Source organism: Pristiophorus japonicus, chromosome 3 (genome assembly GCF_044704955.1).
Source record: "Pristiophorus japonicus isolate sPriJap1 chromosome 3, sPriJap1.hap1, whole genome shotgun sequence".
Taxonomy (NCBI): domain Eukaryota; kingdom Metazoa; phylum Chordata; class Chondrichthyes; family Pristiophoridae; genus Pristiophorus; species Pristiophorus japonicus.
Genome location: NC_091979.1, coordinates 303,977,780 through 304,121,958, shown reverse-complemented (window position 1 = coordinate 304,121,958; position 144,179 = coordinate 303,977,780).

The following is a 144,179-nucleotide window of genomic DNA, read 5'->3' as shown; positions in this document are numbered from 1 at the left end:
AGACAGAGGGAAATAAAATGGAGGCAGAAGCAAAAGATAGAAAGGAGAATAGTAAAAGTGGAGGGCAGAGAAACCCAAAGCAAAAAACAAAAAGGGCCACATTACAGCAAAATTCTAAAGGGGCAAAGTGTGTTACAAAGACAAGCCTGAAGGCTCTGTGCCTCAATGCGAGGAGTATTCGGAATAAGGTGTACGAATTAACTGTGCAGACAGCAGTTAACGGATATGATGTAATTGGCATCACAGAGACATGGCTCCAGGGTGACCAAGGCTGGAAACTCAACATCCAGGGGTATTCAACATTTAGGAAGGATAAGCAGAGAGGAAAAGGATGTGGGGTGGCGTTGCTGGTTAAAGAGGAAATTAATGCAATAGTAAGGAAGGACATTAGCTTGGATGATGTGGAATCGGTATGGGTGGAGCTGCGGAATACCAAAGGGCAGAAAACGCTAGTGGGAGTTGTGTACAGACCACCAAACAGTAGTAATGAGGTTGGGCACAGCATCAAACAAGAAATAAGGGATGTGTGCAATAAAGGTGCAGCAGTTATCATGGGCGACTTTAATCTACATATTGATTGGGCTAACCAAACTGGTAGCAATGTGGTGGACGAGGATTTCCTGGAGTGTATTAGGGATGGTTTTCTAGACCAATATGTCGAGGAACCAACTAGAGGGCTGGCCATCCTAGACTGGGTGATGTGTAATGAGAAGGGACTAATTAGCAATCTTGTTGTGCAAGGCTCCTTGGGGAAGAGTGACCATAATATGGTAGAATTCTTTATTAAGATGGAGAGTGACACAGTTAATTCAGAAATTAGGGCCCTGAACTTAAGGAAAGGTAACTTCGACGGTATGAGGCATGAATTGGCTAGAATAGACTGGCAAATGATACTTAAAGGGTTGACGGTGGATAAACAATGGCAAACATTTAAAGATCACATGGATGAACTTCAGCAATTGTACATCCCTGTCTGGAGTAAAAATAAAATGGGGAAGGTGGCTCAACCGTGGCTAACAAGGGAAATTAAGGCTAGTGTTAAAACCAAGGAAGAGGCATATAAATTGGCTCGAAAAAGCAACAAACCTGAGGACTGCGAGAAATTTATAATTAACAGATGAGGACTAAGAGTTTAATTAAGAGGGGGAAATAGAGTACAAGAGGAAGCTTGTAGGGAACATAAAAACTGACTGCAAAAGCTTCTATAAATATGTGAAGAGAAAAAGATTAGTGAAGACAAACTTAGGTCCCTTGCAGTCGGATTCAGGTGAATTTATAATGGGGAACAAAGAAATGGCAGACCAATCGAACAAATATTTCGGTTCTGTCTTCACGAGGGAAGACACAAATAAACTTCCGAATGTACTAGGGGACAGTGGGTCTAGTGACAAGGAGGAACTGAAGGATATCCTTATTAGGCGGGAAATTGTGTTTGGGAAATTGATGGGATTGAAGGCCGATAAATCCGTGGGGCCGGATAGTCTGCATCCCAGAGTACTTAAGGAAGTGGCCCTAGAAATAGTGGATGCATTGGTGATCATTTTCCAACAGTTGATCGACTCTGGAGCAGTTCCTATGGACTGTAGGGTAGCAAATGTAACACCACTTTTTAAAAAAGAAGGGAGAGAGAAAACGAGTAATTATAGACCGGTTAGTTTGACATCAGTAGTGGGGAAAATGTTGGAATCAATTATTAAAGATGAAATAGCAGCGCATTTGGAAAGCAGTGACAGGATCGGTCCAAGTCAGCATGGATTTATGAAAGGGAAATCATGCTTGGCAAATCTTCCGGAATTTTTTGAGGATGTAACTAGCAGAGTGGACAAGGGAGAACCAGTGGATGTGGTGTATTTGGACTTTCAAAAGGCTTTTGACAAGGTCCCACACACGAGATTGGTGTGCAAAATCAAAGCGCGTGGTATTGGGGGTAATGTACTGACGTGGATAGAGAACTGGTTGGCAGACAGGAAGTAGAGAGTCGGGATAAATGGGTTCTTTTCAGAATGGCAGGCAGTGACGAGTGGAGTGCCACAGGGCTCAGTGCTGGGAACCCAACTCTTTACAATATACATTAACAATTTCAATGAAGGAATTGAGTGTAATATCTCCAAGTTTGCAGATGACACTAAACTGGGTGGCGGTGTGAGCTGTGAGGAGGACGCTAAGAGGCTGCAGGGTGGCTTTGATAGGTTAGGTGAGTGGGCAAATGCATGGCAGATGCAGTATAATGTGGATAAATGTGAGGTTATCCATTTTGGAGGCAAAAACACGAAGACAGAATATTGTCTGAATGGCGGCAGATTAGGAAAAGGGGAGGTGCAACGAGACCTGGGTGTTATGGTTCATCAGTCATTGAAAGTTGGCATGTAGGTACAGCAGGCGGTGAAGAAGGCAAATGGCATGTTGGCCTTCATAGCTCGGGAATTTGAGTATAGGAGCAGGGAGGTCTTGCTGCAGTTGTACAGGGTCTTGGTGAGGCCTCACCTGGAATATTGTGTTCAGTTTTGGTCTCCTAATCTGAGGAAGGACATTCTTGTTATTGAGAGAGTGCAGCGTAGGTTCAGCAGACTGATTCCAGGGATGGCTGGACTGTCATATGAGGAGAGACTGGATCAACTGGGCTTTTATTCACTGGAGTTTAGAAGGATGAGAGGGGATCTCATAGAAATGTAAAAGATTCAGACGGGACATAGAAACATAGAAACATAGAAAATAGGTGCAGGAGTAGGCCATTCGGCCCTTCTAGCCTGCACCGCCATTCAATGAGTTCATGGCTGAACATTCAACTTCAGTACCCCATTCCTGCTTTCTCGCCATACCCCTTGATCCCCCTAGTAGTAAGGACCTCATCTACCTCCTTTTTGAATATATTTAGTGAATTGGCCTCAACAATTTTCTGTGGTAGAGAATTCCACAGGTTCACCACTCTCTGGGTGAAGAGGTTCCTCCGCATCTCGGTCCTAAATGGCTTACCCCTTATCCTTAGACTGTGACCTCTGGTTCTGGACTTCCCCAACATTGGGAACATTCTTCCTGCATCTAACCTGTCTAAACCCGTCAGAATTTTAAATGTTTCTATGAGGTCCCCTCTCATTCTTCTGAACTCCAGTGAATACAAGCCCAGTTGATCCAGTCTTTCTTGATAGGTCAGTCCCGCCTTCCCGGGAATCAGTCTGGTGAACCTTCGCTGCACTCCCTCAATAGCAAGAATGTCCTTCCTCAGGTTAGGAGACCAAAACTGTACACAATACTCCAGGTGTGGCCTCACCAATGCCCTGTACAACTGTAGCAACACCTCCCTGTCCCTGTACTCAAATCCCCTTGCTATGAAGGCCAACATGCCATTTGCTTTCTTAACCGTCTGCTGCACCTGCATGCCAACCTTCAATGACTGATGTACCATGACACCCAGGTCTCTTTGCACCTCCCCTTTTCCTAATCTGTCACCATTCAGATAATAGTCTGTCCCTCTGTTTTTACCACCAAAGTGGATAACCTCACATTTATCCACATTATACTTCATCTGCCATGCATTTGCCCACTCACCTAACCTATCCAAGTCGCTCTGCAGCCTCACAACATCCTCCTCGCAGCTCACACTGCCACCCAACTTAGTGTCATCCGCAAATTTGGAGATACTACATTTAATCCCCTCATCTAAATCATTAATGTACAGTGTAAACAGCTGGGGCCCCAGCACAGAACCTTGCGGTACCCCACTAGTCACTGCCTGCCATTCTGAAAAGTACCCATTTACTCCTACTCTTTGCTTCCTGTCTGACAACCAGTTCTCAATCCATGTCAGCACACTACCCCCAATCCCATGTGCTTTAACTTTGCACATCAATCTCTTGTGTGGGACCTTGTCGAACGCCTTCTGAAAGTCCAAATATACCACATCAACTGGTTCTCCCTTGTCCACTCTACTGGAAACATCCTCAAAAAATTCCAGAAGATTTGTCAAGCATGATTTCCCTTTCACAAATCCATGCTGACTTGGACCTATCATGTCACCTCTTTCCAAATGCACTGCTATGACATCCTTAATAATTGATTCCATCATTTTACCCACTACCGATGTCAGGCTGACCGGTCTATAATTCCCTGTTTTCTCTCTCCCTCCTTTTTTAAAAAGTGGGGTTACATTGGCTACCCTCCACTCGAGAGGAACTGATCCAGAGTCAATGGAATGTTGGAAAATGACTGTCAATGCATCCACTGGACAGGTTAGATGCGGTAAGAATGTTTCCAATGTTGGGGACAGAGTCTTCGGATAAGGGGTAGGCCATTTAGGACTGAGATGAGGAGAAACTTCTTCACTCAGAGAGTTGTTAACCTATGGAGTTCCCTACTGCAGAGAGTTGTTGATGCCAGTTCATTGGATATATTCAAGAGGGAGCTAGATATGGCCCTTACGGCTAAGGGGATCAAGGGGTATGGAGAGAAAGCAGGAAAGGGATACTGAGGGAGTGATCAGCCATGATCTTATTGAATGACAGTGCAGGCTCGAAGGGCCGAATGGCCTACTCTTGCACCTATTTTCTATGTTTCTATGTTTCTGTTCCGAGCTCCCATTACTGTCAATGAGAATACCCACAAAAACAAGAAACACAACACAATAAATAAAACACCTCACATATTTAAAATAAATTGAAATTAAATGTTTTAGAAAAAAAAATTGTTTTTGAATTTTTTTTAATGTGTTTTAATAGGGTTAAAAATAAACTTATCTTAATGGACAGGGTTTTTAATATAAAAATGTGTGATTAAATTAAACTTTTCTATGGTTTAAAATGTTTACACTGTTAAAAGTAGGCTATTTTACCAGGCACAGGAGTTTGAAGGTCATTGTCTGGGCACGAGTTGGGCAAATAGCCCAATCTCTGCCCCGCGGATTTCCTTCCTGTGAGGGTGCGTTGGATCTGCCAAAATAAATTTTGACAGATCGCAAAAGCCGGTTCTTGGCGCATGCACGTCACGCACCGAGAACCGGCATTTGTGAGGCCTCTTTGGGATATTGTGTGCACCCAACGAGGCCGCAATTTTTGGCCCAATAAGATCCGTCAAAAATTCTCATCACATAATTTCGTGATAAAGCATAATGAAACGGTGATTTGACCTTCGTAATAAACTGCAGTCAAATAGTATACTCAGCTGGGAAAAAAACTGCGGAAATAAAACACTCAGCTTTACATTCTGTTAGAAGATGACATACAGATGTCTAAGTATTTATGTCTTGTGGAGAGAATGTTATTTTCCATACTCTTATTAACTACAGTTTTGTGACACAGTGTTATTTTAAAAATCAAGAAAACAAGAAACCAAAGTTTTGCGCAGCCTTGCCGATTATTACTTTGCCGGTGTATCGGTGATGAATGGCCTCCTCCATTGTTTGTTTAATGGATTGTAATGACAACCTGCATTGCCTCGGGGGGAAACGCAAGATTTGGTTTTCAGTGGAGAAGCATGATTCGTTTTAGCAGAACAGTTAAGAGCTTGCTCCTTCACAAGAACATTATCAGTCTTCATTTAAATTGCCAAATCATTTCTGTGACAAAAGAAAATTCGACTTAAAAAAAAAGTTGTGACTTGTCTTTGAATTGTCTTCATTAGTTTTCTTCGTATATCTAGCTTTTCTTTTTGTCTGATACATCTTAACATGGTGCTCGGAACTGGTGATTCGCACAAGGCTGAAGTGTGGCAAAAAAAAGAAAGACTTGCATTTATTTAAAGGCTTTCACAACCTCAGGGCGTCCCAAAGCACTTTGCAGCCAATTAAATACCTGTACTTTTGAAGTGTAGTCACTGTTGAGATGTAGGAAATGCAGCAGCCAATTTGATAGTACAGCAAGCTCCCACAAACAGCAGTGAGATAATGACCAGATAATCTGTTTTAGTGATGTTGGTTGAGGTATAAATATTGACCAGGACACTGGGAGAACTCTCCTGCTCTTCTTTGAAATAGTGCCATGCAATCTTTTACATGCATCTGAGAGGGCAGGCGGGGCCTCGGATTAACGTCTCATCTGAAAGATGGCACCTCTGACAGTGCAGCACTCCCTCGTTACTGCACTGGAGTGTCAGCCTAGATTTTGTGCTCAAATCTCTGGAGTGGGACTTGAACCCACAACCTTCTGAATCAGGCGAGAGTGCAACCCATTGAGCCTGACCAGACATCAAATTTAGTGTCCATACCATAGATTTTTGTCTTCAGCTTCACTGCGACTAGTATCTCTGGGGCAGAGTGCAGAGCAGTACGTCTGACGGACAGCATCGCACACCCCTTACAGAACCCACTTGACTTTCCTTCCGTTAATTTAAGTGCGATCAAACCAGTCAGAATTTTCGGTCTCTCGCTCTGTCCAGGCAATACTTAACACCCAGCTGCTGAAGGGGGTAATCTACCCCTATTTTTCTTTGTTATAAACAAACAGACTGATCCAGCCAACTACCAGCTGTCATTCTAACATCAGTAACCGTCAGCATAATGGAACCTGCTTGAGGGAGGAGGAAAGGAGAGTGTTATGTATGCATGCTTTAAATCTTATGATGTACTGTAACACTGAATGTACCTTCACCCTGTACACACCTTACCTGTACACCAGAGGGTGCTGCTGCTGGAGACCTAAGGATCACCTGCACACTGCAGGTAATCCAGTATGAAAGGGAGCTCACCTCTTGGTGTCCTCACTCGAGGAGCTGCAATAAAGGACTACAGTCTTCACAGTTTAAGTACCATACCCCTGCCTCATGGAGTCATTAACAGCGTGCCTACATCCACAATAGAGAGTACCTGCTTAGCCATAACACAATAAGCACCATTTAGAAGGGGAAATCCTGCCTGAGAATGTTACTCCTGTGAGGCTTGAGCATAAAATCTAGGTTGACACCCCAGTGCCACTGGCAGAGGTGCCATCTTTCAGATGAGGCTTTAAACCAAGGTCCCTTGTGCTCTCTCAGATGGAGATAAAAGATCCCATGGTATTATTTTGAGACCGAGAAGGGGAGGTCTTCCCAGTGTCCTCAGTCAATGTTGAACGTTCAACCAATAACATTAAATCAGGTGACCTGGTCATTATCACATTGTTGTTTGTGGGACCTTGCTGTGTGCAACCTGGCTGCCGTGTTTCCTACATTAGAACAATAACTATACTTCAAAAGTACGCATTGGCAGTAAAGCGCTATGATGATGTCCTGAGAGCATGAAAGTCTATTTTTAAATTATAGATAAAGTAGATAGTGGCACTCCCAATAGCAGGGATGTAAAATGATTTGTTGTGAAGTTCAGTTGGGCACCATAGCACAACAGGGCAAATATAAAGTTAGGAGCTAAATTAAAAGCTAGGACCTAGGAGCTAAATTAAAAAGTAGGACCTCAAAAGTAGTAATCTCAGGATTGCTACCAGCGCCACGTGCTAGTCAGAGTAGGAATCACAGGATAGCTCAGATGAATACGTTGCTTGAGGAGTGGTGCAGAAGGGAGGGATTCATATTCCTGGGACATTGGAACCGGTTCTGGGGGCGGTGGGACCGGTACAAACCAGACGGTCTGCACCTGGGCAGGACTGGAACCAATGTCCTTGGGAGAGTGTTTGCTAGTGCTGTTGGGGAGGGGTTAAACTAATATGGCAGGGGGATGGGAACCTATGCAGGGAGACAGAGGGAAGTAGAATGGGGGCAAAAGCAAAAGATAGAAAGACAAAAAGTAAAAATGGAGGGCAGAGAAACCCAAGGCAGAAAGCAAAAAGGGCCACATTTCAGAAAAATCCTAAAGAGGCAAAGGGCGTCAAAAAGACAAGCCTGAAGGCTCTGTGCCTCAATGTGAGGAGTATTCGGAATAAGGTGGACAAATTAACTGCGCAGATAGCAGTTAACGGATATGATGTAATTGGCATCACAGAGAATTGGCTCCAGGGTGACCAAGGCTGGGAACGCAACAGCCAGGGGTATTCAACATTTAGGAAAGATAGACAGAAAGGAAAAGGAGGTGGCGTGGCGTTGCTGGTTAAAGAGGAAATTAATGCAATAGTAAGGAAGGACATTAGCCTGGATGATGTGGAATTGGTATGGGTGGAGCTATGGAATACCAAAGGGCACAAAACGCTAGTGGGAGTTGTGTACAGACCACCAAACAATGAGGATGGGGACAGCATCAAACAAGAATTTAGGGATGCGTGCAATAAAGGTACAGCAGTTATCATGGGCGACTTCAATCTACATATTGACTGGGCTAACCAAACTGGTGGCAATGCGGAGGAGGAGGATTTCCTGGAGTGTATTAGGGATGGTTTTCAAAACCAATATGTCGAGGAACCAACTAGAGGGCTGGCCATCCTACACTGGGTGATGTGTAATGAGAAAGGACTAATTAACAATCTTGTTGTGCGAGGCCCTTTGGGGAAGAGTGACCCTAATATGGAATTCTTTATTAAGATGGAGAGTGACACAGTTAATTCAGAGGCGAGGGTCCTGAACTTGGGGAAAGGTAACTTCGATGGTATGAGCCATGCATTGGCTAGGATAGACTGGCAAGTGATACTTAAAGGGTTGACGGTGGATAGGCAATGGCAAACATTTAAAGATCACATGGATGAACTTCAACAATTGTATATCCCTGTCTGGAGTAAAAATAAAATGGGGAAGGTGGCTCAACCGTGGCTAACAAGGGAGATTAAGGATAGTGTTAAATCCAAGGAAGAGGCATATAAATTGGCCAGAAAAATCAGCAAACCTGAGGACTGGGAGAATTTTGTAATACAGCAGAGAAGGACAAAGGGTTTAATTAGGAGGGGGAAAATAGAGTATGAGAGGAAACTTGCTCGGAACATAAAAACTGACTGATAAAGCTTCTATAGATATGTGAAGAGAAAAAGATTAGTGAAAACAAATGTAGGTCCCTTGTCGTCAGATTCAGGTGAATTTATAATGGGGAACAAAGAAATGGCGGACCAGTTAAACAAATACTTTGGTTCTGTTTTCACGAAGGAAGAGACAAATAACCTTCCGGAAATACTAGGGGACCGAGGGTCTAGTGAGGAGGAGGAACTGAAGGAAATCCTTATTCGGCGGGAAATTGTGTTAGGGAAATTGATGGGATTGAAACCCAATAAATCCCCGGGCCTGATAGTCTGCATCCCAGAGTACTTAAGGAAGTGGCCATAGAAATAGTGGACGCATTGGTGATCATTTTCCAACAGTCTATCGACTCTGGATCAGTTCCTATGGACTGGAGGGTAGCTAATGTAACACCACTGTTTAAAAAAGGAGGGAGAGAGAAAGCGAGTAATTATAGACCGGTTAGCCTGACATCAGTAGTGGGGAAAATGTTGGTATCAATTATTAAGGATGAAATAGCAGCGCATTTGGAAAGCAGTGACAGGATCGGTCCAAGTCAGCATGGATTTATGAAAGGGAAATAATGCTTGACAAATCTTCTGGAATTTTTTGAGGGTGTAACTAATAGAGTGGACAAGGGAGAACCAGTGGATGTGGTGTATTTGGACTTTCAAAAGGCTTTTGACAAGGTCCCACACAAGAGATTGGTGTGCAAAGTCAAAGCACATGGTATTGGGGGTAATGTACTGACATGGATAGAGAACTGGTAGGCAGACAGGAAGCAGAGAGTTGGGATAAAGGGGTCCTTTTCAGAATGGCAGGCAGTGACTAGTGGGGTGCCGCAGGGCTCAGTGCTGGGACCCCAGCTCTTTACAATATACATTCATGATTTAGATGAAGGAATTGAGTGTAATATCTCCAAGTTTGCAGAAGGCACTAAACTGGGTGGCGGTGTGAGCTGTGAGGGGAACGCTAAAAGGCTGCAGGGTGAATTGGACAGGTTAGGTGAGTGGGCAAATGCATGGCAGATGCAGTATAATGTGGATAAATGTGAGGTTATCCACTTTGGGGGCAAAAACACGAAGGCAGAATATTATCTGATAGGTGGCAGATTAGGAAAGGGGGAGGTGCAACGAGACCAGGGTGTCATGGTTCATCAGTCATTGAAAGTTGGCATGCAGGTACAGCAAGCGATGATGAAGGCAAATGGTATGTTGGCCTTCATAGTTAGAGGATTTGAGTATAGGAGCAGGGCGGCCTTACTGCAGTTGTACAGGGCCTTGTTGAGGCCTCACCTGGAATATCGTGTTCAGTTTTGGTCTCCTAATCTGAGGAAGGATGTTCTTGTTATTGAGGGAGTGCAGCGAAGGTTCACCAGACTGATTCCCGGGATGGCGGGACTGACATATGAGGAGAGACTGGATCAACTGGGCCTTTATACTCTGGTGTTTTGAAAGATGAGAGGGGATCTCATAGAAACTTATAAGATTCTGACAGGACTGGACAGGAAGAATGTTCCCGATAATGGGAAGTACAGAACCAGAGGACACAGTCTTAGCATAAGGGGTAGCCCATTTATGACTGAGATGAGGAGAAACTTCTTCACTCAGAGAGTTGTTAACCTGTGGAATTCCCTACCGCAGAGAGTTGTTGATGCCAGTTCATTGGATATATTCAAGAGGGAGTTAGATATGGCCCTTACGGCTAAAGGGAACAAGGGGTATGGAGAGAAAGCAGGAAAGGGGTACTGAGGGAATGATCAGCCATGATCTTATTGAATGGTGGTGCAGGCTCGAAGGGCCGAATAGCCTACTCCTGCACCTATTTTCTATGTTTCTATGTGTCTATGTTACATCCATGCTTCATCAATTTGCATCCATCTCACATTGTTAACACCCATGCATAGAAACATAGAAGTTCACAGCACAGAAGGAGGCCATTGAGCCCTGAGCTAAAGCAATCCAAGGCCAGTCCCAGTGCCCCAGTCTCTCCTTGGAGACTTGTATCTTCCTCTGCTTCAGATATCTCATTTTCTCTTAAAATATGCATTGGTCTCTCTATCAATCACTCGTTGTGGCAAACCATTCCTCTGAAGCCCTTTCCTCACTCTCTTAGTCATTGATTTAAATTCATGCCCCCTTCATTACTTGCTCTCCAATCACTGAAATTAATGGAATGGAAATCAGATGTATTCTATAATGAGTGGGCGACTTGCCCTGGCAGATTACTGCCCAGGGGATGAAGATGGAAATCTACCCCAATATGGTTATGATTATAATTTCATTCATTTTTTTAATGTCTGGGAGAAAATTTCCTTCATTCCCCCAGCCCTGTGGAAAATTCCCATTTGCCAAATTGTCAGAGGAAGGTACCAGGTGAGTTCCTGGAAAGTACAGAGGATACTTTCAACACCTTCAAACTGGAGGCAGGTTTGCAATACCTCTTGACAGGTTGCTTGTCCACTTTCTGTACCATAGAATGCTGTGTGATCCTCCAAACAAGGCAAAGGAAATCAATATCTAATGAAAATAGGAACATATAAAGAACGAGAGCCATTATTTTCTTCTGACTTATAATGCAAGGAAGATTAAAGCACAGTGCAGAGAAGTACCTGCTGTGCTACAAATAACTACAGTAGTGATTTGTAATAACAAGCTTTCTGGTAATTATTAATGAAAGATGTGATTAGAGCCTAGAAATGATTGATGTTTGGTTGTACCTATGAGGGAAGATTGAACAGGCTGGGGCTCTGTTATTTAGAAAAGAGAAGGCTGAGGGGTGACCTGATAGAGGTCTTTAAAATTATGAAGGAGTTTGATAGAATAGATGTAAAGAACATGTTTCCACTTGTGGGGAGACCAAAACTAGGGACTATAAATACAAGAAAGTTATTAATAAATCCAATAGGGAATTCAGGAAAACTTCTGTACCCACTGAGTGGTTAGAATGTGGAAATCGCTACCACAAGGAGAAGTTGAAGTGAATAGCATAGGTGCATTTAAGAGGAAGCTGGATACACACAGAAGGGAGCATGGAATAGAAAGTTATGCTGATAGTGTTCGATGAAGTATGGTGGGAGGAGGCTCATGTAGAGTATAAATGGCAGGCAACAGTTGGGCAAAAGGGTCACTTTAGATGTATTTTTCTTTCCAAGCATTTCCTGTGACCTTTCTGTTCAGAGTTTATTCGTTCAATTTAGTCAACTTGACACCTTGGTTGAGTGGAGACAGACTGAAAGATGTCATTGTACTTTAGTAGGGTCTTATTTAACAGCGGTGACATTATGTTAATATATTTCAATGACAAGTTATTCAATTTAAATCTACTGACCCTAGGTGGCCCCCACAAGCATTGAATACTTCAACAGCAATCAATCCAACATTGTTATGAGTGATTCAGTTTTTAATGGATTTTGTTCTGATATATCCGCATGATATATTTGTGGCTGACTTCATCTTAGTCAGAAGTCTGTTTGGGAGTTTAAATCTGTCAGAGAGACCAAGCTATATCTGGTACTGTAGTAACATTTTATCACATAAGAAGTGAATAACCATATCTCAAGGATTAATGTTGTGTTGATAGTTGTTGGACATCCTGGAGAGATCTACATTGGATTTCGGGTGGACATTGGGTGGGGTTGGGTTGGGTTCAGTTGTGTTAGGTTGAGTTGAGTTGAGTTGGGTTGAGTTGGACTGGATTGAGTTGAGTTGGCGTGAGTTGGGTTGGGTTGTGTGGAGTTGTCTGAGATGAGTTGGGTTAGGTTGATTTGAGTTGAGTTCAGCTGGTTTGGGTTGAGTAGGGTTGTGTTGATTTGGGCTGGATTGAGTTGGGTTGGGTTGGGTTGAGTTGGTTTGAGTTGAGTTGAGTTGAGTTGAGTTGGGTTTAGTTGAGTTGGGTTGGGTTGGATTGGGTTGAGTTGGGTTGGATTCCATTAGGTAAGGAAGTGGTTTGGGTTGGGTTGTGTTAAGTTGGGTGCGGCTGGGTTGGGCTGGGTTGGCTTGAGTTGATTTACATCCCTACTTCCCTCTGTGTTTGCCCCTGGAAAAAAACTTTCTCCCAATGCTCTTACAACTGCACTTATGAAATCCCAACTGCACAGCCTTTGGCCCTCAATTCATATTGACATTTTTGCAGCTACCATCAGCTCAACTGATTTGAGTTGTGTTGAGTTGTGTTGAGCTGACTTGGGTTGGGCTGTATGTGATATGTTGGGATGAGTTTTTGATAAGTTGAGTTGGGTTGAGTTGAGTTGGCGTGAGTTGGATTGGGTTGCTTTGAGTTGGGTTGAGTTGAATTGAATTAGGTTGGGTTGTGTGGAGTTAGACTGAGTTGATTTGGGTTGTGTTGTGATGTGTTGTGTTGATTTGAACTGGGTTATGTTGACTTGGGTTGATGAGATGAGTTGGATTAAGTTGACTTGTGTTGGATTGTGTTGAGTTAGGGTGAGTTGAGTTGGGTTGGGTTGATTTGGGTTGAGTTTGGTTCAGTTGAGCTGTGTTGAGTTGGGTTGATTTGGGTTGGGTTGAGTTGGATTGGGTTGAGTTGGATTGAGTTGAGTTGGGTTGTGTTGGGTTGAGTTGAGTTGTGTTAGGTTGGGGTGAGTTGTGCTGAATTTAGTTGAGTTGTGTTGAATTGAGTTGGTGGAGGTTATTTGGGTTGGGTTGAATTGAATTGGGTTGAGTTTGGTTGGGTTAGGTTGAGTTAGATTGAGTTGTATTGGGTTGGGTTGGGTTGAGTTGAGTTGGGTTGGGTTGGGTTGGGTTGGGTTTGGTTGAGTTGGGTTGGGTTTTGTTGGATTGGCTTTGTTTGCACTGATTTGAGTTGGGTTAGTTTTGTTTGGTTTGGCTTGGTTTGAGTTGAGTTGGTTGGATTATATGTTTTTATTCTGAGATACGTCATGGCAAAATAAAATGGACCAAAATGTCCACAGGGTGGGTTTCGATGCCAAAGGGGAACAATTTATGTCAAATGGCGTTCAGGAAAATTATTTACACAATGATTTCCTGGGTCAGCTCTTTTGCACAACCCGCTGCTTTAACAGCAATTATTTACATGCAGCACCCTAAAACCCCTCTCTCCACTTTATCAACCACATCTTGTATTTTGGCTCTCCAGTGCCATTTGGTGAATGCTGTTCAATGACTAGACTTTGCCTCATTTACTCAATCTTCTTACAGGAGAAATGCCTGTGAGAGGCAGGTCAGAAGAGGCGATAGCCCCACCATCAAGCTTCTCACACCATTTGAGGAGAAAGCCATGCAGTTTGTGGGGAGGAACTCGGCCTTTGCCATAGGAGATGGCAAGGATGGTGGCATATTTCTGGTGCTAGGTTAGTGACTGAGCACCTACACTGTCACCCCCTCGCAAACCTCTGAAGCCCCATATAGACACAATCTTCCACCTCTTCCCAATCTCCTTAACCCCAATGTTCAACCAACCTTAGCTTCTGATTTCCTCTCCTACAGATCCACCACAGCAAAATGGGAATTTTGGAGGAGTATGATGGTGAGGAGGAGGAGCATCAGGAAAGAAACAGTAATAAGGAAGAGGATGATGAAGATTAGGCCATCCAAGAGTCCTCCAGCATAATCCTTCCCCTATATTCAGCTGCCCCAATCCCTTCCAACTTAGGCCGCATCACTTGCTTCTTCACTCCCATGCATCAGCTGAGGTACCCTCACTCGAGGGTAATTGGGTAGTGTTAATGAGGATGTGGTAATGGGTGAGTCACAAAGCAGAAGGGAACTGGAGATGTGCGGAATGGGTAATGAGGTGTCATCTTCCCAGCAGAGGATGGGCGGAAAGGGCAGCCAAGGGCTTCAGAGTCATGGGGCCCAGAACGCATGAGTACTTGCCTAAAAAGGAGAATGTTCAAGATATTTATTACACCTATGTGAAGGCTCTGAGGTCAATTTCTGAGGATGTGCGGTAACTGATAGGTGTGGCTCTCAAGTCTACAGCTGTCCTTTATGGCAAGCACTTATAACCTTTGTCTTTGCTGCAGGAACCAATGAAGTGATTGGTAGTTTAATTGGAATCTGCAGCAGAACTCCAGTCAGTGCTTCCAGTTCCAGAGAAGATGATAGAAAACCATTGGCGGCCATGCCTTCAGCCTCTAAGCCCCAAGCTCTGGAACTCCCTAAACACCTTTGCCTCTCTATCTCTCCTTCCTCCTTTAAGATGCTCCTTAAAACTTTGACCAAGTTTTTGGTCACATGTCCAAAGACCACCTTACATTGCTCAGTGTCAAATGTTGTACGATAGCGTTCCTGTGGTGCTGCTTGGGACGTTTTTACTAAGTTAAAGGTGCTATACAACAACAACAACTTGTATTTATATAGTGCCTTTAATGTAGTGAAACGTCCCAAGGTGCTTCACAGAAGTATTATGAATTAAAACAATTTGGCACCGAGCCGCATAAGTAGAAATTAGTGCAGGTGACCAAAAGCTTGTTCAAAGAGGTAGGATTAAAGGAGCATCTTGAAGGAGGAAAGAGAGGCTGAGAGGTTTAGGCAGGGAGTTCCAGAGCTTAGGGCCTAGGCAACAGAAGGCACAGCCACCAATGATTGACCGATTATAATCAGGAATCAATTATTAAGGATGTCATAGCAGTGCATCTGGAAAATGGTGACATGATAGGTCCAAGTCAGCATGGATTTGTGAAAGGGAAATCATGCTTGACAAATCTTCTGGAATTTTTTGAGGATGTTTCCAGTAAAGTGGACAAAGGAGAACCAGTTGATGTGGTATATTTGGACTTTCAGAAGGCTTTCGACAAGGTCCCACACAAGAGATTAATGTGCAAAGTTAAAGCACATGGGATTGGGGGTAGTGTGCTGATGTGGACTGAGAACTGGTTGTCAGACAGGAAGCAAAGAGTAGGAGTAAACGGGTACTTTTCAGAATGGCAGGCAGTGACTAGTGGGGTGCCGCAAGGTTCTGTGCTGGGGCCCCAGCTGTTTACATTGTACATTAATGATTTAGACGAGGGGATTAAATGCAGTATCTCCAAATTTGCGGATGACACTAAGTTGGGTGGCAGGTGAGCTGCGAGGAGGATGCTATTAGGCTGCAGAGCGACTTGGATAGGTTAGGTGAGTGGGCAAATGCATGGCAGATGAAGTATAATGTGGATAAATGTGAGGTTATCCACTTTGGTGGTAAAAACAGAGAGACAGACTATTATCTGAATGGTGACAGATTAGGAAAAGGGAAGGTGCAACGAGACCTGGGTGTCATGGTACATCAGTCATTGAAGGTTAGCATGCAGGTACAGCAGGCGGTTAAGAAAGCAAATGGCATGTTGGCCTTCATAGCGAGGGGATTTGAATACAGGGGCAGGGAGGTGTTGCTACAGTTGTACAGGGCCTTGGTGAGGCCACACCTGGAGTATTGTGTACAGTTTTGGTCTCCTAACTTGAGGAAGGACATTCTTGCTATTGAGGGAGTGCAGCGAAGATTCACCAGACTGATTCCCGGGATGGCGGGACTGACCTATCAAGAAAGACTGGATCAACTGGGCTTGTATTCACTGGAGTTCAGAAGAATGAGAGGGGACCTCATAGAAATGTTTAAAATTCTGACGAGTTTAGACAGGTTAGATGCAGAAAGAATGTTCCCAATGTTGGGGAAGTCCAGAACCAGGGGTCACAGTCTGAGGATAAGGGGTAAGCCATTTAGGACCGAGATGAGGGGAAACTTCTTCACCCAGAGAGTGGTGAACCTGTGGAATTCTCTACCACGGAAAGTAGTTGAGGCCAATTCACTAAATATATTCAAAAGGGAGTTAGATGAAGTCCTTACTACTCGGGGGATCAAGGGTTATGGCGAGAAAGCAGGAAGGGGGTACTGAAGTTTCATGTTCAGCCATGAACTCATTGAATGGCGGTGCAGGCTAGAAGGGCTGAATGGCCTGCTCCTGCACCTATTTTCTATGTTTCTATGTTTCTATGTTTCTATGCTCAAGAGGGCAGAATTAGAGGAGCGCAGACATCTTGGGAGGTTGTGTGGCTGGAGGAGATTACAGAGATAGGAAGGGAGGGGCAAGACCATGGAGGGATTTGAAAATAAGGATGAGAATTTTGAAATCGAGATGTTGCTTAACCAGAAGTCAATGTAGGTCAGCGAGCACAGGAGTGATGGGTGAGCGGGACTTGGTGCGAGTTAGGACATGGGCAGCTGAGTTTTGGATCACCTCTAATTTACGTAGGGTAGAATGTGGGAGGCCAGCCAGGAGTCAAATCTAGAGGTAACAAATGCATGGATGAGGGTTTCAGCAGCGGATGAACTGAGGCAAGGACGGAGACGGGTGATATTATGGAGATGGAAATAAGCGGTCTTAGTTATGCTGCGAACATGTTGTTGAAAGCTAATTTCAGGGTCAAATGTGACACCAAGGTTGCAAATAGTCAGGTTCAGCCTCAGACAGAAGTTGGGAAGATGGATGGAGTCAGTGGTTAGGGAACGGAGTTTGTGGCGGGGAATGAAAACAATGGCTTTGGTCTTCCTAATATTCAATTGCATAAAATTTCTGCGCATGCAGAACTGGGTGTCAGACAAACAGTCTGACAATTTAGAGACCGAGGAAGGATAGAGAGAAATGGTATTGAGTTAGAGCTGGTTGTCATCAGCCTACATGTGGAAACTGACGCTGTGTTTCCAGATGATGTTACCAAGGGGCAACATGTAGATGAGAAATAGGAGGGGACCAAGGATAGATCCTTGGGGGACACCAGAGGTAACGACGTGGGGGCGGGAAGAGAAGCAAGTTGTTGTTGTAGAATAGAACATGGCACGCGTAGGAGCTTCCAAGCCATGTCTCATTACTTACAGGATCCGATAGCCTGCTGCTATACCAGTCATGTTCAGTGGGGCACGGATCCAAGACCCAGTGGAATAGCAACAGTTGGAGCTGACCTCAGTGATAATACTATCCCTCTGGGCAGCAGCAGTTGTCAGACCTTTGGCCTTACCTCCCCCCACCACTCCTCACCACGCTCCCACCTCCGCCCCCCAGGCCTCCCGCTCCCCCAGAACACCATACCAGTGAAATGTGGGAAGCGACACCAGGCTGCCCAGGATAACAGATGCAGCCAGCATCTGGTTGCAATTTTATTTACCTCGGCGGGTCCGTGGTGGGCAATGTTGGTGGTTGGTCCCGACTCTCCATCCCACTGTGTAAAATGACTTTCCATTGATGGGACTTGTTAAGCCCGTCCAGCGCATTTTCCGGCCCAATTAGAGGAAGTGGGTCTGGTGATGTCATTTCATGACACGTGATCAGCCGATTTTCTTAAAGGTAATATGGCCACATTTGTCTTGACATTTGTGCTGTCCCTGTTCTACAGCATTGAGGTGCTGCAAACACTGACAATGACTTCACAATGGCACAGAGCTGCACCCAGACTCTCCAATGACTCCCTTATGGAGGGAGTCACAGTAAGCAGGGAGATCGTCTTCCCTTCCTATGGGCGGAGGAGACTGCCCCAGGAGATCAACACAGCCTGGTTGCACATTGCAGAGGAGGTCACAAGCAGGGATGTGGTCCAGAGAACCTGTGTGCAGTGCCGCAAACATTTCAATGATCTTAGTAGATCATGAAACGTTAGTACAAAGTCACACTCAACCTCATCTTGCTGTGCCCCTCATCAGGTTCCCATCACTCCGCCTTCCCTAGCCTACTCCTACATATCCTCACTCACTCCAACTTTCCTTTGACCTCCACCCATCCCTCTCTATCTGTATTATCACATCTCCGTCTCACTAGCCACCCCTCATCTCATCCTAGTACAATCATACCAACTAACAACACATAAGGATATTTTATGCAATGTTCATCCTTAAGTTTCTGTTAATGTGGTGTCAAACATTGAAACTTTTATTTTCAACACTTTGCGATCTTGAACAGATTTGTGTGCACCTTTGGAAGTGGCTGAGTGAGGAACAGGGAATGGTGAGACATAACGGTACCTCCTGCAATGGTCATGAGCGTGAAAGGAATGGCTTGTGCATTGTAGGAATGCTTTATGGTGTTGGTGTGGGGTGGTGCCAACCTGGCGCATCATGTGGCAGCCAGGGTGTTGAGCATCAAGTGAAGTAAATCAGGCCATGGTGAAGCCATCCCTGGCCTCCCGGGCAGCAATGTGGTCGAGTGTTGATGCATTCTGTCCCGTGCATCATCAGGTGATTGCAGAGAAGGTTGGTGTTGTTGTTGGTGCCGAGAGTGTGCCCGGTGCTGCTGGTGTTGGGATGATCGTGGTGGGATTCTGAGGACCAAGGTGAGAAAGTATAAAGCACACCCATATTGATGGAATAGATGGCAGGTAAAGTAGAGATGACAGAAGCATTCTTTCAATGGTGAGAGAGTTCTTCCAATGAAGTGAGAGTGGATGGAATGGAAAGTGGAAAGTCTTCAGAATGTGTACTAGAAATGGAGTGAGAAAAAGCTTCTGCTGGAGGAAAGTGACTATCAAATCAGGTGGCAGCTTTCTGAAATTCTGCTGATGGCCTGACCCCTTGAGTAGCAGTGAGAAGTGAATCCAGGTGAGTGTCGGCAGAATGTCAAACAAAATTGTTTACACAGTGTTTCCCCGCTGCAGAGATCATAGAATCATAGAATCATAGAATGGTTACAGCACAGGAGGCCATTCAACCCATCGAGCACTTGCCGGCTCTCTGCAAGAACATCTCAGCCAGTCCCACTCCCCTGCCCTTTCCCCATAGCCCTGCAATTTTTTTTCCTTCAGGTTCTTATCTAATTCCCTTTTGAAAGCCATGATTGAGGCTGCCTGCACCACCCTGTCAGACATTTCAGATCCTAACCATTCGCTGTGTAAAAAGGTTTCCCCTCATGTCGCCTTTGGTTCTTCTGCCAATCACCTTAAATCTGTGTCCTCTGGTTCTTGACCTGTCCGCCAATGGGAACAGTTTCTCTCTATCTACTCTGTCTAGACCCCGCATAATTTTGAACACCTCTATCAAATCTCCTATCAACTTTCTCTGCTCTAAGGCTAACAACCTCAGCTTCTCCAGTCTATCCACATAACTGAAGTCCCTCATCCCTGGAACCATTCTTGTAAATCTTTTCTGCACCCTCTCTAAATCCTTCATATCCTTCCTAAAGTGCGGTGCCCAGTTGAGGCCAAACCAGTGCTTTATAAAGGTTTATCATAACTTCCTTGCTTTTGTACTCTATGCTTCTATTTATGCAGCCCAGGATCCCGTATGCTTTTTTAACCGCTTTCTCAACCTGCCCTGCCACCTTCAATGATTTGTGCAGATATACCCCCAGGTCTCTCTGTTCATGCAACCGCTTTAGAATTGTAACCGTTAGTTTATATTGCCTCTCCTCATTCTTCCTACCAAAATGAATCACTTTGCACTTTTCTGCGTTAAATTTCATCTGCCACGTGCCCGCATATTCCACCAGCCTGTCTATGCCCTATTGAAGTCTATCACTTTCCTCCTCACTGTTCACTATACTTCCAAGTTTTGTGTCATTTGCAAATTTTGAAATTGTGCCCTGTGCAAATCATTACTATATATCAAAAAAAGCACATGTCCTAATACTGACCCCTTCCTCCAATCCGATAAACAACCGTTCACCACCTTTTTGAACAAGGGTGTAACATTTGCAATTTTCCAGTCCTCTGGCACCACTGCTGTATCTAAGGAGGATTGGAAGATTATGGCCAGTACCTCCGCAATTTCAATTTTTAGTTTCCTCAGTATCCTACGATGCATCCCTTCTGGTCCTGGTGACTTAGCTACTTAAAGTACAGCCAGCCTTTCTAGTATCTCCACTTTATCAATTTTTATCCCATCCAGTATCTCAACTACCTCCCCTTTCACTATGACTTTGGCAGCATCTTCTGCCTTGGTAAAGACAGATGCAACGTATTTATTTAGGACCTCAGCTATGCCCTCTGCCTCCATGTGTAGGTTTACATTTTGGGCCCAAATCAGCCCCATCCCCCCTCTTACGACCCATTTATTATTTATATGCCTATAGAAGACTTTTGGATTCCCTTTTATGTTAGTTGCCAATCTATTTGCACACTCTCTCTTTGCCCCTCTTATTTCCTTTTTCACGTCCCCTCTGAACTTTCTGTAATCAGCCTGGTTTGCACTTGTATTTGCGACTTAAAGTATCCAAACACTTCTAAGTCAGAAACTCCTCACTTCCATCTTGATCATGTGATGATGGCAGCTTATGGATCTCAGTCTAGGTTACGCAGCATACAATATGCAACTCAACAGCCCTGCACCCTGCATGTGTCATCTGAATCGGCACCTTTGCTTGATGGCAGAGGCCACTGGTAATGCCATATGCTCAGTGATGGACTGTACTTCAGACAATCGTTGCTCTGCAATATCACTTGTGGAGCATGGCATGCCTATCTAACTGTTGGACTCCTCTAACCCACACAGATGACTTGCATTGTCCTGTGCATGGAGGCAAATAACTCCTCAAATATGATTCTGAAGCTGTATTCATCTCCATTTGAAAGCAAGCTCACTAAAGAGAGGTGCCCTGCACTGTGCCGGCTGGCCCTTATCAAGCAACACGATTACCATCCATTCCCTTCCCTTTTTTGATGGCCGCCGCTCGCCGCTTCTTTTATGGCCCCGACCTGCCGCTAATGGTCTCTCACAGGTCGGGGCCATGAGCGACTAGGTCGGGACCATAAAAGGAGCGACGAGTGGTGGCCGTGGGCAGTGTGGTGGCATAGCACGGCAAGGTACAGTGTGAGCTGGTGCAGGAGGGCGATGGCAGCGAAGAGGGATGTCATCAAGGTCCAGGTCGGTGATTGGAGTGTGGACAGGTACAGCAGGAGTGGCAAGGTCGGGGCGAAGGAGTGGCAAGAGATTGTAGAGGGACGTGATCGGGACCCTGGTGAGGTGCGAGTTTGGGGCCAGAAGGGGCGAGGGCCCAGGGGCAGCACAGGCCAGCCCACACTACAATATATGTGCGCGCACTAGGCCCATGCAGCAGAGCAGGTCTCCAGTCGTCTTGGTTAATCCTTGCCACTGGACCAAGACCTAGCTCTGTCAAGCCCATGTGGTGACTGGTGTGCAATGGCCACCACACATTAAAACAATCCACACACAGACATCTTCCACCCTACACTATGTAGTTCAGGACCTTCATTGAAACATCTGTGATCCTTATTTGGCGTGGAAGCAAATCATCCTCGTTTCAAGGGACTGCCTATGATGGTGACCCTTTTTTGGTGATTTGCCCTTGTGCTTACTCCTCAAAATCACATGCATCTTCTGCCTGATTCAAAGGGAGAAATGGTTGGCACTCTTCAAGTCTGGATGGTGACTAGATTCCTCTTTCTCCATGGAGAGAGCAGATAACGCCTTCCTTGACATACCCCCATGCTTGTTGCTCTTTTGCACAGTGAAGTGACTGCCCTTGGCATCAAGGCACCAAATGTGGCACCAAGGAACCCTAGTAAAATTGAAGTCAATGGAGATCAGAGGGAAAACTCTTCACTGGCTGGAGTCATACCGAGCACAAAGGAGGTCAATCATCTCAGCCCCAAGACATTGATGCAGGAGTACTCAGGAGAGTGTCCTAGGCCCAACCATCTTCAGTTTCTTCATGAAAGAGCGTCCCTCCATCATAAGGTCAGAAGTGGGGATGTTCACTGATGATTGCACAGTGTTCAGTTCTATTCGCAATTCTTCAGATAACGAAGCACTCCGTGTCCACATGCAGCAAGTCCTGGACATCATCCAGGCTTGTGCTGAAAAGTGACAAGTAATATTTGCACCACGCAAGTGGCAGGCAATGACCATCTCCAATAAGAGAGAGTCGAACCACCTCCCTATGACATTCAATTGCATTACCATAATCAAATCCTCCACCATTAACATCCTAGGGGGTCACCATTGACCAGAAACGTAACTATACCGCTAACATAAATACTGCGGCTACAAGAGCAAATCAGAGGTTGGGTATCTGCGGCAAGTGACTCACCTCCTGATGCCTCAAAGCTTTTTCACCACTTACAGGGCACAAGTCAGGAGTGTGATGGAATACTCTCCACTTGCCTGGATGAGTGCAGCTCCAACAACACACAAGAAGCTCGACACCATCAAGGATAAAGCAGCCCACTTGATCAGCACCCCCTCCACCACCGGCGCACCATATCTGCAGTGTGTACCATCTACAAGGTGCACTGCAGCAACTCGCTAAGGCTTCTTTGGCAGCACCTGCCAAACCTGTGACTTCTATCCCCTCGAAGGACAAGGGCAGCAGGCACATGGGAACACCATCACCTCCAAGTTCCCCTCCAAGTCAAACACCATCCTGACTTGGAAATATATCGCTGTTCCTTTATCGTCGCTGGGTCAAAATCCTGATACTCCCTCCCAAACAGCACTGTGGGAGTATCTTCACCTCACGGACTGTAGCGGTCTACCTTCTTGAGGGTAATTAGGGATGGGCAATAAATGCTGGTCTTGCCAGCAACGGCACATCCCATGAATGAATAAATTATTTTATTTTAAAGTTAGGGTTTTCCTACCATGCTTATTTGTCTATTCCACTGATTACAAGTGCATGCAGGATCTGGGTGTTAACAACAAGGGTTGACATTGCCCTCTGCCCGAAACGGAGCGCACCGACCACATTTTTGCATTCATTACCGACACAATGGATGCGGAGGTGACTAGAGCGAAATTCAGCGTTTTTGATGGTATAAAGGAGCAGGGCAGTATTGCAGACGGAAATGGGCTGTTTGCAGTGGAGTGGCCTTAGGGCCGTGAAATTCAGCTGCTGTCCAATTGCTCACAACGAGGCAGCTGCTCCCTGGCCTTTTCAAAGGGGAATTTTTCCAGCTAGGCCTTGAGCACTGAGTTTGGCCTCTGTTACTTGAGAGGAGATGACTGATGCAACACCTTTGAGGAGGTTCAGCCGCATTAGTGATGTGGAGCTCAAAACCCTGGTGGAAGCTGTGGAGGGAAGGAGGCCCATTTTCTACCCTGATACAGGCTGACCCACTCAGAGCATATTTACCAATGCCTGCAAAGAAATTGAGCCCGAGGAGGTATTGGGGGCCTCCATTCTTCAGCGCACAGTCATCTAATGCTGGAAAAGGTTCAACGACCTTCTTTCTCACCAACGAGAGTGGTGAGTTCTGGGGAGTCCAAGTTCAGGAGTTCAGGAGTTCGGCAATTTAATAGGCCTCGAGGTCGGCGATTCGGTAGGCCCTGAGGTCAGTGAGTCGGTAGGCCCTGAGGTCGGTGAGTAGGTAGGCCCTGAGGTCGGTGAGTAGGTAGGTCCTGAGGTAAGTGAGTAGGTAGGTCCTGAGGTCGATGAGTCGGTAGGTCCTGAGGTCAGTGAGTAGGTAGGTCCTGAGGTCAGTGAGTAAGTAGGTCCTGAGGTCAATGAGTCGGTAGGTCCTGAGGTCGATGAGTTGGTGTGTCCTGAGGTCGATGAGTCGGTAGGTCCTGAGGTCAGTGAGTCGGTAGGTCCTGAGGTCGGTGAGTAGGTAGGTCCTGAGGTCAGTGAGTAGGTAGGTCCTGAGGTCAGTGAGTAGGTAGGTCCTGAGCTCAGTGAGTTGGTAGGTCCTGAGGTCAGTGAGTCGGTAGGTCCTGAGCTCAGTGAGTAGGTAGGTCCTGAGCTCAGTGAGTTGGTAGGTCCTGAGGTCAGTGAGTCGGTAGGTCCTGAGGTCGGTGAGTCGGTAGGTCCTGAGGTCAGTGAGTCGGTAGGTCCTGAGGTCGATGAGTCGGTAGGTCCTGAGGTCAGTGAGTAGGTAGGTCCTGAGGTCAGTGTGTAGGTAGGTCCTGAGGTCAGTGAGTGGGTAGGCCCTGAGGTCAGTGAGTGGGTAGGTCCTGAGGTCAGTGGGTAGGTAGGTCCTGAGGTCAGTGAGTCGGTAGGTCCTGAGGTCAGTGAGTGGGTAGGTCCTGAGGTCAGTGAGTCGGTAGGTCCTGAGGTCAGTGAGTGGGTAGGTCCTGAGGTCAGTGGGTAGGTAGGTCCTGAGTTCGATGAGTCGGTAGGTCCTGAGGTCAGTGAGTCGGTAGGTCCTGAGGTCGATGAGTCGGTAGGTCCTGAGGTCAGTGAGTGGGTAGGTCCTGAGTTCGATGAGTCGGTAGGTCCTGAGGTCAGTGAGTCGGTAGGTCCTGAGGTCGATGAGTCGGTAGGTCCTGAGGTCAGTGAGTAGGTAGGTCCTGAGGTCAGTGTGTAGGTAGGTCCTGAGGTCAGTGAGTGGGTAGGCCCTGAGGTCAGTGAGTGGGTAGGTCCTGAGGTCAGTGGGTAGGTAGGTCCTGAGGTCAGTGAGTCGGTAGGTCCTGAGGTCAGTGAGTGGGTAGGTCCTGAGATCAGTGAGTCGGTAGGTCCTGAGGTCAGTGAGTGGGTAGGTCCTGAGGTCAGTGAGTAGGTAGGTCCTGAGGTCAGTGAGTGGGTAGGTCCTGAGGTTAGTGAGTAGGTAGGTCCTGAGATCAGTGAGTAGGTAGGTCCTGAGGTCAGTGAGTAGGTAGGTCCTGAGGTCGGTGAGTAGGTAGGTCCTGAGGTCAGTGAGTGGGTAGGTCCTGAGGTCAGTGAGTGGGTAGGTCCTGAGGTCAGTGAGTGGGTAGGTCCTGAGGTCGATGAGTCAGTAGGTCCTGAGGTCAGTGTGAGGGTAGGTCCTGAGGTCAGTGAGTAGATAGGTCCTGAGGTTAGTGAGTGGGTAGGTCCTGAGGTCAGTGAGTGGATAGGTCCTGAGGTCAGTGAGTAGGTAGGTCCTGAGGTCAGTGAGTGGGTAGTCCTGAGGTTAGTGAGTAGGTAGGTCCTGAGATCAGTGAGTAGGTAGGTCCTGAGGTTAGTGAGTAGGTAGGTCCTGAGGTCGGTGAGTAGGTAGGTCCTGAGGTCAGTGAGTGGGTAGGTCCTGAGGTCAGTGAGTAGGTAGGTCCTGAGGTCAGTGAGTAGATAGCTCCTGAGGTCAGTGAGTGGGTAGGTCCTGAGGTCAGTGAGTGGGTTGGTCCTGAGGTCAGTGAGTAGGTAGGTCCTGAGGTCAGTGAGTGGGTAGGTCCTGAGGTCAGTGAGTAGGTAGGTCCTGAGGTCAGTGAGTAGGTAGGTTCTGAGGTCAGTGAGTAGGTAGGTCCTGAGGTCGGTGAGTAGGTAGGTCCTGAGGTCAGTGAGTAGGTAGGTCCTGAGATCAGTGAGTAGGTAGGTCCTGAGGTCAATGAGTGGATAGGTCCTGAGGTCAGTGAGTGGATAGGTCCTGAGGTCAGTGAGTAGGTAGGTCCTGAGGTCAGTGAGTGGGTAGGTCCTGAGGTCGGTGAGTAGATAGGTCCTGAGGTAGGTGAGTGGGTAGGTCCTGAGGTCAGTGAGTAGGTAGGTCCTGAGGTCAGTGAGTAGGTTGGTCCTGAGGTCAGTGAGTAGGTAGGTCCTGAGGTCAGTGAGTAGGTAGGTCCTGAGGTCAGTGAGTAGGTAGGTCCTGAGGTCAGTGAGTGGGTAGGTCCTGAGGTCAGTGAGTAGGTAGGTCCTGAGGTCAGTGAGTGGGTAGGTCCTGAGGTCAGTGAGTGGGTAGGTCCTGAGGTCAGTGAGTAGGTAGGTCCTGAGGTCAGTGAGTGGGTAGGTCCTGAGGTCAGTGAGTAGGTAGGTCCTGAGGTCGGCGAGTCAGGAGTTCGGAGTCCGGGAGGTCGCTGAGGTGAGTTGGTAAGTAACTCTTTTCTCTATTTTCTCCCTCTCTTTTTAAGGAGGTCGGTGATTTCGGAGGCCGAGTGGTCGGGAGATCAAAGAGGTCGGTGAGTTCGGGAGGCCACAGAGGTCGGTGAGGTGAGTTGGTGAGTAGCTCTCTTTATTTCTTTTTAAGTAGTTTTTAAGCTAGGTAAGTCTAACGAGAGGGATGGCAGCGAGCTCAGCTCCGTGGAGTGCAGATACTGCGGCATGTGGGAAGTCCTGAACGCTTCGCGCAGCCTAGACAAACATGTGTGCCGGAGGTGTCCCCAGCTACAACTGCTCGAGCTCCATGTTTCGGAGCTGGGGCAGCGGGTGTAGTCAATAAGGTGCATACGTGAGGCTGAGAATTACGTGGATAGCACGTTTCGGGAGGTGGTCACCCTGCAGCTTAAAGGGGTGCAGGTGGAGGGGAAGTGGGTGACCACCAGATGGAGTAAGTGTGCTCGGCAGGAAGCGCAGGAGTCCTCCCGTGAGTCCATCTCACTTTCAAACCAATATTCACTTCTGAGTATCGGTAAGGACGATGGTGCCTCTGGGGAGTGCAGCCAGAGTCAATTCCAAGGCCCCACGGGTGGCTCAGCTGCACAGGGGGAGGGACAAAGAACAAAAGAGTCCTAGTGATGGGGGATTCTATAGTTAGGGGAACAGACAGGCCGTAGACGTGACTCCCGAATGGTTTTGTGCCTCCCCGGTGCCAGGGTCAAGGATGTCACAGAGCGGAAGCAGGGCATTCTGGGGGAGAGAGTAAACAGCTAGAGGTCGTGGTCCATATCGGGACCAACGACATAGGTAAAATGAGGGATGAGGTCCTACAGGAAGAATTCTTGGAGCTAGGAAGAAAATTAAAGGATAGGACCTCAAAGGTAGTAATCTCCAGGTTACTACCGATGCCACGTGCTAATGAGTATAAGAATAGAAGGATAGAGAGGATGAACACGTGGCTGGAAAATTGGTGTAGGAGGGAGGGCTTTAAATTCCTGAGGCATTGGGAACGCTTCTGGGGGAGATGGGACCTGGACAAACCGGACGGGTTGCACCTCAACAGCACCGGGACCAATATCCTCGCGGGGAGTTTTGCTGGTGCTGTTGAGGAGAGTTTAAACTAGCTTGGCAGAACAAATTCAAAAGGGAAGGAAATAAAGCAGAAATTAGATAGCAAGAATCTAGAAAGCGAATCTGTAAGACAGAGGAAACAGGGCTTGGTATGTAGTAAACAAGGAGATCTTCCTGTGCTGAATGGTATATACTTTAATGCAAGGAATATAGTGAATAAGGCGGATGAGCGAAGAGCACAGGTAGACACTTGGGAGTATGACATTATAGCCATTACAGAAACATGGCTGAAAGAGGGGAGGGTTTGGCAGATCAATATTCCTGGCTACAGGATTTTTAGACAAGATAGAGATGGGGGTAAAAGTGGGGGCGGGGGTTACATTATTAATTAAAGAAACAATTACAGCGGTGAGGAGGAATGATATGTTAGAGGGATCATCAAATGAGGCCATATGGGTCGAATTGAAAAATAAAAAAGGGGCGATCATACTGCTGGGTATGGATTATAGACCCCCAAACAATGGGAGGGAGATAGAGGAGCAAATATGTAGGCAAATTGCTGTGAAGTCTAAAAACCATACGGTAGTAATAGTAGGGGATTTTAACATTCCAAATATTGATTGGGACAAATTTAGTGTGAAGGGTATAGAGGGTGCGGAATTCTTGAAATGCATTCAAGAGAACTTTTTTAGTCAGTATGTAGCAAGCCCAACACGAGAGGGGGCGGTCTTGGATGTAGTTTTGGGGAATGAAGCTGGGCAGGTTGAAGGGGTATTAGTGGGGGAGCATTTGGGTGCCAGTGACCATAATTCAATCAGATTCAAGTTGGTTATGGATAAGGACACGAATAGGCCTGGAATAAACGTTCCGAATTGGGGAAAAGCTAATTTTGCTAAGTTAAGGAGTGATTTGGCCATAGTGGACATGAGACAGCTACTTGTGGGCAAATCAGTGTCGAAACAGTGGGAGGCATTCAAGGAGGAGATCCGAAAGGCTCAGGCCAAACATGTGCCCTTAAAGAAAAAGGCTGGGAAAAATAATTCTAGAGTCCCTGAATGTCTAAGGACTTACAGGGGAGGATTAAGAAAAAAAGGGACGCTTATGTCACATATGAACGGCTAAATACTATAGAATCTTTAGAGGAATATAGAAGGATAAGAGGTAAAATTAAAAAGGTTATTAGGAATGCCAAGGGAGAGCACGAGAAATTCTTGGCCAGTAAAATTAAGGAAAACCCTAAGATGTTCTATAAATATATTTAGAGTAAGAGGGTAACTAAGGAAAGGGTAGGCCTATTAGAGACCATGAGGGTAATCTTTGTGTGGAGGCGGAAGATGTTGGTAGGATTCTCAATGAATACTTTGCATGTTTTCACAAAGGAAAGAGGTAATGCAGATACTGCTATCGAGGAGGAATGTGATATTCTGGATGAAATAAATATAGTGAGAGAGGAAGTATTAAGGGGTTTAGCAGCTTTGAAAGTAGGTAAGTCCCCAGGCCCGGATGAAATGCATCCCAGGTTGTTGAGCGAAGTAAAAGAGGAAATAGCAGTGGCCTTGACCATCATGTTCCGGTCCTCTTTGGATATGGGGTGCCGGAGGATTGGAGGACTGCTAATGTAGTACCCTTGTTTAAGAAGGGAAAAAGGGATAGGCCGAGTAATTACAGGCCTATCAGCCTAATGTCAGTGGTGGGAAAATTATTGGAAAAAATCCTGAAAGACAGGATAAATCTGCATTTGGAAAGGCAAGGATTAATTAGGGACAGTCAGCACAGATTTGTTAAGGGAAGATCGTGTTTGACTAACCTGATTGAATTTTTTGAGGAGGTAACCAAGAGGATCGATGAGGGTAGTGCGTACGATGCAGTATATATGGACTTTAGCAAGGCTTTTGATAAGGTCCTGCATGGTAGACAGATCATGAAGGTTAAAGCCCTTGGGATCCAGGGCAAAGTGGCAAGTTGGATCCAAAATTGGCTTGGAGGTAGGAAGCAAAGGGTAATGATTGATGGATGTTTTTGTGACTGGAAAGATGTTTCCAGTGGGGTTCCACAGGGCTCAATACTGGGTCCTTTGCTTTTTATGGTATATATCAACAATTTAGATTTGGATATAGGGAGTACGATTAAGAAGTTTGCAGACAACACTAAAATTGGCTGTGTGATTGATAATGAAGAGGGAAATCATGGGCTGCAGGAGGATATCAACCTACTGGTCAGGTGGGCAGAGCAGTGGCAAATGGAATTTAATTCAGAGAAGTGTGAGTTGATGCACTTTGGGAGGGCTAATAAGGAAAGGTTATGCACATTAAGCAGTAGGCCACTTAATAGTGTAGATGAACAAAGGGACCTTGGAGTGCTTGTCCACAGATCCCTGAAAGTAGTAGGCCAGGTGGATAAGGTGGTTAAGAAGGCATACGGAATGCTTGCCCTTATTGGCCAATGCAGAATATAAGAGCAGGGAGGTTATGCTTAAATTGTATAATACCTTGGTTAGGCCACAGCTGGAGTACTGCATGCAGTTCCGGTTGCCGTATTGTAGGAAGGACATGATTGCATGAGAGAGGGTACAGTGGAGATTTACTAGGATGCTGCCTGGAATGGAGAATCTTAGTTATGAGGGCAGATTGGATAGGCTGGGTTTGTTCTCATTGGAACAGAGGAGATTGAGAGGAGACCTCATTGAGGTGTACAAAATATTGAGGGGCCTGGACATAGTGGATAGGAAGGATCTATTTCCATTGGTGGAGGTGTCTATTACGAGGGGGTACAGTTTTAAGGTGGAAGGTTTAGAGGGGATTTGAGTGGGGGGGTGCGGTGCGCTTCTTTACACAGAGGGTTGTGGGGATCTGGAACTTGCTGCCTGGAAGAGTGGTGAATGCAGAAACCCTCACCACTTTTAAGAGATGGTTGGGTGGGCACTTAAAGTGCCGTGACCTGCAGGGTTACGGATCTAGAGCTGGTAATTGGGATTAGACTGGATAACCTTTTGTTGGACGGCGCAGATATAATGGTAAGTACTGCAGGGAGTAGAATGCGGCCAGGGTGATCTCCTGGACTAGTTTCGATCGCCTGGATGGGTCGGAGAGGAATTTTCCCAGATTTTTTCTCCCTAAATTGGCCTGGGTTTTTATCTGGTTTTTGCCTCTCCCAGGAAACCACATTGCTCCGGTTGGGGTGGAGTGTAGAATGTTTCAGTAATAAGAGGTGTTGCAGTGGTGTGGGGTGGACTGGTTGGGCTGGGTGCTCTGTGCCTTTCCGTTATTGTTCATGGGTTTGCATTTAACCTTTAGGGCTGCTGACCAAGGGTCGTGTGGCTCTTTGTGAGCCGGTGCAGACACAATGGGCCGAAATGGCCTCCTTCTGAGCTGTAAATTTCTATGTTTCTATGTTTCTAACATTATATAGTCATTTGAAGCACCATTTGATTTCTGCGGCCTGTATATATATGTCTGCATACTCACAATGGAGGCTCCCCTTTCATGTGAGATTGACAGCTGCATGTAATGGACTCACACTTGCACTAATTGCCGAGGCCGAATGACACAGCTACTCCGTAACCCTTCTATGCTTTTCAGGCCAAGGTCGTGCACAAGTGCTCCCAGCAAGCGATGACTGGTGGGGGCGAGTCCGAAACACAAGAGCTGACTGATCTAGAGGAGTGGGTGCAGCGGCTAGTGGGCCCGCATGTTGGCTTCCCTGTGGCCGTTGGTCGTGCCGATCCCGCTGGGGGCAGCATGGGTAAGTGAAGGCCTTCATCCAATGGCATCTCTCACTGAAAGTGCAATCGCCTACCTGGCAATTGCTTATGCTTGTGTGTAAGTTGATTGCTGCTTGGTGCTATGCACCAGCTTACTCTGATGGCACCCCTTGTCCCACTTATAATTGGAGATGAGACCCTGAGTGTGAGCCACATTGAGATGGACACCCTTGAGGTGACTAGCAGCCAGAGTCAGGAGGACACCCTTCAGGCCATGGCATATATTGCCAGTATATCCAATGAGGCCGAGGAAGAGGGGAACAGTCCTGGCAGCACTGCGTAACTGCTTGCTACACTCACACATGCCAGCTTAGATACTGGGAGTGCGTGGTTGGGTCAGGTAGATTTAGGAGCGAGGTCTGCACCAATCGGTGCACCGGGTCCTAGCGAGCTGCAGCATGGTCAAGGGCCAAGAGAACCTCGGGTGTCACCTCTCCAGGAAGCGATTTCGCACGCGAGTTCTGCTGCAGAGGACTCAGATGAGCCCACCGATGTTGGGGCTTATAAAAAAGGGTGGAGGCCATGCAATCCCAGCTCTTGGTGGCAATGGAGAGGGTGCCCGAGAGGCGGTCGCAAGTGGTCAGAAGCGTGGAGGAGTCTGCCTCCCGCATTGTGGACAGCTCTGCGCACACCATAGAGCCCATCATTGGCAGTGTGCAGACGATGGTGGACTACCAGAGTGATCGTGCAGATCCAACTGTGATGACGCGAGTTGTGGGTGAGGTGGCAGTTGCCATTGCAGCAGGGGCACAAGGGAGCCAAGATCTCAATGCTGTATTGGATAGGATGGCCGCGGCCCTGGAAGCTCAGAATGCTCTCATGCACTCTGGGCAACAGGCCACGGAGTGTCTTAGTGCTGTTGTCTCTGGTGGCATCGAGGCTCTGTCTGTTCTCATGCAGTCTCAGCTGGATGCCACGCGAGCTCTGACTGGTGCCATTGCAGCTGGGTCCACTGCCGTCCACTGGGGGCCTTCCAGTGTCACCCCCACCCCACCAACTTCTGCGGTGCTGCCCCGGGGGAGTGACGCAGGCTCCTCGGACCAGGATCCTGATGTGGTCTCTCAGGATCACCGCAGTCCTGACCCCAGACCTGCCACTCCACCATTGCCGACAAGCATGCACTCGCCCGAGATGAGGCCGACTGAACGCACCGAGGCGGGTGCTGTCCAGTCTGCAGCCAGCCCTTCCAGGGCCAGAGCTGGTTGAGGGTGTCCTAGAAGGGCATCTGTAGCTTCCTCACCTGACACGAGCAGCCTTCCTAGAGCCATGATGCAGTCACAGGAGAGACACTGAGGCGTGGTGTAAGAATAGGTAAGCGTAAGAGACGGTTATAAGGAGATGCGCAAGGGTGATAATTGAAAATAAATATGTTTCGTGCATCCATTGTTTGAGGTCTAATAAATCTTTATTTTGGTTTGCAAAATCTGTATAGGTCTCTCATTTAATTATGGGGAATGCTGCGTGAGAGGGCTCATAAGTTTGCCCATGGACATGCCCATGGAGGCGCACAGCAATGAGATGGCTTTGTGTCTCTCTTGCAGGGTCACCATGGCGACACCGCCTCCTGCGTGGCTGGCCACCCATATCCTGGTCCTCCTCCTGTGCCTCCTCCTGCTGCTCCTCATGCGCTTCAGGCTCCTGCGCCTCCTGCTCCTGGCCCTCCTCCTCCTCCTCCTCAGGTGGCACTGCTGCCTCGTCCTCCAATGGTGATGCCCTCACGATGACCAGGTTGTGAAGCGTGCAGCACACGACCACAAATATGGAGACCCGCTCAGGCAAGTACTGCAGCACATCTCCTGAATGGTCCAGGAACCTCTGCTTCAGGATTCCGATGTGTGTTTGATGACAGTTCTGGTGGCCGAATGACTATCATTGTACGCGTGCTGTGCATCAGTCCTGCAATTGCGAAGGGGAGTCATCAGCCAAGTGCACAGCGGGTAGCCCTTGTCTCCAAGGAGCCAGCCACACTTTTGATTAGGCCCAGTAAAGACCCCTGGTACACCGGTCTGCCACAGTATGAACGAACCGTGGCTGCTGTCAGGATACCAGGCATCAACCGTCATGATTTTGTGGCTGTGGTCACACGCCAGCTACACATTGAGGGAGTGGTATCCCTTGTGGTTTCAGAACATCTTGGGAGTGTTTTAGGGTGCTCTCAGTGTGACATGGGTGCAGTCAATGGCCCCCTGTACCCTGGGGACGCTAACAATGCGCAGGAATCTAGTCTGTCGCTCCAACTGCTTCTCCCTGCTCCCTCCCTGAAGGAGATGTAGTCACTCCTCTTATAGAGAGCATCTGTGACCTCACATATGGATGTATGCGCGGCAAACTGTGAGATGTTGGAGATGTCTCCTGTTGCAGCTTGGAAGTATCATAAAAGTTGAGGATGATGGTCATCTTGGATGCAATGGTCAGGGCTGTCCTCAACCTTGTTTGTGGCTGCAGTCTGGCCGCAGGAGATTGCAGAGCTGCATGACGACGTCCTTATGGAATCGCAGTCTACGGAGACACTGGTCATCAGTTAGGTCCCTGTATGACCCTTTGCCGATAGTGCCTTCTGCCACCATATTGTGCAGGTGTCTTCCTCTCTCAGCTGCGTCATTGGCTTCTCTCTGGTCTGGTTGGTCCTCAGCCTCTGCAGGCTACTGCTGGCTCAGTATCTGATGCGGGGTATCCGTGTACCTCACCCTCCTCCTGATGGCATGCCCTTACTGAGGCCTTTCCTGTTGCAATTCTCTGGCCTGACCTTGCTCACCATCTCCCTGGCCTACTGCATGCTGGTCAGCCATGATTGCTTCGTCCCTTGCCCGCTTCTTCTCGAGCCGTTGGACCCAGCGCCGCATTCTCCTGTGTGCCTCCCCGGCATGCACAATGTGCAGGAGGCGTTGGCCTGCCAGCAGTGCCCCCATTTCGATCACCTTCCCAAGCCCAGCCTCCTCAATCACGGCTTCCTGTTGTGGAGTTGGAGGAGCCTGGAGCAATGTCAATCAAGCGCGCTGTCAGCAAGGCTACTCGCAATACTTAAAAAGTCCGAGAGATGGTCACTGACAAAAATGCTGCTAAACCCAACATACCTTTAAACACTGCTAACGGTCTTCACCAAGCACTCTGTACCGACACAAAAATCTAACATAGGCACCGTCAAACGGTGACAAGACTTCTTCAGCTGAATGTCGCTTCCAGGGCGTGTCCTCGGCGGTCTGCACTCTGATGATGCATTTAAGCGGCTTCGGCAGTAGCGGGGTGGGGGGGGGGGGGGCAGAACGGATATGCTCACCGCCGGAAAAACGCACGAAGGCAATTGCGCGAACAGCGGCCATTCTGCAGCAACTCGGTGGCCATTCCCCGCCGCATTTTGTGCGCCATTTTCCGGCAACCAGAGGCCTTAACGAAAGGGGCAATTTCGGCCCCCAGGTTTCTTGCATTTGACGGAGAGACATCTGGCACAACCATTTTGGACTCACCAGATGGATAAGAACGTTTTCAGCGGTTGTGGGAACTACGTGGCTCATTGGCCGATTGAGAAGCATTAAATTAAGAAAAAGTAATTATTACAGGCTCCACTGTTATGTTTTTGTAACCATCAAGGAAATTTGATATTCATCAATCCCACATTTTGAACCATACGTTGATGCAATAATTTTTGAAAAGAGGAATGTATATCCCTGTTGCTTCAGAATCTGCTTCGCAGGCTTTAATAAAGCTAACCCCAAATGTAACTTCTTCCTCTGACAAAAGCATTTCGATAAGCACATAGACTGATCATTTAATGACTCATTTCACTCGCATTGAAAGCTGAGATCAGGCAATGAACTCAAATTGAAATACGTCAGAGTGGTATACAAATACAAGAAGACAAATAGTTATTATAATAGCCCCATTTTATGATATCACAGAGGAGTATTTTTACCTTTGAGTGGTTGATGTTTTTTCAAAAAAGTTAGATTTATATGTGGTGCTCTGTGCAATCTGAGTTCAAAGACGTATCATAAAACCAGAACATCTACTTGACAAAACAATCAAAATATTCTCTGCGCTGCTGAATTCCTTCTTTTCTTTAAGAACTTCCTTTCCTTTCTTCCTCTGAAATCCACAATGGAATTTGAACCAGTGAGCTAAGCTGACACTTCCCAATATTATCATTGTCCTCTTAGCCCTGTCAATATCATGTCCTAGAAATTCACCGCCTTACAAAGCGGCCAGTATGGCAGTACGTCGTGGGCCATATTGGTTAAGATGGCTGTTTTGAAAACAGGAATATTTAAAGGCCAGCATAATTTATTCAAATTAAGGCTCTGTATGTGTTACCGGACCCAGCCCACTGATCGCCCCCATCCCCGGCCATCCATCGCTCCCCCATCCACCGATCGCCCCCCTCCCATCACCGATCGTCCCTCCACAGCCACCGATCGCCCCTCTTTAGCCACCGAACACCCCCCATCCACCGATCGCCCCTCCACCGTCACCGATCGCCCCCCTCCCATCACCGATCGCCCCTCCACAGCCACCGATTGCCCCCCCCAGCCACCGATCGCCGCCCCATTCACCGATTGCCCCCCCCCAGCCACCGATCGCCCCCCCCAGCCACCGATCTCACCCTCCAGCCACCGATCGCCCCCCCAACCACCGATCGCATGCCCCCAGCCACCGATCTCACACCCTCAGCCACGGATCGCCCCCCCCAAGCCACGGATCGCCCCCCCAGCCACCGATCTCACCCTCCAGCCACCGATCGTGTCCCCAGCCACCGATCGCCCCCCCAATCACCGATCACATGCCCCCCAGCCACCGATCGCACCCCCAGCCTCTGATCTCACACCCTCAGCCACGGATCGCCCCCCCAGCCACCGATCTCACCCTCCAGCCACCGATCGCGTCCCCAGCCACCGATCGCCCCCCCCAATCACCGATCACATGCCCCCAAGCCACCGATCGCTCCCCCAGCCATCGATCGCATGCCTCCAAGCCACCGATCGCTCCCCCCAGCCATCGATCGCGCCCCCCAGCCACCGATCGCACCCCCAGCCTCTGATCTCACACCCTCAGCCACGGATCGACCCCCCCCAGCCACCGATCTCACCCTCCAGCCACCGATCGCGTCCCCAGCCACCGATCGCCCCCTCCAGCCACCGATCGCGTCCCCAGCCACCGATCGCTCCCCCCAGCCATCGATCGCGCCCCCCAGCCACCGATCGCACCCCCAGCCTCTGATCTCACACCCCAGCCACTGATCGCCCCCCCAGCTACCGATTGCCGCCCCATTCACCGATCGCCCCCCAAGACACCGATCGCCCCACCACAGCCACCGATCACCTCCCCCAGCAACCCATCCCACATCCCCAGCCTCCGATCACACCCCCAGCCACCGATCGCCCCCCAGCCACCAATCGCCCCCCCCCCAGCCACTGATCGCCCCCCCAGCCACCGATCGCCTCTGCCTAGCCACCGATCGCATGCACCCAGCCAACTATTGCCCCCCCCCCGAAACATTGCGACCTTCCAGCGCGATTGTACCCCTTCCTCACTTACCTGAGGGCCGCTGTGACATCAGCAGCAGCCTGATCTTCAACTACGCTTGACCAGCAGCTCTGCGCAACTCGCCAGCTCAATGGAAATGATGCCCAAGGCCTAATATCAATAGTTTGTTGGGCCATCATTCAGCGCAGGAATTGCAGCCCACACGCCCTTAAAATGGACATGAGCAAATTTGTAGGCCCTGATGCTTCAGACATTTCCTTGTATCCAGGGACTGACCTGACATGGTCAATTGAAGCATTAATAGCGAGTCTCAGAAGGTACCCAGACTCTAACCTATGAGACACGTCCATTGTCATAGTCATCTCCAGCTGTTGTATTTTGGATAGTAAGAGATAAATTTAAGAATGCACACGCCAACAAATTTGACTCAACCTCCGGGAGCTCATATCGGAAAATGTGACTGCACTTCCTGTAGAGTTTATCCGGCCATATGGAGTGTGCCCGCACTTTCCTGATATACGCTCCTGATGGATGAGGCTCCGCAGTGAGAGAGTGCGTTCCTTTAATATCCAGAATAAAATTGGCCAGAGACCCTCGTCAAGAATGAGTTTTGTTGTTTGGAAATGTACAGCTAATAAAATAAAATTCGTTTAAAAAGAAAAGAAAGACTTGCATTTATATAGCTCCTTTCCTGACCTCAGGACGTCCCAAATGCTTTACAGCCAATAAAGTACTTTTGAAGTGTAGTCACTGCTGTAAATGTGGGAAACGCAGCAGTCAATTTGTAAATAGCAAGCTCCCACAAATAGCAATGTGACAATTGCCATGTATGCAACCACAATGTAACACCACTGTATTACTGTACACACTCAACCGAGATGCACACCTTGACCACAAGGGTGAACTTGTGAGAGACTGCCCATACCTGATCACCCAGGTATATAAAGGGAGGTCCCACGCAGGGTCAGGTTTATCTTGAGTCCTGTGAATAAAGAGTTAAGGACATAGAGTGACCTTGCCCCAGAATGTGCCTCATGTGGTTTCATACTGTAGACTAAGGACTTTACATTGGCGACAAGAAACGGGAATTCACAACCCACGAGAATGGCCACCGGTAGCGCAGAGGAACAGTACTGTATTGGGGAAGACTGGGGCGATTTTATTGAGAGGCTTCAGCAAAGCTTCGTTATGAAAGAATGGCTGGGGTATGCAGCGGCCGACAAGCAAAGGGCTCATCTTTTGACTAGCTGCGGATCAAAGACTTACGTGCTTATGAAGGACTTACTAGCACCCGAAAAGCCGACGGACAAAATCTTTGAGGAACTTAGCAAATTGATCGGGGAGCACCTCAAACCGGCGAGTAGCATACATATGGCCCGACACAGATTCTGCACCCACCGACGTCGTGAAGGACAGAGCATACCGGACTTTGTAGCGGACCTCCGGCGTTTGGCCAGCCTCTGTAAATTCACAGACGCCTGCAGGGGGGAGATGCTAAGGGACTTCTTTATCGAGGGCATCGGTCATGCGAGAATTTTCTGCAAATTAATTGAGACCAAGGATTTGACCTTGGAAGCGGCGGCTTTGATGGCTCAAACTTTCATGGCGGGGGAGGAAGAGACGAAAATAATATACGCGCGCAATTCTGCCTCTAACGCGGCGATGGATCAGGGAGTCAATGTCATCAATGCGACTCAGAGCCCCGCAGTCAGGCAGGGGCAGTCTGACACTCCCCAGGCAGCAATAGACCCCAGAGTAGGACTTCAACAGAGACAATGGCAGGCTGAACGGACATTCACGCCATCACAGTGGACAATGAGGCCCAGGATGGGGCCATTGACACCCACTAATAGGGTACTCAAGAGCAGTTCAAAGGGACAGTCAGCGTGGAATGCCTGGCCATAGTCCCTTTGTTCCCAACAATGGAAACTTTAACTCATGCTGGAGGTATGGGGGGAAACACTTAGCTAGATCTTGACGATTTCAACAGTTTGTCTGCAGGAACTGCAATCTCAGTGGCCACTTAGCTCGAATGTGCAGGAAGCCTGCAACCAGACTAATATATGAGGCGGATGGACCAGAAGAGGGTCCTTTGAGGCAGGATGACTTTTGGGGCAAATCGATGGACGCCGAGGTTCAGCAGATCCATGTAGCGAATATTCACAGTTCATACACCAAAACGCCACCAATGATGATGAGGGTTTTACTAAACGGTATCCCAGTACGCATGGAGCTGGACACAGGGGCCAGCCAGTCACTCATGGGCGTTCAGCAATTTGAGAAGCTATGGCCACTTAAAGCCAGTAGACCCACATTAGCACGCATTGAGGCACAATTACGGACTTACACTAAAGAAATCATTCTGGTGCTAGGCAGTGCAATGTTGGCTGTCACACACAATGGGTTAGTGAATTGGCTGCCGCTCTGGATTGTCCCGGGCAATGATCCCGCTCTGTTGGGGAGGAGCTGGTTAGCCGAGATGAACTGGAAATGAGGGGATGTTCACGCAATGTCATCTGTGGAGCAAAGTTCGTGATCACAAGTCCTACAACAATTCGATTCACTATGCCAACCTGGCGTCGGGACTTTCAAAGGCACTAAAGTAGTGATACACATCACCTCGGACGCCAGGCCAGTGCACCACAAAGTCAGAGCGGTGCCGTATGTGATGCGGGAAAAAATCGAGAGCAAATTGGACCAGCTGTTGAGAGAGGGCATCACATCGCCTGTTGAATTCAGCGACTGGGCGAGCCCCATCGTTCCCGTCCTAAAAGCGGATGGCTCTGTCAGGATCTGTGGCGACTACAAGGCCACCATCAATCGGGTGTTCCTACAAGATCAATACCTGCTCCCGAGAGCAGAGGACCTCTTCGCCACGCTGGCAGGCGACAAGCTGTTCACCAAGTTGGACCTCACGTCAGCCTATATGATCCAAGAACTGGCCGACGAATCTAAACTACTGACCACCATCACCACGCACAAGGGACTGTTCGTTTACAACAGGTGCCCGTTTGGCATTTGATGAGCAGCCGCGATTTTTCAACGAAACATGGAAAGCCTGCTCAAATCCATTCCTGGAATGATCGTATTCCAGGACGACATCCTCATCACGGGTCGAGACACCGAGGAACACCTCCACAACCTGGAGGAGGTGTTACGACGACTGGACCGGGTAGGCCTGCGACTCAAGAAGTCTAAATGTGTGTTCTTAGCGCCTGAGGTTGAGTTTCTGGGTAGGAGGGTTGTTGCAGATGGGATTCGGCCCACCGATTCCAAAACAGAGGCGATTCGACGAGCACCCAGGCCCTGGAACACATCGGAGTTGCATTCATTCCTGGGACTGTTGAACTATTTCGGGAACTTTCTGCTGAACTTGAGCACGTTGTTGGAGCCGCTACACGTGCTCCTGCGTAAGGGTTGTGATTGGTTTTGGGGGGACTGTCAGGAACGGGCTTTCGATCGGGCGGGAAACCTACTTTGTTCAAAAAAGTTGTTGACCCTGTACGACCCCTGTAAAAAATTGGTTCTGACATGTGATGCATCGTCCTATGGGGTTGGGTGCATGTTGCAGCAGGGCAATGCTGAGGGTCAACTACAACCTGTGGCTTATGCCTCCAGGTCACTCTCTCATGCAGAACGGGGATATGGGATGGTCGAGAAGGAAGAGCTTGCATGTGTCTATGGTGTAAAAAAAATGCATCAGTACCTCTTTGGCAGGAAGTTTGAATTAGAGATGGACCACAAGCCATTAACATCCCTGTTGTCAGACAATAAGGCTGTCAATGCAAACGCATCAGCTCGCATACAGCGATGGGCTCTCACGCTGACTGCTTATGACTACTCCATCCGGCACCAGCCCGGCACTGAAAATTGTGTAGACGTGCTCAGCAGCCTTCCACTGTCCACCACTGAGGGGGCAGCGGAGCAAAGCGCTGAGATGGTCATGGCTGTCGATGCTTTTGACAGCGCAGGCTCCCCCATCACAGCCCGCCAGATCAAAATCTGGATAAACAGAGATCCCTTCCTATCTCTGATTAAGAAATGTGTCCTGACTGGGGATTGGGCGCCCGCACATGGAGCATGCCCTGAGGAGGTCAGACCGTTCCACAGACAGATGGATGAGCTCTCCATCCAAGCCGACTGCCTACTATGGGGCAGCCGGGTAATTATGCCCCAGAAGGGCAGGGAGGCATTCATCAGGGAACTCCACAGCGAGCACCCAGGCATTGTGCTGATGGCCTGGAATTGATTCAGACCTGGAACATTGTGTTCGCAGGTCCACCACCTGTGCCCAGCTGGGTAATGCCCCCAGGGAGGCCCCGCTCAGCCCGTGGCCCTGGCCCACCAGGCCATGGTCATGCATTCATGTAGACTACGTGGGCCCGTTCATGGGAAAGATGTTCCTTATTGTGGTAGATGCGTACTCGAAATAGATCGAGTGCATCATTCTGAATTCATGCACGACATCTACCACTGTGGAAAGCCTACGTGCGATCTTTGCAACCCATGGCTTGCCGGATATCCTGGTTAGTGATAATGGCCCATGTTTCACAAGCCATGAATTCCGGGAGTTTATGTCGGGCAATGGCATCAACCACGTCAGGACTGCACCGTTCAAGCCGGCCTCTAATGGCTAGGTGGAACGTGCGGTCCAAATCATCAAGCAAGGTATGCTCAGGATTCAAGGACACTCCCTACAATGCCACCTATCGTGCCTCCTGCTGGCCTATAGATCCCGACCGCACTCGCTCACGGGGGTCTCGCCCGCAGAGCTACTAATGAAACGGACACTCAATTCCTCATTCACCCAGTCCTGACCGACATAGTTGAGGGCAAGCGCAAGTCACAAAACGAGTACCATGACCGTAATGTGAGGGGGAGATATTTAGAAATAAATGATCCTGTATTCATCCTCAATCACACCATGGGGCCCAAATGGCTTGAGGGTACTGTAATTGACAAAGAGGGGAATAGGGTCATTGTGGTTAAACTCAACAATGGTCAGATATGCCGTAAGCATCTGGACCAAGTAAAAAAAAAGTTCAGCATCGACACGGAGGAACCTGAAGAAGACCATGAGATGGAGCTCACAACACCGCCAGTGAACGAGCAACAAGAGCAATCAGAAGAATGCACAGTCCCTGCGGTCAGCCCGGACAGGCCGGAATCACCACAGGTGACAGACACTCACGTCAGTGTCCAACAACCAGAGCCCCAACTGCAGCGCTCCACGAGGGAGCGTAGACCACCTGAAAGACTAAACCTATGATCCCAATAAGACTTTGCGGGGGAGGTGATGTCATGTATGTAACCACAATGTAACACCACTGTATTTCTGTATACACTCAACCTAGATGCACACCTTGACCACAAGGGGTGGACTTGTGGGAGACACTCCTTACCTGACCACCCAGGTATATAAAGCGAGGTCCCACGCAGGGTCAGGTTTATCTTGAGTCCTGTGAATAAAGAGTTAAGGTCAAAGAGTGATCTTGTCCCCAGAATCTTCCTCATGTGGTTTTATACTGTAGAGTAAGGACTTTACAACAATGACCAGATCATCTGTTTTTCAATGATGCTGGTTGAGGGATAAATATTGGCCAGGACACCAGGGAGAATTACTCTGCTCTTCTTCGAAATAGTGCCATCGGATCTTTTATGTCCATCTGAGAGGGCCGATGGGGCCTTGGTTTAACATCTCATCTGAAAAACGGCCCCTCCGACAGTGCAGTACTTCCTGTCGTGTAGTGTCAGCCTAGATTTTTGTGCTCAAGTTTCTGGTGTGAGACTTGAACCCACAATCTTTTGACTTAAAGGTGAGAGCGCTACCCACTGAGCCACAGCTGGTACCTACATTCATTCTCGGGATATTGGCATTGTTGACAAGGCCAGCATTTATTACCCAACGTTATCTAGCCTTGAATCGCTGTAGTTCGTGTGGTGAAGGTACTCCCACAGTGCTGCTGGCTAGGGAGTTCTAAGATTTTGACCCAGTGACGATGAAGGAACAGTGATATATTTCCAAGTCTGGATGGTGTGTGATTTTGAGGCAAACTCCTGACTTTCTGCCAAGCTTCTAATTATATAATAAATGTGGCACTTTACTAGTCCCATTACCTGAGATTTCAGCACCCATTTGTTAATGGTTGATTGGCAATGAATATATTAACCACTAGGTGGGGATAGTTGCCAAGGAAAGGAATGACGTGAATGTCATCACTTTTAAAAAGCAGAAATAGCTTTTATAGGTTTATGCTTTACAGAATCATTTCAAGACTTATTTATGCATTTTACAGTAATTGATATCACACATCACAATGTTACAAAATCAGAAAAATACTTTGGTGTAAGTGTCAAATAAAAGAGAAGACCTCAGGATGTCCCAAAGCACTTTACAACCTAAAAGGCTGTTTCTCCTGACTGGAGAGTCTAGAACTAGGGATCATAGTCTCAGGATAAGAGGTCGGCCATTTAGGACTGAGACGAGGAGAAATTTCTTGAAGTTTGTGAATCTTTGGAATTCTCTACTCTAGACTGCTGAGGATGCTCTGTCATTGAATATATTCAAAACTGAGATCAATAGATTATCGGGCACTAAGAGAATCAAGGGATATGGGGATAGGGTGGGATAGTGGAGTTGATGTAAAAGTTCAGCCATGAACTTATTGGATGGAAGAGCAGGCTCGACACAGCCATAAGTGCTACTCCTGCTCTTATTTTGTATATTCTTATGTTCTTATGATACAACATTTTTCTTAATTCCCCAGGAACTTTTTCTGTCTTCCTTTGACTTTCCGAGACTTTTAAACTCCAGAGAGTATAGGCCTATTCTACTCCTTATTGGACAGCCCTCTCATCCCAGGAATCAATCTCGTGAACCTTCATTACATCCCCTCTAAGGCAAGTATGTCCTTCCTCAGATAAGGAGACCAAACTGTACACAGTACTCCAGGTGTGATTTCACCAAAGCCCAGTTCAGAAATGCTGAAAAAAGACATCTTCAAAATTTAAAAAGTAACGAAAAGAACCAGAAATTAAAAAAATATATCCTAAGAAATTAAAACACTGAGGGGCTGATGTTCCCAACCCATGCCCCCGAAGGAACACCCATTATTTACATTTGAGCTTGACAAATTTAATAGAGCTTTTTGAAGAACTGGCCATTGAATGGATAAAGGCAATGTAAATGTAGTGTACATAGATTTTTAGAAAATGTTAGATAACATGACCCATAAGGGACTCATTAGAGAAGTTCATTAGAGAGGTACAAGAGGAAATACAGCAGCCGAGGTGGAAAGTTGACTGCCAGACAAGAAATGAAGAGTTAGGGTAAAAGGGTGTAGCTTGGAGAGGGGAAGGGCTGGAAATTTTGTAACCCAGGGTCAGAGCAAGGTCTGCTCGTGTTCTCAGTACATGTAGAATATTTGGACCTTGGGCATAGGGAACACAATCTTGAAATTTGCTGACGACACAAACGTAGGGAGGTTGGCAAACAGTGAGGAGGCCTGTAAAAAGCTTCAGGAAGACAGGCGGGATTGTGGTGTCATTTAAAGCAGAGAAGTCCAAGTTAGTACATTTTTGGAGAAAAAAACCAAGGAGATTGTGTGGCTGTGGAGGATGAGGAGAGGTGGGTTAGTTGGTGGATGGGGCAAACTTGGTGGGCTAGCTCAGGGGTGGGCAATTATTCAGGCTGGAGGGCAATTAACAAGTTTTGGTAAGCTGTTGAGGGCCGCACAAATAAAATGTACTGTGTTAACAACAGCTACCATTAAAATTTGTCCTGGCATTTATTGTATGAAGAGCCTTTCCTGCCGCTTCCGCACTTAATAAAAATAACAACATTTATTAACACGCTACCAAACATGAGGCACAGTGAAAAGTGCATGGTGTGTTTTGTTCCAAATGGTCTAAATTCATTCTTAGAGTTCAAAATGAGAGGTGATAGCCAGGAACACTGGTGGCAGAGGGCTCCCAGTGGTCCCGGAGCGCGGCACTGCACCCCGAGGTGCCGCACCCCCATTGCCAACCACACATGAGAGCCAGGAGGAAGATCTTGCTTCTGGCTCGGAGCACGTTCCCACCTCGGGACTGTCCTCTCCCGTATCCGTCCAACCAGCGGTTCTGCCGTCACCCCCCCTGAAGCAGCGCCTAAGGGGCTCCTCGGCCAGGCGGCATAGAATCAGAAAGGGAAGGTCATATTTTTATGGTTGTTGGTGCTATTTTGTTGGGAGGTTTTGGGGGGGGGGGGGGGGGGGGGGCTACCTTGTTGGTTTGCATTTGTGTTCTGTGTTGTTGGAAATGTTGACCATTTGATTGATCTAAATGTTATAAATTTATTGTGGGGTGGGGGTGGGGTGGTGTTTTTTACAGTTATAATTAGGATTTCATACAAACGTTCTCATTAAATGTTTTTTATTTAACATGACCTTGTTGCGCTTTGTCTCAGATAGCTGCACCGTTACATACTGGTGATTCCTTAACATGAAGGGGGATAATTAAACTTAACATGAATCAACTTAAACTTTAACTGTCACCAAGGTGATGCACACCGATTGATGTATGAGCTGCAGGCACAGCGGTATTGCAGCTTTGTAAATGCCAACAACGTTATTTCAAGCAAAGCGCTCATTTATGAGCTGCTGACGTAAGAGTCTTGCAGCTATGTAGCCACCACGGGCCCTTTCCTGTGGTCTAGAGGGAGGTGGGGGCATGGTTTCAGCATCAGCCTAATTGTCTTGCCCAAGGTCAGCGTTTACCTCCTCGTCCTCCTCTTCCTCTCTCTCCTGAGGTGGACCAGCAGTCCCTTCTGGCAATTCTTGTCCCCTCCTGATAGCCAGGTTGTGCAGCATGGAGCACACCGCCACGAATTGAGCTACCTGCTCAGGGTGGTATTGTCGCTCGCCTCCTGAGTGCTCCAGGCATCTAAAGCGCTGCTTAAGCACTCCAATAGTTTTCTCGATGATATTGCATGTGGCTCTTTGGCTCTCGTTCATATCACTTCTCGGCTTCTGTCTGGGTGTTACACAGAGGAGTCATCAGCCAGGTGACGAGGCCATATCCTTTGTCACCAAGCATCCAGCATTGACCTTGTGGCTGACTGGTAAACATGTCAGATACAGCGCTCTCACACAGGATGTGAGCATCATGGATGCTGCCCGGAAATTTTGCATTCACTGCCATAATTATTTGCTGGTTGTCGACAACTAATTGCACATTCAGGGAGTGGAATGCCTTTTGGTTCCGAAAAACCTCTGCATCCTGAAAAGTTGCCTGCATGGCCATGTGCGTACAGTCTATTGCTCACTGCACCTTGAGAAGTTAGCTATTTGGTAAAATCCTAGAGCCCTCTCACTCTGTGCCTCCCTGGTCATAGGGAAGCTGATAAAGTCCATCCTGCGTGCGTAAAGGGCTCCAGTGACCTGTTGAATGCAGCAATGTGTGGCATGCTGAGATAAACCGCAAATGTCGCCTGAAAGGAACTCGATGCGTAGAACAACAGTGCTGCGGTGACCTTGACCTCGATGCACCACTACTCCCTGTAAGTGCGTGGGATGTAAGGTCTGGTCCTCTTCAGCAGTCTGCAACGTCTTAGACTGGGCATATAATGCTGTTGAATATTCCTTCTGCCATCTCTAGTCTGCAGCATGTGTGTGATCATCAAGACAGGCTGAGAAATGACAGGCCCCATTCCAATAACTATCAGTATTATGCCTATTGTTCACAAACAATAATTTTTCCCACTAAGACACCTAAACTAAATTCCAATCATTACAGTATGATAAGATGTTTGTTCAGATGTTCTCATCACCTTAAAAGAACTCCACAGTACCTCAAAACTCCCCAGAAGTTGAAGCAGCCTGCGATTTACAAAACGGTGTCCATACCGCTGTGATTAGTTCAGGTGAGAGCAACTTTTTCACAGCGGGGATATGTTTGCGAGGTGCCGAAAGTAATGCTTGCCGATATTTTGGGTGTTAGTTTTGCAACTCTGATCTTTACGACAAATAAAAGTGGTATTATTATTTCTCGTTGTTAATTACATGCCGAAAGTAACGCTCGGAGATATTTTGGGCATTAGTTTCGCCCATTCTGATTTTTATGCCAAAAAAAAGTGGGCGGGTGGCATTATTATTTTTTGGCGTTAAGTACATACCGAAAGTTACGCTGCGCGGTAAGTGATCGATATATGGGCGTTAGTTTCCATTTTGTTGCTAAATGGGCAATATTTGGGTGTTATGCTGAGTATGGGAGCCTGAGGCTTTGCAATGCCTGAACTACAATCGCATGTCATTACCTATAACAACATCAGCCTCTCCCTGGAGATCACATGGCTCCGGTTGGGGAAGAGTGTAGAATGTTTCAGTATAAGGGGTGCCGCAGTTGTGTGAGACGGACTGGTTGGGCTGGGTGCTCTTTGCCTTTCCGTCATTGTTCATAGGTTTATATGTAACCTTTAGGGCTGCTGACCAAGGGCCATGCGGCTCTTTGTCGGTCAGCGTGGACACGATGGGTTGGAATGGCCTCCTTCTGTGCTGTAAATTTCTATGTTTCTATAAGAACATAAGAAATATGAGCAGGTGTAGGCCATTTGACCCCTCGAGCCTGCTCCGCCATTCAATAAGATCATGGCTGATCTGATCTTGTCCTCAACTCCACTTCCCTACCCGCTCCCCATAACCCTTGACTCCCCTGAAGTTCAAAAATTTGTCTATCGCCGCCCTAAATATATTCAATGACCCAGCCTCCAGAACTATTTGGGGTACAGAACTTCAAAGATTGACGACTCTCTGAGAGAAGAAATTCCTCCTTATCTCCATTTTAAATGGGCGACCCCTTATTCTGAAACTATGCCCAGTATTCTAGATTCCCTCACGAGGGGAAACAGCCTCTCTGCATATCCCCTGTCAAGCTCCCTCAGAATCTGATGTTTCAATAAGATCACCTCTCATTCTTCTAAACTCCAATGTGTATAGGCCCAACCTGCTCAACCTTTCTTCATAAGACAACTCCTTCATCTAAGGAATCAACCTCGTGAACCTTCTCTGAACTGCCTCCAATGCAAGTATATCCCTCCTTAAATAAGAAGACTAAAACTGTATGCAGTACTTCCGGGGGCTGAAATTGCCCCTCTCTTTAATGCCTGTTACCACCGCAAATCGACGGCCACGCTGTGGAGTGGAGTGGCTGCTGACTTTTCGGGGAATGGCCGCTGATAGCCCAATTGCCCTTCCGAGGTTTGCTGGCAGTGACTCAATTCCACCTCTATCGCTCCGCTGCTGCCAATCCGTATTAAATGTATTATCACCATGCGCAACAGCCGATCTAGCCCCCGATGGCGAAATTCCGCTCTGAAAATCTTCATCCCGCCCGGCGGTGCCAAAACCTGTTTTTCCCGGTGACGGTGCGGCTTCTCTTAAAGAGGAGGGTGCACTGCTGCTGCCGCCATGTTTTTTTTGTCGGTCGACTGCCATGTCAGCCCAACAATTATGCCCCCGGGTTCGGCCGGGCCGCTAACAGACACAGCATGGCTCACCCTCTTGGGTGCCAGGCTGCTGGATCGGCCGAAGCCCTCCCTGGTGGCCCAGTGGACCGAAGTTTTAAAATCGTGAAGGCTCTCCCCTTTAAGTGAAGGGGAGAGCCGTGGTGATGTGACGCCGTGATGATGTCATCGCGGTGGTCACTCCGCAGCGCCCCCAACTTCAGCCCCTCAAGTGTTGCCACCGCCGTGTATCCACCCCTCTCATGTAGTCACCGCTCCCATTAATAGCGACTTCCGGATCTGAATTAAAAAAACAACAACGCGGGATTTTGCTCAAGAGGTGACCTCAGCCACAGCTGCGGTAAAAACCATTGAAACGGGCGCACCATATCGGCAGGGGGCAATTACCGCCCCCAGGTATGGCCTCACCAATACCCTGTACAGTTGTAGCAGGAGTTCCACACTTTTAGACTCTATTCCCCTTGCAATAAAGGCCAACATTCCATTGGCCTTCCTGATTACTTGCTGTACCTGCATACTAACTTTTTGTGTTTCAAGTACGAGGATCCTCAGATCCCTCTGTACCACAGCATTTTGTAGTCTCTTTCTATTTAATTAATAATTTTCTTTTTTATTCTTCCTACCAAAATGGATAACCTCACATTTTCCCACATTATACTCCACCTGCCAAATCGTTGCCCACTCACTTAACCTATCCCTTTGCAGATTCATTGTGTCCTCTTCACAACTTGCTTTCCAACCTATCTTTGTATCATCAGCAAATTTGGCTGCAGTATACTTGATCCCTTCTTCCAAGTCATCAATATAGATTGTAAATAGTTGAGGCCCCGGCACTGATCTCTGTGGCACCCCACTAGCTACAGTTTGCCAACCGGAAAATAACCCTTTTATCCCAACTCTCTGCTTTCTGTTAGTTAGCCAATCCTCTATCCACGCTAATATATTGCTCCTAACCCTGTGAATTTTTATCTTGTGCAGTAACCTTTTATGTGACATCTTATCGAATGCCTTCTGGAAATCCAAATACACCACATCCCGTGGTTCCCCTTTATCCACCCTGTTCGTTACATCCTCAAAGAACTCTAGTAAATTTATCAAACATCATAAAACCATGTTGATTCTGCTTGATAGTATTATGATTTTCTAACTGTCCTGCTATTACTTCCTTAATAATGGATTCCAGCATTTTCCCAATGACAGATGTTAGACTCACTGGTCTATAGTTTCCTGCTTTCTGTCCCTCCTTTCTTGAATAGGGTTGTTATATTTGCGGTTTTCCAATCCGCTGGAACCTCTCCAGAATCCAGGGATTTTTGGTAGATTGCAACCACTTCTTTTATGACACCAGGATTTGAGTATAGGAGCAGAGAGATCTTATTGCAGTTGTACAGAGCTTTGGTGAGGCCAAACCTGGAATATTGTGTTCAGTTTTGGTCTCCTAATCTGAGGAAGGACGTTCTTGCTATTGAGAGAGTACAGCGAAGGTTCACCAGATTGATTCCCAGGATGGCAGGACTGACATATGAGGAGAGACTGGATCAACTGGGCTTGTATCCACTGGAGTTTAGAAGAATGAGAGGGGATCTCATAGAAACATATAAAATTCTGACGGGATTGGACAGGTTAGAGGCAGGAAGAATGTTCCTGTTGCTGGGGAGTTCCAGAACCAGGGGTCACAGTCTAATAATAAGGGGTAAGCCATTTAGGAGATGAGGAGAAACTTCTTCACTCAGAGAGTGGTTAACCTGTGGAATTCTCTACTGCGGAGAGTTGTTGATGCCAGTTCGCTAGATATATTCAAAAGGGAGTTAGATATTGACCTTACGGCCAAAGGGATCAAGGGGTATGGAGAGAAAGCAGGAAAGGGGTACTAAGGTTGAATGATCAGCCATGATCTTATTGAATGGCGGTGCAGGCTCGAAGGGCCAAATGGCCTGCTCCTGCACCTAATTTCTATGTTTCTATGTTTCTAGGATGCAGCCATCAGGTCCAGGGGCCCTGTCCACCTTTAGTCCCATTAATTTGCCTAGTACTTTTTGTCTAGTCAAAGTGATTGTTTTAAGTTCCTCCCTTCCTATAGCCCCTTGATTATCTATTATTGTTGGGATGCTTTTGGTGTCTTCTACCATGAAGACTGATACAAAATATTTGTTCAACGTCTGTGCCATTTCCCTGTTCCCCACTATTAATTCCTCAGTCTCATCCTCTAAGGGACCAACGTTTATTTTAGCTACTTTCTTCCTTTTTGTATACCTGTAGAAGCTTTTACTGTCTGTTTTTATATTTCTTGCTAGTTTACTCTCATAATCTATCTTCTCCCTCTTAGTCATCCTTTTCTGGTTTCTAAAAATGTCCCAATCATCTGGCATTCCATTAATCTTCGCAACATTGTATGTCTTTTCTTTCAATTTGATACCATCCTTAACTTCCTTAGTTAGCCACGGATGGTTCATCCTTCTCATATAGTCTGTCTTTCTCACTGGAATATATCTTTGCTGAGATTTATGAAATACCGTCTTACCCTTTAGTCTATTTTCCCAGTCCACTTTAGGCAACTCTGACTTCATACCTTTGTAATTGTCTTTATTTAAGTTTAGGGCACTAGTTTCAGACCCAAGTTTCTCATCTTCAAACTGAATTTGAAATTGCTATTATATTCTGTGATCATTCTTCCCTCGAGGAAACTTTACTATGAGATGATTAATTAATCCTATCTCAGTACACGTTACTAGATCTAAAATAAGTTGCTCCCTGGTTGGTTCCACAATGTATTGTTCTAAGAAACCATCCCGAATACACTGTATGAACTCGACCTCAAGGCTATCTTTGCCAATTTGATTTGTCCAATCTATATGAAGATTAAAATCACCCATGATTATTGCAGTATCTTTCTTACAAGCCCCCATTATTTATTGATTTATATTCTGTGTCACAGTGTAGCTACTGTTAGAGGCCTATAGACTACTCCCACTAGTGACTTCTTTCCTTTACTATTTCTGCCTATCTTTCCGAAATGTCAAATACCCCTGAATATTTAGATCCCAGCCTTGGTCACCTTGGAACCACGTCTCTGGAATGGCTATCAGATCATACCCATTTATTTCTATTTGTGCAGTCAACTCTACCTTGTTACGAATGCTACGTGCGTTCAGATAAAGAGCCTTTAATTTGGTCTTTTTACCTTTTTTCCCAACTTTGACTCTAATTTCTGGTGCACTCTTATGTTTGTATGCTCTGTCCCTTCCTGTCACACTCTGGTTATCATTACCTCTATCACTACTGCCTTCTCCTTCCTCCTTGACTTTTTACATTTCCCCTCACCAGAACCCTCCCCCGCACCTGGAGTTCTTTTGCTCCAGGATCCACTTCTGTGTCTACCACGGCAATGGGAAACCTCCTGCCAACATACTCTGAATAGCAGGAGAGGAAAGACACAGCACCGGTCTCTTTCTTCGGCAAAAGATTCTTAGAGATAAGGAGCCATGACTCAACTCAGACTACTGTGCAGCTCGAGCTCTGGCTTGCGTTCTATTTCTGTCTCGTCCAGCGGGCCGGATAGAATGAATTGGTGGGCCGGATACAGCCCACAGGCCGTATTTTGCCCACGACTCTGCTCGCTGCTCATTTCCTGTTCTGCTTCATATGTCTTGTGAGTGGTTATTGAGTGGTGATGGTTTAGTGGGTGAGTGGACATTGATTAGTGATGGTTTAATGGGCAGATGGGCATTGATTAGTGATGGTTTAATGAGTCACTGGGCATTGATGAATGATGGTTTAATGAGTCACTGGGCATTGATTAGTGATGGTTTAATGAGACACAGAGCATTGATTAGTGATGGTTTAATGAGAGAGTGGACATTGATTAGTGATGGTTTAATGGGCAGATGGGCATTGATTAGTGATGGTTTAATGAGTCACTGGGCATTGATGAATGATGGTTTAATGAGTCACTGGGCATTGATTAGTGATGGTTTAATGAGACACAGAGCATTGATTAGTGATGGTTTAATGAGAGAGGGGGCATTGATTAGTGATGGTTTAATGAGCAAGGGGGCTTTGATCAGTAAAAGTTTAATGAGTCACTGGGCATTGATGAGTAATGGATTAATGATACACTGGGCATTGATTAGTGATGGTTTAATGAGTCACTTAGCATTGATTAGTGATGGTTTAATGAGACACTGGGCATTGATTAGTGATGGTTTAATGAGAGAATGGGCATTGATTAGTTATGGTTTAATGAGTCACTGGGCATTGAATGGTGATGGTTTAATGAGACACTGGGCATTGATTAGTGATGGTTTAATGAGAGAATGAGCATTGATTAGTGATAGTTTAATGAGAGAGTGGGCATTGATTAGTAATGGTTTAATGAGTCACTGGTCATAGATTAGTGATGGTTTAATGAGACACTGGGCATTGATTAGTGATGGTATAATGAGTCATTGGGCATTGATTCGTAATGTTTTAATGAGAAACTGGGCATTGATTAGTGATGGTTTAATGAGAAACTGGGCATTGACTAGTGATGGTTTAATGAGACACTGCGCATTGATTAGTGATAGTTTAATGAGAGAGTGGGCATTGATTAGTGATGGTTGAATGAGAGCGTGGACATTAATTAGTGATGGTTTAATGAGACACTGGGCATTGATTAGTGATGGTTTAATGAGAGAATGGGCATTGATTAGTTATGGTTTAATGAGTCACTGGGCATTGAATGGTGATGGTTTAATGAGACACTGGGCATTGATTAGTGATGGTTTAATGAGAGAATGGGCATTGATTAGTGATAGTTTAATGAGAGAGTGGGCATTGATTACTGATGGTTTAACGAGTCACTGGTCATAGATTAGTGATGGTTTAATGAGACACTGGGCATTGATTAGTGATGGTTTAAGGAGTCACTGGGCACTGATTCGTGATGGTTCAATGAGAGAGTGGGGAGTGATTACTGATGGTTTAATGAGACACTGGGCATTGAGTAGTGATGGTTTAATGAGAGAGTAGGCATTGATTAGTGATGGTTTAATGAGAGAGTGGGCATTGATTAGTGATGGTTCAATGAGACACTGGGCATTGATTAGTAATGGTTTGATGAGAGAGTGGGCATTGATTCGTGATGGTTTAATGAGACACTGGGCATTGATTCGTGATGGTTTAAAGAGACACTGGGCATTGAGTAGTGATGGTTTAATGAGAGAGTGGGCATTGATTAGTGATGGTTGAATGAGAGCGTGGGCATTGATTAGTGATGGTTTAATGAGACACTGGACATTGATTAGTGATGGTTTAATGAGAGAATGGGCATTGATTAGTGATGGTTTAATGAGAGAATGGGCATTGATTAGTGATGGTTTGATGAGAGAGTGGGCATTGATTCGTGATGGTTTAATGAGACACTGGGCATTGATTCGTGATGGTTTAAAGAGACACTGGGCATTGAGTAGTGATGGTTTAATGAGAGAGTGGGCATTGATTAGTGATGGTTGAATGAGAGCGTGGGCATTGATTAGTGATGGTTTAATGAGTCACTGGGCATTGAATGGTGATGGTTTAATTAGACACTGGGCATTGATTAGTGATGGTTTAATGAGAGAATGGGCATTGATTAGTGATAGTTTAATGAGAGAGTGGGCATTGATTCGTAATGTTTTAATGAGAAACTGGGCATTGATTAGTGATGGTTTAATGAGAAACTGGGCATTGATTAGTGATGGTTTAATCAGACACTGGGCATTGATTAGTGATGGTTTAAGGAGACACTGGGCATTGATTACTGATGGTTTAATGAGCGAGTGGGCATTGATTCATGATGGTTTAATGAGACACTGGATTGATTAGTGATGGTTTAATGAGTCACTGGGCATTGATTGGTGATGGATTAATGAGACACTGGGCATTGACTAGTGATGGTTTAATGAGAGAGTGGGCATTGATTCGTGATGGTTTAATGAGACACTGGGCATTGACTAGTGATGGTTTAATGAGACACTGGACATTGATTAGTGATAGTTTAATGAGGGAGTGGGCATTGATTAGTGATGGTTGAATGAGAGAGTGGGCATTGTTGAGCGATGGTTTAATGAGTCACTGGGAACTGATTAGTGATGGTTCAATGAAACACTTGGATTTGATGAGTGATGGTTTAATGAATCCCCGGCGCTTTGATTAGAGATGGTTTAATGAGTCACTGGGCATGGATTATTGATGGTTTAATGAGACACTGGACATTGATTAATGAATCTTTAAGGAGACACTGGGCATTGATTAGTGATGGTTTAATGAGAGAGTGGGCATTGATTAGCGATGGTTTAATGAGTCACTGGGCATTGATTAGTGATGGTTTAATGATAAACTGGGCAATGATTAGTGATGCTGTAATGAGAGAGTGGGCATATGATTAATGATGGTTTAATGAGACACTGGGAATTGATTAGCGATGGTTTAAGGAGACACTGGGCATTGATCAGTGATGTTTTATTGAGAGAATGGGCATTGATTAGTCAATGGTTTAATGAGACACTGGGCATTGATTAGTAATGGTTTAATGAGAGTGTGGACATTGATTAGTGATGGTTTAATGAGTCACTGGGCATTGATTGGTGATTGTTTAATGAGACACTGCGCATTGATTAGTGATGGATTGATGAGAGAGTGGGCATTGATTCGTGATGGTTTAATGAGACACTGGGCATTGATTAGTGATGGTTTAATGAGAGAGTGGGCATTGATTAGTGATGGTTGAATGAGAGCGTGAGCATTGATTAGTGATGGTTTAATGAGACACTGGGCATTGATTAGTGATGGTTTAATGAGAATGGGCATTGATTAGTTATGGTTTAATGAGTCACTGGGCATTGAATGGTGATGGTTTAATGAGACACTGGGCATTGATTAGTGATGGTTTAATGAGAGAATGGGCATTGATTAGTGATAGTTTAATGAGAGAGTGGGCATTGATTAGTGATGGTTTAACGAGTCACTGGTCATAGTTTAGTGATGGTTTAATGAGACACTGGGCATTGATTAGTGATGGTTTAAGGAGTCACTGGGCACTGATTAGTGATGGTTCAATGAGACACTTGGAATTGATTAGTGATGGTTTAATAAGTCACTGGGCACTGATTAGTGACGGTTTAATGAATCACTGGGAATTGATTAGTAATGGATTAATGAGACACTGGGCATTGATTAGTGATGGTGTAATGAGTCACTGGGCATTGATTAGTGATGGTTTAATGAGAGAATGGGCATTGATATGTGATGGTTTAATGAGACACTGGGCATGGATTATTGACGGTTTAATGAGACACTGGGCATTGATTGGTGATAGTTTAATGAGACACTGGGCATTGATTAGTGATGGTTTAATGAGACTGGGCATTGATTCGTGATGGTTCAATGAGAGAGTGGGGATTGATTACTGATGGTTTAATGAGACACTGGGCATTGAGTAGTGATGGTTCAATGAGAGAATAGGCATTGATTAGTGATGGTTTAATGAGAGAGAGGGCATTGATTAATGATGGTTTAATGAGACATAACCATTGATTAGTGATAGTTTAATGAGACACTGGGCATTGATTAGTGATGGTTTAATGAGACTTGGCATTGATTCGTGATGGTTCAATGAGAGAGTGGGGATTGATTACTGATGGTTTAATGAGACACTGGGCATTGAGTAGTGATGGTTTAATGAGAGAGTAGGCATTGATTAGTGATGGTTTAATGAGAGAGTGGGCATTGATTCGTGATGGTTCAATGAGACACTGGGCATTGATTAGTGATGGTTTAATGAGAGAGCAGGTATTGATTAGTGATGGTTTAATGAGAGGGTGGGCATTGATTAGTGATGGTTTAATGAGAGAGTGGGCATTGATTAGTGATGGATGAATGAGAGAGTGGGCATTGATTAGTGATGGTTTAATGAATCACTGGGAATTGATTAGTGATGGTTTAATGAATCACTGGGCATTGATTAGTGATGGTGTAATGAGTCACTGGGCATTGATTAGTGATGGTTTAATGAGAGAATGGGCATTGATATGTGATGGTTTAATGAGACACTGGGCATGGATTATTGACGGTTTAATGAGACACTGGGCATTGATTAGTGATGGTTTAATGAGTGAGTGGGCATTCATTAGTGATGGTTGAATGAGACACTGGACATTGAGTAGTGATGGTTCAATGAGAGAATAGGCATTGATTAGTGATGGTTTAATGAGAGAGCCGGCATTGATTAATGATGGTTTAATGAGACACTAGCCATTGATTAGTGATAGTTTAATGAGAAACTGGGCATTGATTAGTGATGGTTTAATGAGACTGGGCATTGATTTGTGATGGTTCAATGAGAGAGTGGGGATTGATTACTGATGGTTTAATGAGACACTGGGCATTGAGTAGTGATGGTTTAATGAGAGTGTGGACATTGATTAGTGATGGTTTAATGAGTCACTGGGCATTGATTGGTGATTGTTTAATGAGACACTGGGCATTGATTAGTGATGGTTTGATGAGAGAGTGGGCATTGATTCTTAATGGTTTAATGAGACACTGGGCATTGATTAGTGATGGTTTAAAGAGACACTGGGCATTGAGTAGTGATGGTTTAATGAGAGAGTGGGCATTGATTAGTGATGGTTGAATGAGAGCGTGGGCATTGATTAGTGATGGTTTAATGAGACACTGGGCATTGATTAGTGATGGTTTAATGAGAGAATGGGCATTGATTAGTTATGGTTTAATGAGTCACTGGGCATTGAATGGTGATGGTTTAATGAGACTCTGGGCATTGATTAGTGATGGTTTAATGAGAGAATGGGCATTGATTAGTGATAGTTTAATGAGAGAGTGGGCATTGATTAGTGATGGTTTAATGAGTCACTGGTCATAGATTAGTGATGGTTTAATGAGACACTGGGCATTGATTAGTGATGGTATAATGAGTCATTAGACATTGATTCGTAATGTTTTAATGAGAAACTGGGCATTGATTAGTGATGGTTTAATGAGAAACTGGGCATTGATTAGTGATGGTTTAATGAGACACTTGGCATTGATTAGCGATGGGTTAAGGAGACACTGGGCATTGATTACTGATGGTTTAATGAGCGAGTGGGCATTGATTCATGATGGTTTAATGAGACACTGGATTGATTAGTGATGGTTTAATGAGTCACTGGGCATTGATTGGTGATGGATTAATGAGACACTGGGCATTGACTAGTGAAGGTTTAATGAGAGAGTGGGCATTGATTCGTGATCGTTTAATGAGACACTGGGCATTGACTAGTGATGGTTTAAAGATACACTGGGCATTGAGTAGTGATGGTTTGATGAGAGAGTGGGCATTGATTAGTGATGGTTGAATGAGAGCGTGGGCATTGATTAGTGATGGTTTAATGAGACACTGGGCATTGATTAGTGATGGTTTAATGAGAGAATGGGCATTGATTAGTTATGATTTAATGAGTCACTGGGCATTGAATGGTGATGGTTTAATGAGAGAATGGGCATTGATTAGTGATAGTTTAATGAGAGAGTGGGCATTGATTAGTGATGGTTTAACGAGTCACTGGGCATTGATTAGTGATGGTTTAATGAGACACTGGGCATTGATTAGTGATGGTTTAAGGAGTCACTGGGCACTGATTAGTGATGGTTCAATGAGACACTTGGAATTGATTAGTGATGGTTTAATAAGTCACTGGGCACTGATTAGTGACGGTTTAATGAATCACTGGGAATTGATTAGTAATGGATTAATGAGACACTGGGCATTGATTAGTGATGGTGTAATGAGTCACTGGGCATTGATTAGTGATGGTTTAATGAGAGAATGGGCATTGATATGTGATGGTTTAATGAGACACTGGGCATGGGTTATTGACGGTTTACTGAGACACTGGGCATTGATTAGTGATGGTTTAATGAGTGAGTGGGCATTGATTTGTGATGGTTGAATGAGACACTGGGCATTGAGTAGTGATGGTTCAATGAGAGAATAGGCATTGATTAGTGATGGTTTAATGAGAGAGAGGGCATTGATTAATGATGGTTTAATGAGACACTAGCCATTGATTAGTGATAGTTTAATGAGACACTGGGCATTGATTAGTGATGGTTTAATGAGACTGGGCATTGATTTGTGATGGTTCAATGAGAGAGTGGGGATTGATTACTGATGGTTTAATGAGACACTGGGCATTGAGTAGTGATGGTTTAATGAGAGAGTAGGCATTGATTAGTGATGGTTTAATGAGAGAGTGGGCATTGATTAGTGATGGTTCAATGAGACACTGGGCATTGATTAGTGATGGTTTAATGAGAGAGCAGGTATTGATTAGTGATGGTTTAATGAGAGGGTGGGCATTGATTAGTGATGGTTTAATGAGAGAGTGGGCATTGATTAGTGATGGATGAATGAGAGAGTGGGCATTGATTAGTGATGGTTTAATGATACACTGGATATTGATTAGCGATGGTTTGAGGAGACACTGGGCATTGATTAGCGATGGTTTAAGGAGACACTGGGCATTGATTAGTGATAGTTTTAATGAGACTCTGGGCATTGATTAATGAAGGTTTAATGAGAGACTGGGCATTGATTGGTGATGGTTTAATGAGACACTGGGCATTGATTACTGATGGTTTAATGAGAGAGTGGGCATTGATTAGTGATGGTTTAATAAGACACTAGATTGATTAGTGATGTTTTAAAGAGTCACTGGGCATTGATTAGTGATAGTTTAATGAGGGAGTGGGCATTGATTAGTGATGGTTGAATGAGAGAGTGGGCATTGTTGAGTGATGGTTTCATGAGTCACTGGGAACTGATTAGTGATGGTTCAATGAGACACTTGGATTTGATGAGTGATGGTTTAATGAATCCCCGGCGCTTTGATTAGAGATGGTTTAATGAGTCACTGGGCATGGATTATTGATGGTTTAATGAGACACTGGACATTGATTAATGAAGCTTTAAGGAGACACTGGGCATTGATTAGTGATGGTTTAATGAGAGAGTGGGCATTGATTGGTGATGGTTTAATGATAAACTGGGCAATGATTAGTGATGCTGTAATGAGAGAGTGGGCATATGATTAATGATGGTTTAATGAGACACTGGGAATTGATTAGCGATGGTTTAAGGAGATACTGGGCATTGATCAGTGATGTTTTATTGAGAGAATGGGCATTGATTAGTGATAGTTTAATGAGAGAGTGGGCATTGATTAGTGATGGTTTAACGAGTCACTGGTCATAGATTAGTGATGGTTTAATGGGACACTGGGCATTGATTAGTGATGGTTTAAGGAGTCAATGGGCACTGATTAGTGATGGTTCAATGAGACACTTGGAATTGATTAGTGATGGTTTAATAAGTCACTGGGCACTGATTAGTGATGGTTTAATGAGACACTGGGCATGGATTATTGATGGTTTAATGAGACACTGGGCATTGATTAGTGATGGTTTAATGAGTGAGTGGGCATTTATTAGTGATGGTTAAATGAGACACTGGGCATTGAGTAGTGATGGTTCAATGAGAGAATAGGCATTGATTAGTGATGGTTTAATGAGAGAGAGGGCATTGATTAAAGATGGTTTAATGAGACACTAGCCATTGATTAGTGATAGTTTAATGAGTCACTGGGCATTGATTAGCGATGGTTTAATGAGACTGGGCATTTTTTCGTGATGGTTCAATGAGAGAGTGGGGATTGATTACTGATGGTTTAATGAGACACTGGGCATTGAGTAGTGATGGTTTAATGAGAGATTAGGCATTGATTAGTGATGGTTTAATGAGAGAGTGGGCATTGATTAGTGATGGTTCAATGAGACACTGGGCATTGATTAGTGATGGTTTGATGAGAGAGTGGGCATTGATTCGTGATGGTTTAATGAGACACTGGGCATCGATTAGTGATGGTTTAAAGAGACACTGGGCATTGAGTAGTGATGGTTTAATGAGAGAGTGGGCATTGATTAGTGATGGTTTAATGAGACACTGGGCATTGATTAGTGATGGTTTAATGAGAGAATGGGAATTGATTAGTTATGGTTTAATGAGTCACTGGGCATTGAATGGTGATGGTTTAATGAGACACTGGGCATTGATTAGTGATGGTTTAATGAGTCACTGGGCATTGATTTGTAATGTTTTAATGAGAAACTGGGCATTGATTAGTGATGGTTTAATGAGAAACTGGGCATTGATTAGTGATGGTTTAATGAGACACTGGGCATTGATTACTGATGGTTTAATGAGCGAGTGGGCATTGATTCATGATGGTTTAATTAGACACTGGATTGATTAGTGATGGTTTAATGAGTCACTGGGTATTGATTGGTGATGGATTAATGAGACACTGGGCATTGACTAGTGATGGTTTAATGAGAGAGTGGGCATTGATTCGTGATGGTTTAATGAGGCACTGGGCATTGACTACTGATGGTTTAATGAGACACTGGGCATTGATTAATGATAGTTTAATGAGGGTGTGGGCATTGATTAGTGATGGTTGAATGGGAGAGTGGGCATTGTTGAGTGATGGTTTAATGAGTCACTGGGAACTGATTAGTGATGGTTCAATGAGACACTTGGATTTGATGAGTGATGGTTTAATGAATTCCCAGCGCTTTGATTAGAGATGGTTTAATGAGTCACTGGGCATGGATTATTGATGGTTTAATGAGACACTGGACATTGATTAATGAAGCTTTAAGGAGACACTGGGCATTGATTAGTGATGGTTTAATGAGAGAGTGGGCATTGATTAGTGATGGTTTAATAAGTCACTGGGCATTGATTAGTGATGGTTTAATGATGAACTGGGCAATGATTAGTGATGCTCTAATGAGAGAGTGGGCATATGATTAATGATGGTTTAATGAGAGACTGGGAATTGATTAGCGATGGTTTAAGGAGACACTGGGCATTGATCAGTGATGTTTTATTGAGAGAATGGGCATTGATTAGTCAATGGTTTAATGAGACACTAGGCATTGATTAGTGATGGTTTAATGAGAGTGTGGACATTGATTAGTGATGGTTTAATGAGTCACTGTGCATTGATTGGTGATTGTTTAATGAGACACTGCGCATTGATTCGTGATGGTTTGATGAGAGAGTGGGCATTGATTCGTGATGGTTTAATGAGACACTGGGCATTGATTAGTGATGGTTTAAAGAGACACTGGGCATTGAGTAGTGATGGTTTAATGAGAGAGTGGGCATTGATTAGTGATGGTTTAATGAGACACTGGGCATTGATTAGTGATGGTTTAATGAGAGAATGGGCATTGATTAGTTATGGTTTAATGAGTCACTGGGCATTGAATGGTGATGGTTTAATGAGACACTGGGCATTGATTAGTGATGGTTTAATGAGAGAATGGGCATTGATTAGTGATAGTTTAATGAGAGTGTGGGCATTGATTAGTGATGGTTTAACGAGTCACTGGTCATAGATTAGTGATGGTTTAATGAGACACTGGGTATTGATTAGTGATGGTTTAAGGAGTCACTGGGCACTGATTAGTGATGGTTCAATGAGACACTTGGAATTGATTAGTGATGGTTTAATAAGTCACTGGGCACTGATTAGTGACGGTTTAATGAATCACTTGGAATTGATTAGTAATGGATTAATGAGACACTGGGCATTGATTAGTGATGGTGTAATGAGTCACTGGGCATTGATTAGTGATGGTTTAATGAGAGAATGGGCATTGATATGTGATGGTTTAATGAGAGACTGGGCATGGATTATTGACGGTTTAATGAGACACTGGGCATTGATTAGTGATGGTTTAATGAGTGAGTGGGCATTCATTAGTGATGGTTGAATGAGACACTGGGCATTGAGTCGTGATGGTTCAATGAGAGAATAGGCATTGATTAGTGATGGTTTAATGAGAGAGAGGGCATTGATTAATGATGGTTTAATGAGACACTAGCCATTGATTAGTGATAGTTTAATGAGACTGGGCATTGATTCGTGATGGTTCAATGAGAGAGTGGGGATTGATTACTGATGGTTTAATGAGACACTGGGCATTGAGTAGTGATGGTTTAATGAGAGAGTAGGCATTGATTTGTGATGGTTTAATGAGAGAGTGGGCATTGATTAGTGATGGTTCAATGAGACACTGGGCATTGATTAGCGATGGTTTAATGAGACTGGGCATTGATTCGTGATGGTTCAATGAGAGAGTGGGGATTGATTACTGATGGTTTAATGAGACACTGGGCATTGAGTAGTGATGGTTTAATGAGAGAGTAGGCATTGATTAGTGATGGTTTAATGAGACACTGGGCATTGATTAGTGTTGGTTTAAAGAGACACTGGGCATTGAGTAGTGATGGTTTAATGAGAGAGTGGGCATTGATTAGTGATGGTTGAATGAGAGCGTGGGCATTGATTACTGATGGTTTAATGAGACACTGGGCATTGATTAGTGATGGTTTAATGAGAGAATGGGCATTGATTAGTGATAGTTTAATGAGAGAGTGGGCATTGATTAGTGATGGTTTAATGAGTCACTGGTCATAGATTCGTGATGGTTTAATGAGACACTGGGCATTGATTAGTGATGGTATAATGAGTCACTGGGCATTGATTCGTAATGTTTTAATGAGAAACTGGGCATTGATTAGTGATGGTTTAATGAGAAACTGGGCATTGATTAGTGATGGTTTAATGAGACACTGGGCATTGATTAGCGATGGTTTAAGGAGACACTGGGCATTGATTAGTGATGGTTTAATGAGAGAATGGGCATTGATTAGTGATAGTTTAATGAGAGAGTGGGCATTGATTAGTGATGGTTTAACGAGTCACTGGTCATAGATTAGTGATGGTTTAATGAGACACTGGGCATTGATTAGTGATGGTTTAAGGAGTCACTGGGCACTGATTAGTGATGGTTGAATGAGACACTTGGAATTGATTAGTGATGGTTTAATAAGTCACTGGGCACTGATTAGTGACGGTTTAATGAATCACTTGGAATTGATTAGTAATGGATTAATGAGACACTGGGCATTGATTAGTGATGGTGTAATGAGTCACTGGGCATTGATTAGTGATGGTTTAATGAGAGAATGGGCATTGATATGTGATGGTTTAATGAGCCACTGGGCATGGATTATTGACGGTTTAATGAGACACTGGGCATTGATTAGTGATGGTTTAATGAGTGAGTGGGCATTCATTAGTGATGGTTGAATGAGACACTGGGCATTGAGTCGTGATGGTTCAATGAGAGAATAGGCATTGATTAGTGATGGTTTAATGAGAGAGAGGGCATTGATTGATGATAGTTTAATGAGACACTAGCCATTGATTAGTGATAGTTAAATGAGAGAGTAGGCATTGATTAGTGATGGTTTAATGAGAGAGTGGGCATTGATTAGTGATGGTTCAATGAGACACTGGGCATTGATTAGCGATGGTTTAATGAGACTGGGCATTGATTCGTGATGGTTCAATGAGAGAGTGGGGATTGATTACTGATGGTTTAATGAGACACTGGGCATTGAGTAGTGATGGTTTAATGAGAGAGTAGGCATTGATTAGTGATGGTTTAATGAGAGAGTGGGCATTGATTAGTGATGGTTCAATGAGACACTGGGCATTGATTAGTGATGGTTTGATGAGAGAGTGGGCATTGATTCGTGATGGTTTAATGAGACACTGGGCATTGATTAGTGTTGGTTTAAAGAGACACTAGGCATTGAGTAGTGATGGTTTAATGAGAGAGTGGGCATTGATTAGTGATGGTTTAATGAGACACTGGGCATTGATTAGTGATGGTTTAATGAGACACTGGGCATTGATTAGTGATAGTTTAATGAGAGAGTGGGCATTGATTAGTGATGGTTTAACGAGTCACTGGTCATAGATTAGTGATGGTTTAATGAGACACTGGGCATTGATTAGTGATGGTTTAAGGAGTCACTGGGCACTGATTAGTGATGGTTCAATGAGACACTTGGAATTGATTAGTGATGGTTTAATAAGTCACTGGGCACTGATTAGTGACGGTTTAATGAATCACTTGGAATTGATTAGTAATGGATTAATGAGACACTGGGCATTGATTAGTGATGGTGTAATGAGTCACTGGGCATTGATTAGTGATGGTTTAATGAGAGAATGGGCATTGATATGTGATGGTTTAATGAGACACTGGGCATGGATTATTGACGGTTTAATGAGACACTGGGCATTGATTAGTGATGGTTTAATGAGTGAGTGGGCATTCATTAGTGATGGTTGAATGAGACACTGGGCATTGAGTCGTGATGGTTCAATGAGAGAATAGGCATTGGTTAGTGATTGTTTAATGAGAGAGAGGGCATTGATTAATGATAGTTTAATGAGACACTAGCCATTGATTAGTGATAGTTTAATGAGACTGGGCATTGATTCGTGATGGTTCAATGAGAGAGTGGGGATTGATTACTGATGGTTTAATGAGACTACTGGGCATTGAGTAGTGATGGTTTAATGAGAGAGTAGGCATTGATTAGTGATGGTTTAATGAGAGAGTGGGCATTGATTAGTGATGGTTCAATGAGACACTGGGCATTGATTAGCGATGGTTTAATGAGACTGGGCATTGATTCGTGATGGTTCAATGAGAGAGTGGGGATTGATTACTGATGGTTTAATGAGACACTGGGCATTGAGTAGTGATGGTTTAATGAGAGAGTAGGCATTGATTAGTGATGGTTTAATGAGAGAGTGGGCATTGATTAGTGATGGTTCAATGAGACACTGGGCATTGATTAGTGATGGTTTGATGAGAGAGTGGGCATTGATTCGTGATGGTTTAATGAGACACTGGGCATTGATTAGTGTTGGTTTAAAGAGACACTGGGCATTGAGTAGTGATGGTTTAATGAGAGAGTGGGCATTGATTAGTGATGGTTGAATGAGAGCGTGGGCATTGATTAGTGATGGTTTAATGAGACACTGGGCATTGAGTAGTGATGGTTTAATGAGAGAATGGGCATTGATTAGTTATGGTTTAATGAGTCACTGGGCATTGAATGGTGATGGTTTAATGAGACACTGGGCATTGATTAGTGATGGTTTAATGAGAGAATGGGCATTGATTAGTGATAGTTTAATGAGAGAGTGGCCATTGATTAGTGATGGTTTAATGAGTCACTGGTCATAGATTCGTGATGGTTTAATGAGACACTGGGCATTGATTAGTGATGGTATAATGAGTCATTGGGCATTGATTCGTAATGTTTTAATGAGAAACTGGGCATTGATTAGTGATGGTTTAAGGAGAAACTGGGCATTGATTAGTGATGGTTTAATGAGACACTGGGCATTGATTAGCGATGGTTTAAGGAGACACTGGTCATTGATTACTGATGGTTTAATGAGCGAGTGGGCATTGATTCATGATGGTTTAATTAGACACTGGATTGATTAGTGATGGTTTAATGAGTCACTGGGCATTGATTGGTGATGGATTAATGAGACACTGGGCATTGACTAGTGATGGTTTAATGAGAGAGTGGGCATTGATTCGTGATCGTTTAATGAGACACTGGGCATTGACTACTGATGGTTTAATGAGACACTGGGCATTGATTAGTGATAGTTTAATGAGGGAGTGGGCATTGATTAGTGATGGTTGAATGGGAGAGTGGGGATTGTTGAGTGATGGTTTAATGAGTCATTGGGAACTGATTAGTGATGGTTCAATGAAACACTTGGATTTGATGAGTGATGGTTTAATGAATACCCGGCGCTTTGATTAGAGATGGTTTAATGAGTCACTGGGCATGGAATATTGATGGTTTAATGAGACACTGGACATTGATTAATGAAGCTTTAAGGAGACACTGGGCATTGATTAGTGATGGTTTAATGAGAGAGTGGGCATTGATTAGTGATGGTTTAATGAGTCACTGGTCATTGATTAGTGATGGTTTAATGATGAACTGGGCAATGATTAGTGATGCTGTAATGAGAGAGTGAGCATTGATTAGTGATGGTTGAATGAGAGCGTGGGCATTGAGTAGTGATGGTTTAATGAGAGAGTGGTCATTGATTAGTGATGGTTGAATGAGAGCGTGGGCATTGATTAGTGATGGTTTAATGAGAGAATGGGCATTGATTAGTGATAGTTTAATGAGAGAGTGGGCATTGATTAGTGATGGTTTAATGAGTCACTGGTCATAGATTAGTGATGGTTTAATGAGACACTGGGCATTGATTAGTGATGGTATAATGAGTCATTAGACATTGATTCGTAATGTTTTAATGAGAAACTGGGCATTGATTAGTGATGGTTTAATGAGAAACTGGGCATTGATTAGTGATGGTTTAATGAGACACTTGGCATTGATTAGCGATGGTTTAAGGAGACACTGGGCATTGATTACTGATGGTTTAATGAGCGAGTGGGCATTGATTCATGATGGTTTAATGAGACACTGGATTGATTAGTGATGATTTAATGAGTCACTGGGCATTGATTGGTGATGGATTAATGAGACACTGGGCATTGACTAGTGATGGTTTAAAGATACACTGGGCATTGAGTAGTGATGGTTTGATGAGAGAGTGGGCATTGATTAGTGATGGTTGAATGAGAGCGTGGGCATTGATTAGTGATGGTTTAATGAGACACTGGGCATTGATTAGTGATGTTTTAATGAGAGAATGGGCATTGATTAGTTATGATTTAATGAGTCACTGGGCATTGAATGGTGATGGTTTAATGAGAGAATGGGCATTGATTAGTGATAGTTTAATGAGAGAGTGGGCATTGATTAGTGATGGTTTAACGAGTCACTGGGCATTGATTAGTGATGGTTTATTGAGACACTGGGCATTGATTAGTGATGGTTTAAGGAGTCACTGGGCACTGATTAGTGATGGTTCAATGAGACACTTGGAATTGATTAGTGATGGTTTAATAAGTCACTGGGCACTGATTAGTGACGGTTTAATGAATCACTGGGAATTGATTAGTAATGGATTAATGAGACACTGGGCATTGATTAGTGATGGTGTAATGAGTCACTGGGCATTGATTAGTGATGGTTTAATGAGAGAATGGGCATTGATATGTGATGGTTTAATGAGACACTGGGCATGGGTTATTCACGGTTTACTGAGACACTGGGCATTGATTAGTGATGGTTTAATGAGTGAGTGGGCATTGATTTGTGATGGTTGAATGAGACACTGGGCATTGAGTAGTGATGGTTCAATGAGAGAATAGGCATTGATTAGTGACGGTTTAATGAGAGAGAGGGCATTGATTAATGATGGTTTAATGAGACACTAGCCATTGATTAGTGATAGTTTAATGAGACACTGGGCATTGATTAGTGATGGTTTAATGAGACTGGGCATTGATTTGTGATGGTTCAATGAGAGAGTGGGGATTGATTACTGATGGTTTAATGAGACACTGGGCATTGAGTAGTGATGGTTTAATGAGAGAGTAGGCATTGATTAGTGATGGTTTAATGAGAGAGTGGGCATTGATTAGTGATGGTTCAATGAGACACTGGGCATTGATTAGTGATGGTTTAATGAGAGAGCAGGTATTGATTAGTGATGGTTTAATGAGAGGGTGGGCATTGATTAGTGATGGTTTAATGAGAGAGTGGGCATTGATTAGTGATGGATGAATGAGAGAGTGGGCATTGATTAGTGATGGTTTAATGATACACTGGATATTGATTAGCGATGGTTTGAGGAGACACTGGGCATTGATTAGCGATGGTTTAAGGAGACACTGGGCATTGATTAGTGATAGTTTTAATGAGACTCTGGGCATTGATTAATGAAGGTTTAATGAGAGACTGGGCATTGATTGGTGATGGTTTAATGAGACACTGGGCATTGATTACTGATGGTTTAATGAGAGAGTGGGCATTGATTCATGATGGTTTAATAAGACACTAGATTGATTAGTGATGGTTTAATGAGTCACTGGGCATTGATTGGTGATGGTTTAATGAGACACTGGGCATTGACTAGTGATGGTTTAATGAGACACTGGGCATTGATTAGTGATAGTTTAATGAGGGAGTGGGCATTGATTAGTGATGGTTGAATGAGAGAGAGGGCATTGTTGAGTGATGGTTTCATGAGTCACTGGGAACTGATTAGTGATGGTTCAATGAGACACTTGGATTTGATGAGTGATGGTTTAATGAATCCCCGGCGCTTTGATTAGAGATGGTTTAATGAGTCACTGGGCATGGATTATTGATGGTTTAATGAGACACTGGACATTGATTAATGAAGCTTTAAGGAGACACTGGGCATTGATTAGTGACGGTTTAATGAGAGAGTGGGCATTGATTGGTGATGGTTTAATGAGTCACTGGGCATTGATTAGTGATGGTTTAATGATAAACTGGGCAATGATTAGTGATGCTGTAATGAGAGAGTGGGCATATGATTAATGATGGTTTAATGAGACACTGGGAATTGATTAGCGATGGTTTAAGGAGGCACTGGGCATTGATCAGTGATGTTTTATTGAGAGAATGGGCATTGATTAGTGATAGTTTAATGAGAGAGTGGGCATTGATTAGTGATGGTTTAACGAGTCACTGGTCATAGATTAGTGATGGTTTAATGGGACACTGGGCATTGATTAGTGATGGTTTAAGGAGTCAATGGGCACTGATTAGTGATGGTTCAATGAGACACTTGGAATTGATTAGTGATGGTTTAATAAGTCACTGGGCACTGATTAGTGATGGTTTAATGAATCACTGGGAATTGATTAGTAATGGTTTAATGAGACACTGGGCATTGATTAGTGATGGTGTAATGAGTCACTGGGCATTGATTAGTGATGGTTTAATGAGAGAATGGGCATTGATGTGATGGTTTAATGAGACACTGGGCATGGATTATTGATGGTTTAATGAGACACTGGGCATTGATTCGTGATGGTTTACTGAGTGAGTGGGCATTTATTAGTGATGGTTGAATGAGACACTGGGCATTGAGTAGTGATGGTTCAATGAGAGAATCGGCATTGATTAGTGATGGTTTAATGAGAGAGAGGGCATTGATTAAAGATGGTTTAATGAGACACTAGCCATTGATTAGTGATAGTTTAATGAGTCACTGGGCATTGATTAGCGATGGTTTAATGAGACTGGGCATTTTTTCGTGATGGTTCAATGAGAGAGTGGGGATTGATTACTGATGGTTTAATGAGACACTGGGCATTGAGTAGTGATGGTTTAATGAGAGATTAGGCATTGATTAGTGATGGTTTAATGAGAGAGTGGGCATTGATTAGTGATGGTTCAATGAGACACTGGGCATTGATTAGTGATGGTTTGATGAGAGAGTGGGCATTGATTCGTGATGGTTTAATGAGACACTGGGCATTGATTAGTGATGGTTTAAAGAGACACTGGGCATTGAGTAGTGATGGTTTAATGAGAGAGTGGGCATTGATTAGTGATGGTTTAATGAGACACTGGGCATTGATTAGTGATGGTTTAATGAGAGAATGGGCATTGATTAGTTATGGTTTAATGAGTCACTGGTCATTGAATGGTGATGGTTTAATGAGACACTGGGCATTGATTAGTGATGGTTTAATGAGTCACTGGGCATTGATTCGTAATGTTTTAATGAGAAACTGGGCATTGATTAGTGATGGTTTAATGAGAAACTGGGCATTGATTAGTGATGGTTTAATGAGACACTGGGCATTGATTAGTGATGGTTTAATGAGAGAATCGGCATTGATAAGTGATGGTTTAATGAGACACTGGGCATGGATTATTGACGGTTTAATGAGACACTGGGCATTGATTAGTGATGGTTTAATGAGTGAGTGGGCATTTATTAGTGATGGTTGAATGAGACACTGGGCATTGAGTAGTGATGGTTCAATGAGAGAATAGGCATTGATTAGTGATGGTTTAATGAGAGAGAGGGCATTGATTAAAGATGGTTTAATGAGACACTAGCCATTGATTAGTGATAGTTTAATGAGTCACTGGGCATTGATTAGCGATGGTTTAATGAGACTGGGCATTTTTTCGTGATGGTTCAATGAGAGAGTGTGGATTGATTACTGATGGTTTAATGAGACACTGGGCATTGAGTAGTGATGGTTTAATGAGAGATTAGGCATTGATTAGTGATGGTTTAATGAGAGAGTGGGCATTGATTAGTGATGTTTCAATGAGACACTGGGCATTGATTAGTGATGGTTTGATGAGAGAGTGGGCATTGATTCGTGATGGTTTAATGAGACACTGGGCATTGATTAGTGATGTTTTAAAGAGACACTGGGCATTGATTAGTGATGGTTTAATGAGACACTGGGCATTGATTAGTGATGGTTTAATGAGAGAATGGGCATTGATTAGTTATGGTTTAATGAGTCACTGGGCATTGAATGGTGATGGTTTAATGAGACACTGGGCATTGATTAGTGATGGTTTAATGAGTCACTGGGCATTGATTCGTAATGTTTTAATGAGAAACTGGGCATTGATTAGTGATGGTTTAATGAGAAACTGGGCATTGATTAGTGATGGTTTAATGAGACACTGGGCATTGATTACTGATGGTTTAATGAGCGAGTGGGCATTGATTCATGATGGTTTAATTAGACACTGGATTGATTAGTGATGGTTTAATGAGTCACTGGGTATTGATTGGTGATGGATTAATGAGACACTGGGCATTGACTAGTGATGGTTTAATGAGAGGGTGGGCATTGATTCGTGATGGTTTAATGAGGCACTGGGCATTGACTACTGATGGTTTAATGAGACACTGGGCATTGATTAATGATAGTTTAATGAGGGTGTGGGCATTGATTAGTGATGGTTGAATGGGAGAGTGGGCATTGTTGAGTGATGGTTTAATGAGTCACTGGGAACTGATTAGTGATGGTTCAATGAGACACTTGGATTTGATGAGTGATGGTTTAATGAATTCCAGGCGCTTTGATTAGAGATGGTTTAATGAGTCACTGGGCATGGATTATTGATGGTTTAATGAGACACTGGACATTGATTAATGAAGCTTTAAGGAGACACTGGGCATTGATTAGTGATGGTTTAATGAGAGAGTGGGCATTGATTAGTGATGGTTTAATGAGTCACTGGGCATTGATTAGTGATGGTTTAATGATGAACTGGGCAATGATTAGTGATGCTCTAATGAGAGAGTGGGCATATGATTAATGATGGTTTAATGAGAGACTGGGAATTGATTAGCGATGGTTTAAGGAGACACTGGGCATTGATCAGTGATGTTTTATTGAGAGAATGGGCATTGATTAGTCAATGGTTTAATGAGACACGAGGCATTATTTAGTGATGGTTTAATGAGAGTGTGGACATTGATTAGTGATGGTTTAATGAGTCACTGTGCATTGATTGGTGATTGTTTAATGAGACACTGCGCATTGATTAGTGATGGTTTGATGAGAGAGTGGGCATTGATTCGTGATGGTTTAATGAGACACTGGGCATTGATTAGTGATGGTTTAATGAGACACTGGGCATTGATTAGTGATGGTTTAATGAGAGACTGGGCATTGATTAGTTATGGTTTAATGAGTCACTGGGCATTGAATGGTGATGGTTTAATGAGACACTGGGCATTGATTAGTGATGGTTTAATGAGAGAATGGGCATTGATTAGTGATAGTTTAATGAGAGAGTGGGCATTGATTAGTGATGGTTTAACGAGTCACTGGTCATAGATTAGTGATGGTTTAATGAGACACTGGGTATTGATTAGTGATGGTTTAAGGAGTCACTGGGCACTGATTAGTGATGGTTCAATGAGACACTTGGAATTGATTAGTGATGGTTTAATAAGTCACTGGGCACTGATTAGTGACGGTTTAATGAATCACTTGGAATTGATTAGTAATGGATTAATGAGACACTGGGCATTGATTAGTGATGGTGTAATGAGTCACTGGGCATTGATTAGTGATGGTTTAATGAGAGAATGGGCATTGATATGTGATGGTTTAATGAGAGACTGGGCATGGATTATTGACGGTTTAATGAGACACTGGGCATTGATTAGTGATGGTTTAATGAGTGAGTGGGCATTCATTAGTGATGGTTGAATGAGACACTGGGCATTGAGTCGTGATGGTTCAATGAGAGAATAGGCATTGATTAGTGATGGTTTAATGAGAGAGAGGGCATTGATTAATGATGGTTTAATGAGACACTAGCCATTGATTAGTGATAGTTTAATGAGACTGGGCATTGATTCGTGATGGTTCAATGAGAGAGTGGGGATTGATTACTGATGGTTTAATGAGACACTGGGCATTGAGTAGTGATGGTTTAATGAGAGAGTAGGCATCGATTAGTGATGGTTTAATGAGAGAGTGTGCATTGATTAGTGATGGTTCAATGAGACACTGGGCATTGATTAGCGATGGTTTAATGAGACTGGGCATTGATTCGTGATGGTTCAATGAGAGAGTGGGGATTGATTACTGATGGTTTAATGAGACACTGGGCATTGAGTAGTGATGGTTTAATGAGAGAGTAGGCATTGATTAGTGATGGTTTAATGAGAGAGTGGGCATTGATTAGTGATGGTTCAATGAGACACTGGGCATTGATTAGTGATGGTTTGATGAGAGAGTGGGCATTGATTCGTGATGGTTTATTGAGACACTGGGCATTGATTAGTGTTGGTTTAAAGAGACACTGGGCATTGAGTAGTGATGGTTTAATGAGAGAGTGGGCATTGATTAGTGATGGTTGAATGAGAGCGTGGGCATTGATTAGTGATGGTTTAATGAGACACTGGGCATTGATTAGTGATGGTTTAATGAGAGAATGGGCATTGATTAGTGATAGTTTAATGAGAGAGTGGGCATTGATTAGTGATGGTTTAATGAGTCACTGGTCATAGATTAGTGATGGTTTAATGAGACACTGGGCATTGATTAGTGATGGTATAATGAGTCACTGGGCATTGATTCGTAATGTTTTAATGAGAAACTGGGCATTGATTAGTGATGGTTTAATGAGAAACTGGGCATTGATTAGTGATGGTTTAATGAGACACTGGGCATTGAATAGCGATGGTTTAAGGAGACACTGGGCATTGATTAGTGATGGTTTAATGAGAGAATGGGCATTGATTAGTGATAGTTTAATGAGAGAGTGGGCATTGATTAGTGATGGTTTAACGAGTCACTGGTCATAGATTAGTGTTGGTTTAATGAGACACTGGGCATTGATTAGTGATGGTTTAAGGAATCACTGGGCACTGATTAGTGATGGTTCAATGAGACACTTGGAATTGATTAGTGATGGTTTAATAAGTCACTGGGCACTGATTAGTGACGGTTTAATGAATCACTTGGAATTGATTAGTAATGGATTAATGAGACACTGGGCATTGATTAGTGATGGTGTAATGAGTCACTGGGCATTGATCAGTGATGGTTTAATGAGAGAATGGGCATTGATATGTGATGGTTTAATGAGACACTGGGCATGGATTATTGACGGTTTAATGAGACACTGGGCATTGATTAGTGATGGTTTAATGAGTGAGTGGGCATTCATTAGTGATGGTTGAATGAGACACTGGGCATTGAGTCGTGATGGTTCAATGAGAGAATAGGCATTGATTAGTGATGGTTTAATGAGAGAGAGGGCATTGATTAATGATAGTTTAATGAGACACTAGCCATTGATTAGTGATAGTTTAATGAGACTGGGCATTGATTCGTGATGGTTCAATGAGAGAGTGGGGATTGATTACTGATGGTTTAATGAGACACTGGGCATTGAGTAGTGATGGTTTAATGAGAGAGTAGGCATTGATTAGTTGTGGTTTAATGAGTCACTGGGCATTGAATGGTGATGGTTTAATGAGACACTGGGCATTGATTAGTGATGGTTTAATGAGAGAATGGGCATTGATTAGTGATAGTTTAATGAGAGAGTGGCCATTGATTAGTGATGGTTTAATGAGTCACTGGTCATAGATTCGTGATGGTTTAATGAGACACTGGGCATTGATTAGTGATGGTATAATGAGTCATTGGGCATTGATTCGTAATGTTTTAATGAGAAACTGGGCATTGATTAGTGATGGTTTAATGAGAAACTGGGCATTGATTAGTGATGGTTTAATGAGACACTGCGCATTGATTAGCGATGGTTTAAGGAGACACTGGGCATAGATTAGTGATGGTTTAATGAGAGAATGGGCATTGATTAGTGATAGTTTAATGAGAGAGTGGGCATTGATTAGTGATGGTTTAACGAGTCACTGGTCATAGATTAGTGATGGTTTAATGAGACACTGGGCATTGATTAGTGATGGTTTAAGGAGTCACTGGGCACTGATTAGTGATGGTTCAATGAGACACTTGGAATTGATTAGTGATGGTTTAATAAGTCACTGGGCACTGATTAGTGACGGTTTAATGAATCACTTGGAATTGATTAGTGATGGATTAATGAGACACTGGGCATTGATTAGTGATGGTGTTATGAGTCACTGGGCATTGATCAGTGATGGTTTAATGAGAGAATGGGCATTGATATGTGATGGTTTAATGAGACACTGGGCATGGATTATTGATGGTTTAATGAGACACTGGGCATTGATTAGTGATGGTTTAATGAGTGAGTGGGCATTCATTAGTGATGGTTGAATGAGACACTGGGCATTGAGTCGTGATGGTTCAATGAGAGAATAGGCATTGATTAGTGATGGTTTAATGAGAGAGTGGGCATTGATTAGTGATGGTTCAATGAGACACTGGGCATTGATTAGCGATGGTTTAATGAGACTGGGCATTGATTCGTGATGGTTCAATGAGAGAGTGGGGATTGATTACTGATGGTTTAATGAGACACTGGGCATTGAGTAGTGATGGTTTAATGAGAGAGTAGGCATTGATTAGTGATGGTTTAATGAGAGAGTGGGCATTGATTAGTGATGGTTCAATGAGACACTGGGCATTGATTAGTGATGGTTTGATGAGAGAGTGGGCATTGAATCGTGATGGTTTAATGAGACACTGGGCATTGATTAGTGTTGGTTTAAAGAGACACTGGGCATTGAGTAGTGATGGTTTAATGAGAGAGTGGGCATTGATTAGTGATGGTTTAATGAGACACTGGGCATTGATTAGTGATGGTTTAATGAGAGAATGGGCATTGATTAGTGATAGTTTAATGAGAGAGTGGGCATTGATTAGTGATGGTTTAACGAGTCACTGGTCATAGATTAGTGATGGTTTAATGAGACACTGGGCACTGATTAGTGATGGTTCAATGAGACACTTGGAATTGATTAGTGATGGTTTAATAAGTCACTGGGCACTGATTAGTGACGGTTTAATGAATCACTTGGAATTGATTAGTAATGGATTAATGAGACACTGGGCATTGATTAGTGATGGTGTAATGAGTCACTGGGCATTGATTAGTGATGGTTTAATGAGAGAATGGGCATTGCTATGTGATGATTTAATGAGACACTGGGCATGGATTATTGACGGTTTAATGAGACACTTGGATTTGATGAGTGATGGTTTAATGAATACCCGGCGCTTTGATTAGAGGTGGTTTAATGAGTCACTGGGCATGGAATATTGATGGTTTAATGAGACACTGGACATTGATTAATGAAGCTTTAAGGAGACACTGGGCATTGATTAGTGATGGTTTAATGAGAGAATGGGCATTGATTAGTTATGGTTTAATGAGTCACTGGGCATTGATTAGTGATGGTGTAATGAGTCACTGGGCATTGATTAGTGATGGTTTAATGAGAGAATGGGCCTTGATATGTGATGGTTTAATGAGACACTGGGCATGGATTATTGATGGTTTAATGAGACACTGGGATTTGATTAGTGATGGTTTAATGAGAGAATGGGCATTGATTAGTGATAGTTTAATGAGAGAGTGGGCATTGATTAGTGATCGATTAACGAGTCACTGGTCATAGATTAGTGATGGGTTAATGAGACACTGGGCATTGATTAGTGATGGTTTAAGGAGTCACTGGGCACTGATTAGTGATGGTACAATAAGACACTTGGAATTGTTTAGTGATGGTTTAATAAGTCACTGGGCACTGATTAGTGATGTTTTAATGAATCACTGGGAATTGATTAGTGATGGTTTAATGAGACACTGGGCATTGATTAGTGATGGTGTAATGAGTCACTGGGCATTGATTAGTGATGGTTTAATGAGAGAATGGGCATTGATATGTGATGGTTTAATGAGACACTGGGCATGGATTATTGACGGTTTAATGAGACACTGGGCATTGATTAGTGATGGTTTAATGAGTGAGTGGGCATTCATTAGTGATGGTTGAATGAGACACTGGGCATTGAGTAGTGATGGTTCAATGAGAGAATAGGCATTGATTAGTGATGGTTTAATGAGACACGAGCCATTGATTAGTGATAGTTTAATGAGTCACTGGGCATTGATTAGCGATGGTTCAATGAGACTGGGCATTGATTCGTGATGGTTCAATGAGAGAGTGGGGATTGATTACTGATGATTTAATGAGACACTGGGCATTGAGTAGTGATGGTTTAATGAGAGAGTAGGCATTGATTAGTGATGGTTTAATGAGAGAGTGGGCATTGATTAGTGATGGTTCAATGAGACACTGGGCATTGATTAGTGATGGTTTGATGAGAGAGTGGGCATTGATTCGTGATGGTTTAATGAGACACTGGGCATTGATTAGTGATGGTTTAAAGAGACACTGGGCATTGAGTAGTGATGGTTTAATGAGAGAGTGGGCATTGATTAGTGATGGTTGAATGAGAGCGTGGGCATTGATTAGTGATGGTTTAATGAGACACTGGGCATTGATGAGTGATGGTTTAATGAGAGAATGGGCATTGATTAGTTATGGTTTAATGAGTCACTGGGCATTGAATGGTGATGGTTTAATGAGACACTGGGCATTGATTAGTGATGGTTTAATGAGAGAATGGGCATTGATTAGTTATGGTTTAATGAGTCACTGGGCATTGAATGGTGATGGTTTAATGAGACACTGGGCATTGATTAGTGATGGTTTAATGAGAGAATGGGCATTGATTAGTGATAGTTTAATGAGAGAGTGGGCATTGATTAGTGATGGTTTAATGAGTCACTGGTCATAGATTCGTGATGGTTTAATGAGACACTGGGCATTGATTAGTGATGGTATAATGAGTCATTGGGCATTGATTCGTAATGTTTTAATGAGAAACTGGGCATTGATTAGTGATGGTTTAAGGAGAAACTGGGCATTGATTAGTGATGATTTAATGAGACACTGGGCATTGATTAGCGATGGTTTAAGGAGACACTGGGCATTGATTACTGATGGTTTAATGAGCGAGTGGGCATTGATTCATGATGGTTTAATTAGACACTGGATTGATTAGTGATGGTTTAATGAGTCACTGGGCATTGATTGGTGATGGTTTAATGAGAGAATGGGCATTGATATGTGATGGTTTAATGAGAGACTGGGCATGGATTATTGACGGTTTAATGAGACACTGGGCATTGATTAGTGATGGTTTAATGAGTGAGTGGGCATTCATTAGTGATGGTTGAATGAGACACTGGGCATTGAGTCGTGATGGTTCAATGAGAGAATAGGCATTGATTAGTGATGGTTTAATGAGAGAGAGGGCATTGATTAATGATGGTTTAATGAGACACTAGCCATTGATTAGTGATAGTTTAATGAGACTGGGCATTGATTCGTGATGGTTCAATGAGAGAGTGGGGATTGATTACTGATGGTTTAATGAGACACTGGGCATTGAGTAGTGATGGTTTAATGAGAGAGTAGGCATCGATTAGTGATGGTTTAATGAGAGAGTGTGCATTGATTAGTGATGGTTCAATGAGACACTGGGCATTGATTAGCGATGGTTTAATGAGACTGGGCATTGATTCGTGATGGTTCAATGAGAGAGTGGGGATTGATTACTGATGGTTTAATGAGACACTGGGCATTGAGTAGTGATGGTTTAATGAGAGAGTAGGCATTGATTAGTGATGGTTTAATGAGAGAGTGGGCATTGATTAGTGATGGTTCAATGAGACACTGGGCATTGATTAGTGATGGTTTGATGAGAGAGTGGGCATTGATTCGTGATGGTTTATTGAGACACTGGGCATTGATTAGTGTTGGTTTAAAGAGACACTGGGCATTGAGTAGTGATGGTTTAATGAGAGAGTGGGCATTGATTAGTGATGGTTGAATGAGAGCGTGGGCATTGATTAGTGATGGTGTAATGAGTCACTGGGCATTGATTAGTGATGGTTTAATGAGAGAATGGGCATTGATATGTGATGGTTTAATGAGACACTGGGCATGGATTATTGACGGTTTAATGAGACACTGGGCATTGATTAGTGATGGTTTAATGAGTGAGTGGGCATTCATTAGTGATGGTTGAATGAGACACTGGGCATTGAGTCGTGATGGTTCAATGAGAGAATAGGCATTGATTCGTGATGGTTTAATGAGAGAGAGGGCATTGATTAATGATGGTTTAATGAGACACTAGCCATTGATTAGTGATAGTTTAATGAGACTGGGCATTGATTCGTGATGGTTCAATGAGAGAGTGGGGATTGATTACTGATGGTTTAATGAGACACTGGGCATTGAGTAGTGATGGTTTAATGAGAGAGTAGGCATCGATTAGTGATGGTTTAATGAGAGAGTGTGCATTGATTAGTGATGGTTCAATGAGACACTGGGCATTGATTAGCGATGGTTTAATGAGACTGGGCATTGATTCGTGATGGTTCAATGAGAGAGTGGGGATTGATTACTGATGGTTTAATGAGACACTGGGCATTGAGTAGTGATGGTTTAATGAGAGAGTAGGCATTGATTAGTGATGGTTTAATGAGAGAGTGGGCATTGATTAGTGATGGTTCAATGAGACACTGGGCATTGATTAGTGATGGTTTGATGAGAGAGTGGGCATTGATTCGTGATGGTTTATTGAGACACTGGGCATTGATTAGTGTTGGTTTAAAGAGACACTGGGTATTGAGTAGTGATGGTTTAATGAGAGAGTGGGCATTGATTAGTGATGGTTGAATGAGAGCGTGGGCATTGATTAGTGATGGTTTAATGAGACACTGGGCATTGATTAGTGATGGTTTAATGAGAGAATGGGCATTGATTAGTGATAGTTTAATGAGAGAGTGGGCATTGATTAGTGATGGTTTAATGAGTCACTGGTCATAGATTAGTGATGGTTTAATGAGACACTGGGCATTGATTAGTGATGGTATAATGAGTCACTGGGCATTGATTCGTAATGTTTTAATGAGAAACTGGGCATTGATTAGTGATGGTTTAATGAGAAACTGGGCATTGATTAGTGATGGTTTAATGAGACACTGGGCATTGAATAGCGATGGTTTAAGGAGACACTGGGCATTGATTAGTGATGGTTTAATGAGAGAATGGGCATTGATTAGTGATAGTTTAATGAGAGAGTGGGCATTGATTAGTGATGGTTTAACGAGTCACTGGTCATAGATTAGTGTTGGTTTAATGAGACACTGGGCATTGATTAGTGATGGTTTAAGGAATCACTGGGCACTGATTAGTGATGGTTCAATGAGACACTTGGAATTGATTAGTGATGGTTTAATAAGTCACTGGGCACTGATTAGTGACGGTTTAATGAATCACTGGGAATTGATTAGTAATGGATTAATGAGACACTGGGCATTGATTAGTGATGGTGTAATGAGTCACTGGGCATTGATCAGTGATGGTTTAATGAGAGAATGGGCATTGATATGTGATGGTTTAATGAGACACTGGGCATGGATTATTGACGGTTTAATGAGACACTGGGCATTGATTAGTGATGGTTTAATGAGTGAGTGGGCATTCATTAGTGATGGTTGAATGAGACACTGGGCATTGAGTCGTGATGGTTCAATGAGAGAATAGGCATTGATTAGTGATGGTTTAATGAGAGAGAGGGCATTGATTAATGATAGTTTAATGAGACACTAGCCATTGATTAGTGATAGTTTAATGAGACTGGGCATTGATTCGTGATGGTTCAATGAGAGAGTGGGGATTGATTACTGATGGTTTAATGAGACACTGGGCATTGAGTAGTGATGGTTTAATGAGAGAGTAGGCATTGATTAGTTGTGGTTTAATGAGTCACTGGGCATTGAATGGTGATGGTTTAATGAGACACTGGGCATTGATTAGTGATGGTTTAATGAGAGAATGGGCATTGATTAGTGATAGTTTAATGAGAGAGTGGCCATTGATTAGTGATGGTTTAATGAGTCACTGGTCATAGATTCGTGATGGTTTAATGAGACACTGGGCATTGATTAGTGATGGTATAATGAGTCATTGGGCATTGATTCGTAATGTTTTAATGAGAAACTGGGCATTGATTAGTGATGGTTTAATGAGAAACTGGGCATTGATTAGTGATGGTTTAATGAGACACTGCGCATTGATTAGCGATGGTTTAAGGAGACACTGGGCATAGATTAGTGATGGTTTAATGAGAGAATGGGCATTGATTAGTGATAGTTTAATGAGAGAGTGGGCATTGATTAGTGATGGTTTAACGAGTCACTGGTCATAGATTAGTGATGGTTTAATGAGACACTGGGCATTGATTAGTGATGGTTTAAGGAGTCACTGGGCACTGATTAGTGATGGTTCAATGAGACACTTGGAATTGATTAGTGATGGTTTAATAAGTCACTGGGCACTGATTAGTGACGGTTTAATGAATCACTTGGAATTGATTAGTGATGGATTAATGAGACACTGGGCATTGATTAGTGATGGTGTTATGAGTCACTGGGCATTGATCAGTGATGGTTTAATGAGAGAATGGGCATTGATATGTGATGGTTTAATGAGACACTGGGCATGGATTATTGATGGTTTAATGAGACACTGGGCATTGATTAGTGATGGTTTAATGAGTGAGTGGGCATTCATTAGTGATGGTTGAATGAGACACTGGGCATTGAGTCGTGATGGTTCAATGAGAGAATAGGCATTGATTAGTGATGGTTTAATGAGAGAGTGGGCATTGATTAGTGATGGTTCAATGAGACACTGGGCATTGATTAGCGATGGTTTAATGAGACTGGGCATTGATTCGTGATGGTTCAATGAGAGAGTGGGGATTGATTACTGATGGTTTAATGAGACACTGGGCATTGAGTAGTGATGGTTTAATGAGAGAGTAGGCATTGATTAGTGATGGTTTAATGAGAGAGTGGGCATTGATTAGTGATGGTTCAATGAGACACTGGGCATTGATTAGTGATGGTTTGATGAGAGAGTGGGCATTGAATCGTGATGGTTTAATGAGACACTGGGCATTGATTAGTGTTGGTTTAAAGAGACACTGGGCATTGAGTAGTGATGGTTTAATGAGAGAGTGGGCATTGATTAGTGATGGTTTAATGAGACACTGGGCATTGATTAGTGATGGTTTAATGAGAGAATGGGCATTGATTAGTGATAGTTTAATGAGAGAGTGGGCATTGATTAGTGATGGTTTAACGAGTCACTGGTCATAGATTAGTGATGGTTTAATGAGACACTGGGCACTGATTAGTGATGGTTCAATGAGACACTTGGAATTGATTAGTGATGGTTTAATAAGTCACTGGGCACTGATTAGTGACGGTTTAATGAATCACTTGGAATTGATTAGTAATGGATTAATGAGACACTGGGCATTGATTAGTGATGGTGTAATGAGTCACTGGGCATTGATTAGTGATGGTTTAATGAGAGAATGGGCATTGCTATGTGATGATTTAATGAGACACTGGGCATGGATTATTGACGGTTTAATGAGACACTTGGATTTGATGAGTGATGGTTTAATGAATACCCGGCGCTTTGATTAGAGGTGGTTTAATGAGTCACTGGGCATGGAATATTGATGGTTTAATGAGACACTGGACATTGATTAATGAAGCTTTAAGGAGACACTGGGCATTGATTAGTGATGGTTTAATGAGAGAATGGGCATTGATTAGTTATGGTTTAATGAGTCACTGGGCATTGATTAGTGATGGTGTAATGAGTCACTGGGCATTGATTAGTGATGGTTTAATGAGAGAATGGGCCTTGATATGTGATGGTTTAATGAGACACTGGGCATGGATTATTGATGGTTTAATGAGACACTGGGATTTGATTAGTGATGGTTTAATGAGAGAATGGGCATTGATTAGTGATAGTTTAATGAGAGAGTGGGCATTGATTAGTGATCGATTAACGAGTCACTGGTCATAGATTAGTGATGGGTTAATGAGACACTGGGCATTGATTAGTGATGGTTTAAGGAGTCACTGGGCACTGATTAGTGATGGTACAATAAGACACTTGGAATTGTTTAGTGATGGTTTAATAAGTCACTGGGCACTGATTAGTGATGTTTTAATGAATCACTGGGAATTGATTAGTGATGGTTTAATGAGACACTGGGCATTGATTAGTGATGGTGTAATGAGTCACTGGGCATTGATTAGTGATGGTTTAATGAGAGAATGGGCATTGATATGTGATGGTTTAATGAGACACTGGGCATGGATTATTGACGGTTTAATGAGACACTGGGCATTGATTAGTGATGGTTTAATGAGTGAGTGGGCATTCATTAGTGATGGTTGAATGAGACACTGGGCATTGAGTAGTGATGGTTCAATGAGAGAATAGGCATTGATTAGTGATGGTTTAATGAGACACGAGCCATTGATTAGTGATAGTTTAATGAGTCACTGGGCATTGATTAGCGATGGTTCAATGAGACTGGGCATTGATTCGTGATGGTTCAATGAGAGAGTGGGGATTGATTACTGATGATTTAATGAGACACTGGGCATTGAGTAGTGATGGTTTAATGAGAGAGTAGGCATTGATTAGTGATGGTTTAATGAGAGAGTGGGCATTGATTAGTGATGGTTCAATGAGACACTGGGCATTGATTAGTGATGGTTTGATGAGAGAGTGGGCATTGATTCGTGATGGTTTAATGAGACACTGGGCATTGATTAGTGATGGTTTAAAGAGACACTGGGCATTGAGTAGTGATGGTTTAATGAGAGAGTGGGCATTGATTAGTGATGGTTGAATGAGAGCGTGGGCATTGATTAGTGATGGTTTAATGAGACACTGGGCATTGATGAGTGATGGTTTAATGAGAGAATGGGCATTGATTAGTTATGGTTTAATGAGTCACTGGGCATTGAATGGTGATGGTTTAATGAGACACTGGGCATTGATTAGTGATGGTTTAATGAGAGAATGGGCATTGATTAGTTATGGTTTAATGAGTCACTGGGCATTGAATGGTGATGGTTTAATGAGACACTGGGCATTGATTAGTGATGGTTTAATGAGAGAATGGGCATTGATTAGTGATAGTTTAATGAGAGAGTGGGCATTGATTAGTGATGGTTTAATGAGTCACTGGTCATAGATTCGTGATGGTTTAATGAGACACTGGGCATTGATTAGTGATGGTATAATGAGTCATTGGGCATTGATTCGTAATGTTTTAATGAGAAACTGGGCATTGATTAGTGATGGTTTAATGAGAAACTGGGCATTGATTAGTGATGATTTAATGAGACACTGGGCATTGATTAGCGATGGTTTAAGGAGACACTGGGCATTGATTACTGATGGTTTAATGAGCGAGTGGGCATTGATTCATGATGGTTTAATTAGACACTGGATTGATTAGTGATGGTTTAATGAGTCACTGGGCATTGATTGGTGATGGTTTAATGAGAGAATGGGCATTGATATGTGATGGTTTAATGAGAGACTGGGCATGGATTATTGACGGTTTAATGAGACACTGGGCATTGATTAGTGATGGTTTAATGAGTGAGTGGGCATTCATTAGTGATGGTTGAATGAGACACTGGGCATTGAGTCGTGATGGTTCAATGAGAGAATAGGCATTGATTAGTGATGGTTTAATGAGAGAGAGGGCATTGATTAATGATGGTTTAATGAGACACTAGCCATTGATTAGTGATAGTTTAATGAGACTGGGCATTGATTCGTGATGGTTCAATGAGAGAGTGGGGATTGATTACTGATGGTTTAATGAGACACTGGGCATTGAGTAGTGATGGTTTAATGAGAGAGTAGGCATCGATTAGTGATGGTTTAATGAGAGAGTGTGCATTGATTAGTGATGGTTCAATGAGACACTGGGCATTGATTAGCGATGGTTTAATGAGACTGGGCATTGATTCGTGATGGTTCAATGAGAGAGTGGGGATTGATTACTGATGGTTTAATGAGACACTGGGCATTGAGTAGTGATGGTTTAATGAGAGAGTAGGCATTGATTAGTGATGGTTTAATGAGAGAGTGGGCATTGATTAGTGATGGTTCAATGAGACACTGGGCATTGATTAGTGATGGTTTGATGAGAGAGTGGGCATTGATTCGTGATGGTTTATTGAGACACTGGGCATTGATTAGTGTTGGTTTAAAGAGACACTGGGCATTGAGTAGTGATGGTTTAATGAGAGAGTGGGCATTGATTAGTGATGGTTGAATGAGAGCGTGGGCATTGATTAGTGATGGTGTAATGAGTCACTGGGCATTGATTAGTGATGGTTTAATGAGAGAATGGGCATTGATTAGTTATGGTTTAATGAGTCACTGGGCATTGATTAGTGATGGTGTAATGAGTCACTGGGCATTGATTAGTGATGGTTTAATGAGAGAATGGGCCTTGATATGTGATGGTTTAATGAGACACTGGGCATGGATTATTGATGGTTTAATGAGACACTGGGATTTGATTAGTGATGGTTTAATGAGAGAATGGGCGTTGATTAGTGATAGTTTAATGAGAGAGTGGGCATTGATTAGTGATCGATTAACGAGTCACTGGTCATAGATTAGTGATGGGTTAATGAGACACTGGGCATTGATTAGTGATGGTTTAAGGAGTCACTGGGCACTGATTAGTGATGGTACAATAAGACACTTGGAATTGTTTAGTGATGGTTTAATAAGTCACTGGGCACTGATTAGTGATGTTTTAATGAATCACTGGGAATTGATTAGTGATGGTTTAATGAGACACTGGGCATTGATTAGTGATGGTGTAATGAGTCACTGGGCATTGATTAGTGATGGTTTAATGAGAGAATGGGCATTGATATGTGATGGTTTAATGAGACACTGGGCATGGATTATTGACGGTTTAATGAGACACTGGGCATTGATTAGTGATGGTTTAATGAGTGAGTGAGCATTCATTAGTGATGGTTGAATGAGACACTGGGCATTGAGTAGTGATGGTTCAATGAGAGAATAGGCATTGATTAGTGATGGTTTAATGAGACACGAGCCATTGATTAGTGATAGTTTAATGAGTCACTGGGCATTGATTAGCGATGGTTCAATGAGACTGGGCATTGATTCGTGATGGTTCAATGAGAGAGTGGGGATTGATTACTGATGATTTAATGAGACACTGGGCATTGAGTAGTGATGGTTTAATGAGAGAGTAGGCATTGATTAGTGATGGTTTAATGAGAGAGTGGGCATTGATTAGTGATGGTTCAATGAGACACTGGGCATTGATTAGTGATGGTTTGATGAGAGAGTGGGCATTGATTCGCGATGGTTTAATGAGACACTGGGCATTGATTAGTGATGGTTTAAAGAGACACTGGGCATTGAGTAGTGATGGTTTAATGAGAGAGTGGGCATTGATTAGTGATGGTTGAATGAGAGCGTGGGCATTGATTAGTGATGGTTTAATGAGACACTGGGCATTGATGAGTGATGGTTTAATGAGAGAATGGGCATTGATTAGTTATGGTTTAATGAGTCACTGGGCATTGAATGGTGATGGTTTAATGAGACACTGGGCATTGATTAGTGATGGTTTAATGAGAGAATGGGCATTGATTAGTTATGGTTTAATGAGTCACTGGGCATTGAATGGTGATGGTTTAATGAGACACTGGGCATTGATTAGTGATGGTTTAATGAGAGAATGGGCATTGATTAGTGATAGTTTAATGAGAGAGTGGGCATTGATTAGTGATGGTTTAATGAGTCACTGGTCATAGATTCGTGATGGTTTAATGAGACACTGGGCATTGATTAGTGATGGTATAATGAGTCATTGGGCATTGATTCGTAATGTTTTAATGAGAAACTGGGCATTGATTAGTGATGGTTTAAGGAGAAACTGGGCATTGATTAGTGATGATTTAATGAGACACTGGGCATTGATTAGCGATGGTTTAAGGAGACACTGGGCATTGATTACTGATGGTTTAATGAGCGAGTGGGCATTGATTCATGATGGTTTAATTAGACACTGGATTGATTAGTGATGGTTTAATGAGTCACTGGGCATTGATTGGTGATGGTTTAATGAGAGAATGGGCATTGATATGTGATGGTTTAATGAGAGACTGGGCATGGATTATTGACGGTTTAATGAGACACTGGGCATTGATTAGTGATGGTTTAATGAGTGAGTGGGCATTCATTAGTGATGGTTGAATGAGACACTGGGCATTGAGTCGTGATGGTTCAATGAGAGAATAGGCATTGATTAGTGATGGTTTAATGAGAGAGAGGGCATTGATTAATGATGGTTTAATGAGACACTAGCCATTGATTAGTGATAGTTTAATGAGACTGGGCATTGATTCGTGATGGTTCAATGAGAGAGTGGGGATTGATTACTGATGGTTTAATGAGACACTGGGCATTGAGTAGTGATGGTTTAATGAGAGAGTAGGCATCGATTAGTGATGGTTTAATGAGAGAGTGTGCATTGATTAGTGATGGTTCAATGAGACACTGGGCATTGATTAGCGATGGTTTAATGAGACTGGGCATTGATTCGTGATGGTTCAATGAGAGAGTGGGGATTGATTACTGATGGTTTAATGAGACACTGGGCATTTAGTAGTGATGGTTTAATGAGAGAGTAGGCATTGATTAGTGATGGTTTAATGAGAGAGTGGGCATTGATTAGTGATGGTTCAATGAGACACTGGGCATTGATTAGTGATGGTTTGATGAGAGAGTGGGCATTGATTCGTGATGGTTTATTGAGACACTGGGCATTGATTAGTGTTGGTTTAAAGAGACACTGGGCATTGAGTAGTGATGGTTTAATGAGAGAGTGGGCATTGATTAGTGATGGTTGAATGAGAGCGTGGGCATTGATTAGTGATGGTGTAATGAGTCACTGGGCATTGATTAGTGATGGTTTAATGAGAGAATGGGCATTGATATGTGATGGTTTAATGAGAGACTGGGCATGGATTATTGACGGTTTAATGAGACACTGGGCATTGATTAGTGATGGTTTAATGAGTGAGTGGGCATTCATTAGTGATGGTTGAATGAGACACTGGGCATTGAGTCGTGATGGTTCAATGAGAGAATAGGCATTGATTAGTGATGGTTTAATGAGAGAGAGGGCATTGATTAATGATGGTTTAATGAGACACTAGCCATTGATTAGTGATAGTTTAATGAGACTGGGCATTGATTCGTGATGGTTCAATGAGAGAGTGGGGATTGATTACTGATGGTTTAATGAGACACTGGGCATTGAGTAGTGATGGTTTAATGAGAGAGTAGGCATCGATTAGTGATGGTTTAATGAGAGAGTGTGCATTGATTAGTGATGGTTCAATGAGACACTGGGCATTGATTAGCGATGGTTTAATGAGACTGGGCATTGATTCGTGATGGTTCAATGAGAGAGTGGGGATTGATTACTGATGGTTTAATGAGACACTGGGCATTGAGTAGTGATGGTTTAATGAGAGAGTAGGCATTGATTAGTGATGGTTTAATGAGAGAGTGGGCATTGATTAGTGATGGTTCAATGAGACACTGGGCATTGATTAGTGATGGTTTGATGAGAGAGTGGGCATTGATTCGTGATGGTTTATTGAGACACTGGGCATTGATTATTGTTGGTTTAAAGAGACACTGGGCATTGAGTAGTGATGGTTTAATGAGAGAGTGGGCATTGATTAGTGATGGTTGAATGAGAGCGTGGGCATTGATTAGTGATGGTTTAATGAGACACTGGGCATTGATTAGTGATGGTTTAATGAGAGAATGGGCATTGATTAGTGATAGTTTAATGAGAGAGTGGGCATTGATTAGTGATGGTTTAATGAGTCACTGGTCATAGATTAGTGATGGTTTAATGAGACACTGGGCATTGATTAGTGATGGTATAATGAGTCACTGGGCATTGATTCGTAATGTTTTAATGAGAAACTGGGCATTGATTAGTGATGGTTTAATGAGAAACTGGGCATTGATTAGTGATGGTTTAATGAGACACTGGGCATTGAATAGCGATGGTTTAAGGAGACACTGGGCATTGATTAGTGATGGTTTAATGAGAGAATGGGCATTGATTAGTGATAGTTTAATGAGAGAGTGGGCATTGATTAGTGATGGTTTAACGAGTCACTGGTCATAGATTAGTGTTGGTTTAATGAGACACTGGGCATTGATTAGTGATGGTTTAAGGAATCACTGGGCACTGATTAGTGATGGTTCAATGAGACACTTGGAATTGATTAGTGATGGTTTAATAAGTCACTGGGCACTGATTAGTGACGGTTTAATGAATCACTTGGAATTGATTAGTAATGGATTAATGAGACACTGGGCATTGATTAGTGATGGTGTAATGAGTCACTGGGCATTGATCAGTGATGGTTTAATGAGAGAATGGGCATTGATATGTGATGGTTTAATGAGACACTGGGCATGGATTATTGACGGTTTAATGAGACACTGGGCATTGATTAGTGATGGTTTAATGAGTGAGTGGGCATTCATTAGTGATGGTTGAATGAGACACTGGGCATTGAGTCGTGATGGTTCAATGAGAGAATAGGCATTGATTAGTGATGGTTTAATGAGAGAGAGGGCATTGATTAATGATAGTTTAATGAGACACTAGCCATTGATTAGTGATAGTTTAATGAGACTGGGCATTGATTCGTGATGGTTCAATGAGAGAGTGGGGATTGATTACTGATGGTTTAATGAGACACTGGGCATTGAGTAGTGATGGTTTAATGAGAGAGTAGGCATTGATTAGTTGTGGTTTAATGAGTCACTGGGCATTGAATGGTGATGGTTTAATGAGACACTGGGCATTGATTAGTGATGGTTTAATGAGAGAATGGGCATTGATTAGTGATAGTTTAATGAGAGAGTGGCCATTGATTAGTGATGGTTTAATGAGTCACTGGTCATAGATTCGTGATGGTTTAATGAGACACTGGGCATTGATTAGTGATGGTATAATGAGTCATTGGGCATTGATTCGTAATGTTTTAATGAGAAACTGGGCATTGATTAGTGATGGTTTAATGAGAAACTGGGCATTGATTAGTGATGGTTTAATGAGACACTGCGCATTGATTAGCGATGGTTTAAGGAGACACTGGGCATAGATTAGTGATGGTTTAATGAGAGAATGGGCATTGATTAGTGATAGTTTAATGAGAGAGTGGGCATTGATTAGTGATGGTTTAACGAGTCACTGGTCATAGATTAGTGATGGTTTAATGAGACACTGGGCATTGATTAGTGATGGTTTAAGGAGTCACTGGGCACTGATTAGTGATGGTTCAATGAGACACTTGGAATTGATTAGTGATGGTTTAATAAGTCACTGGGCACTGATTAGTGACGGTTTAATGAATCACTTGGAATTGATTAGTGATGGATTAATGAGACACTGGGCATTGATTAGTGATGGTGTTATGAGTCACTGGGCATTGATCAGTGATGGTTTAATGAGAGAATGGGCATTGATATGTGATGGTTTAATGAGACACTGGGCATGGATTATTGATGGTTTAATGAGACACTGGGCATTGATTAGTGATGGTTTAATGAGTGAGTGGGCATTCATTAGTGATGGTTGAATGAGACACTGGGCATTGAGTCGTGATGGTTCAATGAGAGAATAGGCATTGATTAGTGATGGTTTAATGAGAGAGTGGGCATTGATTAGTGATGGTTCAATGAGACACTGGGCATTGATTAGCGATGGTTTAATGAGACTGGGCATTGATTCGTGATGGTTCAATGAGAGAGTGGGGATTGATTACTGATGGTTTAATGAGACACTGGGCATTGAGTAGTGATGGTTTAATGAGAGAGTAGGCATTGATTAGTGATGGTTTAATGAGAGAGTGGGCATTGATTAGTGATGGTTCAATGAGACACTGGGCATTGATTAGTGATGGTTTGATGAGAGAGTGGGCATTGAATCGTGATGGTTTAATGAGACACTGGGCATTGATTAGTGTTGGTTTAAAGAGACACTGGGCATTGAGTAGTGATGGTTTAATGAGAGAGTGGGCATTGATTAGTGATGGTTTAATGAGACACTGGGCATTGATTAGTGATGGTTTAATGAGAGAATGGGCATTGATTAGTGATAGTTTAATGAGAGAGTGGGCATTGATTAGTGATGGTTTAACGAGTCACTGGTCATAGATTAGTGATGGTTTAATGAGACACTGGGCACTGATTAGTGATGGTTCAATGAGACACTTGGAATTGATTAGTGATGGTTTAATAAGTCACTGGGCACTGATTAGTGACGGTTTAATGAATCACTTGGAATTGATTAGTAATGGATTAATGAGACACTGGGCATTGATTAGTGATGGTGTAATGAGTCACTGGGCATTGATTAGTGATGGTTTAATGAGAGAATGGGCATTGCTATGTGATGATTTAATGAGATACTGGGCATGGATTATTGACGGTTTAATGAGACACTTGGATTTGATGAGTGATGGTTTAATGAATACCCGGCGCTTTGATTAGAGGTGGTTTAATGAGTCACTGGGCATGGAATATTGATGGTTTAATGAGACACTGGACATTGATTAATGAAGCTTTAAGGAGACACTGGGCATTGATTAGTGATGGTTTAATGAGAGAATGGGCATTGATTAGTTATGGTTTAATGAGTCACTGGGCATTGATTAGTGATGGTGTAATGAGTCACTGGGCATTGATTAGTGATGGTTTAATGAGAGAATGGGCCTTGATATGTGATGGTTTAATGAGACACTGGGCATGGATTATTGATGGTTTAATGAGACACTGGGATTTGATTAGTGATGGTTTAATGAGAGAATGGGCATTGATTAGTGATAGTTTAATGAGAGAGTGGGCATTGATTAGTGATCGATTAACGAGTCACTGGTCATAGATTAGTGATGGGTTAATGAGACACTGGGCATTGATTAGTGATGGTTTAAGGAGTCACTGGGCACTGATTAGTGATGGTACAATAAGACACTTGGAATTGTTTAGTGATGGTTTAATAAGTCACTGGGCACTGATTAGTGATGTTTTAATGAATCACTGGGAATTGATTAGTGATGGTTTAATGAGACACTGGGCATTGATTAGTGATGGTGTAATGAGTCACTGGGCATTGATTAGTGATGGTTTAATGAGAGAATGGGCATTGATATGTGATGGTTTAATGAGACACTGGGCATGGATTATTGACGGTTTAATGAGACACTGGGCATTGATTAGTGATGGTTTAATGAGTGAGTGGGCATTCATTAGTGATGGTTGAATGAGACACTGGGCATTGAGTAGTGATGGTTCAATGAGAGAATAGGCATTGATTAGTGATGGTTTAATGAGACACGAGCCATTGATTAGTGATAGTTTAATGAGTCACTGGGCATTGATTAGCGATGGTTCAATGAGACTGGGCATTGATTCGTGATGGTTCAATGAGAGAGTGGGGATTGATTACTGATGATTTAATGAGACACTGGGCATTGAGTAGTGATGGTTTAATGAGAGAGTAGGCATTGATTAGTGATGGTTTAATGAGAGAGTGGGCATTGATTAGTGATGGTTCAATGAGACACTGGGCATTGATTAGTGATGGTTTGATGAGAGAGTGGGCATTGATTCGTGATGGTTTAATGAGACACTGGGCATTGATTAGTGATGGTTTAAAGAGACACTGGGCATTGAGTAGTGATGGTTTAATGAGAGAGTGGGCATTGATTAGTGATGGTTGAATGAGAGCGTGGGCATTGATTAGTGATGGTTTAATGAGACACTGGGCATTGATGAGTGATGGTTTAATGAGAGAATGGGCATTGATTAGTTATGGTTTAATGAGTCACTGGGCATTGAATGGTGATGGTTTAATGAGACACTGGGCATTGATTAGTGATGGTTTAATGAGAGAATGGGCATTGATTAGTTATGGTTTAATGAGTCACTGGGCATTGAATGGTGATGGTTTAATGAGACACTGGGCATTGATTAGTGATGGTTTAATGAGAGAATGGGCATTGATTAGTGATAGTTTAATGAGAGAGTGGGCATTGATTAGTGATGGTTTAATGAGTCACTGGTCATAGATTCGTGATGGTTTAATGAGACACTGGGCATTGATTAGTGATGGTATAATGAGTCATTGGGCATTGATTCGTAATGTTTTAATGAGAAACTGGGCATTGATTAGTGATGGTTTAAGGAGAAACTGGGCATTGATTAGTGATGATTTAATGAGACACTGGGCATTGATTAGCGATGGTTTAAGGAGACACTGGGCATTGATTACTGATGGTTTAATGAGCGAGTGGGCATTGATTCATGATGGTTTAATTAGACACTGGATTGATTAGTGATGGTTTAATGAGTCACTGGGCATTGATTGGTGATGGATTAATGAGACACTGGGCATTGACTAGTGATGGTTTAATGAGAGAGTGGGCATTGATTCGTGATGGTTTAATGAGACACTGGGCATTGACTACTGATGGTTTAATGAGACACTGGGCATTGATTAGTGATGGTTTAATGATGAACTGGGCAATGATTAGTGATGCTGTAATGAGAGAGTGGGCATATGATTAATGATGGTTTAATGAGAGACTGGGAATTGATTAGCGATGGTTTAAGGAGACACTGGGCATTGATCAGTGATGTTTTATTGAGAGAATGAGCATTGATTAGTCAATGGTTTAATGAGACACTAGGCATTGATTAGTGATGGTTTAATGAGAGTGTGGACATTGATTAGTGATGGTTTAATGAGTCACTGGGCATTGATTGGTGATTGTTTAATGAGACACTGCGCATTGATTAGTGATGGTTTGATGAGAGAGTGGGCATTGATTCGTGATGGTTTAATGAGACACTGGGCATTGATTAGTGATGGTTTAAAGAGACACGGGGCATTGAGTAGTGATGGTTTAATGAGAGAGTGGGCATTGATTAGTGATGGTTGAATGAGAGCGTGGGCATTTAGTAGTGATGGTTTAATGAGAGAGTGGGCATTGATTAGTGATGTTTGAATGAGAGCGTGGGCATTGATTAGTGATGGTTTAATGAGACACTGGGCATTGTTTAGTGATGGTTTAATTAGAGAATGGGCATTGATTAGTTATGGTTTAATGAGTCACTGGGCATTGAATGGTGATGGTTTAATGAGACACTGGGCATTGATTAGTGATGGTTTAATGAGAGAATGGGCATTGATTAGTGATAGTTTAATGAGAGAGTGGGCATTGATTAGTGATGGTTTAACGAGTCACTGGTCATAGATTAGTGATGGTTTAATGAGACACTGGGCATTGATTAGTGATGGTTTAAGGAGTCACTGGGCACTGATTAGTGATGGTTCAAAGAGACACTTGGAATTGATTAGTGATGGTTTAATAAGTCACTGGGCACTGATTAGTGACGGTTTAATGAATCACTTGGAATTGATTAGTAATGGATTAATGAGACACTGGGCATTGATTAGTGATGGTGTAATGAGTCACTGGGCATTGATTAGTGATGGTTTAATGAGAGAATGGGCATTGATATGTGATGGTTTAATGAACCACTGGGCATGGATTATTGACGGTTTAATGAGACACTGGGCATTGATTAGTGATGGTTTAATGAGTGAGTGGGCATTTATTAGTGATGGTTGAATGAGACACTGGGCATTGAGTCGTGATGGTTCAATGAGAGAATAGGCATTGATTAGTGATGGTTTAATGAGAGAGAGGGCATTGATTAATGATAGTTTAATGAGACACTAGCCATTGATTAGTGATAGTTTAATGAGACTGGGCATTGATTCGTGATGGTTCAATGAGAGAGTGGGGATTGATTACTGATGGTTTAATGAGACACTGGGCATTGAGTAGTGATGGTTTAATGAGAGAGTAGGCATTGATTAGTGATGGTTTAATGAGAGAGTGGGCATTGATTAGTAATGGTTCAATGAGACACTGGGCATTGATTAGCGATGGTTTAATGAGACTGGGCATTGATTCGTGATGGTTCAATGAGAGAGTGGGGATTGATTACTGATGGTTTAATGAGACACTGGGCATTGAGTAGTGATGGTTTAATGAGAGAGTAGGCATTGATTAGTGATGGTTTAATGAGAGAGTGGGCATTGATTAGTGATGGTTCAATGAGACACTGGGCATTGATTAGTGATGGTTTGATGAGAGAGTGGGCATTGATTCGTGATGGTTTAATGAGACACTGGGCATTGATTAGTGTTGGTTTAAAGAGACACTGGGCATTGAGTAGTGATGGTTTAATGAGAGAGTGGGCATTGATTAGTGATGGTTGAATGAGAGCGTGGGCATTGATTAGTGATGGTTGAATGAGAGACTGGGCATTGATTAGTGATGGTTTAATGAGAGAATGGGCATTGATTAGTTATGGTTTAATGAGTCACTGGGCATTGAATGGTGATGGTTTACTGAGACACTGGGCATTGATTAGTGATGGTTTAATGAGAGAATGGGCATTGATTAGTGATAGTTTAATGAGAGAGTGGCCATTGATTAGTGATGGTTTAATGAGTCACTGGCCATAGATTCGTGATGGTTTAATGAGACACTGGGCATTGATTAGTGATGGTATAATGAGTCATTGGGCATTGATTCGTAATGTTTTAATGAGAAACTGGGCATTGATTAGTGATGGTTTAATGAGAAACTGGGCATTGATTAGTGATGGTTTAATGAGACACTGGGCATTGATTAGCGATGGTTTAAGGAGACACTGGGCATTGATTACTGATGGTTTAATGAGCGAGTGGGCATTGATTAATGATGGTTTAATTAGACACTGGATTGATTAGTGATGGTTTAATGAGTCACTGGGCATTGATTGGTGATGGATTAATGAGACACTGGGCATTGACTAGTGATGGTTTAATGAGAGAGTGGGCATTGATTCGTGATGGTTTAATGAGACACTGGGCATTGACTACTGATGGTTTAATGAGACACTGGGCATTGATTAGTGATAGTTTAATGAGGGAGTGGGCATTGATTAGTGATGGTTGAATGGGAGAGTGGGCACTGTTGAGTGATGGTTTAATGAGTCATTGGGAACTGATTAGTGATGGTTCAATGAGACACTTGGATTTGATGAGTGATGGTTTAATGAATTCCCGGCGCTTTGATTAGAGATGGTTTAATGAGTCACTGGGCATGGATTATTGATGGTTTAATGAGACACTGGACATTGATTAATGAAGCTTTAAGGAGACACTGGGCATTGATTAGTGATGGTTTAATGAGAGAGTGGGCATTGGTTAGTGATGGTGTAATGAGTCACTGGGCATTGATTAGTGATGGTTTAATGATGAACTGGGCAATGATTAGTGATGGTTTAATGAGAGAGTGGGCATTGATTAGTGATGGTTGAATGAGAGAGTGTGCATTGAGTAGTGATGGTTTAATGAGAGAGTGGGCATTGATTCGTGATGGTTGAATGAGAGCGTGGGCATTGATTAGTGATGGTTTAATGAGACACTGGGCATTGATTAGTGATGGTTTAATGAGAGAATGGGCATTGATTAGTTATGGTTTAATGAGTCACTGTGCATTGAATGGTGATGGTTTAATGAGACACTGGGCATAGATTAGTGATGGTTTAATGAGAGAATGGGCATTGATTAGTGATAGTTTAATGAGAGATAGGGCATTGATTAGTGATGGTTTAACGAGTCACTGGTCATAGATTAGTGATGGGTTAATGAGACACTGGGCATTGATTAGTGATGGTTTAAGGAGTCACTGGGCACAGATTAGTGATGGTTCAATGAGACACTTGGAATTGATTAGTGATGGTTTAATAAATCACTGGGCACTGATTAGTGACGGTTTAATGAATCACTTGGAATTGATTAGTAATGGATTAATGAGAGTGTGGACATTGATTAGTGATGGTTTAATGAGTCACTGGGCATTGATTAGTGATGGTTTAATGAGAGAATGGGCATTGATATGTGATGGTTCAATGAGACACTGGGCATGGATTATTGACGGTTTAATGAGACACTGGGCATTGAGTCGTGATGGTTCAATGAGAGAATAGGCATTGATTAGTGATGGTTTTATGAGAGAGAGGGCATTGATTAATGATGGTTTAATGAGACACTAGCCATTGATTAGTGATAGTTTAATGAGACACTGGGCATTGATTAGTGATGGTTTAATGAGACTGGGCATTGATTCGTGATGGTTCAATGAGAGAGTGGGGATTGATTACTGATGGTTTAATGAGACACTGGGCATTGAGTAGTGATGGTTTAATGAGAGAGTAGGCATTGATTAGTGATGGTTTAATGAGAGAGTGGGCATTGATTAGTGATGGTTCAATGAGACACTGGGCATTGATTAGTGATGGTTTAATGAGAGAGCAGGTATTGATTAGTGATGGTTTAATGAGAGGGTGGGCATTGATTAGTGATGGTTTAATGAGAGATTGGGCATTGATTAGTAATGGATGAATGAGGGAGTGGGCATTGATTAGTGATGGTTTAATGAATCACTGGGAATTGATTAGTGATGGTTTAATGAATCACTGGGCATTGATTAGTGATGGTGTAATGAGTCACTGGGCATTGATTAGTGATGGTTTAATGAGAGAATGGGCATTGATATGTGATGGTTTAATGAGCCACTGGGCATGGATTATTGACGGTTTAATGAGACACTGGGCATTGATTAGTAATGGTTTAATGAGTGAGTGGGCATTGATTTGTGATGGTTCAATGAGAGAGTGGGGATTGAGTACTGATGGTTGAATGAGACACTGGGCATTGAGTAGTGATGGTTTGATGAGAGAGTGGGCATTGATTCGTGATGGTTTAATGAGACACTGGGCATTGATTAGTGATGGTTTAAAGAGACACTGGGCATTGAGTAGTGATTGTTTAATGAGAGAGTGGGCATTGATTAGTGATGGTTGAATGAGAGCGTGGGCATTGATTAGTGATGGTTTAATGAGACACTGGACATTGATTAGTGATGGTTTAATGAGAGAATGGGCATTGATTAGTTATGATTTAATGAGTCACTGGTCATTGAATGGTGATGGTTTAATGAGACACTGGGCATTGATTAGTGATGGTTTAATGAGAGAATGGGCATTGATTAGTGATAGTTTAATGAGTGAGTGGGCATTGATTAGTGATGGTTTAATGAGTCACTGGTCATAGATTAGTGATGGTTTAATGAGACACTGGGCATTGCTTAGTGATGGTATAATGAGTCATTGGACATTGATTCGTAATGTTTTAATGAGAAACTGGGCATTGATTAGTGATGGTTTAATGAGAAACTGGGCATTGATTAGTGATGGTTTAATGAGACACTGGGCATTGATTAGCGATGGTTTAATGAGACACTGGGCATTGATTACTGATGGTTTAATGAGAGAGTGGGCATTGATTCGTGATCGTTTAATGAGACACTGGGTATTGACTAGTGATGGTTTAATGAGACACTGGGCATTGATTAGTGATAGTTTAATGAGGGAGTGGGCATTGATTAGTGATGGTTGAATGAGAGAGTGGGCATTGTTGAGTGATGGTGTCATGAGTCACTGGGAACTGATTAGTGATGGTTCAATGAGACACTTGGATTTGATGAGTGATGGTTTAATGAATCCCCGGCGCATTGATTAGAGATGGTTTAATGAGTCACTGGGCATGGATTATTGATGGTTTAATGAGACACTGGACATTGATTAATGAAGCTTTAAGGAGACACTGGGCTTTGATTAGTGATGGTTTAATGAGTCACTGGGCATTGATTAGTGATGGTTTAATGATAAACTGGGCAATGATTAGTGATGCTGTAATGAGAGAGTGGGCATATGATTAATGATGGTTTAATGAGACACTGGGAATTGATTAGCGATGGTTTAAGGAAACACTGCGCATTGATCAGTGATGTTTTATTTTGAGAATGGGCATTGATTAGTCAATGGTTTAATGAGACACTGGGCATTGATTAGTGATGGTTTAATGAGAGCGTGGACATTGATTAGTGATGGTTTAATGAGTCACTGGGCATTGATTGGTGATTGTTTAATGAGACACTGCGCATTGATTAGTGATGGTTTGATGAGAGAGTGGGCATTGATTCGTGATGGTTTAATGAGACACTGGGCATTGATTAGTGATGGTTTAAAGAGACACTGGGCATTGAGTAGTGATGGTTTAATGAGAGAGTGGGCATTGATTAGTGATGGTTGAATAAGAGCGTGGGCATTGATTAGTGATGATTTAATGAGACACTGGGCATTGATTAGTGATGGTTTAATGAGAGAATGGGCATTGATTAGTTATGGTTTAATGAGTCACAGGGCATTGAATGGTGATGGTTTAATGAGACACTGGGCATTGATTAGTGATGGTTTAACGAGAGAATGGGCATTGATTAGTGATAGTTTAATGAGAGAGTGGGCATTGATTAGTGATGGTTTAACGAGTCACTGGTCATAGATTAGTGATGGTTTAATGAGACACTGGGCATTGATTAGTGATGGTTTAAGGAGTCACTGGGCACTGATTAGTGATGGTTCAATGAGACACTTGGAATTGATTAGTGATGGTTTAATGAGACAGTGGGCATTGATTAGTGATGGTTTAATGAGACTGGGCATTGATTCGTGATGGTTCAATGAGAGAGTGGGGATTGATTACTGATGTTTTAATGAGACACTGGGCATTGAGTAGTGATGGTTTAATGAGAGAGTAGGCATTGATTAGTGATGGTTTAATGAGAGAGTGGGCATTGATTAGTGATAGTTCAATGAGACACTGGGCATTGATTAGTGATGGTTTAATGAGAGAGCAGGTATTGATTTGTGATGGTTTAATGAGAGGGTGGGCATTGATTAGTGCTGATTTAATGAGAGAGTGGGCATTGATTAGTGATGGATGAATGAGAGAGTGGGCATTGATTAGTGATGGTTTAATGAATCACTGGGAATTGATTAGTGATGGTTTAATGAATCACTGGGCATTGATTAGTGATGGTGTAATGAGTCACTGGGCATTGATTAGTGATGGTTTAATGAGAGAATGGGCATTGATATGTGATGGTTTAATGAGACACTGGGCATGGATTATTGACGGTTTAATGAGACACTGGGCATTGATTAGTAATGGTTTAATGAGTGAGTGGGCATTGATTTGTGATGGTTCAATGAGAGAGTGGGGATTGATTACTGATGGTTTAATGAGACACTGGGCATTGAGTAGTGATGGTTTAATGAGAGTGTGGACATTGATTAGTGATGGTTTAATGAGTCACTGGGCATTGATTGGTGATTGTTTAATGAGACACTGCGCATTGATTAGTGATGGTTTGATGAGAGAGTGGGCATTGATTCGTGATGGTTTAATGAGACACTGGGCATTGATTAGTGATGGTTTAAAGAGACACTGGGCATTGAGTAGTGATGGTTTAATGAGAGAGTGGGCATTGATTAGTGATGGTTGAATGAGAGCGTGGGCATTGATTAGTGATGGTTTAATGAGACACTGGGCATTGATTAGTGATGGTTTAATGAGAGAATGGGCATTGATTCGTGATGGTTTAATGAGTCACTGGGCATTGAATGGTGATGGTTTAATGAGACACTGGGCATTGATTAGTGATGGTTTAATGAGAGAATGGGCATTGATTAGTGATAGTTTAATGAGTGAGTGGGCATTGATTAGTGATGGTTTAAGTAGTCACTGGTCATAGATTAGTGATGGTTTAATGAGACACTGGGCATTGATTAGTGATGGTATAATGAGTCATTGGACATTGATTCGTAATGTTTTAATGAGAAACTGGGCATTGATTAGTGATGGTTTAATGAGAAACTGGGCATTGATTAGTGATGGTTTAATGAGACACTGGGCATTGATTAGCGATGGTTTAAGGAGACACTGGGCATTGATTACTGATGGTTTAATGAGCGAGTGGGCATTGATTCGTGATGGTTTAATGAGACACTGGGCATTGATTAGTGATGGTTTAAAGAGACACTGGGCATTGAGTAGTGATGGTTTAATGAGACACTGGGCATGGATTATTGACGGTTTAATGAGACACTGGGCATTGATTAGTAATGGTTTAATGAGTGAGTGGGCATTGATTTGTGATGGTTCAATGAGAGAGTGGGGATTGATTTCTGATGGTTTAATGAGACACTGGGCATTGAGTAGTGATGGTTTAATGAGAGTGTGGACATCGATTAGTGATGGTTTAATGAGTCACTGGGCATTGATTGGTGATTGTTTAATGAGACACTGCGCATTGATTAGTGATGGTTTGATGAGAGAGTGGGCATTGATTCGTGATGGTTTAATGAGACACTGGGCATTGATTAGTGATGGTTTAAAGAGACACTGGGCATTGAGTAGTGATGGTTTAATGAGAGAGTGGGCATTGATTAGTGATGGTTGAATGAGAGCGTGGGCATTGATTAGTGATGGTTTAATGAGACACTGGGCATTGATTAGTGATGGTTTAATGAGAGAATGGGCATTGATTCGTGATGGTTTAATGAGTCACTGGGCATTGAATGGTGATGGTTTAATGAGACACTGGGCATTGATTAGTGATGGTTTAATGAGAGAATGGGCATTGATTAGTGATAGTTTAATGAGTGAGTGGGCATTGATTAGTGATGGTTTAATGAGTCACTGGTCATAGATTAGTGATGGTTTAATGAGACACTGGGCATTGATTAGTGATGGTATAATGAGTCATTGGACATTGATTCGTAATGTTTTAATGAGAAACTGGGCATTGATTAGTGATGGTTTAATGAGAAACTGGGCATTGATTAGTGATGGTTTAATGAGACACTGGGCATTGATTAGCGATGGTTTAAGGAGACACTGGGCATTGATTAGGGATGGTTTAAGGAGACACTGGGCATTGATTACTGATGGTTTAATGAGCGAGTGGGCATTGATTCATGATGGTTTAATGAGACACTGGATTGATTAGTGAAGGTTTAATGAGTCACTGAGCATTGATTGGTGATGGATTAATGAGACACTGGGCATTGACTAGTGAAGGTTTTATGAGAGAGTGGGCATTGATTCGTGATCGTTTAATGAGACACTGGGTATTGACTAGTGATGGTTTAATGAGACACTGGGCATTGATTAGTGATAGTTTAATGAGGGAGTGGGCATTGATTAGTGATGGTTGAATGAGAGAGTGGGCATTGTTGAGTGATGGTGTCATGAGTCACTGGGAACTGATTAGTGATGGTTCAATGAGACACTTGGATTTGATGAGTGATGGTTTAATGAATCCCCGGTGCTTTGATTAGAGATGGTTTAATGAGTCACTGGGCATGGATTATTGATGGTTTAATGAGACACTGGACATTGATTAATGAAGCTTTAAGGAGACACTGGGCTTTGATTAGTGATGGTTTAATGAGAGAGTGGGCATTGATTAGTGATGGTTTAATGAGTCACTGGGCATTGATTAGTGATGGTTTAATGATAAACTGGGCAATGATTAGTGATGCTGTAATGAGAGAGTGGGCATATGATTAATGATGGTTTAATGAGACACTGGGAATTGATTAGCGATGGTTTAAGGAGACACTGCGCATTGATCAGTGATGTTTTATTTTGAGAATGGGCATTGATTAGTCAATGGTTTAATGAGACACTGGGCATTGATTAGTGATGGTTTAATGAGAGCGTGGACATTGATTAGTGATGGTTTAATGAGTCACTGGGCATTGATTGGTGATTGTTTAATGAGACACTGCGCATTGATTAGTGATGGTTTGATGAGAGAGTGGGCATTGATTCGTGATGGTTTAATGAGACACTGGGCATTGATTAGTGATGGTTTAAAGAGACACTGGGCATTGAGTAGTGATGGTTTAATGAGAGAGTGGGCATTGATTAGTGATGGTTGAATAAGAGCGTGGGCATTGATTAGTGATGATTTAATGAGACACTGGGCATTGATTAGTGATGGTTTAATGAGAGAATGGGCATTGATTAGTTATGGTTTAATGAGTCACAGGGCATTGAATGGTGATGGTTTAATGAGACACTGGGCATTGATTAGTGATGGTTTAACGAGAGAATGGGCATTGATTAGTGATAGTTTAATGAGAGAGTGGGCATTGATTAGTGATGGTTTAACGAGTCACTGGTCATAGATTAGTGATGGTTTAATGAGACACTGGGCATTGATTAGTGATGGTTTGAGGAGTCACTGGGCACTGATTAGTGATGGTTCAATGAGACACTTGGAATTGATTAGTGATGGTTTAATGAGACACTGGGCATTGATTAGTGATGGTTTAATGAGACTGGGCATTGATTCGTGATGGTTCAATGAGAGAGTGGGGATTGATTACTGATGGTTTAATGAGACACTGGGCATTGAGTAGTGATGGTTTAATGAGAGAGTAGGCATTGATTAGTGATGGTTTAATGAGAGAGTGGGCATTGATTAGTGATAGTTGAATGAGACACTGGGCATTGATTAGTGATGGTTTAATGAGAGAGCAGGTATTGATTAGTGATGGTTTAATGAGAGGGTGGGCATTGATTAGTGCTGATTTAATGAGAGAGTGGGCATTGATTAGTGATGGATGAATGAGAGAGTGGGCATTGATTAGTGATGGTTTAATGAATCACTGGGAATTGATTAGTGATGGTTTAATGAATCACTGGGCATTGATTAGTGATGGTGTAATGAGTCACTGGGCATTGATTAGTGATGGTTTAATGAGAGAATGGGCATTGATATGTGATGGTTTAATGAGACACTGGGCATGGATTATTGACGGTTTAATGAGACACTGGGCATTGATTAGTAATGGTTTAATGAGTGAGTGGGCATTGATTTGTGATGGTTCAATGAGAGAGTGGGGATTGATTACTGATGGTTTAATGAGACACTGGGCATTGAGTAGTGATGGTTTAATGAGAGTGTGGACATTGATTAGTGATGGTTTAATGAGTCACTGGGCATTGATTGGTGATTGTTTAATGAGACACTGCGCATTGATTAGTGATGGTTTAATGAGAGAGTGGGCATTGATTAGTGATGGTTGAATGAGAGCGTGGGCATTGATTAGTGATGGTTTAATGAGACACTGGGCATTGATTAGTGATGGTTTAATGAGAGAATGGGCATTGATTCGTGATGGTTTAATGAGTCACTGGGCATTGAATGGTGATGGTTTAATGAGACACTGGGCATTGATTAGTGATGGTTTAATGAGAGAATGGGCATTGATTAGTGATAGTTTAATGAGTGAGTGGGCATTGATTAGTGATGGTTTAATGAGTCACTGGTCATAGATTAGTGATGGTTTAATGAGACACTGGGCATTGATTAGTGATGGTATAATGAGTCATTGGACGTTGATTCGTAATGTTTTAATGAGAAACTGGGCATTGATTAGTGATGGTTTAATGAGAAACTGGGCATTTATTAGTGATGGTTTAATGAGACATTGGGCATTGATTAGCGATGGTTTAAGGAGACACTGGGCATTGATTACTGATGGTTTAATGAGCGAGTGGGCATTGATTCATGATGGTTTAATGAGACACTGGATTGATTAGTGATGGTTTAATGAGAGAGTGGGCATTGATTAGTGATAGTTCAATGAGACACTGGGCATTGATTAGTGATGGTTTAATGAATCACTGGGAATTGATTAGTGATGGTTTAATGAATCACTGGGCATTGATTAGTGATGGTGTAATGAGTCACTGGGCATTGATTAGTGATGGTTTAATGAGAGAATGGGCATTGATATGTGATGGTTTAATGAGACACTGGGCATGGATTATTGACGGTTTAATGAGACACTGGGCATTGATTAGTAATGGTTTAATGAGTGAGTGGGCAATGATTTTTGATGGTTCGATGAGAGAGTGGGGATTGATTACTGATGGTTTAATGAGACACTGGGCATTGAGTAGTGATGGTTTAATGAGAGTGTGGGCATTGATTAGTGATGGTTTAATGAGTCACTGGGCATTGATTGGTGATTGTTTAATGAGACACTGCGCATTGATTAGTGATGGTTTAATGAGAGAGTGGGCATTGATTAGTGATGGTTGAATGAGAGCGTGGGCATTGATTAGTGATGGTTTAATGAGACACTGGGCATTGATTAGTGATGGTTTAATGAGAGAATGGGCATTGATTCGTGATGGTTTAATGAGTCACTGGGCATTGAATGGTGATGGTTTAATGAGACACTGGGCATTGATTAGTGATGGTTTAATGAGTCACTGGTCATAGATTAGTGATGGTTTAATGAGACACTGGGCATTGATTAGTGATGGTATAATGAGTCATTGGACGTTGATTCGTAATGTTTTAATGAGAAACTGGGCATTGATTAGTGATGGTTTAATGAGACACTGGGCATTGATTAGCGATGGTTTAAGGAGACACTGGGCATTGATTACTGATGGTTTAATGAGCGAGTGGGCATTGATTCATGATGGTTTAATGAGACACTGGATTGATTAGTGAAGGTTTAATGAGTCACTGAGCATTGATTGGTGATGGATTAATGAGACACTGGGCATTGACTAGTGAAGGTTTAATGAGAGAGTGGGCATTGATTCGTGATCGTTTAATGAGACACTGGGCATTGACTAGTGATGGTTTAATGAGACACTGGGCATTGATTAGTGATAGTTTAATGAGGGAGTGGGCATTGATTAGTGATGGTTGAATGAGAGAGTGGGCATTGTTGAGTGATGGTGTCATGAGTCACTGGGAACTGATTAGTGATGGTTCAATGAGACACTTGGATTTGATGAGTGATGGTTTAATGAATCCCCGGCGCTTTGATTAGAGATGGTTTAATGAGTCACTGGGCATGGATTATTGATGGTTTAATGAGACACTGGACATTGATTAATGAAGCTTTAAGGAGACACTGGGCATTGATTAGTGATGGTTTAATGAGAGAGTGGGCATTGATTAGTGATGGTTTAATGAGTCACTGGGCATTGCTTAGTGATGGTTTAATGAGAAACTGGGCAATGATGAGTGATGCTGTAATGAGAGAGTGGGCATTGATTCGTGATGGTTTAATGAGACACTGGGCATTGATTAGTGATGGTTTAAAGAGACACTGGGCATTGAGTAGTGATGGTTTAATGAGAGAGAGGGCATTGATTAGTGATAGTTTAATGAGACACTGGGCATTGATTAGTGATGGTTTAATGAGACTGGGCATTGATTCGTGATGGTTCAATGAGAGAGTGGGGATTGATTACTGATGGTTTAATGAGACACTGGGCATTGAGTAGTGATGGTTTAATGAGAGAGTAGGCATTGATTAGTGATGGTTTAATGAGAGAGTGGGCATTGATTAGTGATGGTTCAATGAGACACTGGGCATTGATTAGTGATGGTTTCATGAGAGAGCAGGTATTGATTAGTGATGGTTTAATGAGAGGGTTGGCATTGATTAGTGATGGTTTAATGAGAGAGTGGGCATTGATTAGTGATGGTTGAATGAGAGAGTGGGCATTGATTAGTGATGGTTTAATGATACACTGGATATTGATTAGCGATGGTTTAAGGAGTCACTGGGCATTGATAAGTGATAGTTTTAATGAGACTCTGGGCTTTGATTAATGAAGGTTTAATGAGACACTGGGCATTGATTGGTGATGGTTTAATGAGACACTGGGCATTGATTACTGATGGTTTGATGAGAGAGTGGGCATTGATTCATGATGGTTTAATAAGACACTAGATTGATTAGTGATGGTTTAATGAGTCATTGGGCATTGATTGGTGATGGTTTAATGAGACACTGGGGATTGACTAGTGATGGTTTAATGAGAGAGTGGGCATTGATTCGTGATCGTTTAATGAGACACTGGGCATTGACTAGTGCTGGTTTAATGAGACACTGGGCATTGATTCGTGATAGTTTAATGAGGGAGTGGGCATTGATTAGTGATGGTTGAATGAGAGAGTGGGCATTGTTGAGTGATGGTTTAATGAGTCACTGGGAACTGATTAGTGATGGTTCAATGAGACACTTGGATTTGATGAGTGATGGTTTAATGAATCCCCGGCGCTTTGATCAGAGATGATTTAATGAGTCACTGGGCATGGATTATTGATGGTTTAATGAGACACTGGACATTGATTAATGAAGCTTTAAGGAGACACTGGGCATTGATTAGTGATGGTTTAATGAGAGAGTGGGCATTGATTAGTGATGGTTTAATGAGTCACTGGGCATTGATTAGTGATGGTTTAATGATAAACTGGGCAATGATTAGTGATGCTGTAATGAGAGAGTGGGTATATGATTAATGATGGTTTAATGAAACACTGGGAATTGATTAGCGATGGTTTAAGGAGACACTGGGCATTGATCAGTGATGTTTTATTGAGAGAATGGGCATTGATTAGTGATAGTTTAATGAGAGAGTGGGCATTGATTAGTGATGGTTTAACGAGTCACTGGTCATAGATTAGTGATGGTTTAATGGGACACTGGGCATTGATTAGTGATGGTTTAAGGAGTCAATGGGCACTGATTAGTGATGGTTTAATGAATCACTGGGAATTGATTAGTAATGGTTTAATGAGACACTGGGCATTGATTAGTGATGGTGTAATGAGTCACTGGGCATTGATTAGTGATGGTTTAATGAGAGAATGGGCATTGATATGTGATGGTTTAATGAGAGAATGGGCATGGATTATTGATGGTTTAATGAGACACTGGGCATTGATTAGTGATGGTTTAATGAGTGAGTGGGCATTCATTAGTGATGGTTGAATGAGACACTGGGCATTGAGTAGTGATGGTTCAATGAGAGAATAGGCATTGATTAGTGATGGTTTAATGAGAGAGAGGGCATTGATTAATGATGGTTTAATGAGACACTAGCCATTGATTAGTGATAGTTTAATGAGACACTGGGCGTTGATTAGTGATGGTTTAATGAGACTGGGCATTGATTCGTGATGGTTCAATGAGAGAGTGGGGATTGATTACTGATGGTTTAATGAGACACTGGGTATTGAGTAGTGATGGTTTAATGAGAGAGTAGGCATTGATTAGTGATGGTTTAATGAGAGAGCAGGTATTGATTAGTGATGGTTTAATGAGAGGGTGGGCATTGATTAGTGATGGTTTAATGAGAGAGTGGGCATTGATTAGTGATGGATGAATGAGAGAGTGGGCATTGATTAGTGATGGTTTAATGATACACTGGATATTGATTAGCGATGGTTTAAGGAGACACTGGGCATTGATTACTGATAGTTTTAATGAGACTCTGGGCATTGATTAATGAAGGTTTAATGAGACACTGGGCATTGATTAGTGATGGTTTAATGAGTCACTGGGCATTGATTGGTGATGGTTTAATGAGACACTGGGCATTGATTACTGATAGTTTAATGAGAGAGTGGGCATTGATTCATGATGGTTTAATGAGACAATTCATTGATTAGTGATAGTTTAATGAGGGAGTGGGCATTGATTAGTGATGGTTGAATGAGAGTGTGGACATTGATTAGTGATGGTTTAATGAGTCAATGGGCATTGATTGGTGATTGTTTAATGAGACACTGCGCATTGATTAGTGATGGTTTAATGAGACACTGGGCATTGAGAAGTGAAGGTTTAATGAGAGAGTGGGCATTGATTAGTGATGGTTGAATGAGAGAGTGGGAATTGATTAGTGATGGTTTAATGAGACACTGGGCATTGATTAGTGATGGTTTAATGACAGAGTGGGCATTGATTAGTTATGGTTTAATGAGTCACTGGGCATTGAATGGTGATGGTTTAATGAGACACTGGGGATTGACTAGTGATGGTTTAATGAGAGAGTGGGCATTGATTCGTGATCGTTTAATGAGACACTGGGCATTGACTAGTGCTGGTTTAATGAGACACTGGGCATTGATTCGTGATAGTTTAATGAGGGAGTGGGCATTGATTAGTGATGGTTGAATGAGAGAGTGGGCATTGTTGAGTGATGGTTTAATGAGTCACTGGGAACTGATTAGTGATGGTTCAATGAGACACTTGGATTTGATGAGTGATGGTTTAATGAATCCCCGGCGCTTTGATCAGAGATGATTTAATGAGTCACTGGGCATGGATTATTGATGGTTTAATGAGACACTGGACATTGATTAATGAAGCTTTAAGGAGACACTGGGCATTGATTAGTGATGGTTTAATGAGAGAGTGGGCATTGATTAGTGATGGTTTAATGAGTCACTGGGCATTGATTAGTGATGGTTTAATGATAAACTGGGCAATGATTAGTGATGCTGTAATGAGAGAGTGGGTATATGATTAATGATGGTTTAATGAAACACTGGGAATTGATTAGCGATGGTTTAAGGAGACACTGGGCATTGATCAGTGATGTTTTATTGAGAGAATGGGCATTGATTAGTGATAGTTTAATGAGAGAGTGGGCATTGATTAGTGATGGTTTAATGACAGAATGGGCATTGATTAGTTATGGTTTAATGAGTCACTGGGCATTGAATGGTGATGGTTTAATGAGACACTGGGCATTGATTAGTGATGGTTTAATGAGAGAATGGGCATTGATTCGTGATAGTTTAATGAGAGAGTGGGCATTGATTAGTGATGGTTTAATGTGTCACTGGTCATAGATTAGTGATGGTTTTATGAGACACTGGGCATAGAGAAGTGATGGTTTAATGAGACACTGGGCATTGATTAGTGATGGTTTAATGAGAGAGTGGGCATTGATTAGTTATGGTTTAATGAGTCACTGGGCATTGAATGGTGATGGTTTAATGAGACACTGGGCATTGATTAGTGATGGTTTAATGAGACACTGGGCATTGATTAGTGATGGTTTAATGAGAGAGTGGACATTCATTCGTGATGGTTGAATGAGAGAGTGGGGATTGATGAGGGATGGTTTAATGTGAAACTGCGCATTGATTAGTGATGGTTTAATGAGAGAATGGGCATTGATTAGTTATGGTTTAATGAGTCACTGGGCATTGAATGGTAATGGTTTAATGAGACACTGGGCATTGATTAGTGATGGTTTAATGAGAGAATGGGCATTGCTTAGTGATAGTTTAATGAGAGAGTGGGCATTGATTAGTGATGGTTTAATGAGTCACTGGTCATAGATTAGTGATGGTTTAATGAGACACTGGGCATTGATTAGTGATGGTTTAAGGAGTCACTGGGCACTGATTAGTGATGGTTCAATGAGACACGTGGAATTGATTAGTGATGCTTTAATGAGACACTGGGCATTGATTAGTGATGGTTTAATGAGAGAATGGGCATTGATTAGTGATGGTTTAATGTGTCACTGGGCATTGATTAATGATGGTTTAATGAGTCACTGGTCATTGATTCGTGATGGTTTAATGAGACACTGGGCATTGATTAGTGATGGTATAATGAGTCATTGGGCATTGATTCGTGATGTTTTAATGAGAAACTGGGCATTGATTAGTGATGGTTTAATGAGAAACTGGGCATTGATTAGTGATGGTTTAATGAGACAGTGGGCATTGATTAGCGATGGTTTAAGGAGACACTCGGCATTTATTACTGATGGTTTAATGAGCGAGTGGGCATTGATTCATGATGGTTTAATGAGACACTGGATTGATTAGTGATGGTTTAATGAGTCACTGGGCATTGATTAGTGATGGATTAATGAGACACTGGGCATTGACTAGTGATGGTTTAATGAGAGAGTGGGCATTGATTCGTGATGGTTTAATGAGTCACTGGTCATAGATTAGTGATGGTTTAATGAGACACTGGGCATTGATTAGTGATGGTTTAAGGAGTCACTGGGCACTGATTAGTGATGGTTCAATGAGACACTTGGAATTGATTAGTGATGGTTTAATGAGACACTGGGCATTGATTAGTGATGGTTTAATGAGAGAATGGGCACTGATTAGTGATGTTTTAATGAGACACTGGGCATTGATTAGTGATGGTTTAATGAGAGAGTGGGCATTGATTAGTGATGGTTTAATGTGTCACTGGGCATTGATTAATGATGGTTAACTGAGAGAGTGAGCATTGATTCGTGATGGTTTAATGAGACACTGGGCATTGATTAGTGATGGTATAATGAGTCATTGGGCATTGATTCGTGATGTTTTAATGAGAAACTGGGCATTGATTAGTGATGGTTTAATGAGAAACTGGGCATTGATTAGTGATGGTTTAATGAGACAGTGGGCATTGATTAGCGATGGTTTCAGGAGACACTGGGCATTGATTACTGATGGTTTAATGAGCGAGTGGGCATTGATTAGTGATGGTTTAATGAGTCACTGGGCATTGATTAGTGATGGTTTAATGATAAACTGGGCAATGATTAGTGATGCTGTAATGAGAGAGTGGGTATATGATTAATGATGGTTTAATGAAACACTGGGAATTGATTAGCGATGGTTTAAGGAGACACTGGGCATTGATCAGTGATGTTTTATTGAGAGAATGGGCATTGATTAGTGATAGTTTAATGAGAGAGTGGGCATTGATTAGTGATGGTTTAACGAGTCACTGGTCATAGATTAGTGATGGTTTAATGGGACACTGGGCATTGATTAGTGATGGTTTAAGGAGTCAATGGGCACTGATTAGTGATGGTTTAATGAATCACTGGGAATTGATTAGTAATGGTTTAATGAGACACTGGGCATTGATTAGTGATGGTGTAATGAGTCACTGGGCATTGATTAGTGATGGTTTAATGAGAGAATGGGCATTGATATGTGATGGTTTAATGAGAGAATGGGCATGGATTATTGATGGTTTAATGAGACACTGGGCATTGATTAGTGATGGTTTAATGAGTGAGTGGGCATTCATTAGTGATGGTTGAATGAGACACTGGGCATTGAGTAGTGATGGTTCAATGAGAGAATAGGCATTGATTAGTGATGGTTTAATGAGAGAGAGGGCATTGATTAATGATGGTTTAATGAGACACTAGCCATTGATTAGTGATAGTTTAATGAGACACTGGGCGTTGATTAGTGATGGTTTAATGAGACTGGGCATTGATTCGTGATGGTTCAATGAGAGAGTGGGGATTGATTACTGATGGTTTAATGAGACACTGGGTATTGAGTAGTGATGGTTTAATGAGAGAGTAGGCATTGATTAGTGATGGTTTAATGAGAGAGCAGGTATTGATTAGTGATGGTTTAATGAGAGGGTGGGCATTGATTAGTGATGGTTTAATGAGAGAGTGGGCATTGATTAGTGATGGATGAATGAGAGAGTGGGCATTGATTAGTGATGGTTTAATGATACACTGGATATTGATTAGCGATGGTTTAAGGAGACACTGGGCATTGATTACTGATAGTTTTAATGAGACTCTGGGCATTGATTAATGAAGGTTTAATGAGACACTGGGCATTGATTAGTGATGGTTTAATGAGTCACTGGGCATTGATTGGTGATGGTTTAATGAGACACTGGGCATTGATTACTGATGGTTTAATGAGAGAGTGGGCATTGATTCATGATGGTTTAATGAGACAATTCATTGATTAGTGATAGTTTAATGAGGGAGTGGGCATTGATTAGTGATGGTTGAATGAGAGTGTGGACATTGATTAGTGATGGTTTAATGAGTCAATGGGCATTGATTGGTGATTGTTTAATGAGACACTGCGCATTGATTAGTGATGGTTTAATGAGACACTGGGCATTGAGAAGTGAAGGTTTAATGAGAGAGTGGGCATTGATTAGTGATGGTTGAATGAGAGAGTGGGAATTGATTAGTGATGGTTTAATGAGACACTGGGCATTGATTAGTGATGGTTTAATGACAGAGTGGGCATTGATTAGTTATGGTTTAATGAGTCACTGGGCATTGAATGGTGATGGTTTAATGAGACACTGGGGATTGACTAGTGATGGTTTAATGAGAGAGTGGGCATTGATTCGTGATCGTTTAATGAGACACTGGGCATTGACTAGTGATGGTTCAATGAGACACTTGGATTTGATGAGTGATGGTTTAATGAATCCCCGGCGCTTTGATCAGAGATGATTTAATGAGTCACTGGGCATGGATTATTGATGGTTTAATGAGACACTGGACATTGATTAATGAAGCTTTAAGGAGACACTGGGCATTGATTAGTGATGGTTTAATGAGAGAGTGGGCATTGATTAGTGATGGTTTAATGAGTCACTGGGCATTGATTAGTGATGGTTTAATGATAAACTGGGCAATGATTAGTGATGCTGTAATGAGAGAGTGGGTATATGATTAATGATGGTTTAATGAAACACTGGGAATTGATTAGCGATGGTTTAAGGAGACACTGGGCATTGATCAGTGATGTTTTATTGAGAGAATGGGCATTGATTAGTGATAGTTTAATGAGAGAGTGGGCATTGATTAGTGATGGTTTAATGACAGAATGGGCATTGATTAGTTATGGTTTAATGAGTCACTGGGCATTGAATGGTGATGGTTTAATGAGACACTGGGCATTGATTAGTGATGGTTTAATGAGAGAATGGGCATTGATTCGTGATAGTTTAATGAGAGAGTGGGCATTGATTAGTGATGGTTTAATGTGTCACTGGTCATAGATTAGTGATGGTTTTATGAGACACTGGGCATAGAGAAGTGATGGTTTAATGAGACACTGGGCATTGATTAGTGATGGTTTAATGAGAGAGTGGGCATTGATTAGTTATGGTTTAATGAGTCACTGGGCATTGAATGGTGATGGTTTAATGAGACACTGGGCATTGATTAGTGATGGTTTAATGAGACACTGGGCATTGATTAGTGATGGTTTAATGAGAGAGTGGACATTCATTCGTGATGGTTGAATGAGAGAGTGGGGATTGATGAGGGATGGTTTAATGTGAAACTGCGCATTGATTAGTGATGGTTTAATGAGAGAATGGGCATTGATTAGTTATGGTTTAATGAGTCACTGGGCATTGAATGGTAATGGTTTAATGAGACACTGGGCATTGATTAGTGATGGTTTAATGAGAGAATGGGCATTGCTTAGTGATAGTTTAATGAGAGAGTGGGCATTGATTAGTGATGGTTTAATGAGTCACTGGTCATAGATTAGTGATGGTTTAATGAGACACTGGGCATTGATTAGTGATGGTTTAAGGAGTCACTGGTCATTGATTCGTGATGGTTTAATGAGACACTGGGCATTGATTAGTGATGGTATAATGAGTCATTGGGCATTGATTCGTGATGTTTTAATGAGAAACTGGGCATTGATTAGTGATGGTTTAATGAGAAACTGGGCATTGATTAGTGATGGTTTAATGAGACAGTGGGCATTGATTAGCGATGGTTTAAGGAGACACTCGGCATTTATTACTGATGGTTTAATGAGCGAGTGGGCATTGATTCATGATGGTTTAATGAGACACTGGATTGATTAGTGATGGTTTAATGAGTCACTGGGCATTGATTAGTGATGGATTAATGAGACACTGGGCATTGACTAGTGATGGTTTAATGAGAGAGTGGGCATTGATTCGTGATGGTTTAATGAGTCACTGGTCATAGATTAGTGATGGTTTAATGAGACACTGGGCATTGATTAGTGATGGTTTAAGGAGTCACTGGGCACTGATTAGTGATGGTTCAATGAGACACTTGGAATTGATTAGTGATGGTTTAATGAGACACTGGGCATTGATTAGTGATGGTTTAATGAGAGAATGGGCACTGATTAGTGATGTTTTAATGAGACACTGGGCATTGATTAGTGATGGTTTAATGAGAGAGTGGGCATTGATTAGTGATGGTTTAATGTGTCACTGGGCATTGATTAATGATGGTTAACTGAGAGAGTGAGCATTGATTCGTGATGGTTTAATGAGACACTGGGCATTGATTAGTGATGGTATAATGAGTCATTGGGCATTGATTCGTGATGTTTTAATGAGAAACTGGGCATTGATTAGTGATGGTTTAATGAGAAACTGGGCATTGATTAGTGATGGTTTAATGAGACAGTGGGCATTGATTAGCGATGGTTTCAGGAGACACTGGGCATTTATTACTGATGGTTTAATGAGCGAGTGGGCATTGATTCATGATGGTTTAATGAGACACTGGATTGATTAGTGATGGTTTAATGAGTCACTGGGCATTGATTAGTGATGGATTAATGAGACACTGGGCATTGACTAGTGATGGTTTAATGAGAGAGTGGGCATTGATTCGTGATTGTTTAATGAGACACTGGGCTTTGACTAGTGATGGTTTAATGAGACACTGGGCATTGATTAGTGATAGTTTAATGAGGGAGTGGGCATTGATTAGTGATGGTTGAACGAGAGAGTGGGCATTGTTGAGTGATGGTTTAATGACTCACTGGGAACTGATTAGTGATGGTTCAATGAGACACTTGGATTTGATGAGTGATGGTTGAATGAATCTCCGGCGCTTTGATTAGAGATGGTTTAATGAGTCACTGGGCATGGATTATTGATGGTTTAATGAGACACTGGACATTGAATAGTGAAGCTTTAAGGAGACACTGTGCATTGATTAGTGACGGTTTAATGAGAGAGTGGGCATTGATTAGTGATGGTTTAATGAGGCACTGGGCATTGATTCGTGATAGTTTAATGAGAAACTGGGCAATGATTAGTGATGCTGTAATGAGAGAGTGGGCATTGATTAATGATGGTTTAATGAGACACTGGGAATTGTTTAGTGATGGTTTAAGGAGACACTGGGCATTGATCAGTGATGTTTTATTGAGAGAGTGGGCATTGATTAGTCAATGGTTTAATGAGACACTGGGCACTGATTAGTGATGGTTCAATGAGACACTTGGAATTGATTAGTGATGGTATAATGAGACACTGGGCATTGAGTAGTGATGGTTCAATGAGAGAATAGGCATTGATTAGTGATGGTTTAATGAGAGAGAGGGCATTGATTAATGATGGTTTAATGAGACACTAGCCATTGATTAGTGATAGTTTAATGAGACACTGGGCATTGATTAGTGACGGTTTAATGAGAGAGTGGGCATTGATTAGTGATGGTTTAATGAGGCACTGGGCATTGATTAGTGATAGTTTAATGAGAAACTGGGCAATGATTAGTGATGCTGTAATGAGAGAGTGGGCATTGATTAATGATGGTTTAATGAGACACTGGGAATTGATTAGTGATAGTTTAATGAGACACTGGGCATTGATTAGTGATGGTTTAATGAGACTGGGCATTGATTCGTGATGGTTCAATGAGAGAGTGGGGATTGATTACTGATGGTTTAATGAGACACTGGGCATTGAGTAGTGATGGTTTAATGAGAGTGTGGGCATTGATTAGTGATGGTTGAATGAGAGCGTGGGCATTGATTAGTGATGATTTCATGAGACACTGGGCATTGATTAGTGATGGTTTAATGAGAGAATGGGCATTGATTAGTTATGGTTTAATGAGTCACTGGGCATTGAATGGTGATGGTTTAATGAGACACTGGGCATTGATTAGTGATGGTTTAATGAGAGAATGGGCATTGATTAGTGATGGTTTAATGAGAAACTGGGCATTGATTGGTGATGGTTTAATGAGACACTGGGCATTGATTAGCGATGGTTTAAGGAGACACTGGGCATTGATTACTGATGGTTTAATGAGCGAGTGGGCATTGATTCATGATGGTTTAATGAGACACTGGATTGATTAGTGATGGTTTAATGAGACACTGGGCATTGATTACTGATGGTTTAATGAGAGAGTGGGCATTGATTCATGATGGTTTAATAAGACACTAGATTGATTAGTGATGGTTTAATGAGTCACTGGGCATTGATTGGTGATGCTTTAATGAGACACTGGGCATTGACTAGTGATGGTTTAATGAGACACTGGGCATTGATTAGTGATAATTTAATGAGGGAGTGGGCATTGATTAGTGATGGTTGAATGAGAAAGTGGGCATTGTTGAGTGATGGTTTAATGAGTCACTGGGAACTGATTAGTGATGGTTCAATGAGACACTTGGATTTGATGAGTGATGGTTTAATGAATCCCCGGCGCTTTGATTAGAGATGGTTTAATGAGTCACTGGGCATGGATTATTGATGGTTTAATGAGACACTGGACATTGATTAATGAAGCTTTAAGGAGACACTGGGCATTGATTAGTGATGGTTTAATGAGAGAGGGGCATTGATTAGTGATGGTTTAATGAGTCACTGAGCATTGATTAGTGATGGTTGAAGGAGACACTGGGCATTGATCAGTGATGTTTTATTGAGAGAGTGGGCATTGATTAGTCAATGGTTTAATGAGACACTGGGCACTGATTAGTGATGGTTCAATGAGACACTTGGAATTGATTGGTGATAGTTTAATGAGACACTGGGCATTGAGTAGTGATGGTTCAATGAGAGAATAGGCATTGATTAATGATGGTTTAATGAGAGAGAGGGCATTGATTAATGATAGTTTAATGAGACACTAGCCATTGATTAGTGATAGTTTAATGAGACACTGGGCATTGATTAGTGATGGTATAATGAGTCATTGGGCATTGATTCGTGATGTTTTAATGAGAAACTGGGCATTGATTAGTGATGGTTCAATGAGACACTGGGCATTGATTAGTGATGGTTTATTGAGAGAGCAGGTATTGATTAGTGATGGTTTAATGAAAGGGTGGGCATTGATTAGTGATGGTTTAATGAGAGAGTGGGCATTGATTAGTGATGGATGATTGAGAGAGTGGGCATTGATTAGTGATGGTTCAATGAATCACTGGGCATTGATTAGTGATGGTTTAATGAGACACTGGGCATGGATTATTGACGGTTTAATGAGACATTGGGCATTGATTAGTGATGGTTTAATGAGTGAGTGGGCATTCATTAGTGATGGTTGAATGAGACACTGGGCATTGAGTAGTGATGGTTCAATGAGAGAATAGGCATTGATTAGTGATGGTTTAATGAGAGAGAGGGCATTGATTAATGATGGTTTAATGAGACACTAGCCATTGATTAGTGATAGTTTAATGAGACACTGGGCATTGATTAGTGATGATTTAATGAGACTGGGCATTGATTCGTGATGGTTCAATGAGAGAGTGGGGATTGATTACTGATGGTTTAATGAGACACTGGGCATTGAGTAGTGATGGTTTAATGAGAGTGTGGACATTGATTAGTGATGGTTTAATGAGTCACTGGGCATTGATTGGTGATTGTTTAATGAGACACTGCGCATTGATTAGTGATGGTTTGATGAGAGAGTGGGCATTGATTCGTGATGGTTTAATGAGACACTGGGCATTGATTAGTGATGGTTTAAAGAGACACTGGGCATTGAGTAGTGATGGTTTAATGAGAGAGTGGGCATTGATTAGTGATGGTTGAATGAGAGCGTGGGCATTGATTAGTGATGGTTTAATGAGACACTGGGCATTGATTAGTGATGGTTTAATGAGAGAATGGGCTTTGATTAGTTATGGTTTAATGAGTCACTGGGCATTGAATGGTGATGGTTTAATGAGACACTGGGCATTGATTAGTGATGGTTTAATGAGAGAATGGGCATTGATTAGTGATAGTTTAATGAGAGAGTGGGCATTGATTAGTGATGGTTTAATGAGAGAGTGGGCATTGATTAGTGATGGTTGAATGAGAGCGTGGGCATTGATTAGTGATGGTTTAATGAGACACTGGGCATTGATTAGTGATGGTTTAATGAGAGAATGGGCATTGATTAGTGATGGTTTAATGAGAGAATGGGCATTGATTAGTGATAGTTTAATGAGAGAGTGAGCATTGATTAGTGATGGTTTAATGAGTCACTGGTCATAGATTAGTGATGGTTTAATGAGACACTGGGCATTGATTAGTGATGGTATAATGAGTCATTGGGCATTGATTCGTAATGTTTTAATGAGAAACTGGGCATTGATTCGTGATGGTTTAATGAGAAACTGCGCATTGATTAGTGATGGTTTAAAGAGACACTGGGCATTGAGTAGTGATGGTTTAATGAGAGAGTGGGGATTGATTAGTGATGGTTGAATGAGAGCGTGGGCATTGATTAGTGATGGTTTAATGAGACACTGGGCATTGATTAGTGATGGTTTAATGAGAGAATGAGCATTGATTAGTTATGGTTTAATGAGTCACTGGGCATTGAATGGTGATGGTTCAATGAGACACTGGGCATTGATTAGTGATGGTTTAATGAGGGAATGGGCATTGATTAGTGATAGTTTAATGAGAGAGTGGGCATTGATTAGAGATGGTTTAATGAGTCACTGGTCATAGATTAGTGATGGTTTAATGAGACACTGGGCATTGATTAGTGATGGTATAATGAGTCATTGGGCATTGATTCGTAATGTTTTGATGAGAAACTGGGCATTGATTCGTGATGGTTTAATGAGAAACTGGATTGATTAGTGATGGTTTAATGAGACACTGGGCATTGATTAGCGATGGTTTAAGGAGACACTGGGCATTGATTACTGATGGTTTGATGAGCGAGTGGGCATTGATTCATGATGGTTTAATGAGACACTGGATTGATTAGTGATGGTTTAATGAGTCACTGGGCATTGATTGGTGATGGATTAATGAGACACTGGCATTGACTAGTGATGGTTTAATGAGAGAGTGGGCATTGATTAGTGGTAGTTTAATGAGGGAGTGGGCATTGATTAGTGATGGTTGAATGAGAGTGTGGGCATTGTTGAGTGATGGTTTAATGAGTCACTGGGAACTGATTAGTGATGGTTCAATGAGACACTTGGATTTGATGCGTGATGGTTTAATGAATCCCCGGCGCTTTGATTAGAGATGGTTTAATGAGTCACTGGGCATGGATTATTGATGGTTTAATGAGACACTGGACATTGATTAATGAAGCTTTAAGGAGACACTGGGCATTGATTAGTGATGGTTTAATGAGAGAGTGGGCATTGATTAGTGATGGTTTAATGAGTCACTGGGCATTGATTAGTGATGGTTTAATGAGAAACTGGGCAATGATTAGTGATGCTGTAATGAGAGAGTGGGCATATGATTAATGATGGTTTAATGAGATACTGGGAATTGATTAGCGATGGTTTAAGGAGACACTGGGCATTGATCAGTGATGTTTTATTGAGAGAATGGCCATTGAATAGTCAATGGCTTAATGAGACACTGGGCATTGATAAGTGATGATTAATGAGAGTGTGGACATTGATTAGTGATGGTTTAATGAGTCACTGGGCATTGATTGGTGATTGTTTAATGAGACACTGCGCATTGATTAGTGATGGTTTGATGAGAGAGTGGGCATTGATTCGTGATGGTTTAATGAGACACTGGGCATTGATTAGTGATGGTTTAAAGAGACACTGGGCATTGAGTAGTGACGGTTTAATGAGAGACTGGGCATTGATTAGTGATGGTTGAATGAGAGCGTGGGCATTGATTAGTGATGGTTTAACGAGTCACTGGTCATAGATTAGTGATGGTTTAATGAGACACTGGGCATTGATTAGTGATGGTTTAAGGAGTCACTGGGCACTGATTAGTGATGGTTCAATGAGACACTTGGAATTGATTAGTGATGGTTTAATAAGTCACTGGGCACTGATTAGTGACGGTTTAATGAATCACTGGGAATTGATTAGTAATGGATGAATGAGACACTTTGCATTGATTAGTGATGGTGTAATGAGTCACTGGGCATTGATTAGTGATGGTTTAATGAGAGAATGGGCATTGATATGTGATGGTTTAATGAGACACTGGGCATGGATTATTGACGGTTTAATGAGACACTGGGCACTGATTAGTGATGGTTTAATGAGTGAGTGGGCATTCATTAGTGATGGTTGAATGAGACACTGGGCATTGAGTAGTGAAAGTTCAATGAGAGAATAAGCATTGATTAGTGATGGTTTAATGAGAGAAAGGGCATTGATTAATGATGGTTTAATGAGACACTACCCATTGATTAGTGATAGTTTAATGAGACACTGGGCATTGAGTAGTGATGGTTTCATGAGAGAGTAGGCATTGATTCGTGATGGTTTAATGAGAGAGTGGGCATTGATTAATGATGGTTCAATGAGACACTGGGCATTGATTCGTGATGGTTTAATGAGAGAGCAGGTATTGATTAGTGATGGTTTAATGAGAGGGTGGGCATTGATTAGTGATGGTTTAATGAGAGAGTGGGCATTGATTAGTGATGGATGAATGAGAGAGTGGGCATTGATTAGTGATGGTTTAATGATACACTGGATATTGATTAGCGATGGTTTAAGGAGACACTGGGCATTGATTAGTGATAGCTTTAATGAGACTCTGGGCATTGATTAATGAAGGTTTAATGAGACACTGGGCATTGATTGTTGATGGTTTAATGAGACACTGGGCATTGATTACTGATGGTTTAATGAGAGAGTGGGCATTGATTCATGATGGTTTAATAAGACACTAGATTGATTAGTGATGGTTTAATGAGTCACTGGGCATTGATTGGTGATGCTTTAATGAGACACTGGGCATTGATTACTGATGGTTTAATGAGAGAGTGGGCATTGATTCATGATGGTTTAATAAGACACTAGATTGATTAGTGATGGTTTAATGAGACACTGGACATTGATTAGTGATAGTTTAATGAGGGAGTGGGCATTGATTAGTGATGGTTGAATGAGAGAGTGGGCATTGTTGAGTGATGGTTTAATGAGTCACTGGGAACTGATTAGTGATGGTTCAATGAGACACTTGGATTTGATGAGTGATGGTTTAATGAGAGAGTGGGCAATGATTAGTGATGCTGTAATGAGAGAGTGGGCATATGATTAATGATGGTTTAATGAGACACTGGGAATTGATTAGCGATGGTTTAAGGAGACACTGGGCATTGATCAGTGATGTTTTATTGAGAGAATGGGCATTGATTAGTGATAGTTTAATGAGAGAGTGGGCATTGATTAGTGATGGTTTAACGAGTCACTGGTCATAGATTAGTGATGGTTTAATGAGACACTGGGCATTGATTAGTGATGGGTTAAGGAGTCACTGGGCACTGATTAGTGATGGTTCAATGAGACACTTGGAATTGATTAGTGATGGTTTAATAAGTCACTGGGCACTGATTAGTGATGGTTTAATGAATCACTGGGAATTGATTAGTAATGGTTTAATGAGACACTGGGCATTGATTAGTGATTGTGTAATGAGTCACTGGGCATTGATTAGTGATGGTTTATTGAGAGAATGGGCATTGATATGTGATGGTTTAATGAGACACTGGGCATGGATTATTGACGGTTTAATGAGACACTGGGCATTGATTAGTGATGGATTAATGAGACACTGGACATTGACTAGTGATGGTTTAATGAGAGAATGGGCATTGATTCGTGATGGTTTAATGAGACACTGGGCATTGACTAGTGATGGTTTGATGAGACACTGGGCATTGATTAGTGATAGTTTAATGAGGGAGTGGGCATTGATTAGTGATAGTTTAATGAGAGAGTGGGCATTGATTAGTGATGGTTTAACGAGTCACTGGTCATAGATTAGTGATGGTTTAATGAGACACTGGGCATTGATTAGTGATGGTTTAAGTAGTCACTGGGCACTGATTAGTGATGGTTCAATGAGACACTTGGAATTGATTAGTGATGGTTTAATAAGTCACTGGGCACTGATTAGTGACGGTTTAATGAATCACTGGGAATTGATTAGTAATGGATGAATGAGACACTGGGCATTGATTAGTGATGGTGTAATGAGTCACTGGGCATTGATTAGTGATGGTTTAATGAGAGAATGGGCATTGATATGTGATGGTTTAATGAGACACTGGGCATGGATTATTGACGGTTTAATGAGACACTGGGCATTGATTAGTGATGGTTTAATGAGTGAGTGGGCATTCATTAGTGATGGTTGAATAAGACACTGGGCATTGAGTAGTGATGGTTCAATGAGGGAATAGGCATTGATTAGTGATGGTTTAATGAGAGAAAGGGCATTGATTAATGATGGTTTAATGAGACACTGGGCATTGAGTAGTGATGATTTAATGAGAGAGTGGGCATTGATTAGTGATGGTTTAATGAGAGAGTGGGCATTGATTAGTGATGGTTCAATGAGACACTGGGCATTGATTCGTGATGGTTTAATGAGAGAGCAGGTATTGATTAGTGATGGTTTAATGAGAGGGAGGGCATTGATTAGTGATGGTTTAATGAGAGAGTGGGCATTGATTAGTGATGGATGAATGAGAGAGTGGGCATTGATTAGTGATGGTTTAATGAGAGAGTGGGCATTGATTAGTGATGGTTCAATGAGACTCTGGGCATTGATTAATGAAGGTTTAATGAGACACTGTGCATTGATTGGTGATGGTTTAATGAGACACTGGGCATTGATTACTGATGGTTTAATGAGAGAGTGGGCATTGATTCATGATGGTTTAATAAGACACTAGGTTGATTAGTGATGGTTTAATGAGTCACTGGGCATTGATTGGTGATGGTTTAATGAGACACTGGGCATTGACTCGTGATGGTTTAATGAGAGAGTGGGCATTCATTCGTGATCGTTTAATGAGACACTGGGCATTGACTAGTGATGGTTTAATGAGACACTGGGCATTGATTAGTGATAGTTTAATGAGGGAGTGGGCATTGATTAGTGATGGTTGAATGAGAGAGTGGGCATTGTTGAGTGATGGTTTAATGAGTCACTGGGAACTGATTAGTGATGGTTCAATGAGACACTTGGATTTGATGAGTGATGGTTTAATGAATCCGCGGCACTTTGATTAGAGATGGTTTAATGAGTCACTGGGCATGGATTATTGATGGTTTAATGAGACACTGGACATTGATTAATGAAGCTTTAAGGAGACACTGGGCATTGACTGGTGATGGTTTAATGAGTCACTGGGCATTGATTAGTGATGGTTTAATGATAAACTGGGCAATGATTAGTGATGCTGTAATGAGAGAGTGGGCATATGATTAATGATGGTTTAATGAGACACTGGGAATTGATTAGCGATGGTTTAAGGAGACACTGGGCATTGATCAGTGATGTTTTATTGAGAGAATGGGCATTGATTAGTGATAGTTTAATAAGAGAGTGGGCATTGATTAGTGATGGTTTAACGAGTCACTGGTCATAGATTAGTGATGGTTTAATGAGACACTGGCATTGATGAGTGATGGGTTAAGGAGTCACTGGGCACTGATTAGTGATGGTTCAATGAGACACTTGGAATTGATTAGTGATGGTTTAATAAGTCACTGGGCACTGATTAGTGATGGTTTAATGAATCACTGGGAATTGATTAGTAATGGTTTAATGAGACACTGGGCATTGATTAGTGATGGTGTAATGAGTCACTGGGCATTGATTAGTGATGGTTTATTGAGAGAATGGGCATTGATATGTGATGGTTTAATGAGACACTGGGCATGGATTATTGACGGTTTAATGAGACACTGGGCATTGATTAGTGATGGATTAATGAGACACTGGGCATTGACTAGTGATGGTTTAATGAGAGAGTGGGCATTGATTCGTGATGGTTTAATGAGACACTGGGCATTGACTAGTGATGGTTTAATGAGACACTGGGCATTGATTAGTGATAGTTTAATGAGGGAGTGGGCATTGATTAGGGATAGTTTAATGAGAGAGTGGGCATTGATTAGTGATGGTTTAACGAGTCACTGGTCATAGATTAGTGATGGTTTAATGAGACACTGGGCATTGATTAGTGATGGTTTAAGGAGTCACTGGGCACTGATTAGTGATGGTTCAATGAGACACTTGGAATTGATTAGTGATGGTTTAATAAGTCACTGGGCACTGATTAGTGACGGTTTAATGAATCACTGGGAATTGATTAGTAATGGATGAATGAGACACTGGGCATTGATTAGTGATGGTGTAATGAGTCACTGAGCATTGATTAGTGATGGTTTAATGAGAGAATGGGCATTGATATGTGATGGTTTAATGAGACACTGGGCATGGATTATTGACGGTTTAATGAGACACTGGGCATTGATTAGTGATGGTTTAATGAGTGAGTGGGCATTCATTAGTGATGGTTGAATGAGACACTGGGCATTGAATAGTGATGGTTCAATGAGAGAATAGGCATTGATTAGTGATGGTTTAATGAGAGAAAGGGCATTGATTAATGATGGTTTAATGAGACTACCCATTGATTAGTGATAGTTTAATGAGACACTGGGCATTGATTAGTGATGGTTTAATGAGACTGGGCATTGATTCGTGATGGTTCAATGAGAGAGTGGGGATTGATTACTGATGGTTTAATGAGACACTGGGCATTGATTCGTGATGGTTTAATGAGAGAGCAGGTATTGATTAGTGATGGTTTAATGAGAGGGTGGGCATTGATTAGTGATGGTTTAATGAGAGAGTGGGCATTGATTAGTGATGGATGAATGAGAGAGTGGGCATTGATTAGTGATGGTTTAATGATACACTGGATATTGATTAGCGATGGTTTAAGGAGACACTGCGCATTGATTAGTGATAGCTTTAATGAGACTCTGGGCATTGATTAATGAAGGTTTAATGAGACACTGGGCATTGATTGGTGATGGTTTAATGAGAAACTGGGCATTGATTACTGATGGTTTAATGAGAGAGTGGACATTGATTCATGATGGTTTAATAAGACACTAGATTAATTAGTGATGGTTTAATGAGTCACTGGGCATTGATTGGTGATGGTTTAATGAGACACTGGGCATTGACTAGTGATTGTTTAATGAGAGAGTGGGCATTCATTCGTGATCGTTTAATGAGACACTTGGCATTGACTAGTGATGGTTTAATGAGACACTGGGCATTGATTAGTGATAGTTTAATGAGGGAGTGGGCATTGATTAGTGATGGTTGAATGAGAGAGTGGGCATTGTTGAGTGATGGTTTAATGAGTCACTGGGAACTGATTAGTGATGGTTCAATGAGACACTTGGATTTGATGAGTGATGGTTTAATGAATCCCCGGCGCTTTGATTAGAGATGGTTTAATGAGTCACTGGGCATGGATTATTGATGGTTTAATGAGACACTGGACATTGATTAATGAAGCTTTAAGGAGACACTGGGCATTGATTAGTAATGGTTTAATGAGAAACTGGGCAATGATTAGTGATGCTGTAATGAGAGAGTGGGCATATGATTAATGATGGTTTAATGAGACACTGGGAATTGATTAGCGATGGTTTAAGGAGACACTGGGCATTGATCAGTGATGTTTTATTGAGAGAATGGGCATTGATTAGTGATAGTTTAATGAGAGAGTGGGCATTGATTAGTGATGGTTTAACGAGTCACTGGTCATAGATTAGTGATGGTTTAATGAGACACTGGACATTGATTAGTGATGGGTTAAGGAATCACTGGGCACTGATTAGTGATGGTTCAATGAGACACTTGGAATTGATTAGTGATGGTTTAATAAGTCACTGGGCACTGATTAGTGATGGTTTAATGAATCACTGGGAATTGATTAGTAATGGTTTAATGAGTCACTGGGCATTGATTAGTGATGGTGTAATGAGTCACTGGGCATTGATTAGTGATGGTTTATTGAGAGAATGGGCATTGATATGTGATGGTTTAATGAGACACTGGGCATGGATTATTGACGGTTTAATGAGACACTGGGCATTGATTAGTGATGGATTAATGAGACACTGGGCATTGACTAGTGATGTTTTAATGAGAGAGTGGGCATTGATTCGTGATGGTTTAATGAGACACTGGGCATTGATTAGTGATGGTTTAATGATAAACTGGGCAATGATTAGTGATGCTGTAATGAGAGAGTGGGCATATGATTAATGATAGTTTAATGAGACACTGGGAATTGATTAGCAATGGTTTAAGGAGACACTGGGCATTGATCAGTGATGTTTTATTGAGAGAATGGGCATTGATTAGTGATAGTTTAATGAGAGAGCGGGCATTGATTAGTGATGGTTTAACGAGTCACTGGTCATAGATTAGTGATCGTTTAATGAGACACTGGGCATTGATTAGTGATGGGTTAAGGAGTCACTGGGCACTGATTAGTGATGGTTCAATGAGGCACTTGGAATTGATTAGTGATGGTTTAATAAGTCACTGGGCACTGATTAGTGATGGTTTAATGAATCACTGGGAATTGATTAGTAATGGTTTAATGAGACACTGGGCATTGATTAGTGATGGTGTAATGAGTCACTGGGCATTGATTAGTGATGGTTTATTGAGAGAATGGGCATTGATATGTGATGGTTTAATGAGACACTGGGCATGGATTATTGACGGTTTAATGAGACACTGGGCATTGATTAGTGATGGATTAATGAGACACTGGGCATTGACTAGTGATGGTTTAATGAGAGAGTGGGCATTGATTCGTGATGGTTTAATGAGACACTGGGCATTGACTAGTGATGGTTTAATGAGACACTGTGCATTGATTAGTGATAGTTTAATGAGGGAGTGGGCATTGATTAGTGATAGTTTAATGAGAGAGTGGGCATTGATTAGTGATGGTTTAACGAGTCACTGGTCATAGATTAGTGATGGTTTAATGAGACACTGGGCATTGATTAGTGATTGGTTAAGGAATCACTGGGCACTGATTAGTGATCGTTCAATGAGACACTTGGAATTGATTAGTGATGGTTTAATAAGTCACTGGGCACTGATTAGTGATGGTTTAATGAATCACTGGGAATTGATTAGTAATGGTTTAATGAGACACTGGGCATTGATTAGTGATGGTGTAATGAGTCACTGGGCATTGATTAGTGATGGTTTATTGAGAGAATGGGCATTGATATGTGATGGTTTAATGAGACACTGGGCATGGATTATTGACGGTTTAATGAGACACTGGGCATTGATTCGTGATGGATTAATGAGACACTGGGCATTGACTAGTGATGTTTTGATGAGAGAGTGGGCATTGATTCGTGATGGTTTAATGAGACACTGGGCATTGATTAGTGATGGTTTAATGATAAACTGGGCAATGATTAGTGATGCTGTAATGAGAGAGTGGGCATATGATTAATGATGGTTTAATGAGACACTGGGAATTGATTAGCAATGGTTTAAGGAGACACTGGGCATTGATCAGTGATGTTTTATTGAGAGAATGGGCATTGATTAGTGATAGTTTAATGAGAGAGTGGGCATTGATTAGTGATGGTTTAACGAGTCACTGGTCATAGATTAGTGATGGTTTAATGAGACACTGGGCATTGATTAGTGATGGGTTAAGGAGTCACTGGGCACTGATTAGTGATGGTTCAATGAGGCACTTGGAATTGATTAGTGATGGTTTAATAAGTCACTGGGCACTGATTAGTGATGGTTTAATGAATCACTGGGAATTGATTAGTAATGGTTTAACGAGACACTGGGCATTGATTAGTGATGGTGTAATGAGTCACTGGGCATTGATTAGTGATGGTTTATTGAGAGAATGGGCATTGATATGTGATGGTTTAATGAGACACTGGGCATGGATTATTGACGGTTTAATGAGTCACTGGGCATTGATTAGTGATGGATTAATGAGACACTGGGCATTGACTAGTGATGGTTTAATGAGAGAGTGGGCATTGATTCGTGATGGTTTAATGAGACACTGGGCATTGACTAGTGATGGTTTAATGAGACACTGTGCATTGATTAGTGATAGTTTAATGAGGGAGTGGGCATTGATTAGTGATAGTTTAATGAGAGAGTGGGCATTGATTAGTGATGGTTTAACGAGTCACTGGTCATAGATTAGTGATGGTTTAATGAGACACTGGGCATTGATTAGTGATGGTTTAAGGAGTCACTGGGCACTGATTAGTGATGGTTCAATGAGACACTTGGAATTGATTAGTGATGGTTTAATAAGTCACTGGGCACTGATTAGTGACGGTTTAATGAATCACTGGGAATTGATTAGTAATGGATGAATGAGACACTGGGCATTGATTAGTGATGGTGTAATGAGTCACTGGGCATTGATTGGTGATGGTTCAATGAGAGAATGGGCATTGATATGTGATGGTTTAATGAGACACTGGGCATGGATTATTGACGGTTTAATGAGACACTGGGCATTGATTAGTGATGGTTTAATGAGTGAGTGGGCATTCATTAGTGATGGTTGAATGAGACACTGGGCATTGAGTAGTGATGGTTCAATGAGAGAATAGGCATTGATTAGTGATGGTTTAATGAGAGAAAGGGCATTGATTAATGATGGTTTAATGATACACTACCCATTGATTAGTGATAGTTTAATGAGACACTGGGCATTGATTAGTGATGGTTTAATGAGACTGGGCATTGATTCGTGATGGTTCAATGAGAGAGTGGGCATTGATTAGTGATGGATGAATGAGAGAGTGGGCATTGATTAGTGATGGTTTAATGATACACTGGATATTGATTAGCGATGGTTTAAGGAGACACTGCGCATTGATTAGTGATAGCTTTAATGAGACACTGGGCATTGATTAATGAAGGTTTAATGAGACACTGGGCATTGATTGGTGATGGTTTAATGAGACACTGGGCATTGATTACTGATGGTTTAATGAGAGAGTGGGCATTGATTCATGATGGTTTAATAAGACACTAGATTGAATAGTGATGGTTTAATGAGTCACTGGGCATTGATTGGTGATGGTTTAATGAGACACTGGGCATTGACTAGTGATGGTTTAATGAGAGAGTGGGCATTCATTCGTGATCGTTTAATGAGACACTGGGCATTGACTAGTGATGGTTTAATGAGACACTGGGCATTGATTAGTGATAGTTTAATGAGGGAGTGGGCATTGATTAGTGATGGTTGAATGAGAAAGTGGGCATTGTTGAGTGATGGTTTAATGAGTCACTGGGAACTGATTAGTGATGGTTCAATGAGACACTTGGATTTGATGAGTGATGGTTTAATGAATCCCCGGCGCTTTGATGAGAGACGGTTTAATGAGTCACTGGGCATGGATTATTGATGGTTTAATGAGACACTGGACATTGATTAATGAAGCTTTAAGGAGACACTGGGCATTGATTAGTGATGGTTTAATGAGAGAGTGGGCATTGATTAGTGATGGTTTAATGAGTCACTGGGCAATGATTAGTGATGCTGTAATGAGAGAGTGGGCATATGATTAATGATGGTTTAATGAGACACTGCGAATTGATTAGCGATGCTTTAAGGAGACACTGGGCATTGATCAGTGATGTTTTATTGAGAGAATGGGCATTGATTAGTGATAGTTTAATGAGAGAGTGGGCATTGATTAGTGATGGTTTAACGAGTCACTGGTCATAGATTAGTGATGGTTTAATGAGACACTGGGCATTGATTAGTGATGGTTTAAGGAGTCACTGGGCACTGATTAGTGATGGTTCAATGAGACACTTGGAATTGATTAGTGATGGTTTAATAAGTCACTGGGCACAGATTAGTGATGGTTTAATGAATCACTGGGAATTGATTAGTAATGGTTTAATGAGACACTGGGCATTGATTAGTGATGGTGTAATGAGTCACTGGGCATTGATTAGTGATGGTTTATTGAGAGAATGGGCATTGATATGTGATGGTTTAATGAGACACTGGGCATGGATTATTGACGGTTTAATGAGACACTGGGCATTGATTAGTGATGGATTAATGAGACACTGGGCATTGACTAGTGATGTTTTAATGAGAGAGTGGGCATTGATTCGTGATGGTTTAATGAGACACTGGGCATTGATTAGTGATGGTTTAATGATAAACTGGGCAATGATTAGTGATGCTGTAATGAGAGAGTGGGCATATGATTAATGATGGTTTAATGAGACACTGGGAATTGATTAGCGATGGTTTAAGGAGACACTGGGCATTGATCAGTGATGGGTTAAGGAGTCACTGGGCACTGATTAGTGATGGTTCAATGAGACACTTGGAATTGATTAGTGATGGTTTAATAAGTCACTGGGCACAGATTAGTGATGGTTTAATGAATCACTGGGAATTGATTAGTAATGGTTTAATGAGACACTGGGCATTGATTAGTGATGGTGTAATGAGTCACTGGGCATTGATTAGTGATGGTTTATTGAGAGAATGGGCATTGATATGTGATGGTTTAATGAGACACTGGGCATGGATTATTGACGGTTTAATGAGACACTGGGCATTGATTAGTGATGGATTAATGAGACACTGGGCATTGACTAGTGATGTTTTAATGAGAGAGTGGGCATTGATTCGTGATGGTTTAATGAGACACTGGGCATTGATTAGTGATGGTTTAATGATAAACTGGGCAATGATTAGTGATGCTGTAATGAGAGAGTGGGCATATGATTAATGATGGTTTAATGAGACACTGGGAATTGATTAGCGATGGTTTAAGGAGACACTGGGCATTGATCAGTGATGTTTTATTGAGAGAATGGGCATTGATTAGTGATAGTCTAATGAGAGAGTGGGCATTGATTAGTGATGGTTTAACGAGTCACTGGTCATAGATTAGTGATGGTTTAATGAGACACTGGGCATTGATTAGTGATGGGTTAAGGAGTCACTGGGCACTGATCAGTGATGGTTCAATGAGGCACTTGGAATTGATTAGTGATGGTTTAATAAGTCACTGGGCACTGATTAGTGACGGTTTAATGAATCACTGGGAATTGATTAGTAATGGATGAATGAGACACTGGGCATTGATTAGTGATGGTGTAATGAGTCACTGGGCATTGATTAGTGATGGTTTAATGAGAGAATGTGCATTGATATGTGATGGTTTAATGAGACACTGGGCATGGATTATTGACGGTTTAATGAGACACTGGGCATTGATTAGTGATAGTTTAATGAGTGAGTGGGCATTCATTAGTGATGGTTGAATGAGACACTGGGCATTGAATAGTGATGGTTCAATGAGAGAATAGGCATTGATTAGTGATGGTTTAATGAGAGAAAGGGCATTGATTAATGATGGTTTAATGAGACTACCCATTGATTAGTGATAGTTTAATGAGACACTGGGCATTGATTAGTGATGGTTTAATGAGACTGGGCATTGATTCGTGATGGTTCAATGAGAGAGTGGGGATTGATTACTGATGGTTTAATGAGACACTGGGCATTGAGTAGTGATGCTTTAATGAGAGAGTAGGCATTGATTAGTGATGGTTTAATGAGAGAGTGGGCATTGATTAGTGATGGTTCAATGAGACACTGGGCATTGATTCGTGATGGTTTAATGAGAGAGCAGGTATGGATTAGTGATGGTTTAATGAGAGGGTGGGCATTGATTAGTGATGGTTTAATGAGAGAGTGGGCATTGATTAGTGATGGATGAATGAGAGAGTGGGCATTGATTAGTGATGGTTTAATGATACACTGGATATTGATTAGCGATGGTTTAAGGAGACACTGCGCATTGATTAGTGATAGCTTTAATGAGACACTGGGCATTGATTGGTGATGGTTTAATGAGACACTGGGCATTGATTACTGATGGTTTAATGAGAGAGTGGGCATTGATTCATGATGGTTTAATAAGACACTAGATTGATTAGTGATGGTTTAATGAGTCACTGGGCATTGATTGGTGATGGTTTAATGAGACACTGGGCATTGACTAGTGATGGTTTAATGAGAGAGTGGGCATTCATTCGTGATCGTTTAATGAGACACTGGGCATTGACTAGTGATGGTTTAATGAGACACTGGGCATTGATTAGTAATAGTTTAATGAGGGAGTGGGCATTGATTAGTGATGGTTGAATGAGAGAGTGGGCATTGTTGAGTGATGGTGTCATGAGTCACTGGGAACTGATTAGTGATGGTTCAATGAGACACTTGGATTTGATGAGTGATGGTTTAATGAATCCCCGGCGCTTTGATTAGAGATGGTTTAATGAGTCACTGGGCATGGATTATTGATGGTTTAATGAGACACTGGACATTGATTGATGAAGCTTTAAGGAGACACTGGGCATTGATTAGTGATGGTTTAATGAGAGAGTGGGCATTGATTAGTGATGGTTTAATGAGTCACTGGGCATTGATTAGTGATGGTTTAATGATAAACTGGGCAATGCTTAGTGATGCTGTAATGAGAGAGTGGGCATATGATTAATGATGGTTTAATGAGACACTGGGAATTGATTAGCGATGGTTTAAGGAGACACTGGGCATTGATCAGTGATGTTTTATTGAGAGAATGGGCATTGATTAGTGATAGTTTAATGAGAGAGTGGGCATTGATTAGTGATGGTTTAACAAGTCACTGGTCATAGATTAGTGATGGTTTAATGAGACACTGGACATTGATTAGTGATGGGTTAAGGAGTCACTGGGCACTGATTAGTGATGGTTCAATGAGACACTTGGAATTGATTAGTGATGGTTTAATAAGTCACTGGGCACTGATTAGTGATGGTTTAATGAATCACTGGGAATTGATTAGTAATGGTTTAATGAGACACTGGGCATTGATTAGTGATGGTGTAATGAGTCACTGGGCATTGATTAGTGATGGTTTATTGAGAGAATGGGCATTGATATGTGATGGTTTAATGAGACACTGGGCATGGATTATTGACGGTTTAATGAGACACTGGGCATTGATTAGTGATGGATTAATGAGACACTGGGCATTGACTAGTGATGGTTTAATGAGAGAGTGGGCATTGATTTGTGATGGTTTAATGAGACACTGGGCATTGACTAGTGATGGTTTAATGAGACACTGGGCATTGATTAGTGATAGTTTAATGAGGGAGTGGGCATTGATTAGTGATGTTTGAATGAGAGAGTGGGCATTGTTGAGTGATGGTTTAATGAGTCACTGGCAACTGATTAGTGATGGTTCAATGAGACACTTGGATTTGATGAGTGATGGTTTAATGAATCCCCGGCGCTTTGATTAGAGATGGTTTAATGAGTCACTGGGCATGGATTATTGATGGTTTAATGAGACACTGGACATTGATTAGTGAAGCTTTAAGGAAACACTGGGGATTGATTAGTGACGGTTTAATGAGAGTGTGGGCATTGATTAGTGATGGTTTAATGAGGCACTGGGCATGGATTAGTGATGGTTTAAGGAGACACTGGGCATTGATCAGTGATGTTTTATTGAGAGAGTGGGCATTGATTAGTCAATGGTTTAATGAGACACTGGGCACTGATTAGTGATGGTTCAATGAGACACTTGGAATTGATTAGTGATGGTATAATGAGACACTGGGCATTGAGTAGTGATGGTTCAATGAGAGAATAGGCATTTATTAGTGATGGTTTAATGAGAGAGAGGGCATTGATTAATGATGGTTTAATGAGACACTAGCCATTGATTAGTGATAGTTTAATGAGGGAGTGGGCATTGATTAGTGATGTTTGAATGAGAGAGTGGGCATTGTTGAGTGATGGTTTAATGAGTCACTGGGAACTGATTAGTGATGGTTCAATGAGACACTTGGATTTGATGAGTGATGGTTTAATGAATCCCCGGCGCTTTGATTAGAGATGGTTTAATGAGTCACTGGGCATGGATTATTGATGGTTTAATGAGACACTGGACATTGATTGGTGAAGCTTTAAGGAAACACTGGGCATTGATTAGTGACGGTTTAATGAGAGTGTGGGCATTGATTAATGATGGTTTAATGAGACACTGGGAATTGATTAGCGATGGTTTAAGGAGACACTGGGCATTGATCAGTGATGTTTTATTGAGAGAGTGGGCATTGATTAGTCAATGGTTTAATGAGACACTGGGCACTGATTAGTGATGGTTCAATGAGACACTTGGAATTGATTAGTGATGGTATAATGAGACACTGGGCATTGAGTAGTGATGGTTCAATGAGAGAATAGGCATTTATTAGTGATGGTTTAATGAGAGAGAGGGCATTGATTAATGATGGTTTAATGAGACACTAGCCATTGATTAGTGATAGTTTAATGAGACACTGGGCATTGATTAGTGATGGTTTAATGAGACTGGGTATTGATTCGTGATGGTTCAATGAGAGAGTGGGGATTGATTGCTGATGGTTTAATGAGCCACTGGGCATTGAGTAGTGATGGTTTAATGAGAGTGTGGACATTGATTAGTGATGGTTTCATGAGTCACTGGGCATTGATTGGTGATTGTTTAATGAGACACTGCGCATTGATTAGTGATGGTTTGATGAGAGAGTGGGCATTGATTTGTGATGGTTTAATGAGACACTGGGCATTGATTAGTGATGGTTTAAAGAGACACTGGGCATTGAGTAGTGATGGTTTAATGAGAGAGTGGGCATTGATTAGTGATGGTTTAATGAGTCACTGGTCATAGATTAGTGATGGTTTAATGAGACACTGGGCATTGATTAGTGATGGTATAATGAGTAATTGGGCATTGATTCGTAATGTTTTAATGAGAAACTGGGCATTGATTAGTGATGGTTTAATGAGAAACTGGGCATGGATTATTGACGGTTTAATGAGACACTGGGCATTGATTAGTGATGGTTTAATGAGAGAATGTGCATTGATATGTGATGGTTTAATGAGACACTGGGCATGGATTATTGACGGTTTAATGAGACACTGGGCATTGATTAGTGATAGTTTAATGAGTGAGTGGGCATTCATTAGTGATGGTTGAATGAGACACTGGGCATTGAATAGTGATGGTTCAATGAGAGAATAGGCATTGATTAGTGATGGTTTAATGAGAGAAAGGGCATTGATTAATGATGGTTTAATGAGACTACCCATTGATTAGTGATAGTTTAATGAGACACTGGGCATTGATTAGTGATGGTTTAATGAGACTGGGCATTGATTCGTGATGGTTCAATGAGAGAGTGGGGATTGATTACTGATGGTTTAATGAGACACTGGGCATTGATTCGTGATGGTTTAATGAGAGAGTGGGGATTGATTACTGACGGTTTAATGAGACACTGGGCATTGATTAGTGATGGTTTAATGAGTGAGTGGGCATTCATTAGTGATGGTTGAATGAGACACTGGGCATTGAGTAGTGATGGTTCAATGAGAGAATAGGCATTGATTAGTGATGGTTTAATGAGAGAAAGGGCATTGATTAATGATGGTTTAATGATACACTACCCATTGATTAGTGATAGTTTAATGAGACACTGGGCATTGATTAGTGATGGTTTAATGAGACTGGGCATTGATTCGTGATGGTTCAATGAGAGAGTGGGCATTGATTAGTGATGGATGAATGAGAGAGTGGGCATTGATTAGTGATGGTTTAATGATACACTGGATATTGATTAGCGATGGTTTAAGGAGACACTGCGCATTGATTAGTGATAGCTTTAATGAGACACTGGGCATTGATTAATGAAGGTTTAATGAGACACTGGGCATTGATTGGTGATGGTTTAATGAGACACTGGGCATTGATTACTGATGGTTTAATGAGAGAGTGGGCATTGATTCATGATGGTTTAATAAGACACTAGATTGAATAGTGATGGTTTAATGAGTCACTGGGCATTGATTGGTGATGGTTTAATGAGACACTGGGCATTGACTAGTGATGGTTTAATGAGAGAGTGGGCATTCATTCGTGATCGTTTAATGAGACACTGGGCATTGACTAGTGATGGTTTAATGAGACACTGGGCATTGATTAGTGATAGTTTAATGAGGGAGTGGGCATTGATTAGTGATGGTTGAATGAGAAAGTGGGCATTGTTGAGTGATGGTTTAATGAGTCACTGGGAACTGATTAGTGATGGTTCAATGAGACACTTGGATTTGATGAGTGATGGTTTAATGAATCCCCGGCGCTTTGATGAGAGACGGTTTAATGAGTCACTGGGCATGGATTATTGATGGTTTAATGAGACACTGGAGATTGATTAATGAAGCTTTAAGGAGACACTGGGCATTGATTAGTGATGGTTTAATGAGAGAGTGGGCATTGATTAGTGATGGTTTAATGAGTCACTGGGCAATGATTAGTGATGCTGTAATGAGAGAGTGGGCATATGATTAATGATGGTTTAATGAGACACTGCGAATTGATTAGCGATGCTTTAAGGAGACACTGGGCATTGATCAGTGATGTTTTATTGAGAGAATGGGCATTGATTAGTGATAGTTTAATGAGAGAGTGGGCATTGATTAGTGATGGTTTAACGAGTCACTGGTCATAGATTAGTGATGGTTTAATGAGACACTGGGCATTGATTAGTGATGGTTTAAGGAGTCACTGGGCACTGATTAGTGATGGTTCAATGAGACACTTGGAATTGATTAGTGATGGTTTAATAAGTCACTGGGCACAGATTAGTGATGGTTTAATGAATCACTGGGAATTGATTAGTAATGGTTTAATGAGACACTGGGCATTGATTAGTGATGGTGTAATGAGTCACTGGGCATTGATTAGTGATGGTTTATTGAGAGAATGGGCATTGATATGTGATGGTTTAATGAGACACTGGGCATGGATTATTGACGGTTTAATGAGACACTGGGCATTGATTAGTGATGGATTAATGAGACACTGGGCATTGACTAGTGATGTTTTAATGAGAGAGTGGGCATTGATTCGTGATGGTTTAATGAGACACTGGGCATTGATTAGTGATGGTTTAATGATAAACTGGGCAATGATTAGTGATGCTGTAATGAGAGAGTGGGCATATGATTAATGATGGTTTAATGAGACACTGGGAATTGATTAGCGATGGTTTAAGGAGACACTGGGCATTGATCAGTGATGGGTTAAGGAGTCACTGGGCACTGATTAGTGATGGTTCAATGAGACACTTGGAATTGATTAGTGATGGTTTAATAAGTCACTGGGCACAGATTAGTGATGGTTTAATGAATCACTGGGAATTGATTAGTAATGGTTTAATGAGACACTGGGCATTGATTAGTGATGGTGTAATGAGTCACTGGGCATTGATTAGTGATGGTTTATTGAGAGAATGGGCATTGATATGTGATGGTTTAATGAGACACTGGGCATGGATTATTGACGGTTTAATGAGACACTGGGCATTGATTAGTGATGGATTAATGAGACACTGGGCATTGACTAGTGATGTTTTAATGAGAGAGTGGGCATTGATTCGTGATGGTTTAATGAGACACTGGGCATTGATTAGTGATGGTTTAATGATAAACTGGGCAATGATTAGTGATGCTGTAATGAGAGAGTGGGCATATGATTAATGATGGTTTAATGAGACACTGGGAATTGATTAGCGATGGTTTAAGGAGACACTGGGCATTGATCAGTGATGTTTTATTGAGAGAATGGGCATTGATTAGTGATAGTCTAATGAGAGAGTGGGCATTGATTAGTGATGGTTTAACGAGTCACTGGTCATAGATTAGTGATGGTTTAATGAGACACTGGGCATTGATTAGTGATGGGTTAAGGAGTCACTGGGCACTGATCAGTGATGGTTCAATGAGGCACTTGGAATTGATTAGTGATGGTTTAATAAGTCACTGGGCACTGATTAGTGACGGTTTAATGAATCACTGGGAATTGATTAGTAATGGATGAATGAGACACTGGGCATTGATTAGTGATGGTGTAATGAGTCACTGGGCATTGATTAGTGATGGTTTAATGAGAGAATGTGCATTGATATGTGATGGTTTAATGAGACACTGGGCATGGATTATTGACGGTTTAATGAGACACTGGGCATTGATTAGTGATAGTTTAATGAGTGAGTGGGCATTCATTAGTGATGGTTGAATGAGACACTGGGCATTGAATAGTGATGGTTCAATGAGAGAATAGGCATTGATTAGTGATGGTTTAATGAGAGAAAGGGCATTGATTAATGATGGTTTAATGAGACTACCCATTGATTAGTGATAGTTTAATGAGACACTGGGCATTGATTAGTGATGGTTTAATGAGACTGGGCATTGATTCGTGATGGTTCAATGAGAGAGTGGGGATTGATTACTGATGGTTTAATGAGACACTGGGCATTGAGTAGTGATGGTTTAATGAGAGAGTAGGCATTGATTAGTGATGGTTTAATGAGAGAGTGGGCATTGATTAGTGATGGTTCAATGAGACACTGGGCATTGATTCGTGATGGTTTAATGAGAGAGCAGGTATGGATTAGTGATGGTTTAATGAGAGGGTGGGCATTGATTAGTGATGGTTTAATGAGAGAGTGGGCATTGATTAGTGATGGATGAATGAGAGAGTGGGCATTGATTAGTGATGGTTTAATGATACACTGGATATTGATTAGCGATGGTTTAAGGAGACACTGCGCATTGATTAGTGATAGCTTTAATGAGACTCTGGGCATTGATTAATGAAGGTTTAATGAGACACTGGGCATTGATTGGTGATGGTTTAATGAGACACTGGGCATTGATTACTGATGGTTTAATGAGAGAGTGGGCATTGATTCATGATGGTTTAATAAGACACTAGATTGATTAGTGATGGTTTAATGAGTCACTGGGCATTGATTGGTGATGGTTTAATGAGACACTGGGCATTGACTAGTGATGGTTTAATGAGAGAGTGGGCATTCATTCGTGATCGTTTAATGAGACACTGGGCATTGACTAGTGATGGTTTAATGAGACACTGGGCATTGATTAGTAATAGTTTAATGAGGGAGTGGGCATTGATTAGTGATGGTTGAATGAGAGAGTGGGCATTGTTGAGTGATGGTGTCATGAGTCACTGGGAACTGATTAGTGATGGTTCAATGAGACACTTGGATTTGATGAGTGATGGTTTAATGAATCCCCGGCGCTTTGATTAGAGATGGTTTAATGAGTCACTGGGCATGGATTATTGATGGTTTAATGAGACACTGGACATTGATTGATGAAGTTTTAAGGAGACACTGGGCATTGATTAGTGATGGTTTAATGAGAGAGTGGGCATTGATTAGTGATGGTTTAATGAGTCACTGGGCATTGATTAGTGATGGTTTAATGATAAACTGGGCAATGCTTAGTGATGCTGTAATGAGAGAGTGGGCATATGATTAATGATGGTTTAATGAGACACTGGGAATTGATTAGCGATGGTTTAAGGAGACACTGGGCATTGATCAGTGATGTTTTATTGAGAGAATGGGCATTGATTAGTGATAGTTTAATGAGAGAGTGGGCATTGATTAGTGATGGTTTAACAAGTCACTGGTCATAGATTAGTGATGGTTTAATGAGACACTGGACATTGATGAGTGATGGGTTAAGGAGTCACTGGGCACTGATTAGTGATGGTTCAATGAGACACTTGGAATTGATTAGTGATGGTTTAATAAGTCACTGGGCACTGATTAGTGATGGTTTAATGAATCACTGGGAATTGATTAGTAATGGTTTAATGAGACACTGGGCATTGATTAGTGATGGTGTAATGAGTCACTGGGCATTGATTAGTGATGGTTTATTGAGAGAATGGGCATTGATATGTGATGGTTTAATGAGACACTGGGCATGGATTATTGACGGTTTAATGAGACACTGGGCATTGATTAGTGATGGATTAATGAGACACTGGGCATTGACTAGTGATGGTTTAATGAGAGAGTGGGCATTGATTTGTGATGGTTTAATGAGACACTGGGCATTGACTAGTGATGGTTTAATGAGACACTGGGCATTGATTAGTGATAGTTTAATGAGGGAGTGGGCATTGATTAGTGATGTTTGAATGAGAGAGTGGGCATTGTTGAGTGATGGTTTAATGAGTCACTGGCAACTGATTAGTGATGGTTCAATGAGACACTTGGATTTGATGAGTGATGGTTTAATGAATCCCCGGCGCTTTGATTAGAGATGGTTTAATGAGTCACTGGGCATGGATTATTGATGGTTTAATGAGACACTGGACATTGATTAGTGAAGCTTTAAGGAAACACTGGGGATTGATTAGTGACGGTTTAATGAGAGTGTGGGCATTGATTAGTGATGGTTTAATGAGGCACTGGGCATGGATTAGTGATGGTTTAAGGAGACACTGGGCATTGATCAGTGATGTTTTATTGAGAGAGTGGGCATTGATTAGTCAATGGTTTAATGAGACACTGGGCACTGATTAGTGATGGTTCAATGAGACACTTGGAATTGATTAGTGATGGTATAATGAGACACTGGGCATTGAGTAGTGATGGTTCAATGAGAGAATAGGCATTTATTAGTGATGGTTTAATGAGAGAGAGGGCATTGATTAATGATGGTTTAATGAGACACTAGCCATTGATTAGTGATAGTTTAATGAGGGAGTGGGCATTGATTAGTGATGTTTGAATGAGAGAGTGGGCATTGTTGAGTGATGGTTTAATGAGTCACTGGGAACTGATTAGTGATGGTTCAATGAGACACTTGGATTTGATGAGTGATGGTTTAATGAATCCCCGGCGCTTTGATTAGAGATGGTTTAATGAGTCACTGGGCATGGATTATTGATGGTTTAATGAGACACTGGACATTGATTGGTGAAGCTTTAAGGAAACACTGGGCATTGATTAGTGACGGTTTAATGAGAGTGTGGGCATTGATTAATGATGGTTTAATGAGACACTGGGAATTGATTAGCGATGGTTTAAGGAGACACTGGGCATTGATCAGTGATGTTTTATTGAGAGAGTGGGCATTGATTAGTCAATGGTTTAATGAGACACTGGGCACTGATTAGTGATGGTTCAATGAGACACTTGGAATTGATTAGTGATGGTATAATGAGACACTGGGCATTGAGTAGTGATGGTTCAATGAGAGAATAGGCATTTATTAGTGATGGTTTAATGAGAGAGAGGGCATTGATTAATGATGGTTTAATGAGACACTAGCCATTGATTAGTGATAGTTTAATGAGACACTGGGCATTGATTAGTGATGGTTTAATGAGACTGGGTATTGATTCGTGATGGTTCAATGAGAGAGTGGGGATTGATTGCTGATGGTTTAATGAGCCACTGGGCATTGAGTAGTGATGGTTTAATGAGAGTGTGGACATTGATTAGTGATGGTTTCATGAGTCACTGGGCATTGATTGGTGATTGTTTAATGAGACACTGCGCATTGATTAGTGATGGTTTGATGAGAGAGTGGACATTGATTTGTGATGGTTTAATGAGACACTGGGCATTGATTAGTGATGGTTTAAAGAGACACTGGGCATTGAGTAGTGATGGTTTAATGAGAGAGTGGGCATTGATTAGTGATGGTTTAATGAGTCACTGGTCATAGATTAGTGATGGTTTAATGAGACACTGGGCATTGATTAGTGATGGTATAATGAGTAATTGGGCATTGATTCGTAATGTTTTAATGAGAAACTGGGCATTGATTAGTGATGGTTTAATGAGAAACTGGGCATGGATTATTGACGGTTTAATGAGACACTGGGCATTGATTAGTGATGGTTTAATGAGAGAATGTGCATTGATATGTGATGGTTTAATGAGACACTGGGCATGGATTATTGACGGTTTAATGAGACACTGGGCATTGATTAGTGATAGTTTAATGAGTGAGTGGGCATTCATTAGTGATGGTTGAATGAGACACTGGGCATTGAATAGTGATGGTTCAATGAGAGAATAGGCATTGATTAGTGATGGTTTAATGAGAGAAAGGGCATTGATTAATGATGGTTTAATGAGACTACCCATTGATTAGTGATAGTTTAATGAGACACTGGGCATTGATTAGTGATGTTTTAATGAGACTGGGCATTGATTCGTGATTGTTCAATGAGAGAGTGGGGATTGATTACTGATGGTTTAATGAGACACTGGGCATTGAGTAGTGATGCTTTAATGAGAGAGTAGGCATTGATTAGTGATGGTTTAATGAGAGAGTGGGCATTGATTAGTGATGGTTCAATGAGACACTGGGCATTGATTCGTGATGGTTTAATGAGAGAGCAGGTATGGATTAGTGATGGTTTAATGAGAGGGTGGGCATTGATTAGTGATGGTTTAATGAGAGAGTGGGCATTGATTAGTGATGGATGAATGAGAGAGTGGGCATTGATTAGTGATGGTTTAATGATACACTGGACATTGATTAGCGATGGTTTAAGGAGACACTGCGCATTGATTAGTGATAGCTTTAATGAGACTCTGGGCATTGATTAATGAAGGTTTAATGAGACACTGGGCATTGATTGGTGATGGTTTAATGAGACACTGGGCATTGATTACTGATGGTTTAATGAGAGAGTGGGCATTGATTCATGATGGTTTAATAAGACACTAGATTGATTAGTGATGGTTTAATGAGTCACTGGGCATTGATTGGTGATGGTTTCATGAGACACTGGGCATTGACTAGTGATGGTTTAATGAGAGAGTGGGCATTCATTCGTGATCGTTTAATGAGACACTGGGCATTGACTAGTGATGGTTTAATGAGACACTGGGCATTGATTAGTGATAGTTTAATGAGGGAGTGGGCATTGATTAGTGATGGTTGAATGAGAGAGTGGGCATTGTTGAGTGATGGTTTAATGAGTCACTGGGAACTGATTCGTGATGGTTCAATGAGACACTTGGATTTGATGAGTGATGGTTTAATGAATCCCCGGCGCTTTGATTAGAGATGGTTTAATGAGTCACTGGGCATGGATTATTGATGGTTTAATGAGACACTGGACATTGATTAATGAAGCTTTAAGGAGACACTGGGCATTGATTAGTGATGGTTTAATGAGAGAGTGGGCATTGATTAGTGATGGTTTAATGAGTCACTGGGCATTGATTAGTGATGGTTTAATGATAAACTGGGCAATGCTTAGTGATGCTGTAATGAGAGAGTGGGCATATGATTAATGATGGTTTAATGAGACACTGGGAATTGATTAGCGATGGTTTAAGGAGACACTGGGCATTGATCAGTGATGTTTTACTGAGAGAATGGGCATTGATTAGTGATAGTTTAATGAGAGAGTGGGCATTGATTAGTGATGGTTTAACGAGTCACTGGTCATAGATTAGTGATGGTTTAATGAGACACTGGGCATTGATTAGTGATGGGTTAAGGAGTCACTGGGCACTGATTAGTGATGGTTCAATGAGACACTTGGAATTGATTAGTGATGGTTTAATAAGTCACTGGGCACTGATTAGTGATGGTTTAATGAATCACTGGGAATTGATTAGTAATGGTTTAATGAGACACTGGGCATTGATTAGTGATGGTTTAATGAGTCACTGGGCATTGATTAGTGATGGTTTATTGAGAGAATGGGCATTGATATGTGATGGTTTAATGAGACACTGGGCATGGATTATTGACGGTTTAATGAGACACTGGGCATTGATTAGTGATGGATTAATGAGACACTGGGC